Source organism: Gallinula chloropus (genome assembly GCF_964237585.1).
Source record: "Gallinula chloropus genome assembly, chromosome: 12".
NCBI classification, from domain to species: domain Eukaryota; kingdom Metazoa; phylum Chordata; class Aves; order Gruiformes; family Rallidae; genus Gallinula; species Gallinula chloropus.
The window spans coordinates 19,988,278-20,130,677 of record NC_140097.1 but is presented as its reverse complement, the minus strand read 5'-3'; the positions used below and the strand labels follow the sequence as shown (position 1 = coordinate 20,130,677).

General features: G+C 47.6%; 3 protein-coding genes across 3 annotated transcripts in view; 2 read left to right on the top strand and 1 right to left on the bottom strand.

Moving 5' to 3' along the window:
* Positions 1-821, top strand: part of RBM15B (RNA binding motif protein 15B) — a gene marked incomplete at its 5' end in the record, with an annotated part of 3,088 nt that extends 2,267 nt beyond the window's left edge. The window contains one exon of the mRNA XM_084269410.1: positions 1-821. This exon is cut by the window's left edge and continues 2,267 nt beyond it. Within this exon, the coding sequence (XP_084125536.1) occupies positions 1-520 (520 nt within the window). The 3' untranslated portion in view covers positions 521-821.
* Positions 822-5,616: 4,795 nt separating this feature from the next.
* On the bottom strand, positions 5,617-58,265 carry DCAF1 (DDB1 and CUL4 associated factor 1). Its single transcript, XM_084269648.1, has 24 exons — positions 58,160-58,265; positions 52,725-52,842; positions 47,983-48,059; positions 47,091-47,164; positions 46,006-46,119; positions 43,890-44,027; positions 42,433-42,936; positions 41,105-41,206; positions 40,006-40,164; positions 37,322-37,501; positions 35,771-35,980; positions 34,416-34,585; positions 32,500-32,624; positions 30,176-31,436; positions 29,049-29,247; positions 28,273-28,355; positions 27,307-27,391; positions 25,713-25,946; positions 25,122-25,215; positions 24,551-24,655; positions 23,734-23,807; positions 22,468-22,572; positions 10,739-10,994; positions 5,617-6,686 (listed from the first exon to the last, which is right to left on the bottom strand). Exons 2-24 carry the CDS (start codon positions 52,832-52,834, stop codon positions 6,628-6,630), a joined length of 4,518 nt encoding a protein of 1,505 aa, XP_084125774.1. The 5' UTR covers positions 52,835-52,842; positions 58,160-58,265; the 3' UTR covers positions 5,617-6,627.
* An 18,183-nt stretch (positions 58,266-76,448) lies between these two features.
* RAD54L2 (RAD54 like 2) lies at positions 76,449-141,240 on the top strand. The gene is made up of 22 exons (XM_084269397.1): positions 76,449-76,547; positions 96,657-96,863; positions 122,288-122,486; positions 123,864-124,003; positions 125,543-125,674; positions 126,448-126,680; positions 127,205-127,387; positions 127,660-127,793; positions 129,634-129,830; positions 130,353-130,695; positions 132,352-132,529; positions 133,325-133,576; positions 134,187-134,305; positions 134,499-134,614; positions 135,614-135,713; positions 136,051-136,256; positions 137,534-137,709; positions 138,270-138,466; positions 138,569-138,765; positions 139,242-139,331; positions 139,872-139,964; positions 140,165-141,240. Exons 2-22 carry the CDS (start codon positions 96,713-96,715, stop codon positions 141,151-141,153), a joined length of 4,425 nt encoding a protein of 1,474 aa, XP_084125523.1. The 5' UTR covers positions 76,449-76,547; positions 96,657-96,712; the 3' UTR covers positions 141,154-141,240.
* The last annotated feature ends 1,160 nt before the right edge of the window (positions 141,241-142,400 follow it).

Sequence of the window (142,400 nt, the reverse complement as noted above, 5' to 3'; positions counted from 1 at the left end):
GCTGGCTTGGAACGGGCTTCTCGTGCTAAAAAACAGCTGCTTCCCCACCTCTATGCACATCCTGGAGGGAGACCTGGGTGTCATCAACGGACTCCTTAAAGACCATTCATCCGGCGGGAAGCTCACGCAGCTCAAAATCGCTCAGAGACTTCGGCTGGACCAGCCCAAGCTGGATGAAGTAACTCGGCGCATCAAACAAGGCAGCCCCAACGGCTACGCCGTGCTCCTGGCCACCCAATCCAGCCCTGGAGGGGCGGGGGCTGAGGGGACCTTCCCTGTTGTAGAGCCCGGCTTGCAGCGACGGCTTCTCAGGAATCTGGTCTCCTACTTGAAACAGAAGCAGGCTGCTGGGGTTATCAGCCTGCCCGTGGGAGGGGCGAAGGGCAGAGACAGCACAGGCATGCTTTACGCCTTCCCTCCTTGTGAATTCTCTCAGCAGTACCTCCAGTCAGCACTAAGGACATTGGGGAAGTTAGAGGAGGAACATATGGTGATAGTTATAGTCAAAGACACTGCCTAGCCCACACTGTCTTTTCAGATTCCATGTTTTTCTTTGTGTGTCACACAACCCAGCTGTTTTTAAGGCCGATCGTTTTGGTGGAGGCTCGAAACACCTCAGCCAAAGTGGCAAGATTTTTAGTTCCTAATTAATTTTAATACCATTTAAATAGAGCCCATTTTATTCGTTTTTAATATGTGACACTGTCCGCTGTTGTTCTGTATTTTTATTTTTTAACTGTATGAGAAGTTGTCAGTAAAGCCTTGTTCACTGATGGATTTCTAAACTTGTGCAGTATCCTAGTTCTTGTGGCCCAGGAAGGGCTGGGACAGTCCCAACCCATCCCCATGTCTCAGGCCCCAGCATCCTGCACCTCCTTGGTCTCTGTACGTGGCCTGCAAGGCTGGGGGGGGGGGGGGGGGGGGGGGTTGATGGGGAAGGGAAAGGGGCTCTTTGTGCTGTACAAGAGACTGAAGGGTCACTTCTGTATATTTTACTTTATTTTTGGTCCTGTTTGCTTTTTATTTCATAAATTTGAGCTGGGATGCTTTCCTATTGATTCTCTGCTTGAAGATAGAAGCTTCCTAGGAAGCCAGATACCAAGGAAACGAATCCTGATGGAGAATGGAAGTGGGGTTTATCCATTAAAAAAGAAAGAAATGACCGTTAATACTTGGTGAACAGTTTGCTGCAAAGTGCTTGAGGGATCCTGTGAGGTTTGGCAGCACCAGATGATGGGTACATGGTGTGGTCAGAAGTTCCTGGGTGAAACAAGAGTGAGGCTTGGCATGCCTGGCTTCTGTGCAAGGGGAAAGAAATCCAGATCATTGAAAGGGGGAACCCCTGGGCCTGTGTTGGGTGCAGCCAGACATGGTGAGCTGCAGGTGCCTGTTTGTGTAGCAGGTCATGTTGCACTCTCTGAAATCCTTCACTGGAAGAGAAATGGCAGTTTCTCTTTTGCTTTTTTTTCCCCCCTTTTCTGACGTGGAGAGGTGTTTGCAGGGTGACAAACCCCCAAAACTCAACCCACCTGGCTGAGCAGGGGTTGTGTTACTGCAGGTCCCTGTCTGGCTGCAGGGAGCACTGGTGGAGCCCTGCCCTGGGATCTCCAGGTGGGATGATTCCAGCACCTTCTCTGTCTGCAGAATGTGGCCGCTGGTTGGGAGAGAACCGGGGACATGGGCCCTCTGATGGCCCAGTACGTAACGCTGTGGTAACCAGCTCAGACAGGAGTTACACTCCTCACTGGTTACTTTGGGGATATTTTTATTTTTTAAAATGACACCTGTAGGTATCTTAGGAGGCTTAGAGATGATTGGGGGGGATTAAAAGGACTAAATGTCAAAAGGGTTTTGTTTAAAAGCATGGGGGGGGTTTGGTGGGGTTTTGTACTGGTAGCGAGTGACCCAAACCCAGGGAGAACCAGAGTCTCTTGCACCAGTCCCTGTGCCCAAACCAACTCTCTTGCTGCCAGAGGCCCTGCTAACCCTGTGCTCTCAGGTATGGGTGGTATCAGAACCCAGGCAGCAGGGAACTTGGTGTGTCTTCTTTAGCCCTGCAGCCCCAGAGGAGGGGCAGCATCAGCTGATCATGTTTGAGCAGCTGCTTAATTGCTGAAGGTATTGATACCAACATGGGGGGGGGGGGTTGTGCTGTTGGGCTTGGGTTGGGTTTTGGGTGGGTTGGGGGGGGGTGGGGGTGGTTTTTAACCATTTAATGCTGTGATTCTATTAAAGGTCAGTCTGATGAGTCGGTGTGATGAGGAGGGGGTGCTGCGCTGGCTGATGCAGCTGGCGTACCCCAGAAAACCCAATTCTGTCCTAAGGGCTGGAGTGCAGCCACAAGGCCAGGGAGGGTTTGCATGGGTGAGTGGTAGGGGAGCCAGCTCGCCTGCTGGAAGCAGCAGGGCTCTGGGAAAGCCCATTACACTGCTCCCAGCAACCAGTCCATGTGCCCAGGCTCACGGTGCTGGCAGCACAGCTGTACCCCTCCCCACACCATGGCTGCACGGTGTAGGGCAGCTGGACAGCTGGGCTGCCCCTGGTTTTACACACTGACTCCCCCTCCCCTCCCCGTGCCCGAGTCCTGCTGCTGTTGTGAGGCAGCCAGTGCCAAATGTCAACAACTGTAACTGTTACGTGTCATCTGAAAGCAAAATGCCATTAAATGCCCCTGATGGCCAGAGTCACAGAGTGAGCAGAGCTTTTGTCAGAGCCTCCTGCGTGGTGGAGGTGCCCCTGCAGCTGAGGCGCAGTGCCTGGAGGCAACATGCTGGGCTGGCACCTTCCTGGCACTGGCTGGAGTGGCCTCATGTCAGGGGGTCTGGGAACGTGAGGAACTGGGGAAGGTGCAACTGCCTGCTGGCAAAGCCAGCAAACCACAAGGAACACCCCACCCCCCTGCACCCCATCTCCACTTTCCTTTAGGGACAAGTAAATAAGAACAACAGAGGGTTTGGGGTTTTTTTTTTAGAAGCCAAACATTGTCATGCTTTGGGTTGGAGATGATTTTTTAGTGATGGGATTGCTGTTCCCAGTGAAATAGCTGCTGTGTGACCATGTGCCTGTGAATGGAGAACCAGCAATGCACCCTCCTACAAACAAACAGGCGTAAATGGGAAGACAAAGTGTTTGGGGAGGTGGAGGGACCAAAAATTGGGAAAGAAACAGCATCAGCCCTCTCATGTGATGACCTGAACCTTCCCAAGATGCATGTGAGCCACTGCCACCACTCCAAGAGACCAACTGCACTGAGGCCAAAGGACACCCCTGTATCTTAGAGCCTGCAAGACTCAGCCCTTCAGTCAGGACAGGGCACAGCTCTGGGGAGAAGATGGGATGGGTGTGAGAGGAAGACCAGGGCCTGAGGCACTCAGTGGTGGCTGGAAGACAGCGGTGGGGTTGGTTTGGGAGGGAAGTGAGGGAACTGCAATAGAGCATTGAGGATGATCTGAGACTCAGATGCAGGACCAGGGTGGGACCTGGCAGATGGGGGCTCTGGGCACACAAGAGGTCAGAGGCAGTCGCTCTGTTTATTTAAAGCACCCTTCAGTAGCTGCTCTGCCTCCCAACGTCCCTTGTTACCATCAGGCATTAGTGCTCTTTGAAACACCAGCCATCCCTCAGCAGTCCCAGCACGTGCCTGGGACCAGCACTGGTGAGCCCACTGTACCGTGATGGTGACCCTTACTAACACACAGCTTAACTGAGCAGCCCTGAGCTGCCTGCCCTGCTCTCCAAGCCCTCACCTGCCCAGTTTACATTGTTTTGAGCCACTGCACTGCAGGGAGACGCGTGCAGCTTCCCAGGGCGCTGGCAAGGTGCTTACACAGCCTGTACTCCAGGGACCAAACCAGTTACTCACGGTCTAGGTCACAAGGCGAAGAGAATCCTGGTGATGAGGGCAGAGGCTGGGGTAGTCCCTGCTCACATCACAGGAGGAAAGGCAGCATCCTTCCTGCAAAGGCTCCCCTCCCTGGCAGAGGTGCTGCCCACGCTCAGGAAGAGCAGCAGGCTTCTTCCCCAGCGATGCTGTTAAACAGATGAAATGATGATACCAGGGAAGAGGCAATTTCCCAAACACAGATTTCCCCATCCCAACTAGTTGTACTTAGAGCCTGATGAAACCCAACTGACTCCCTGCCCCTTCTCAATGCTGAATGCCCATTCTGCACCCAGCATGTTGGTCACACTGGTCCCTGTGCTCTCCTATGATCCCCCCAGAGCAAAGGCAGCAGCACAGGGTGCAGGCGGCCTCCCCCACTTGGGGTGTTTCCATTAGGTTGGCCTCAGCAGCAGGCTCCCAGTGGCACCTGGGGAGAGGAGGGATGGCTCATCCTCTTACAGCAGCCCCATTTCAGCCCCATCTTGGGGGGTTGGTTCTGCCTCACAAAACCAACCAGGAACTTTCTCTGAGTCTGCCAGGCCTGAACAGGAACAGGCCAAGTAACAGGGGTGGTGTAACGCCCCAAGGAGGCGCAGGCATGTGGCACAGCATCTCCCTCTCTCTGGGCTTTGTATCTTTCTCTCCTCTTGCTTTTGAAGCTAAAGCAGCTGAAGATGGTTTCTGATAAGGCTTCTAGCTGGGCTCCCACAGCTGTTGGGTAGCACATCCGATTCTCAGTCCCCACTTAATCACAAGGCTGCTCCAATTGCTGCTCTTTAACCGCTGCAGTAATCGCAACACATCCGCCCTTATCGGCTCTGGGGGGTACAATTAGCTGGGGGAAGTTGCAGCACAACCTTTCTTTTTAATTATTAACAAGCAGCTCTGGGTTGAGTGCATTAAGTAGATGTGATGCTGGAGAGAAGAAAAAGCTCTTCCTGCTCTTGGTTAAAGAGAAAACCTTTCCTCTTTGGGCAGCGCAGCCTTGAGCCGCAGCTGACAGGAGCAGAGGTCATGGTGGAAAATGTGCTGCAGCCTCAAGGAGGGAGAAGCCTCCAGGCCCCTGTTCTGCCTCAAACCCCATTCCAGAAGCAGCCAAAGGGGTGAAAACCTGAGCAGATGTTACCTGAGCAGCTGGAACACACAGCAGGGTCAGTGGTCTTGTCCCAATCTTCTAGCTCCATGTCACAGAGCAGAGCTGGGCGCCTGTGTGCCATGCAACAAGATCAACCACTCCACTGCCATTTCTGTCACTCCCCTGAGGGCAGCAGCTCATTTCCATTCCTCCAGTAGAGCCAATGGCACACCAAGCCCCATGCCAAACCCCACACCAAGGCAGCAAGAGGTCCCTGCAGCTCAGCTCAGCACCACAGAGGGGACTTTCTGCTGCACCTTTAGACAAAAATCCCAGCCTGGCTGCAGCTTCCAGCTCCCCCACACAGCACAGTGGCACAGGGGCTGTGCTGCCCACAACCCCACTGAGAGGCCGCTGCTGTCAGACAACCCAACAGGTCAGAGGCAAACCCAGGGGTGCTGGGAAGTGGCACCATGCAGCTTTGGGAGGCCCCAGTGGGTAGTGGCAGGTAGGTAGAGGCCAGGATCTCCAGTGTTGGCTCTGCTCTTCCTCCCTGCAGCTGTGCCACCAGTACCCCCAGTGCTCTGGCACACAGGGCAGGGCTCTCAGGCACGTGGCAGAGGAACACAGGGCTACGATCCACAGCCAGAAACAGAGGCAAGGGGTTTTAATTTTTTAATAAATACGCTTTACATTAAAGAAAAAGGCCTTCAATTTGCAGTTTCCACACAGAGGGCAAGAGGGAGGGGAGGGAGGGGAATAAAAATTAAAAAACTTGAACCACAAAGGGCAGCGGGGAGAAAGAGGGCTCAGACTGCTATCCCAGATCCCCACTTCTTCAGGAATACCCGGCTCTGGCTAGGCCAAGCTGGGATTTCAGCCTCCCACCGTAGCTGGTATCAGCATCACAGCAGAGAATCTCTGCTTTCCAGAGCCTGCACCTTCAGCCAGCAACCCCCCTCCCTCCGGGCTCTTCTCCAGAGGACAGAAGCATCTGAAACACACTGGTTGAGCAGGCATGAATTACCTGTTGCTTTTTTTTTTTTCTCTTTTAAAAAATAACATCATATTTAAAATAAAAATATTCTCACTCCTCATTTAATTTAGTAGTTGCATAAAAATGCCTCTTCTTTTAATCTTAAAGAATTTTTTCTCCCCTGAACCTACCCCCTGGTAACAAGGTACTACAGGAATACAAAGTTCATCCCCTCTTGACTAGAACACCTGCTGCTTTGCTTTTTTTTTTTTTTGCTTTTTTTTTTGGTGGTTTTTTTTTGGTTTTTATATAAAACTATTTCTGTACTTTAGGAAAGAACTTTATACAAAGAAAATATATTGTGAAATATCTTCAGAAGTTTCCTTGAAGAGTCATCTCAGCCTAAAATAAAAAATAAAATTAAAAAAAAACCAAAATAAAAAAGGCAGAGAAAAAAAACAAAACAAAAAAGAAAGAGGCCTAACCCCAGGTCTCTTTATTGGAGAGCTTCAGACTCAGCCCCGAGGCTCAAACTGACTCAAACCAACACAGCGGATGGGTGGGTGGGAGTTCCTCAGGTTTCCCCTGGAAGAAAGAGGTTGGGGTGCTCGGAGTCGGGTTCCAATTTGGTCTCCAGTCTTCTGCTGGGAAGGGAGCGTCTCCTCCTGCCAACACCCCGCCCGTGGTCACTCCTCACTCGTTCAGGGACAGGATTATGTCATCCTCCAGGTCAGAGTTATCGGAGCTGTCAGCTGGAAAGGAGACAGGGGGTTATGTTTGGGCAGTGGAGCTCCCAGCTGTGGGGTGCTAAGCGAGGCAGGGCCCTCCCAATGACCAGACACCGACACCGCCTGCTTGAGAGCAGCGACTGCCCGGCAACCGCCAGCGCCTCCCAGCCCCGCTCTGCCCCAGAGCTGCTTTCCCTGGGGTAAACAGGGTCACCAGGGGAGCAGCTTCAGCAAGTGCAGCTCCTGTCAGCTGCTGGGTTCCCCCATGAAAAGATCACAGAATCACAAGGTTGGAAAAGACCTTTAAGATCATCAAGTCCAACCGTCCCTGTCCTGTGCTAAACCAGATCCCCGAGCACCTCATCTCCCCGTCTGTTAAACACACCCAGGGTCAGTGACTCAACCCCCTCCCTGGGCAGCCTGTGCCAGGCCCTGACAACTCTTTCAGAGAAGAACTTTTCCCTCACATCTGCTCTGCCCCTGCCCTGGGGCAGCTTGAGCCCATTTCCCCTTGTCCCATCTCCTGTCCCCTGGCTGAAGAGACCATCACCCACCTCTCTGCACCCTCCTGGCAGGGCAGTGGAGGTGGGGAGAAGGTCTCCCCTCAGCCTCCTCTTCTCCAGGCTGAACACCCCCAGCTCCCTCAGCTGCTCCTCAGAGGATTTGCCCTCCAACCCTTTCCCCAGCCTGGGTGCCCTTCTCTGGACACGCTCAAGGACCTCGATGGGGGAGGAAGGACACCAGCAGCAGGTTTCCTGCCTCTGAGCTCCCCACACAACTTGCTGTGCACACGTAAGTGCAACAGCCCCTCGTGCCGGGGCCTGGCAGACGGGGCAGCCCTTCCTCACAGCGGTCACCTGAAAAGCTTCAGAGCTCCTCCAACCCCTGTAACGTGCAGGGCACTAAGTCACTACACAGTAAGAGCCAGACCCAGACCTTCCCAGTGAAATACTGGTTCCTACTGGCCTGTCAGCCCCCCCCCCACAGAGCACAGCAGCAGGAGAAGCAGTCGATACACTTGCAACCAGAACCTTCCTCTGGCAACCCAAAGGTTTCTGGAACAAGTTTAACTACAGGGTGCTCGTTAAAGGTGACCTGGAAGCTGTGATTTCCTGGTTGTGTCTTCATCATGGTACAGAACAAAGGCATGAAACAACCTGCAGAAGCAGCCACACACACACACTTGCTTGTATCTTAAAAACTACAATCCCTCCTCCCTCAGTTGTGCAGGAGGGAAGCAGCTCTGGCAGCAGGAGGTTTCCTGCCTTACCTGAGAGGTGATGTTGGCTCTTTTTCCTACGTGAATTCACTGGATGCTGCAGTTAACTAGGTGTTAGAACAGTTTAAAAAAGAAAGAAAAAAAAGACACCAGATTTCTCTTAGTCATCTCAGTCACACTGGATCTCTAAGGTGCCTGTCAGGATAAGCAAAGCCTTCTAGAAGGTTCACCCTCTCTCAGATGCTTTCCTTAAGAAAAACAAGAAATCACAGACAGGCAGCAGAGAGCACAAACCCCTTCCCCACTTCTCCTCCCTGAAGATCAGCCCTTCTCCTGAAGTCAGCAAAGGATGCTCCAGTGTCACCATCCATCTTATTAAGGGGTTACCAGTGCTCCCAGAACAGCTACAGCCACCTAAGGAGAGCTGGAAGACACCAGCCTGCACTGCAAGCAGCTATGCTCACGCAGTAAGAAGGAAAGAAGCAAAAGCAAGGTGACAACCCAGAAATTCTGGAGAAGAGAAGCTGAAGGAGCTGTAAGGTTTTGGTTTGGTTTAAAAAAAAAAGCAAAACACCACTTTTTCAAAGCTTTCCTCTGATCTCCTAACTCTTAATTCCAGTCCAACCACACAACCCCCCAATTCTGAGCTCTGTGCCTACACGTAAATCTGACTGCCACTAACTGCTTCACAGCAGCTTACAGGCCTGCCTGGAAATCCCTGTTTGTGATATAGAAGAGGAGGAGGGGAAAGAAGAGTCAGCCACGCTGCTGGACAGAGCTCCATACGCTTCTTCCAACCTGCGTCCCATGGGCATTGCAAAAAGGCCACCCCACCGGCCAGGAACAAGCCCTTGAGAGGTCTGCACAAGGCAGAGACTGCTTTGGGCAAGGCAGACAGCTCCACCCTGCCCAAGGTGGTGACAGAGGGAGAGGAAGACAAATTTATACAGAAACGGTTCTCTGTGGATCACTCCTGAAAAGGAAAACCTCTTCCAAGCCACTCAGTCCCCTGTCTCAACTGCTCCCCGAATTACTTTGGTTTGAACCACACCCACTGCACGTTATGGAGGTTCATCCAAAGCACAGCAGGGGGCTGCAGGAGGAAGTGCTGAGCCCATCACCAGCCTCAGATCCATACTTTGGGGCAGGGTCGGTGCCCTTAGGGCCCAGAATCCCAGCACACAGCGTAAGCCAAGGAGGGGGAAATTCAGATGGCTCTTGCTGGGCGAGAAACAAAAGGAAGCCAGATGAAGGGGTACAGAGAAGCAGCCACAGGACCGCACTCAAACCCTGTGCAGCCACCGCCTGTACCTCTGCTGGGCAGTGCAGCACTCCCCACCCTCAACAGCTGCAGGACGGGCTGGCTGCAGCCCTGTGGCCATGTCACAGCCCCACAGCCACGCCACAGCCCCACCACAGCCCAGTCGTGACCGAGCGGTTCCGCCCCGCGGCAGCGAGCCGCAGGGGACACGGCACAAGGCAGAGCGCTCTGCAGAGCACGCCCAGCGTGGCTCCGTGCTGGGCAGCACCTGGCTTTGTGACAACAATGGCTGGATGGCCTGACCCCCCCACCATTCTGCGCCTCAGGCACCCCAGGTTAGAGCACACTGGGTGCTGTAACCCCCTACAGAGGCAGGAGCAGAGCTGTGCCAGAAGTCCCCCCAGCCACTGTGACATGCAGACACTGCCTGCCTGCAATGTGCCATGGATGCACCTGAGCCATGTAAAGGCCCTGTCTGGCCCTGCACCATGTGCCTGCTGCCTTCAAGAGGTCAGCAGACCCTGGCAACCCAATGTGGCCACGTCCTCAGAAATGCCCAAGCTGCATTCTAGCAGGTGGGGGGACGTGAAGGAGTCCACCAGCCACACCAGAGCAGAGGCCTGGTGTGCTTAACCCCCCCAGCACACTGGCAGAGAAGGCTCATTCCCACCTCATCTCTCACTTCAGTCTCCCATCACTGAGGACTTCAAACACCTTGCAGAATGTCCTTACTTACCCTCACCAATCTTTTAACCCACAGTAACTACATGTCTCCGTTCTACAGCTGGGAAATTGAGAAGAGGTGAGTGGTTTGGCCATACATGCTCAAAAAATTGTGCTAAAAAAAAAATAAGGAACATAATTTGGTGTCACCAACAGCCTGATGCTATCCAGCTCCCCTTCTCTCTCTTACAGAGACTTTTTCCAAACTGAATTGCTACATAAGAAGTTCAGACCTTTCTTTGTTACACACACACACACACACACACACACACACACACACACACACTCCCCTTGGTAGCCTTGCCCATCTCTGTACCTGGGGAATGCCAGGGAAAAAAACCATTTAATTTTACCCCAAAGGTTATGTTAGCATCACATCAGCCTGAAAGAGGAAGTGAGGTCAGAAATGGCATGTTGGTTTTGCACTTCAAGTAATTACGAAAGAGAAAGAAGAGCAACAAGGGACCAAAAATGCTTCTCTGTCATTAGAGGTACAAACAAGGCAGAGATGACAAGTGAGGTAATAGTTCAACCAGTGCGAAGGGCAGGACAGGCAAGCAGTCAGACAAGGTTCTTCCCATGGAGCTCCTTTGCCTGCCAAGTTCTCCACGTGCACCTGGGAGCACCTGATGAAAGGAGACACGTTCCTTTCCAAACTCACAGTTGTTCTCTCAGACAAGAGCTGCTTTCACCATCAGATTACTTCAGAAGGCCACCAGTGAACAGGCACAATGATTTGTGCCTTTCCCACCAGCGAGGAGGGAAGTCAGCAGCTCAGTCATTTCAGAGAACACTTAAGATGTTGCCTATTTGTCAGGACACTAAACAAAGGACAAGGTCACCTGCGGTCAACCAAGCTGGGCACACACTTACTATCTCCAAGAATCAGCTCAACTTCCTCATCAGCATCAGAGTCTTCATCTTCACCTTCATCTCCCTCTTCCAGGAGGTTGGCAAGCTCCTCATCATCGGAGGGAGAAAAGTCATTTTCTCCATCCTCACCAGCGTTCTCATTGTTCTCATCCTCTTCCAGCTCAGCCTCCAGCAGCTGGTCTGTATCGAGTTCATCAAGGTCATCTGTGTCATCATCATCCTCATCATCATCTTCTTCCTCCTGCTCTTCTTCCTCCTATAAAGACAGCAAAAACAGTCCAGTGCAGACATTAAAGAAAATGGAAAATGGAATAAGAATGAAGAAAACGTACCAAGTTTCCACTGCTCCCCATACTGACACATTAGAAACACTTTCCCATTGCCCATATTAACACTTTCTGTCCTTGATCACAGACCATGACATGCTCTAGGATCACTTGCAGGCCTGCAAAATGCTGGCATACTACTGGTATTGTTGGCACAAGCCCCTCTCCAGTGCTGGCCATCAACACATGTCACCACAATGCACCCTGGGGAGGGACATGCAGTAGGGCCCATCAATCCACGGTGCTGTTGCTAGTTTGTAAAACTGATTTAGTTTCCACTGGATCAAACAGCATGGGTGTTGGGTCCCTCCAGCATTTCTGATTAGGATGACATGGAAAATGTAGGGAAAGGTATCTTAGCTTGAAGCCATCCCTGAAACACTCAGCTTCTGATCACAGAAGTGTTTAAAGCAGCTCAGAAGTCTCACCTTTGGCATTTACATTTAGATCAAGATCTTAGTTTGGCCCTCGAGCTCACCCCATTCACACTGCTGCTTAGCCTGCTGCCTTTCCAGACTAAAGCACACCAAGGAAGATGACCTGACTGTCATCCCCCCAACCTGCTGCTTCTTCAGTCGGTGCTGTAAAAATAACCCACCACACCCACACGAATCCAACGTCTGTCACAGGCAAGAGAAAGGAGGAATGCCAGAGAGCCTGGGCACACGGTGCTGCTGCTTCACTTGCAAAAGGCAACCAAGCCTCCTCTGCTGCCCACAAGAGCTGGGTTATTTCAATGGAGCTTTGGCATCAAAGTGTGTGTTTGCCACACATGGTTTTCTCTCTGAAAGAGCTTATACAGAGTATAAAGCAGAGCTGGCCTGTGTGTATTTTAGGCAGTTACAAGCTTTACTACGAGTCCCCAAAGCAGCAGGGATTGCTTTCTGAACTGTCTGCACACTGGGAGAGGCAATACCTTTCTTGCAGTTCAGTTTTAAAGTGCAGTGCCACATTGAGCACCATTTCCCATAAAACACACTGAATGGAGTATAAAGCCCTGGCCTGAACTGTCCCTGCCATCCTGCACAGCACCTGCAGACACACCGATGTCTTTGAGTCCCTCACTCTATTCTGAATTGTAAAACCAACTCGAAACTCAAGAGGCAGGAGAGTTTAGTTTCCTTTTTCCATCTCTAAACAACTCTGAAGGTGGAAAGGAGGAGATCAACTTATTTTGAAGAGCTTGGAAAAATTCAGCCAAGTTTCTCAGTGTCTGGAGACAGACACACAGCCATGACGTGAGGAAAACGTGTAGTTTACGAGCTTCCCTTGGAGTCCATGGAGCTGTAACCTAAAGCATTCTGAAACAAGTTAGTACCCTCTTAGCTTCCACTGCTGTGGAATTTCTGAAAGCATTTATTTCTCCCCTAAATACCTAGCCCACACAGACCTGAAAGAAAATGTCAAAATTGCCAAATTTGATTGTGTTTCACATTTAATGCATTTACTGGAAGCCAAAATGCTTTTCTATCAACATTTTCATTCAAGCTTAAGGCAAGATATATACATACATATATGTACCAATTTAATCCAGTAGTTGAAGGATGATCTGAAGTATTAGTTGTAAAAAGCTGAAGATCACTTCAGGCTGACAGGAATAAGACCAAATTACACGGAGAGGCTGCAAATTAACTTTGAAGGATTATACCAACCAGTGAGGAAAAATCTCCTTTGTGAAACTACAAACACTGACAGAATAGTAGAGAACTGAAATAAACACTTCCACCTTTCCTGTTTAAATTACTTAAACCTGAAGCAGGCAATTAAAATCAGGCCACCCTCAGCCAAAAACCACCTAGGAAGAGTCAGATGAAGTCCAAGTCATACCTGTTCTTGGTAAACCAGAAAACAGTGTGAAAACCACACCACAAGAAGTCACAAGTGCACAGGAGAGCACGACGTGCTCACAATGAGCATCCTTACCAAGCTCAACGAGTGACCCAAGAGGAGTGACCTTAATTAAGAAACCTGTATCTCATCATGTTTTAGAGATGATCAACAGGAACCTGGAAACCACTGTGGATCTGATAAGTAACCAGCCAATTACTCCTGTGTTATCTTCCAGACAGCTGCCAGTCACCACCTCTGCCAGCACACTGCAATGCTCCGGGCCAGGGACAGGTTTAGCATGTGTGTGGTGAGATCTCTCCTAGGAAAGCACATTGGCTGTATCCTCACCAGCCACCACAGCTGTCTCACCTGAGAGATCCCTGGACAGGTAAAACCCAGCAGGCCTTTCCCAGCAGCTCGGACAAGCACATGGAGTATGAGCAGTGAAGAAACCCCCTCGTGCAGAGGCACAAGGGAAGACAGGCAGAACAGACATCACAAATCTGTCTGGACTGGTGAAGGAAATGCCTGCCAAAGCAAGCTCTGACCTACTCATCAGTAATTCCCAAGAGCTTTGGGCAATGACACAGGGGCTGCTATAAAAAAGCATCATGCAGATTGATGTAAAACAAGCATGTGCCTGTGCTTGTCTTCCTCATTGGAGTAAGCTGATCCATAGAGCACACAGAGCAGCACACCCTGGATGGCTCAGGCAATATCCAGGATTGTTTCAGCCATCACTAACTCCTTCAGTTGCCTAAAGATTTTCTTCTATTTGGGTTTTTCTCTGTAAAAGCTGCTTAGAGCAGAACTTGAACTTGTTCACAGAGTCATCAAATTGCTCCTCTGCTCCCTTCTAGAATATGCCCTCTCCAAGAGGGGCCACTTCACACTGCCAGTTATCTTTACAGACCACACAAGGGTGGTCAGTGTGATCTGACACTACTACTTCACAACCTTCCCCCCCGTGAAAGACTTACACAGCTATCAGCACCCTGACTCACTGCCTGCTATGGCCGTGCCTGGTGCACTATTGTTACAACACAGACAGACCAAAAGCCCATCCTCCCACGTAATTCATGTGACATGATAAACAACCCCAAGCTCAGGCTATGCTGAAGGAAATCATCATGAAGGAAACCTTTTAAATAGAGTAGGCAAGACTCAGAGGGATGCAGTGGAGCCCAGCTTTTGAATTAAGGATGTCATGCTGCTGCCTGGTTTTAGTTACACAGTGAGTCAGGTGTATTAACTGCTTGTAGGTGCCTACACTTAGGAGTAGCTTAAGGGAGTTTTACCTTGATAGATGCCAAGGGTAGAATGGTTTAAAGCAGAATGCCCGTTGACCCCTAAATGAGACTCAAGTTTGTAATGATATATAATATAGATACATGTTAATTATAATATATTATAGTGAATGCAAATACTAGGGGGGTTCTCTTATGTTCACAATACTGTACCAGTGCTACTCCTCTTCATCTCCAGCGTACACAGACACTGCTGCATAACAGCTGCAATGAGTACCAACACACTGGGACGGCCAGCTCCTCCTGCTCTTCAAAAGCACATAGAGGAATTTTAATCTAGGAGACACCCACCCTGTTCCATACAGCAAATGGCTTCCTGCCCCCACTTCTCTGCATAAATACTCACAGTGCTGACTTCACCCCCAGTTAAAGCAAGGTGACTGCAAAAATAAAGCAATAAACAAAGACAAAGCTGGCGACTGAAAGCCAAGAGAGCAAGACAAAGCCTCAGGTATAATTAAAGGGGAGAGCAAAGAGGGAGGTTGCAGAGATGCAGCAGCACAAGTAAAGCTAGATACTGTCTTACAGCATCAGAAAAGTTGATTACGTAGCAAAGGATTATCTCAGGATCACCTCAAAGCAAATCACTGGCAGCAACCCCAGTACCAGTTTGTGATCTTATGTAAAGGTTCAAAAAGCCAAGTAGATTTAGTTCAGTTAGTTTATCACTTATAACTACAAAGGAAAAACCCAAGCAACGTGCCCTGAAGGAACAGCTTACATCAGGGAGGCAGCACTGTAACAAGAGTGCTTGACCTAATTCATGCTGCCAGTGTTTACAGCCCGTGTGGAGCCCAGTGACTACCCTGGGCTCCTGCTCAAGCCCTGGTTTTCCTTCCTTGCCATCCTCTGATGCATGCCTGCACACTCTGCATAGGCTTGCAGCAGCAGCAGCAGCTTTCCTACTGTTCCCATGCACTCTGCACATACTAAACTCACAAGATTTATCTCTTTGGGTAGTACAGGTTGTTGATACTTCACTTCCTCTCTCCTCCAAAAAGCCATTCAAAAGCTCAGGAAAGTCCCAGTCTCACTTCTTCAAACTCACATGTAAAATACATGTTACCTAGGCAGAACTTTCATTTTTTAATTTTTTTTTTAAAAACTTTACTATATTTCTGCACTGTATTTTAACATTAAATCACTGTTTGCACAAAATGATTTCAGGAAGCAGAGCTTACAGCACTGCAGATCTGCAGCACACAAAAATACATCAGATTGCTCTCCAAGCACGATGGAGAGAGCTTTTAGTTTTCTTACATTTCTTGAAACCAAAAAAATCTTTTATGAACAGAATTTAAGGCTCCAAGTGCAGATTACACAATCCCTTAAATTAACACCAGGCCAGCTGCTAGCTGCCAAGGGAAGATCCTCCAATACTCATTTGGGAAAACCTTAACTCAGGTTTGAGATTTACAGGTCACTGATTTTTTTGTGTATATGACACTGTTTCAGCTGTTACAAAAAAGCTTCACCTTTTTATCTAATGCCTCATTTATTTTTTCTTCTTCTACTAGGAGTGGATTCACAGTAGACTCTACTAGGAGTGGATTCCTTGTTGTTACTGCTCTGCAAGGTGTTCTGCTGTCACCATCCCGTGGCTGCTCCTTCCCCAGCCCCATGCACCCCTCCAGTCATCACTTCCAAGTCAGTGCCTCTCACTTGCAGCTGCTTTCCAGCACCAGTCCCTTCCTCTGAAAGCACAATCTCCATCGCACCTCTCTATGTGAATCATGCTATGTGATATCACTCTCACTATTCTTTCTCTGTTCTGGCTTTGATCTTTGAGGCTGCCTTTTTTCTACCTGCACAACAGTTGATCAGGTGTCAGTGAAGCTGTTCCCACTTTTCAAAGCCTTCCAGCTCATATTCAATTCACTTCTGGCTATCTGTAGCCAAGTCCAACCATCTGTTGGTAAGCATCAGCTTCTATAAGTGGTTTATTTTCTTTAGTCTCTTTTTTCCTTTAAAGAAATTAATGTTTCCCAGAGTCTCAGTAATTAGGTCAATTTATTTGCTTTTGCAAGAAGCCACCTACTAGTTAAACTCTCCCTCTCTCCCACTCTCCTCCCTCAAGTTTCTCCTTGAGAAAAGCAAACTCATTTTTTAATCTGGTCTCTTCCAAACCATTGGTATTATTTTAGTTACTATTTATTTCCAGTATGGGAAGGTGCTTTGCTTTCATAAAATAAGAACACTTGATCATTGTTTAAATGCAAGGTCACTGCAGAATGTTTCACTCCAGAGGAGTAAGTATCTCCTTGTTTCAGTAATTTGTCTTTCTCTGGAGACGATCACCCTGACGTATCTTCTTATGGTTGTTCTCCTTGCTTCCAAAGCATCTGTGCAGCACAGTGGTACTTTATGATCCTTTGCTAAGCAATTCTGAGGAGTGATTCCATCCAATTCCTCCCCACCCACTTCTCAACACTCTCTGAACAATGGGCAGTGGAAAAAGCTTAAATATAGCTGCCAGCCCTTCTAGGGTAAGGAGCATGTAAGGGATTGTATGTCCCAGATTACCTAGTCTCCATCCTTCCCCTGAGGCAGCAAGCCCAAACTCACTCCCTATCATCATACCATTAAATCATTAAGTACCTGTTTTCCTTCACACTACAGAGCTGCTCCTACTTTCACCTTCTTGGCTACTTCAGTGTTAGGATTTCTACTTCTTCATAGCCATTAATGAGGTCACAGAGGTAAAAACGTGGAAGCCCGGGAATGCGCAGAAGTCACTAGGTGTAACAAGCAAGGAATCTTACCATAGGCTCCTAGGCAGGTGTGGGTATGTGCAGATTTAATACAGGAAACAGCACACAGTATGGCACAGAGGCAAAACATGGAGTGAAGAAATAAAAAAGCAGTTATTTTCTTAGCCTGTGTAAGGTGGTTTAACTTGTCTAACAGTGACTACTTCCTGTGATGAATGAAAAAGCACCCACGACACAGATAAAGAGAAACAGCAAAGAACCTGGGGCTCTGTCAGATCAGCACATTCAGCTGGGACTCTGACCAATACTCTGGTTTTACCTATAAAACCTTTCACTGTGACAGGACTACATGTACCTGATGATAACCAATCTAAACTTGGAGGCATTGTCCTCTGAGGCACGTGCAAGACATCACTTTGTACTGGGTGCATTCCTCAACGCTGGGGATAAATATGCTCTGTTGTGACTTCTGTACTGTCTGTGCTGTAGGACTCAGAAATAACATAAAGAGCCCAGAACAAAACGCAATTTCTGAATCTGCTTCTCTTCTCTTCTCACACTCACACACAAAAATAAGCCTGTTCCTTCAACTGCATAACAAAAAGCAATACCCCATAAAGGAATTCCAGAATTTGGCAGGTAAATGAACTCTTCCTGTATGGGAGACAATTTGTCTTCATTGTGACAAGCTTCTGGCTGGCATTTGTCATGGTAGCTGGGGCAGCTTTTATGCTCTGAGATCCCAGCGACTCTGGGAATTCTGGAAAGATGCATTAGGTGAGAGGATGCCAACTTTGATTTCTGTCATTGAACAGGCAGAACATACTTCTCTCTGCTGCAGCTGTTTTACTCCACAATACCAGGTCCAGCCTTCTGAAAACTCAGATTACTTCACCCTTCCCAAGAATTTCCTCTGTTTGCACTGACAGCTAGTGAAACTACCTGGAACAACAGCAGAACAGACTGAAGGAGTCACAGTTACTCACTAGTATCTACAAGTGTGGCAAGTAGTACAGGTACCAGGAAAACTTTCTCTTTGGTTGGTTTTAAATGTTCATTTTGGAGGATGCTTGTTCAAAAGATGCACCTGTTATGTAAACAAGTCTCTGATGGAAAGCACTCCTTACCTGGCCTCTCCAGTGCAGCTAAGTTCAAAAGACTCTCATTAAGGTGTGCAATAAACACACATATATTAACAGCAATAGAGACTCGGTCTGAAAATACTTGTTCCCCTCTATTATCCTGTAAACCAAGTCATTTCAAGAAAGGATGAGGTTTATTTTGAAACCTAAGACATTACAGGAAGAGCTCCTAGAAAAACTAAGGGTCCCAATGACATAAATCATTGTAGGCAGCTTGTAGGGACAACGCACCACTATGGTCTGATGATTCTCCAGGTCATGTGCCAATGTGGGTTAAGGTTTGTGGGGTTTTTCCCCAGCAAATAAGTACCTGTGTGAAAGCAAACCCATACCAAACCAACAGCAACACAAGTACAGTGTGGAACTGCTGTTGCAGGCTGATGGGGGGCAGCCCCAAAATTTAATTAGAAACTAGGATCACAACGAGCACACAGAAAGCAGTGGAAAATCATTCTCCATCCTGGTGAAGCCAATGTTAGAATAGCCATTGTCTTTTGAGTCTTTCTTGCTTTTTATCCAAATCTTTCATTTTTGTATCACCTAGAATTGTCTAAACCAATGCAAAGAGACAAATTACACACCTACCATCACCATTTCGATAGCCCAGAAGCACTGCAGGATAATTAACAGTTCTTCAGTTCTGGCAAAAGAAGTAGAACACACTTTATAGGACAGGGACAGCTAGGTGTGGCAGTCTGCTGCTGAAGCCATACATCCCTGAACATGACAATAACAGAGAATACTACTTGAGCCTCACAGATACATCATCAGCCACATCACGTACCACAGAGAGAGGAAAAAAGAAACAGGCCTTAAAGAACTACTATAGAAAGAAAAACTAAACCTGACTGGGAGTCCTGTAACCCACTCCAAAGATCGTGGCACCCAGATTTGAGTTTCACAGCTTTGATTCTATTCTGTGGTCAGCCAGCTCCTTGGTTTCAGCTTTGCTGATCACTTGGTATTTCTCAAGTCTCCTTTTCTATATCCTGTTTCAATTGTCATGCCCCATTTCTAGGCCAGATCAGTATGTTCACTTTCATTAGCACCATCACCTCTGAATTCCTGGTCTGCCTCACTACAGAAGACAGTGTGAAATGGGATACTCACCAGACAGAAAAGGGAAGTAAGAATTAAGCAAGCTAATAACCAAAAGATGGTCCAGCATCTGCAACAGTAGTTCAGACACAGTCATTTGGGGTTAGACTTAAAAGTAAGATGTGTGTCAAAATAGTAAATACAGGAGGAAGAGGAGGATCTTGCTGCAAACTGAAGAGGAAACTCTGCCTATTTCCCCATTGGCTGAACACAAGTATTTGAGAGACTGTTGGTCACTGGGGGACCCATTCAGACCTTCACCCAAGCACCCAAATAATACTCAAAGGTTTACAGCAGAGAGAGGAGTACTTTTGGAGTAAAACATCCAATAAAAAAGCTCTTGCTAAGTGAGTTCCACCTTCACTTTCCTTCAGCTACTTTAGTAAGTATGGAACACAGATTATCAATATCTGTGGAGCAGCTGTTCTGTTTAGCAAGGCTTGACAGCTCTGGATTACTGGCTGTAACTCCCAGGAGATACTACACCAAGGGCTAGTAGAACAGCTGAGGAAGAGCCCACCTACACTGGTCCCAGTCTCAAGTATGGCAATCAAAGCTAGAAACATTTACTGCAGCAGGACCACACACCAGCCAGCTAAGTCAGCCTGAGCATTTGATCAGAGGGTATTTATGTAACATATTGGTTGGCTTTACAAGGTTTGGGTTGGGTTGTTTCTTCACTGAAGAAAAGGAATTGAAAGAAATCTGTAGGCCAAACATCCCTGCTAAGTTCACTGTATGGACTCTCAGTCTTCTGCTTTTCAGAAGCCTTTCACAAAGCTCTCAGCTGACACTTGCCTCATGATGTCAGTTTTGACATCAAAACATCAGGCAGATATTTTTCTCCACAGCTCTTAAACCTGTCTTAAGCACTTTTTACAGCAGTTTTATTCTGCATTACTTCCAAGCAAGGGGCCCATCAAACATGCTTCTATTTGAATATTTATTATTTTCTGTACAGGCAAAACCCCTGTACTTGTGGATCCATGTATACCACATAAATATATATATATACAGGCATAAAGTCACAGTGTGAAGATAAAGGGGTTAAACAGATTAATATCTGCTCTAGAAATCTTGACAAGAGATCCCAGATTAAATGTTGATTCCCATGGATTTCACACACACAAACACACACCCACCCACCCACCCCTTTAATGAAAAAGATCAGAAAGCATCTTCTTACATTCTAAAACCCCCTCTGCACAACTGTGAGATGTCCCAGTACGCTTGAAAGTTTATTTCCAGTTATTCAAAGTCTAAATCACAGAATCTAAGCAGGCAAGTAGTAAGCACCTACACACGTGTGAGTGTATGTACACACAGAAAACTCCTCTTCATCAGGAAACAGACTACTCTTGTTGGGCTTAACAGACAAGTGTGCCAGAGATATTCTGCCTTTATTCTGGAAAATGTTTACTCCCTCTAGCTCAATGCTGGATGTCTCTATGGAGACAAAAGCTACACTTTCTAAGCCTAAAGTTAGAACAAACCTGGAGGAGCTGCAGTGAACAGCAAAGGGTTTATTTATGTTTTACTAAATATATATAGATTGAATTAAATTTGGGTTCATAAGTGATGTTTATTCTAAAACTAAATCTCTCTCTCTCAGTAAAGAAACTTGACTGTAATCATCCCTAAAAATTACTGTCTAGGAAACATCTATACCCCCCAAAACGACGACCATAAGAAGGAGGGTTATGCAATACAAACTAGTCACTCTTGGCTTGCACACTGAGCCTGGAGCAGCTCTGTGTGACTGCTCCACAAGCCATACAGAAAAGCTTTTATCCTGTTTAAATTCTGCCTGGGGCCACGTCCATTGGCAAGACAGGAAGTGTCCCCATCCATCAGAGATACCTTATCTCTGCCTGGTGCCCAGCGTTGCAGCCTGGAACCAGCAGCATTCAGACCGCGTCCTCTTAAGCAAACAGAGATCTGCACTTACCCCTGATACCACAGAACAGTGTCCTGGGAGCTGCTAGTTAATCATTGCACCATGCACAAGCAGTTGCTGCTACAAAGTATTTTTTTGAGGTTTTATGAAGAGAATGTGCATAAGCTTACTGAAATATACTGGGTGAAACAAGAACAGCAGAAGCAGAGACAAAAATAGGAACTGCTGCCTGAGGCAGACACTGGATGGCCAGAAATTAGAAAGGCTTTGAAGGAACAGTGATTTCCCCTCCCTGTTCCTTCATTGCTTCCCAAGGAATTCCACTCTTCACCCATCCTAAAGGTGAAGTGAATCCATCCAACCCAGGGATGGAAACAGTGACCAATGACTTCAGAGTCATTTCAGCTGCAACCTTGTACCTTGTAGCACACAGAGACAGGACAGCAGGCTGTGTATGCAAAACAGGGGTACTGCTTTGTCTTCAGAGTTATAGTGGAATTATAATGACAAACAACTAACTGCAAAGACAATTGCTCTTCCCTGGGATCTGCTATCCTGTCTTCTGAACTGTAAAGCAAAGACAGAATGGGTATCAGAAACCCAGCTTTCCACACATGCTGGAGAAAAGAATACCCACCAGAATATTACCTTCTGGCATTCTTTAAAAGAAGTCAGCTTTTCTCACAGCACATACAAATACATCATTTACTAGAATGCAGATGCTAAAGAGCAGAGAATAATGTATTTAAAGCCTTTAGGGAATTGAAATGCAATGCTTTTGCCCGTTAAAAACACAGCCCAGATATCCAAAAAGCTACAAGCCTGTCTTTAATTCTCATTGTACTGTAGTAAGTATTGTGCACTACTGTGTATTCCACCACCTGTACACTGAGGAGCGCTTACTGCAGGTCTTAGCTCTTTTGTTAAGCTGCTAGAGATCAAATGGCTGACCTGAGAAGGAAACCAAACACATCCCAGTGCACACATTCTGTGCTGTGTAGCTGTGCAGTTTCACTCCATTAGTCACAAGTCACATCTCATTCAGAAATTGGTGACACATTAAGCCCAAATACAAGACTTGGAATCATGAAAAGCAACACCTCAAACACTACTGTCTCTACTGGGGGTCAAAATATTAAAAAAACCCACCCCAACACAAAAGCAAACACAACAGCAAAGTTTCTGATCAAGACTGAAATACTTAGGGAAATTAATAAATAAGCATGAAGTTATGATATCAGTTTACAGTGCCCACAGTTACTATTCACAAGGGTTTTGCATAGATAGTCTTAGTTAACACTGACAGTAAAATGATCACATTAGATGAGACCAAATGAGGGACTGGTCAATCAGCACCTCTCACATGTTGATGGCTAACAGCTACTCTTGAACAGCCATGTTAATGCTAGAGTTCTCACCTGATCCTCCTCTTCATCCTCTTCATCTTCTGCCAAACGCTGCCTGCCCACTTCATAGAGTCTGCAAACCGTATCCATGTTCATGGCATCCATGCTACCTTGATTCTGAAGGGGAGATGCCCAGACAGCAGTTAGCCTCAGGAATTAAGCTTGGTGTTCACATTCAATGCTGTATCTGATCTCAGTTACACAATAATTACCAACATCCTGCCCCTCTGTTTACCAGCAGCAGTTTTTTGTGCCAGTAGCACAAAAAACAAGGGTTGGTTGGTTTGTTTCATGGACCAGCCAGTGATGTAGAGATCTACTCTCTGCTGTCTGTCACTCACAAGTTCCACTCTTACTAGAGGACTTAAAACCCTTACTGGGCCCTTAACAAGCTTGGGGTTAGTTCTCACCTAACCACACACCACTTCCTTTCAAATCTGCCTCCCTATCACATCACTGAATCACATCCTCCAGAGAACGCTAAGAGCTGGCTTGTAGCAAGAGCTCCAGAAGACACCAGTCTGACACCCCCAACAACCACTGCTGCCACATGCCCTCAATTTCCAGTGACTCCTATACAAGAACATTTTCCCATCTTGGCCCCACAACCTTGGTGACTCCAATGGCAGTGGTTAAACATGAAGCTTCCCCTTCAATTCTTGGCTCACTTTTTCTTTTGGTCTATAAGGATGGGTGGTTCACTGAGTGTTGCAGAACCACATACATTGTCAGGTTCAAGACCCCTTAGTTTAATTTGGCATCACCCCTAACAAAGCAGCAGCTCTGCTCAGTAATCTTTGTGTCAAATTCTTAGCTTCTGGGATTTTGCTAGAAAACAAGTGAAAAAGGAACAGTAAGAGTGATTCACAGAAAAGCTCCATGAGAAGCCCCAGGAACACTGCATTTCCCACTTGTTCACCACAGTACAAATTTCAATAGGAAGTTACTGCTATAAATAGGGAAAATTGCATTTGTCTCCCTGTTTATGAAAAGGAAAACCTCTTCACATTTTTAAGTGGGAAGTGTTTGAAGAAGAGAAGCAAATGTGTCTGGAAATTTAAGGAATGAGAGGCAGGAAAATAAAAAAAGAGACTGTTGTGGGAGGACAACAGAAAAACTAACAGCATCTTTACCATCATCAAAACACCATCACCACTCAGGGCACGAATTTAACAGTAGGAAATCCAGAATCATCAGTTCTGAAGGTCTTAAATAGAAACAAAAAGCACTATACTCAGACCACAGCTACAGAGAGCAGTTTATTCTTAGCTCCTTTACCTCAATGACAGCCAGATAGCAGTCCTTGCTGTCTGTGCACAAGTCAAAGATATTCCGCTTTACGTCTATGGTAGCTGCAAAACATCACAGAAAGTCAGTGGTTAACTGCCTAATACTGAACGTTGGCCAAAAGAACATACCTATCTAAAAGTAGATAAAAATACTGGGACAAGAAACAACAGCTGAAGTAAAATAAACATTTCTAACTAATTCAACCTGTAAAGAAAAAAGGAAACGTTGGGGAACATAATTAAAAATAGCCAGGGGAGTTCTTAACCTGCTCTGAGCTATGCCTCCTACTCCTCCCCACCCCCCCCACCTCCTTGGTAATACATTTATTGGCTTTTTAAACACAGTAAACAGCAGATAATCTTCTAGGATAGTTGGCAACCAAGGGGCAGAGTTGTGAGCCATGTCTCCAGGAGCTTTACATGCTGAAGGACAAACTGGCATCATTTTGAACTACTAGCATAGGGAAATGCTGTTGGGAAAGGAAAAGGCCCTTACTGAAGTGAAACCAATGCCATCTTGGCCAAATGGCCTCCTATCTCACATTATGCCCTGCTTGGAAGAGGAGGGGACAACAAAGACAGAACTGGTGAATGGCAACAAGTAAGGCAATCACACATTGAATGGGATGTGACACTCAACCCTAGCTGAGTGTTAAACCCAACTCTTGTGTTTCCATCAGAACATGTCATAGCAAGACTTTTGTCACACAACACAAAGGAGACGAGGAAGTAAATGTCACCAAGCAGAACTTCCAATAAGCCTTCAAAGCTCCAGACCAAGCTATTTGCCCCTCTTTCACTCTTACCTATAGGTTTATAATCAGTTGCATTAAATGTCCTGAAAGAAGAGCCAAAGGGACTTCTCATTCTCTCCTCCAGGAGATCATCTTCATCATCTGCCTGCAACATAGCTGATACAAGGAAAGATTACTCCACAAATCCACCTTCCCTTCATCACTAATCAACTTAAGATCAAATTAGACTCTGACATGAATTTTCTTCTTTAGTAGCTTGGCAGGACCCATTTATTATCTACTCTTCCAGAGATGCCTTTATTAATACTGCAGATCAAACTTAAGTGATTTTGCCCTCTGTATTATCTCAAGCATCATCACATCTGCCATTATACACATTTTCTATTTCAATAGGTTGGCTTTTAATCTCACAAATGAGCTGTGATACTGCTGAAGTTAGAGAAAATGGTCTTTGTCAGCAATTCTCCTAGCATAAACATCCTGGGAAAATTCCAGTTCACACAGGTCAGTAAAGGCTGGAGTCAGACAGACTCTCTGAAGCTTCCGATTTCACTGAACAAGCTTCTACTTATCTCAAACCAGAGATGACTACAGAGGGTAACAGAAGACTGAGAACACCTACCTCCATACATAACCGTGCCAGTGTAGTTGAAGACCACACGACACTGGTCCAGTGCAGGTACTGTGTGTAACAGATGGAAAGTTCGGAGGTCCCACTGGAAAAACACAGGCTAAGGAGCAACCAACAACTGAATGTTTCTATTCCCTTGTCAAGACAGTGGCAAACAACTGATTAATTGCATTCAAGAGACCTCTAGCAAATAGAACAGAGCCAGATTCCAGCACACCACAATCGTTTCCACATGTTCAAAATGAAAAGGCTTCTACTCAAAATGTCATTCCCAGTCATGAGAGGTTACTGCAGAAGCTTCAAGGTTTATCTTGGGAAGGGATGGGAAGAGAGCAGAGATACCACAGGGTATATTAGAAAAGAAAATATCTTCCTCTCTCCATGTGAAGTTCTTCTTCTAGGCCATACCAGAGGCAGAATCTAGATTTAAACTACCAAGTTTTCTGACAGATTCACAGACAGAAGCTGTTACCATATGTAACCTGTACAGAGCAGACCATCAACACAACTTCTACAAACCTGTTAATCACTACAGGTTCTTTAGGTCCCAGCACATGAATTCCCACAGCAGCCAAAGGATACAATTTCTGTGTTGACTATGACCTCTAGGCCATTGGGATGGAAAACACCACTGATGGTCATGTTGAATTTGTCAAACTTGTGGATGGCTTGTGCCGATCTGACATCCCAGAGGACACCATCATTTAGGACAAGGTCATCAGTGGGGTTAAAGGTGGCACAGTTCTTCTTGTAGTTGTTGGCAAGATCTGGGTTAAACAGAGTCAATAGCTTGTTGCCAGTCTGAATATCATAGATCTTTTAGATTAAAAAGAAAAAGAAAGATTAGTCACAATTTGTAGTGTACCTGTGCCCAAAATCACCCCATGTTGCCCCTTCTAGATTGCTTCCCCGTCTCCCATTCTGCCTTATTATTTCAAGTCAGACCATGCCAAAGATAACCTCTCCTGCCAGTCTTTCCACAGTTTTCAGAGCTGGAACCATGTCTCAGAACATGTTTTGGCCAGTACTTTGCTCACTTCAGGTTCACTGATACATTTAGGTAAGATCAGGATTACTTTCACAGCCACTAACCCCCATACAGAAAGCGACTGGGAAGCTGCTGTCACAAGGTACCACTTAGCCAAAAACTGTTCCAGAGACAGCAGATGGTATTTACTAACACAAAACCTCCAAAACACACAGTGGGGGGGGGGGGGGGGGGGGGAAAGAGCCAGAAACTACAGAAAACAAATGAAAATTCCTGGCATTTACATGGAAGGGTGAGTTTCTGAGCTTTGCCCCAACAAACTGCTAGAAGATAAGAAAGGCTTTGACAAGGGATGTACGACTCTTCTTGGATAAACTTGATCTGTAACAGCCCTCAGAGCCCAGCTCTTGTTCAAACTTATGAAGAGGAAAAAATCCTCTAGCAAATCTTTTTACCAGATAACCCCAATACCCAAAATGATCTGACTTCCAGATAAATGCAAGGTGAAATCTGGGCAGGAATGGATAATTTGCTTAAACAAATTAAGAGCAGTAAATAAAATCATAAATAATTTGAATAAGTTATGTTTCATGGATTTTTTTTTAATGCAAATACTCTTTCAACAGAGGTAGTGCCTATAATTAATGCAAACTACCACTGAGAAGGGGCAGAAGCTTACATCTGTCAAATTTGCAGGTATTCATACAAAACACTACAACAGTTCTCTGAAAATATATTGGTAAAATCAAATTACCCAAGAGATACCTGCAAATTGGTGGGGGACAGGGAGTGCAGAAGGAGGGCATTTTTGAAGGGCAATCTTAATAGGCCATTTATTGTTGTTATTTTGATTATCACTACTGAAAAATAAGGCAAAGGAGGCAACCTTAGGGGAAAAAAAGGAAGTATATGAGGCCTGCCTCATCTCTCTCAAGTGAGCAAAATGAAGCAGGTTCTCCCACCATGGCAATATGCTGCACACATCACACGCTCCCTGTGCTACAGCTGGTTTGGAATGGTTAAGTACCCATAGACACAGAAGTGATGTGACACTTTCAAAGCTTTCCCCTGCACCCTCCTAGCCTACCAGTTAGGCAGAGCAACACAGAACCCAGAGCTGTTAGTCAACGTCCTGCTAAGAACTACACTCCTGTCACAGCTTCTCAACTGACCTGTACTGGTACTTACATGGGCAATGTCTCCTTTGGTGCCAATGACCCTGTCCTGAGAGTGCTTGCTGAACTCCACATAGTGGTCATCAGGGAAGGAATGCCTAGAGATAGAGGCAGTAAAGAAGTCAAGGGGCTGCAGGGTCAAACCACCTGTGTGAACCAACTGCCACCCCCACACTCCCAGGAGAGGTTTCAACAACATGGAGCACCACAAACACACAACAGCCTTTCCTCCTCCCCTGCCCAGGGCGTGCTGCAGTGCTGCAATGCTCCACTGGCATCTGCAGGAAAACATCATGACAGACAGGGCCTCTACAGCAGGCCAGTGAAAAAGAGACACAAGCAACAATTTCACAGGCCTGTCTTCAAATGACTCCCACAGCAGACCCTGCAGCAGATGTAAGGCTGTTTAGAGGTGCACACAATGAGTGGCATCATTCAAAGGCACATGCAGGACTGAAGCCTTTCATCTGAAGAACACTGCCTGGCTGACATAAACAAGCTCACCCCAAAACTCTTGCTTCCAACTAAGGCAGAAAGCCATCAAACCTTTTAAAAATGAAGAGCCTCCTAGCTCTTTTTTTATAGGAAGTTATTGGAAATACTGAAATAGTTTTTAAATAGCTTGTATCCAGGTCTGAAAATTTCACCATGTGAGTAAAACTCTAACTGGCTACAGAAACACTGCCAAGGTAATTTACAAAATGAGCATAAAGATACAAATACATTTCTTTGCCTTCAGTGATTTTACTGATCTGTCTGTGCATCAAATAGGACTTCAGGTAGGTAGAATTTAGCAAAGCTGCCTGTGCCAAATAAAACAGGGAAGACAGGGAAAAAACATAAGAAAGGGAACATGCTTTATTTCTTCACAAGAGGCATCGTGAGAGCCGTGCTGCACTGCTCCTTCCCAGGGTCTGTTCTTAGGCTTCCTGCCTATACTGAATGGTTCTTTAACTGCAACAGATCAGAAAATACCTACTTCATATCAAAGACTGACTTCATTCCCCACAACGCAGACAGAGGTTGGCTCCACGTAGCAGATGTCAGCAATAAAGACCCATCCTGTATTTCCAGTTGGAGGGAAGGGAAGGAAAAAGAATATCAGTGAAACAGAGGTTATCATTTTACCACTACACTTTAATTTATAAGATTAATTTAGGAGTGACAGCAGATTTTGCACTTACTAAACTACTCCTACAAGAATGAAGCTGAGGAATGTAATGCTATGTGTAACAAAGAGCCCTTGGCAGACAAAGAAAAATGTTACAGATAACAAAGGAAACAATACACGATGTTAAGAGCAGGATCAGGATAACCCATGCCTGAACATCGAGTCCACTCCCTATGAATAGAGTTCATTCTGTTTATAATTCAGCTATCATTTATTCCTTCCTAGAATCACCTCCAAAAGATTTTTCTTCTCCAACAAAGGGAGGTTATATAAACTCTGATATCTCATCTCACATTTACCTCAAATACATGGCCAGTTTAAGCATTTTTCCACTTCCAGCCATGCACATGTCTTACTGATGAAGGCACACGGCCTCTGTGCATCTTCTCCAGTACTTTGGGAAGAAAAGAGTAACTGTAGAACTCAGAGACTGAGTATGTAACTACCACAAGTACTTTAACACCAGGCATCGCAGGCCAGGCAGTAGGCATGTTTTAGATGAACATACCCAGGTGGGGCCAAAACATTCCTGTGTTTCAGCTGTGAGAACTTCCAGAACTCAGAACAGGTCTTTGGTTGCTTACCCTGGATGGCTCAAGGTGCGTGATGGCAGAGTTATGGCAGTTGTAACTGGCCTCCTCCTGTCCACTGAACACATTGTAGAGTTTCAACTGCCCTGTGCAAGTACCCAGCATTAAGAATCGTTCTCTTGCAGAAAATGCACAACAGGTAAAGCCACTCTCGTCCTCATTTGCTTCCCTGAACACAGAAATTGGACGGAACCTAGAGAAGACAGAAGAAATACAAGGGTCACTCCAAAGAGAAAAGAGAAAAGCAAAACTGAACTGCTGTGGGATGATATCAAATCCAGTCCCTAGAAGTCGTGGAGGTACAAGTCACAGCTTTCTTCTAGGACAAGCTAAGTGCCACTTGTAAGACTCAAGTCAGCATGTTACAGTGTTTGTGATGCTTCATGGTTTGTTTTGCCCTATTAAGCACTTCTGTTAAAGCACATCATTAAGCTGAAGCACTTGGAACCCACTTTCAAAGTTGGATTGATGAAAACATGTAATGCCATCACTCAGATAAGTACCAACAGCTAGCAAAAAACCTTCCAACAGTTCTGAAACACTCAACACAAGAAGACAGGGTACATAAGCCAAATAACCAGCTGTCATCATAACTTCCCAAGGTGACAGGGGTTTCATTGTGAAGATGTTTTCATCTATGTGTCATCTCTATTGTTATAAGCTTTACATCACCTCCAATTTAACCTCAGCAAAGAAAGGCCACATAAAAAGGCCAGCAACTTGTGGTGCTGCAGATTCAGCTGCGAGGGCAAAACACAGACTCCTCTGTCCTGTACCTATCAGGCAACCATCCTCAAGGCTGTGCTATGCTGTTGTGTAAAGCTGGTGTTACATACTTACCTTCTAAAGGAGCGCAAAGAGCCCCAAGTTCATTAGCCAAGATTACTAATGAATTCATATGATCCTGATAATAGCATGCTTTGTGTACTAAGGGTCAGTACTATGGGCAAGAGGGACAGAACCACATCTAAAGCTGCCTTTCAAGGCGTTCCCACTTGTCACTGTTGAATGAAACCACCTCCAAGGATACTCTGCTGTGGGACTGCACAGCCCGAATGCAGTAAGGCTTTCCAGCCCTGGGGACATCCTGAGAGGGATCGAGAAACATTTTTCTTCCTTACCTGCTAAATATAAGGTGTCTATCAAAGCAGCCACCATCCACCCCTCCGTACTTCGGAAAGGCTGCCCTGCGGGTCAGCCGTGAGGTAAAGTTAGTTGGCGCTTGGCGCCTCTGTTTTGGCTCAGGACACTGGTGGGGAGTAAAGAGAGAGAAAGGGGGACAGGTGGCAACAGGGTTCTTGCAGCGGGCATGCTGCTCCCTAAGGTACTCTGTGATTATACTGTCCAGCGTGGGTGGGGAAGGAAGGTGTCTGTCCAGCTGCTTTTTGATAGCTGGGCTCTGGCTGTAGGCGCCATGGTCCGATTTTTGTCGCAACACTCTGATTTTTCTGCCGTTACAGGGGGACGGCCTCTCCCTGACAAAGCTAATCCTGCCGATCAGCGGAGAGTTGCTGGCGTAAGAAGGGCCTGGGAGGGCAAGTGGACCTTGGGATGCAGACGGCCTTGCCTGAGCGTGGACAGAGGTGGCAGTGGAACCTACAGAAGTGTGGCTACTCAAACGGGCTGAGATGCCGTTAGCTATGCGCGGAGTGCGAGGCAGGGTCACGGGAGAAGCAGCAGCCGCAACAGGGGTGAAGGCCGATGAATGAGATGCGGCAGTCATGGGTAGGTCAGCCTCTTTGGTAAGGACAGAGGCAGTTTCTCCTAGGCCCTTAGAGATGAGATGGTTCCGGATCAGGAGTAGCAGCTCCTTCTCAGGAAATGTGATCCTTGACTGGGCCACCACATCTGCTTTCTGCAGCCGAGCCAGAGAGACGTCGGTGCCAATCAGCAGGGGCTTCCCCGAGACGCGCTCTATCAGTTCAGCTGCGTATTTGCAGAACTTGACGTGCTCGCTGCGCTTGTCCTGAAGCACAGGCTCTTTCATCAGCTGCTGAATTTGGCAGCTGCTGAAGAGGGGGAGCTTGCTGATAATCTGCCGGACAGTGCTGCTGCGCGAGAGCCCCACCAAGGCTTTGCAGGCCAGCGCTCGGATCTGATCCGCGTCTGTGATTGGCATCTTTATAGACAGCAATGACAGCAGCACTTTGATGCCATTGTTGGACTGTACCACGTTCCACATCTTGGCTAAGGTGTGCTCGCTGCTCTTGGGGGCCTGAGGAAGCTTCCGCCGAGGAGTTCCAGAGATGAATTTGCCGATGCTGGAGATCCGATTGTCCGGGCCACACACACAGTTGATGATGATCTGAAGGGCTGATTTCTGAATCTCAGCATCATGGATGAAAAATTCACCCTCAGCAACACCAAGGATGATACTAATACCTAGTGAGGGAAAGAAACAGTTTCTTAGTACGCTAAAATGTGTCTCTCACAGTTCACCAGACAAGTAGGTGGATTCTGGGGATTTCTAAGGTTCTGCTAACTAGCATATGCCAGTCTTCAAACTCCTAGGCAAAGTGTTTTCCTACACTGGTACTCCTCAACTTCATCAGCAGTAAGTAGGGAGGCAAACGATCTTTCAGAGGTGATCAGGCAAGGCATGGGACTGCAAACTCTGAGCTAGCCAGCACAGAGAATGATGCACAGCCATGCCTCTGATTCTGACTGCAGAAAGAAACTCTCTTATGTAAATACTAACAAAGTGGAAACAGACAGGAAGAAAGGGGGCTGTGTTATGAAGGAAGAAGCAAAAAAAATCCTATCACAGCTTCCAAAAGGAGCCAGGCACAAATGAAACTTTGGGTTTGTTTTTTCTGCCCCTGGGCAGAGTTCCTGTTAGTTTCACGTCTCCTTCAGAAGATCAAAAGTTTCTCTTAAGAAAGGAGTTGGTGCTTTTTCATAGAAGCTTTTGATAGACAAAGAAATTGGGTTTTGCCTATATCTAGCATTCTGTCCCCTTTTTATTTTTCTTTTAAAAGCAGACACACCTCATTTAACACAGAAGCCTCAGATCTGATCCAGGCACATCCCATTCACTCACACACCAAACCTCAGGTAGCCGGTTCAAGCAGAACCCAAACAGCAGTAATAGATCTTCCCATGTTCTCAAATGCCATATCCCCAGGAGACCTAAATTTCTGAGAAGCTGAGGGAACCTAATAGTCCCATTACAGAAGCAGATTTCTCTCCATCTGTATTTAATGAGCTCTTGAAAATAAGCACAAGTCAAAGACCACGCCTTCAAACTTATAACCCAACCACGCTGCTCATCATGGCAGAGTTCTGGCCACAGTCTGTTCTCCCATTCATTTGCATCCCTGACAATAACTCCAGATGCATGAATTATTTTAACCCTCATCTCACTGTGGCTGAGAAACAACCAACTGAAAACCCACGTAGCAGAAGACAATTGATAAGCAAGTCACCAGGCCTATATTCAGCTTACCCACAGTGGAAACAGTAGATCCAGCTTCATCTAACACATCCACAGGTTCTGCCAGCTGCAACTGGATTTTAGGGACCACAGTCAGGATGGCTAGCACATCCAAAGCATATCGTACTGTGTCATTCCTGGAAGACAACAACAGAAGAACTTCTTAGAGCTGTAAGTACAGAGTTGTTTCAATACCATAAAATAGTACTCCATCTACTCTACTCCAACAAATAGGAGTAAATCTGTCACATCTGACGTGCCTTTTGATTTCAGAAAGTTCCACTCTTAAGAGACTGGTCTCCACAGAAGGCAGTGCTCCCATGCACACCATTGCCTACACTGTGTCAACACTGATCCCACCCTGCCCACAGGCTCCTAAAAGCACTATAATTTTGTATTTATAAGATTAAGAATATTAAGACTTAGCCACAGAGCATTCAAAAATTAAGCTTCTCAACCTAATCCAACACTATATCTTAGCTGGGAAAAGCAGCTGTCTAGAACACCTTCTCAGCCATCAACTAGAAAGGAAGTTGTTTTCCTCAAGTGAGGGGAAACTGTTTAGCAATAAACCAGACAACTGTGACAGGAAAGAAGCCATCAACTCAGGCACCAGCTTCAGAGACACAGGTATGTGGATGACAACCAGGTCTGTTAAGCAAGAGGTGGAAGAACAGAACAATGCAGGAAAGGGGGAAGGGTTGGTAAGCCTGCATGGGAGGGTAGGAGTTAACCCAGGTAGCAATTAGGAAACAGCTGCACAGAGTAAGAAACAGGAGAACAGAAACTACCCAGGAGAATGCAACATGAGAGGGAGGGAGGGAGGCAGGCAGGCAGGCAGGGGATCACAGCAGCAAAGCAGATTTTTTACTTTTTTCAAGGCAAGTTAGACAAGGGGCTCCTGCAGGCAGCAGAAATGAGGAAGGAGTCCTGGTGACAAGAATACAGCTGTTGACAACTAGTTATAGCAGACAGCAACTCACCAGTGAACATATCTCTAGGGAAGACTACAGCTTCACTCTGGGGAGCAGATGGTCATTAGGATAAACAGATGCTGGATCTTTTTGCACCCACCCTCCATCTGAACTGGGGCAGGATCCTAATGGCACCCTATCAGAGCCTGGTGGCAATTCCCTTTCTTTTGTAACAGAAAGGAGGCTGCAGGTGGGTTTTTTGGCTGGGAAGGCAGAGGGGAGGTGTGCCACAGAAAGGTAACAGACTATCACAGTACCCCACTGCTTCTGTGTGGCTAGGACAAAGGAAAAACTGAAAAGCCACAGTGCAAGTCCCTGTCCCAACACGGTGAGTTTAACAGTTGGTGGTGTATCATCTAGGGACATGAACCTGAGCAATGCACAGTAACAGGCAGTTACAACAATTGTCTCCTCTTCCTCTCTCAAATGCTAGCTTGTTGCATATTCACAGAGCTCCTTTGCAGTTATATCTGCTCAGTAAGCTTCAAAAAGCAACAAGTCAGGGCAACACACAGTGTCCTCTCTTGAATCAACTAAGCTTTCTACATCCAACAGATGTTCCACCTCTTCCCAGGATTAAGGTGTCTTGATTTCACTATCTATTTGGTTTTCTAGACTTTCTCTAGCCAAAAGGTAAACACATTTTTGAGACAAATAGAAAGTGGCACAGGATTGTGATTAAGCTCTACTATGATGCTGACTTCTCTCAAAGCCTGTGACATCTCAGCCTTTCAGAAGTCTCATGACTTCCCACTCTCTACCTCCTGAATATTAGAGTCCTGCTTTGCACACTGTTAACCTTCACAAGCACAGGCCCTAACTAAGATGTGCCCATGTCAGAGAGAGAGAGAGAGAGAGAGAGAGAGAGAGAGAGACAGAGAGAGAAAATGTCTTGTTCTGCCCAGAAGCCCCAACTTACTGCATTTAAATACAGCACTGCAGCAAACAGCTCACCTTGCATAGTACGTCTTCCAGTTGCAGGCTATTGAAATGAGCTGAAGCATGAGCTGCACGCAAGACAATTTGAGAAAAACCTCTGCTGGCTCCCAGTAGAGCTGTGCTGGACCATACTCAATCAGGAACTCCATCATCTCTACAATCTGCTCATGAGTATATGAACAGGCCTGCAAGGAAAGGGAGTTGGAAGCATTACAAAGAGATCACAACTTGCACATCACATCCTCTACTGCTGGGATTTAACTGAAAACTCTGTCCACAAAGATTAGACACCACTGTTTCTTGCAGATTAAGCATTTACTTTCTGTTTTACTCCCCAACCATATAAGAATAGAGCAACTGTCACTATAATATACATTAATAAGCTGAAGAATTATATCCTTTAAGATATTTTTGATCACAGAAGGCTTAGGCCAATTTAAGAAGAAAAAAGTTTCATTTAAATTACTTTTTGCTTTTAAGCCACTTATCTAGTAGTTACTAGAACATCATTCAAAATACATTTATGCTAAAGTATTAAAAAGGCTGCAAAAAAATCCAATCACAGTTTAAGTTCTGACTGCAAAACATACTAAAGAAAGAAGGAAATTCCAAACAAGCTTGCTTTTCAATAGATTTAATTACACAGAAGTGTAATTAAAAAAAAAAAAGCTGAGAGGCATTTCTGTAGTTACTGAAGAGACATGATTTTCTGCAGAAGCAAACACACCCTTGTGTTTCAGCTCTTCTGGAAAAGCATCACAAATTAAACCAGACACCACAGGTGAATGTCAAAACAAGCAGCCATAAAATTTAGTTTAAAAAAAAAGACCTAAAAATCACTTTGCAGGGAGAAAGTAGGGAAAAAATATCATGGCCAAACACAAGAATCTCCCATCATTCCTAAAAATGATGGTGTCCAAAGGACACACTTCACTTGTCATTATCAAATCAAACCTGTTTCCCAGTTTTTCAACATTATGCATGTTTCTGTATGCACAGGTTTCATCCTTTCAGAGAACAGATACACAGGAAAACCCATGAGTGTCAAAGATAACCTGCCTTTATCTTAAGTTTGAGAGATGGAAGGGGAACCATGGCAATGATCAAGAACCTTAACCAAATGTTGTTCAAATGAACCTCAAAGGCTCTTTTTTTTTTTTTTTTTTTCCTATTTCCACCAGGTAGGAAAAAAGCACAAATAAAAAACACCTATCACTATACATTACACACTGCCTAGTTATTCCCTGGCTTCAAAGTGCATCTTGGATCTACTTCTTGCATCTACTTCCGCAGCTTGGATTCACTTGAGAAGTGCAGCGACCACATTAAAAGCTTGCAACTTAATTAAACTTAATTAAAATGGTGCTCACCTTGTAGGGGGGCTGTGGATGGACCAGAATGCCACCTTCAGTGCGCTGGAGTGACTGCTTCACCTGCTCAAGTTTGATGGCAAGGTGAGCCTCAAAGTACCTACGTAAGGCCATGCAGGTGTGTTTCCCAGTCTGGCGACTGGCAAAGATCTCATCATCACTCAAGAGGGCTCCTTGGTCTTCCAGGTTTAAGATCTCAAGAGTGCTTATCTTCAGAAAGATAAATGAAGAAAGAAATCCAGATATTAAGTCAAGGTAGTTCTGGAGGCAATGTTGTGCCTAATACTATTCAGCATTCTTAGACCCTGCAGTGCTGATGTCCCCAAGTCAGTACCAACCCAAGCTGCTGGGACTGCACAGCAGCACCATGCAGGCATGCAAGGTTTCATACATGAGCAGTATAGTGTGTGCACCTAAGGTGCTGGGAATACCACAGCACAAGCACAGTTGTACCTCTGTCCTGGGTTTGGCTGGGGCAGAGGTAGTTTTCTTCCTGGTACCTAGCAGGGGCTGTGGTTTGGGTTTGTGCTGGAAACAGTACTGGTAGCACAGGGATGTTTTAGTTCCTGCTGAGCAGCGCTCACACAGAGCCAAGGCCTTGGACTCTCCTCACCCCACCAGCAAGTAAAATGGGGGTGCACAAGGAGCTGAAAGAAGCACAGCTGGGACAGCTGACCTCAGTGACCAAAGGGGTATCCCAGACCATTTGGTGTCATACTTGGTATATAAAGCCAGAAGCAGAAAGGGAGGGATGTTCGGAGTGATGGCATTTGCCTCCCCAAGTTCCCATTAGGCACGACAGAGCCCTACTGTCCTAGGAGAGGAATTAATTCCTTGTTTTCTTTTGCTTGTGTGCACAGCTTTTGCTTTCCCTATTAAACTGTCTTCATCTCAACCCACAAGTTCTTGCACTTTGACTCTTCCTTTCCTTACCCCTCTGTTGAGAAGGGAGTGAGCTGCTGTGTGGTCATTTTAGCTGTCTGCAAGGTTAAACCACAACCTTTTTGGCACTGAATGTGGGGCATGAAGGGCTCAAGATAACAACAGGCTTGATTGGAATGTGCTATCTCAAATTTATAGCTGTTGTTGCTGTTTAGCTATTAATTGGCAGGCTCCTGTGCTTGCCATGGGGCTTGCTTGCCTTACTGCAAATTAGTCTCGTGCTCATTAGCCTGGAACAAGGCTGGATGTGTCTGCCTCCAAAAGGGTGCATAGCAATAGCACATGTGTGAAAGGGGGAAGCATTTTAACTACCACTAAGCAACCAGTGTTTGAGTAAAGGCTGCTTAACCCATGAGCTGCACCAAAAAGCTCTCAAAAGGTAGGAAATCTCCACACAACGACCACAATAAGAAAAAGTAAGATGAAGGGGTCCACATGTGTGTTGCTTAGAAAACTCACCCCCCTCTTCATCTACTGGGAATTTAGGAGGAAAAAAATAATAAAAACCCCAACCACACCAGACCCACAAAGACACTCTACTGCAGTACTGTAAAGGGTGCAAGGCCTGACACTAAAACCCTGTTCACCACAGAAAACTGCAAGCCTTACCAGGTTAACCAGACGTCGAAGGCCATCATGCCTGTCAAAGAGCTCCAGGACAGCACGGAAGGAGAAGCAAATGGAGAAGAACATGGTAGCATGGCAGCAGCCTGAGGCATGGGAACACTCCATTAGCCATAAGGTGTAGTTTACCACATCTGAAAGCACGTTATGTGGGTGCATGCACACCTAGAAAGCAAAGGAACATTCTTGAGAAGGACTCAAAACAAATTTGTCCACGGAGAACAAGGGGTCTTTGAGGGGCAAACAGAGAGGACAAATAACAATTACTCCCAGCTTGACCTGGGACACCTGAAACACAAAATAAAAAGTACCATTTCCAGAGCAGTAAACAAAAGCCCCAGTGAGACTAATAAAGGTCATGATACAGCGATGTAGGACCAGCAGCTGGTCCGTTCCCAGACCTTAACACAACAAATAGAGCACTCTGAAATTATACTCATTAAGAGTCCTCCATACCTCTGCAAGCTACCCAAAGAATGCTTCACTAGAGGCAGACAAGGAAGAGAAGGTTCCATTGAAGAAACAAAAATTCTTCTCAGTCTAACAGTATCACACATGACATTGAAGTTTAGCAAAGACTGGCAGCACTGCAGTCTAGAGGAACTGCAAGGATCATCAAATGCAAATCTAAAGCTTATCCATTTCCAGAGAAAGAGTTGGTCTTTTTCTTTCCTCACATCCTGCCTCAGAGGGGTGCAGACCATGTGCTCAGAGCTGCACTCTTGTATGTATTTGTTAGGTTCTAACAATGAGGAACTCTGAACCCTCTGTCAGGTCAGCACCAAGAGCCACAGACAGAGCTGAAGCACTGCCACCAGCTGCCACATGCCAAGTGAGCAGATTTTTGTCTATCTCCTCTCTGCTGGTGTTGGACATGCTCAGAGAATACAGCACTAATAGCTCCAGCCTTGCTTCCAGCCCAAGACCTAAGGCTTGGCATGGACCAAGTGACAAGGGACTGCCCCTCTAAACCGGCTTCCTCTGAAATCCACAGACAAGAGAGGAACGTAGCACAGAAACCTGCTCCACCTGGTATCTGCAGATATTGGGGATAACATCTGGCAGATGTGACAGTGTCACCACAAAACAGCTGCGTGGTTTTATGACACAAGCTGAAGGAATCCTCATGCAGCACCCTGACACAGCTTTTGGTTTTCCTTTTGAACAACCATGCAAACAGCAAGTGGAACTGGGGGGGAAGGGCAGGGGGAAAAGAGAGCATAGAGAGTTTTCTCATGACAAAGTTCAGAGAAGCATCAAAGCAGGTCAGAGTCCATCTTTCTGACATAACAGGCAAGAAGTGAAGGGAACACTATGCCCATCTCACCCTTCTTGCCCTCATTAGGGACACGTAACACAGGGCACAGACAGCCCTGACCAACTGTGATTACCCAAAGGGTTTTGAACTCACTAATACAAATGCCTACTACAGAACACAAACACCAGCAGAATCCATATGGATACAGCCCTGAACAACTGCTGCCAGTCCAGCTTCTACGTAGTCAGGAGTCTTAAGCATGTTACATTACTAAACACACTCTGACAGCAGCAAAAAACAGCTAAGAATAAGCAGAAATGTACAGTTCTTAGTGTAACTGCTTCCACTTTCAACTGAAAAAACAAAGCAAAAGAACTAGACACTGCCTGGGACAGGCCAGGAATCAAAAGCCATCACCAAAGCCAAGCAGAGCTGGAGGGCTTGAGGCTACAATGCTGCGGTTGCTCTGAGTGGATCTCTGAGCAGGACGTTGCCATTGCCAGTGCTGATCCTCACAAGCTGAGAGTTCATCTCCCTTGGCATGGTGGCAACTTTAGAACAAACTGGATCAGTCCACAGGTCTGGCTCAGCACACACGTGCTGCTGACAGGACAAATGAAAAGAGGAATTTGAATCAGTGTGTAAAGGACCTGGGAGACTGAAGCCTCAGCCTGTGGATGCTTGTTGGAGGAACACAGCTGAACTGTGAGGAGGATTTCTTTTAACAATGTTTTTTCTATGTTAAAATACAAGGGGAAGAGCTTTACTTTCCTTACCAGCTGCTTTAACATTTCTAAGCTCAGGCCACATGGAACCAACCCATGGCATCATTACATTTGACCTCTCTGCACAACACAGACCAGCCCTGCATTAGCCTTCTGCTGCACTCTAACACCACCACAGAAGTTGTGCTGCTACCCAGAATCTGAGGTGTGTGTGACACTAAAGCTGCTGCTGCCCAGAATCTGTGTTACTGTGTAACACTAAAGTTACCCATCCTGGTACTGCATCTGGAATAAAAACATCTCCAGGATAAGGCTCCGTTGGAACAGATGGGAGAGGAAAGGCAAGTGACAGACAAGTTGGGGTTTGTTCTTCTGGGTTTTTTCCTCCCCCCCCAAGGGAAAGAGGGAATAATAGGATGAAAAGGGCAATGAAAGTGTTGAGACAGGCCAACAAGACAAAGATCTTCAGTTAATTCCCTAGGAAATTAAATCCATGCCACTGAAACAAAACACTCAAGTGCACCATTACTGATATATTTCCTATTGCCTCTGCACAGACTAAAGCCTTCTACGTAAATGCAGTTTTCAGCTCAGGAGATGTTTATTCAGTGTGTGAACACAGGTGGAAACACCAAGAAACGATGGGAATCACTGCAGATACAGTAAAAAAAAAAAAAGCCTCTTACCCTCTCCATGGCATCTTGATTGTAAGACAAATAATACAAGCACATGGAGACTCCTGTTGCTGCCATGGAAGGACGAGGAATCTCCAGCAGCTTCTGCACTCCTCCATGAGCAACAAACTCCGTTGCAAACTTGTTGTGCAGCAGCAATGATGCCAAATGCTAAGGAAGGATAAAAGCAGGTTAGACTGAAATTCTTCAAACTGCCATTGATTCCCCTCACCCCACAGAGAAACAGATGGCAGAAGAAAGTGCCTGGTGCTTTGTCCACCTGATTTGCTTCCTCCATTACCCTTAACTGCAATGTGCAGTATTACCCAATGACAGAAGCAAAACAAGGCACTGTATCACTCTGTGATGTATCACACCTTAAAAGGAGACATGAAGAACCACTGTAAGCTCCACCTCACCCCCAAGTGAGGTAACCTACACCTTTTGTAGGAACACTGCTCCCTGGAAATAAATTCTCAGGCAAATGACAATAAAACAGAGAGAAAGATGACACTGGGGGACCAGAAGCAGAGAAGTTACTGTAACAGTGGGAAAGAATGCACAAGAAAAACGTGTGTTACTGCACTGCAGGGTTGGCTTGAAGAATGTTGTACCTGCGTTTGTACCTTGGGGAGGGAAGCTAGAGGCTACTCACACCAACTATGGCGTTCTGAGCATTAAGCTCAGAGACGTCATGCTGGGCCTTCTGGGAGCAAGACGCTTATGCTTCTTACTCCTCACAAATGTCCCCTGAGATGACAGGCAGTAGAACAACTCAGAAATGCCATCTAAGGGCAGCAGGAACACAAGTGTTTGATAGAAAAAGGAATTTTCATCATCTTCAGGCAGGCAGATAGAATTAATGGCAGTTCCTGCAAAATTAAGATATTTTTACCCCCTCCTCGCTTTCTTTTCTAAATCCTTGAGTTACAAAAAAAAAATTGCCATGCATTCAAGTGTTGAGTGAAAGCCAACTTCAATCCCAGGGAATCCTGCAAGATATACAGGCCTAAAAAGGTGAGCACTCGACTTGGAAGCACGCAGCAGGCACGTGCACTCAATGCTTTTACAGTGTTTGTGGTCCATTTTGTGCATTCTGAAAGCAATTTACCTTGAGGGCTTCAAAAGTGAGCAGCACGTCATTGGTTCGCTTCAAATCGATGTAGTACATCATCAGCTCTCTCGATCCCAGTTGCATAAAGATGGGTAGGAGCTGAGAGAGAGAGACAAACAGGAGACCAGCTGAACACCTCATGGGAAGTACAAGGTCTGTGTTGGTTTTTACTCTCTCAAGCCCCCAATTTTCCCCTATTGGCAGATACCTGTTGTGAGAGGTCAGTGGTAACCAGCTCCATCCATAGGAAGCAATAAAGGTTAACAGACCTCTTGTAATACATCTGCTGACTGCAGCAAGGTGCATGACAGCTGCCACAGGGAAATCTTAAGACTCTCCTTCAAGTGCGGCTATGGCAAGTCCACACAGATACCACCCTGGAGGTAGGTTCCACTTTCCATCTGTGCAAAGACAACTACCCAACAACTGAACAGAAAAAACAGGAGAGCAGGGCAACAAACCAAAACCCTTTGCATCATTCTTTGTGTAACAGCTGTATAATAATAATTCCTATTTTTATACCCTGTCATAACTGGCATGTGAAGTGATCCAGTCAGCATGCAGGGTGTTAGGGGGGTATGAGGGTTTATTTGGCTCTCACAGAAACAAGGCTCACACGTGCACACACACAGAACACAGCACAAAGCAAAACTGGGTTGCTTTGTTCTAGTCTAAATTAAGTTAAACCACCTAAAGAAAGATTAAACAGAGATAAAGGTGGCCTGCAGACCCATGCTACCCCTTGAGTTTTATAGTTAAAAAAAAGGTAACAGGAAACACACTTTGGTAAATCTGACACTGCCAAGCTACTTGAGCCATGTACATAACAACAGCTCCAGAAAACATCTGTGTAACATGAACACTGCCGTTGCTCAACAGAATACTGCAGAGGTTACACAAACCATTTCACTTCGAATTTCAAGTTCATTGTTTCCTCAAACTTCTAATTGTGCAAGTCTATCACAACCCCTAGAGGCAACAGGAAAAAGGCTTGTATTTCAAAGTGACTTGCCCTGTGTCATGTAAACAATCACCAAATTTAACAGAAAACAGGAATAGAATTCCTAGTGCCGTGCTCCAACTACGAGACCACACACCTACTAGGTTCAGGTTCAAGTATTACCTACCAGGTAAGACTCAAACTAATGACTTCATCAATTTGAAAGTCACCAATAACTCAGGAAAATTTAAAGGTGTTAATTGTGTTAGGAGATATCAGAGACCATTACACCAGTTCTGCAGTTCTTTCCACACACTACCACTCCTAGTGGTTTTGTCAGGAGAACTCAGGCACAGAGTGCTTCCTCCCACCTTCGTATGCTCACCTCTTGGTACTCCCCTAAGGGAGTCAGGTACTGAAGAATTAGCCTCTGCTCTATGGCGGGAGTCAAAGGGTAAAGGGTGTAATTAGTGCCAATCACCCACGGGGACATTTCTGACCAGCTGCTGTTGGACAGTTCCACAAACATCCGCTCCGGTTCCGAAGCGGAGAAGCCCAGCTTCTGCTTGGCCTTCCGGAAGCCGTCTCTCTCATGCTGCTTCCCTGATTTGCTTTTTCTCAGTCCACCGTCCTCTAACTTTGCAGCAGAGTTTACTCTGCTGCTCGTCTTGTGACTTGAATCAAGATGAAAGGAGATGTCCATGTCCCTAGAAACTTCCTCTTGCTCTCCATCCACTGCCATCTCCCCGTAATCCATATCCACAGCCTCTTCATCCAGAGGCAGCAGGGGATCTGATGGCACTTTGCGAGGGCTGGGACGCTTGTTTTCTTGTTTTGTGGTCATTTCAGTAACCTGTAACTCTCGTAGCCGTCGAAGCACCAAAGCCACCTGTTTCAGACCAGAACAACACATGAAAAAACACTTCATGCTTTGATCATGCAACTCAAATTGACTCATTTTTTGTTTTTCCCATATAACCAACTCCAAAGCATAAAGCGTTAAGCATGCTGTGGTGCTCATTTCCACAGAGAATTACTTCAAAGTGAATAAGAAGACTCCAGTCCTTTTTGCTACACCTACTTTCAGTCTAATATACCAGCTCCTGTTCTCCTGAACAGGACAGGAGCAGCTTGAAAGCCAGGAGGAGCAATGAGTTACACCGATGCTAACAGAACCACGTACCAGCTTGTGCCACTCTCCCACCACCTCTGCCTAGAATGAAGGCAGCTTCTCCTCTCAAAGCAGCAGCTTTGATAAGCCACAGTTCCATGAAACCTAAGGCTCTTAAAGGCCTCATCTGTGCAAGAACTAGAATTCACCTATGCCTTAACACAGCATACATCATTCTGGGAGACAAATCTGCCTGTCCTCCCTTCTCCTGAAAGTCATCCCAACTGCTGACATACATCATGCAGAAATCAGGACCAGACTGGTGGAAAGTTCAGAACGAAGTGAACACAGTTTCATCTTAAGTTGACCCCATGTTGCTTTACCTTTCATTTTAAAATCCTGTCTGGTACATAAGTCACCATATGCAGCATTTACAGATGTAAAGCTTCTGAAAGATCTTTAAGGGAACTAGGAACATGAGTACAGTTTACCTTCTTAGTTTTTAAGACAATCGATGCAGCAGAATAATTGGGCCACATGTCCCAGCCTCAGTAAATGCAGGGTCAGAAAAGGATGGAAAGCATGAGCTACTGACTCTTACAGATACTGTCAAAACCCCTGTAAGACTCGATATATTAACTTATGAATGTGAGCCCCCACAAATAAAAAAAAATTGAAGAGGTAGAAGTATCTGCACTCTAAAAAAAGGAAAGTGCTTGAGAGATCATTACCAGTTGTGAGTTCTCATCCCTGTAATTGGCAGCAATGTCTTGGTTCTCCATGGCTCCTCCTAACAGCCCCGTTGCATACGTCCTTAAGGGCTGATCGGCCTCTCGCGCCCACTTAAAGAGATTTTCAACTATGCCTTCCTAGAATGAAAAAATAAAGAAATTCCAACAGTTAGATTTCATTTTTAACTCCTTGGTCCCAGTGAAAGCATCTGTTGATAACAATTCCCCCATCTCCAGTAAAGACCAGGCTAGGTTTCCTACCAATCACATAATGAATCAAAAATATCTGGAACCAAAACCAGAAATAAATGTAACATTTTAAACTGCATAAAACTATTCCCAGGCATTGAGTATCTGGAATCTGGATTTTCATGACTGCAAGAATCTTCTGAAGCAGTCAGTCGACCTGCTGCCTAGGAAGTAGCAAAACACTACAGGTATAAATCCATGAGTTGGAACCATCAAACCCAAAGCTCCTCTCAATTTCATGAATATAAACCTCCAGCAACTGAGCAGATTTCGAAGAGGCTGTCTTGAACTCACACCAAGTAGAACAGAACTTGACTAAATTGCTAACATCTCATCTTACTGGGGCTAAATTGAAAAGTCACTTAGATAAGCAAGCTACCTGGTGGCAGAGGAACTCTTTACAGTAAGGTCTACTCACCAAAAGATCAATTCTCAGAGTCAGAAACCCACGATGTTTGGAGAAGAGAGAAATGCACACAGGTACACCACACATATGAGCATCTTACCTTAAATATGGTTAATATTTTTAATTGTAACATAAATTAGCCATGTAACAAACACAGCCTGCCCGGCAACTTTTCTTAACAAGGCTGAATAAATGTTCCTGAAAATTAAACCTCACTTAAAAGACAATGGTTTAGAATGAAAGGTTAATTTTTTTTTTACTCTAAAGCAGTACTGGATTTTGAAATATCATACAACACATCATTGCTGTGACAGGAATCATGCACATCATTTCAATCACAGGTACAATACAATAAACAATCAGTTTAAAGTAGTGATGAACAGACCTACATTTCAATGAGAACTCTCAGCGTACAGATTTTTAGAGTTGCCTGTTATACACTTACACAAAATTGCATTATTATTCAAATGCTCTTATGACAGTAAAAATAGATAAAACTGATGAGATGTGAAGTACTGTGCCTGCTAAAGGACCTCTTTATGACCACGACAGTACCCTCTTCAAGTGGACTGGTGAGCTATCCCAAAGCCTCCTACACACAGACTGCCATGACAGAACTCAGTATATTCTCAAATCAAAAGAAAAAAAGTGCAAAACTTACCTTAAAAATTTACCTTTGATTTACAGAAAAAAAAACCCAAAACACTAACATAGGGAACTATCGTTTTGCTTTTCATTTTTTTTTCCAAAGTCTTTCAGACTTAGCCTTTGGACAGGTCAAATTCAGTCCTTCACAAAGGGAGAACATTATTCTTTCCTTTTATCATGCTTTAGAGTTCTCATCATATTTCAAATAATAAACTTCATATAAAGCACTTCAGGAAAATACTAATTTTTAATTTTCACAGATGAGGAAACTGGAACTCAGGAACAAAGCCAACTTTCCCCTCACTTTCAACCCTGCAAGCATTTCTTCAGAAAACCAGATCTGACAACATACAGAAGTCCGATTCAGCTGTCCATCACTGTTCCAGATAATCCCCACAAAGCATGTGGATTTTAGACTGCTTATTTAAAGACTTCCTTATCACTTTGCTCTAATAATGCTATCACTGTGCTGTTGCTGAGGATTACTGGGCAAGACCTCTACAGCAAGTCTGCACGTTCTATACAGCCCGTTCCATTCCCAGGCCCATGAAATAACAACCCCAAGTATAACATTTCCCAAAACATTATACTAAGTTCTGGCTCTTTGTTTCAATCAGTCCCATTGTGCCTTACAAGCTGCAGAAGACCCAAGATTTGAGCAGTTGAACAAACGAACATAAAAAGCCCCAAACCATTAGTAAGACTGAATGGATTGTGTCCCAGAGACAGGATTTACTGATTTCTCCTATGGGAAGGACTGCTGGAGTACATAATACACCAAGCTTAAAACCCAAGCCTTGGTATAGACAATACCTTTTCCTGAAAGACCACAGCAGTTTCCAGTCCAGGCATGATATCCAGAAGAAGTCGGCAAGCAGCAGTGTTTAACGGAGGCTCTCTGCTTGTCATCACGTAAGCGTTCACGAGCTAGAGAAGATCAGAAACAGCACTGGTTTGAAATTCAACTCAGATCAAAGCCAGCACAGTGAAAGCCTTACAACTCCCACAGCAGCAAAACCAGAAAGCAAGACATATCCATATGTAAGCCCTGGACCCAAAGATGACAAGAATCTGACTTTCTCCCTCCAGTGCCTCCGAAGTTGAAAGTATTTCCCAGAGTAACCCACTCAGAATTCCCCTCTGAGCTGCTGTTCACTGCCTAAATACCTACCTGGAACTGATTTGTAAAGCCAAATGCCCTCCCCGACAAAAATATCACAGTTGGGTGACAAGAGTAAACATGAAAAGGTAATAGCTGAAAGAAATTAACATTAAAATGCACATTTTAAATGCCATCTATGTTTGTTTATTGCCTGTTTAATACAGAAAGCTGCATGCAAGCCATCCATCAGAATACTTACAGTAACTTGTACTGATACAGGTGCAGGCAACAAAAATTCCAACTATTAACTCATGTTAGAGTATAGCAGTGCAAGAGGAAAGCCAGGCTCTTGCCTCTTAATCTTCTGCTTGAGTCTTCAAGAGTTGACTTACTCCTCTGACTGCTCAACATACAGTCCAGCACTTCCAATTGGAATTAGTAGCAATAATTTACATTACAGAAATGAATCACACTTTTAAACTTGCATTAGAGGAGATGTATTTTCTTTAAGAAGACTGATAAACCTTGGGAAGAACTAATTTAATTGGTAACCACACATATCCCAGCCCTCCTGAACAGCTCAAGAGCTCCTCTTTGCTTGAATCACATCAACAGTATCATAGGAGTTACACTTAAACCCATTTTAAAAACCACTGCAGGGAAAAGAGAGTCCCTGCACCAGTAAGAAAAAAATAAATAGAAGTTAAACAAGTGCTAAAGTCAACTGGCACAGAATAAACAAAACCCACAAGGTGGTGTCAGGAACTGACACACACAGGTCTGGGCGCAAACCTACCGCGTTCATGAAATCGTCGTTCTTGAAGAGAATCCTCAGCAGGTGACCAAGCATACACTCGGGGTCTGCTCGACCTGGCAGGGGAACAGCAAGAGACTCATCTACCCACCACAAGATGCCAAGACCAACCCCGACCTGCTACCTTCAAGCTGACTGCAGGGTATTCTAGTTAGCAGGGCATTCTAGTTAGCAGGGCCTTTCTCCGAAGGAAGATTACAGAAGAAGTCATGTGAATTATTCAGAGACTTAAGGTTTTGTTTTTCTAGCAGGCATTCCCTCCCTAGAATTCCCACCAGTCAAAGCACAACACATTTCAGTGGTCCCACAGTACTGAGCTGCCATTTTTGTAGTCGGTGAAAATGCAGATGCCAAACAAACTATTCCAGTAACTTGGAAATAAGTCATCTCAAAAAAAATAAATAAATCTAAGGATAACAATACAAAAAGCATCAGTGACTGTATATAACCACTCTAAAACACTGCATTTACTCAACAGCAAATTCAAGATGATCTGAGACAGACTGTCTTCTTGGTCCATCTAACATCTACTGGTTCACATCAACTACAACTTATTGACATGATCATACCCATAGGCCATAAAACAGCCTCTGAAACACTCTTCCAGAAATCTACCTAGGGCCTCAGAATCTTGCAGCAAACATCAGAACAGTCAGATACCAGCACTACAGAGCACAACTACCCACTGCAAGAGTGGTATCAGACCTTGATCAGCAGTTCAAGTTAAAAACTGTTCACTCCTAGATCTGAATTACCAGGTATCCACTGTGACAGAGCTGGTGCTGCCAAACCTATTCAGGGTATCTTAGAGAATCACAGAATATACTGAGTTGGAAGGGACCCATAAGGATCATCGAGTCCAACTCCATCTTACCTGGGTGTCGGTCATCAAACGGGTCTGGGTCCCCTTTGCGGTATTCTTCAGTCTCCTTCTCAATCAGCTCGGACATTCTGCAGAAGAAATGGCACCAAAGAGCAGAATTCACACTCTGTCTCCTCCTACTACACAGCTCCTCACAACAGCCTACCAGAGGACCAGAAAACAGTTCACACTTTCATCTGAAAGGTGTTCAGTGCACACCCTCCCCCAAAGGAGGGGGTGAGAAACAAGACTTGCCTCTAGTGTCTCACCCCCACCCCAAAACACAGCAACCTCGTATCAACAGCCCAGTGATGCCCAAGCACAACACTCTGGAGGGGCCAGTACCTTTTGTTTGCTCGTGTTTGAGTCCTGGTGATGTTCTACAATACATGCTGTAGACACTTAGAGGAAATGAAGGGCTTGAGAATCACTTCTCCCACCAGAGTCTTTCTTTTGCACGTCCTGAGCAGGTGACTCAGTCCTCCTTCCTACTCAGTCTGTGCAGGGGCAGCCACTCAAGCTGCCTACACAAGGTTTTTATTATTTTTGAGTATTAAACTTTAATGAGAACTGCATTTAATATTTAATGAAGAATTGTGTAATCTCTACTCAGCTTATCAAAGCTGAACTTTGCAGAACGTGTCAGTTACTGCAATGGACAAGACAAGGAGAAACTCTGTATTCACAGACCTTCACAGTACATTAAATTCTCCTCCGTATAAGACCGAATTTCAAGGTTGTTTTGAAGTTCTGCCTTCCCCTCAACTGAGAAACAGCCTCAGCAGACACAAGGATTCCCATGCTCCGATTCATTTAGAATGAGTAAGAAGGGAATTAATTATTATTTTCCTTTAAACAAGTATCAAGAAGAGGGAGACTATCCTGTGGTCAAGCAGTAGTAATTCCAGTGTCACCCACTGTCTTTCTCCACGCAGTGTTATAGCAGAAATACATACAGCTTAAGGTGAGATAAAGAGCAGTATTCAAAAACCATCAGCAAATTAAATCTTATTTTCTTGGTTTAAAACCTCATTCCCTCCCCTCTCAGAGGTCTAGAGCAGGGTGTAGAATCCATGTACAGAGCAGCATTTTAAAACAAGGTCTTAATACCTCAGGATAGTGATCTAGGCAGAGTTTATTACAGGGGAGGGAAAACTGCTGGAAGGCTGCAGTAATCCCTGGAAAAATATTTGCCTTTCACAGGGGATTTCCCTTACAGAATGCCACTGACTTCTACTCCATTCCTGTTACTTTCCAGAAAACACCCCGTGTTCCCAGGGACAATTAGAGTAAAACCACACTTCATTCTGCCTCTGTGACCACACCGACGTGCCAGCAGGACAAAGGATGATGGTATGAAGCCTGCCCAGACCATAGGAACAGCAGCTGATCAGGAATGAGAAGAGACCTTTCCTGCTGTCTCTGGTGTGACAGGTACCTCTCAGCAAACTGTTTGTCCTGGGGGGCTGTAATATTTACTTTTAGTAAGCCTGAATGCAAAGCCATGCAAATTGTGTCCCTTGCTAACAGGTGGCACAGCTTGAGCTCTCACAAATTTCTGGCAGAAGCAAGTTACTGAAATGCTCCACTGCCAGCTCCTCTTCCCCCCCCCCCTCCCCCACCCCGAGAACTAAGAGCTTTGAGGGGTGCCTGCTGACAGATAACTGGGACAAACGGGGAGTTGAGAGGCTACACCCTAGACCTGTCAGGTCTTTTTAGGTGATAATCAGCACTTCGACCACGTGCCAGAAAGGACTAACAAGCAGGCACGGGAAGTGAGTGTAACATTCTCATGAGTCCATCCTGCTCAGGGGGGCAGCCAAGCAGCATGCCAGCTGAAGCTGCTGAGTGGTTTCAGGGTTATCACAGCCGAGGTGAAACAGGCATGTAAATCACCAGTTACAGGGGGCTTTATGAGACAATTAGTCACAGCTGTTTCACCCAAATATAAAAGCACTGCCGCTCTAAAGCTGACTTTCAACAATGAGAAAAAGAAGTTGAGGTTGCTTGTAATACCCTTCTTTTCATTCCTGCATCCAGAGGTGGTTTGTGAATGGACCTGGCTCAATTCACCTAGATCAACAGCTTTGTCACTTCTCACTTCAAGCATCAGGAGAGTCAAATAACTAACAAAGCTCGCTCCTGCCTCATAACACAAGCACTTGGTACACAGGGCTTTAACAAAACCCAAGTCACAAAAGCACAGAACTTTTATTCAAGATTTCCTTCCTTCACTTGGCATTACATTGGTTGTCTGGCCACCTCAGCGTTTCCCAACAAGACTATGTGTTTCATGGGGGTAAGGGTTCTTTCCCCTCACTTTAACCATTCCCCCCCCCCTTTACAATTGTCTTTGTGATCATCTTTGGAAAGTTACTCAGATCCTCATTTTCACCTGCCACAACCTGAGCTCGCCTTGGGCGTGGGGAAGGAAGGGGCAGCAGCACACATAAAAGTATCTCAACTTCACAAGACTCCCCATGACCTAGACAGCAGAACTGAAAGCCATCCTAATCTTTCTCTCTGCCATCATTTGGCATTGATGGCCAACCTGAACCTTTAAAACAGATTGCAATAGTGCAAGATGCTTGAGGATCCCACACCACAACATGCTTGGTATGACATTGAGCTGCTGATTTATTCCCTGTACGAAAGAGGCCCTTGAGATGCAGTGAAGGATCTGACTCCCAGGATTTGCCAGAATGGCTGAGCACGACTTGCATCCAGACTATGAACCAATTTCTTGCAGGATCATTTCAATTTACAGTTTATTTTTTAAAAATTAAATATACATATAATATATATTATATATATAAATATATAAATTATATGTATATATAATATATATATTATATATATATATATATAAAAAAGTATCTGTTGCTCACTGCCATGCTTTCCAAGCAATTTCTTCAATTCATACCTTTGGACACTCCAGAGTTCATAAATCCAGAGAACCAGCTTATTTAGAAGTGACCTGTAAGCCACACTGTTGCTGTTCCTGTCCTACCACTGCTGAAGCTCTCCCTACTGCACTCTCAATGAGCTGCCCTGGCATCCCATTTAACAGACCCCATCCACACAGGGAAGCTTCCTTCCGTTTAGCTCAAAAGGCAGAAGTAGAAAAGCATCACTCACCAACAAGCACGACCACAGCTTCCTCTGCCCAAAGTCTCAGACAAAAAGCAAGCACACCCCTCTCCTTCAGGACATTGGCTAATGCCAGCTCTGGCTGATGAGGATGCCTAGCATCTCCTGCAGTAAATTCTTTTACCCTTATGGTGTACCTAAGCCCCTCTACTCCAGACAGACATATGGCTTTCACTGATACCTGAAGCACTGTAAATCCAACTTCTGTCAGAGCCAGTAGATCCCCTTGCTATCTACCTTAAATAAATCTGGATTATCTCCACTAAGCCAAAATACCCAAGCTTTGACCATCCATAACCACTCTGCCTGCTGCACAGAAACCTTTAGAGAACAAAAAGAGAGTTATCAGACTTGTCTGGGCATAAATAATGCAGGGAACTCAAGGAGCTAAGGGGGAGCAATAAGTGCCAGAATGCTATAAACACAAGAAAAGACATGTTTAATTCAGATTTCTTTAAATTTATTAGAATATTGTGTATTTATGCTGTTTATGCCTGAAAGAAAAAGCACATATGTTCCTTCAATACACAGCTATACCAAACCGTCTCATGACTTCAAGAGACCTTCTCAATTTCAAGTGCTTAGGATGGGCTTTCTGCTGCCCATCTCCTCCTTCTGTGCTGCTGTTATTAAAGCACAGAAAGAGCTGCAAGAACGCCGTGCCTCCTGGGTGGGCACAGCTCCTAGACCTGCACCAAGGAGCTCCACCAGACTCCTGTTCTTCCCACCCAGCACCAGCTCAGAACCTGCACGCTGCCTTGCCTGACCCAGCAACACTGAGCAGTGTGGCCAGAAGCCTGGATTGCTCTTAATGTGCACGTGCAGGAAGTCCTTCTGCAACACACCAGGCAGGCCAGAGGTCTGCCAGCAGAGGCATGAGAGGAAATGGGGTGGCATTTCTGTGAATCTCCTGCTAAAGCAAGAGTAATACCAGCTTACCCAGGAGAGGCCTGGCTTCAGAAACCACAAATGCAATTGACAGTTCAAATGTTTCTCTTGTGAAAGAAGATGCCATACAATTAATGGTGTTATGAGTACCTACACATCTCCTAAAAACAATTTATTGGTCCAAGGAATATTTTCCTCACACATGTGACACATTGCCAGTCAATCAACACTGTCCAGTTAAAAAAAAAACAATAAAAACTTTGCTTTAAACATGCCCTGTGAGCTTCAATAACCTTTACTCAACCCCTGATTCATCCAAGGAGTTGCTCTCATCCTTTCACTTACTCTGACCAATGTAAATATAATCACAAACCCCACACCACATTGATGGAACAATATCCTCTCAGCTTGTGATCTTGATCAATATTTTACAAGCTCCAGGTGAAGACACCAAAGTTATTTCAATTATCCAGTGACTCCCCTGACTTCCATCATTTCAGAGAATTAAATGCATGTTTTAGAGACAGGCTGTGCAAGATCTTTGCAATATTAACTTCTTACCAAAACTGTGTACATTCAGTAGCACAGTTCAGCTTCCAGACCAAGATTAGTTACCAACAGGTAATCAGGTATGTGAAAACATCAAGCCAAAACCTAGTACAAGCTGTTGCCAAGTACCTTCAGCTGTTCAGATTTAGGAATTTAACAGATCTTACCTGGTGAGAATAGGGACCATGTCTTGCCCGCTGCCATGTTCCTTCTCCCATTGCTCAAGCAAAGCAGTGAGCTCAGCCTTGGAGTCCACATGCCCAGATCCTGAAGTCATGGCTTAGCCTAAGGCAGAGGTAAGAAAGAAAGGAAAAGGGGGATGGGGGAAGGGTAAAAAATGAACAAGGAATCCCACAGTTTTGCTATATTAATTGAAATAATCTAAATCCAAGACTACAAGTCATTAGAAAGAGGCAAGTAAACGCTCAGCAACAAGGAGCAAGAAAGAGATTAAGTGCCAGAATACTGCTGAACTCACTTTAAAAGTAGGAAGTTTCTTTCTGGTCCTCTGCCCGAAGAATAAAGAACATGCACACACTTTGAACACAAGTCTTAACTGGAATAGGCCAACCCTGATCACACACACCTAACCACACGTGTTCAGCGCTGAAGCTTTTTAAATATCTGCCTTAACTTAAGGAGCAGACACGAGTTTGTCCTTTGCTGTTGCTCAGGGAAACAACTCAAGAAACAACAACTACAGCAGCAAGATTATGAGCAGCACCATTCTTCCAGTTTAACACCCTCCTGACAGCAGTGAAAGGGCCAAGGACCTTATGGGACTCACAGTGCAAAGCGGAAGGAGCACCAAGAGGGGTGCTGGGAGAGCAGGTCACCACATCACTACTTGTTCAAGGTTTCCAGGAACAGGGTCTAGGTAAGGGGGAAGGATGATCACAGGAGGGAGCACTGAAGTGACTGCTTCAGGTTTATCAGCCTTTACTTGCAAGACAGCAACTGACAGATTTATCTTCCCATCCTCAAACGTGAGGTGACATCTCCCTCCAGCACCGAGTGACTTGTTAAGGTAGGTACCAGTTAATGAAGGGAATTACCCCTCAGAGTCTGTTTAAGCCTTTAAACATCCAGGAGCCAGTTTTTATCAGCCTGATAACAACCTACTAGAAATACTAACAGACCAAGCTAGAACACAATCTGGCTCCATACACTGCCAAGGCCTTAGCTACCCATCTGACAGGCTGCAACTGCTGGGAAGAGATGGAACTTCTGGAGGAAGGAACACCCGATCCCAATTTATAAACCAACCTTCCATCAGAAATGGGGGTGGGGGAGGAACTCAAAGCAAACAAAAATCCTTCACATCTAAAAATGCACAAAGATTTCTGACATTTCATTAGCCATAACATGGCCATTATCCACCTGCCATGAGATGATGTATCTATTTCTCACAGACAAATTGATACACTGACTCAGAGGAAGAACTTCCAATAACAATGTTAAATACAGATATGGTCCGGACAGTGACATACACAGCCAGCTCCTGAAATACATACCCAGGGATCAGTCAAACAATAAGCTTCAAAGGGAGCCACAGGTCAACACAGATAACAGAAGAATCTATTGCCCAAGTTCATACTGAAAAACATCACATCTAACCCAGTGCTGGGTACCTCTGATCTGTTTCAAACCTCTTTCTCTTCGGTGAATGGATGAGCAGCCCCACAGCTCTACTCCCGCCTCATCAGTGCTTCTGGATTTAATGTATTGTGACCAATTAGTTACACAGGAGACAAGTGAAGATCACCCAGCTGAAGATGAAACTGGCAGAAACTGCCAAAAATCATCACCCAAACACTACAAAAAGAGACTATCTGCCACTACAAGACACCCAGCCCAAAGAACCCATTTTTGGTAAGTACTGTATGAAATGAGTACACACTAACAAAAAAAAAAACTACCTAAGCATATAGTAAGATGATGTTTTCAAAATCATAATTACTTGTCATTTAATTTACTGCATTCATTAGTCATTCATCACAGAACTGGACTGGGAAATGCTATGCAAATGCATAAGTCATTTTGGAAAAAATCATAGAATCATGCTACCTAAATGCAGGCAAGAAGCCATAATGGGATTGTACATACACACCCACCCCCCCAAACACCTTTCAGGAGGAAACTACTCCAAGCCCATAAAGCTCCATTCCCTTTCTCATTAACTGAGCACCACTTGCCAGCAGCACTTTGGAGCTTTTCAGCAGCACAGATAAACATTCAAACAATCTAGTCTGAGCCTCAGAACCCAAGTGCTGTAACTGGATCTGCATTCACCCACTTTGGGCATCTCCACCTTCATTCTATAACCAAGGGACACAGAAAAGAAGTGCCTTGTGACTCCAGAGCTTGTATAAGGCCTGTACAGGCTCTGCTGCAATCCACGAAGTAGTTTACTTCCCCCAACGACCCTTAATTATTCCAGCCAGAAACCAAGGAAGATCCAGCAATACCTGCAACAGGTGAACAAAGCTCCAGTCAAGAAGGCCACCGGAACAGCTCATGCCGCCCTCTGGGATGCCACAGCAAAATGAGAACAGAAAAACCCCACAGCTGTCTCTAACCCCCAGAGTGCTCCCTCAATCAGAGAGCATTACAGAGCTCATGACCTGTGCTGACAGGTAACCCTTTTCCCGAAACAAAGTTAATCACACCGACCTCTGGGTAGGTCCCCAACAAGGAAACTAAGTATCTCTCAAAACCACCTCATCTATTCTGAGCACTTTGCCCTCCCAACCTACTCAAATCAATGTGACTGCTCTGCACAGCGCTGCAAAGAGCAGCTACAACAAAAATCACCTCAAAGCATCCAGTCCCGCAGCTCCCCGCTCCGCGCCCGCCAGCGGTAACACGCAAGGATGGACTAGCACAGCAGGGGAACGACTCCTCAAACCCAGGAGCCAAAGAGCTCCCCACCGTGCTCACTTTTTTCAAGGATTCCACCTTAAAGTGAAAAACTCTGCATAAAGAACAAGACCATAAAGGGTACAAATCAAACTGCAGCTGTCAGAAGTGTACCCAGCCTGACAGAGGGGAAGGTCTGCAAGAGCAACTCTGACTCTCACTATTCCCCTTGGACAAGCTGGAGAACAAATTAAATCTTTGATTGCTCTCCAGGAGCTAGCAGAGCAGGGAGCAGATACCTCATTATGGACTTAAATATAGGGGGGAAAGGGCAGGGAGGAGGGTATTTCTTACTTAAATAAGTTTTGAAAATCACAGCCTAACACATATTTCCATTTTAAGATGCAGTAAACTAAGGAATGGACTATTTTTTCAAAAAACCCCTATTGTCAAAATATAATCAGAACCAATGCAGCTGACAAGCAAAACAGAAAGCACTTCAATGTTTGTTTCTCAAATATTTACAACCTGAACTATCACTCACTGTGAACACTCCCACTGAAAAGCCACACACGTGTGTTGGTATCGCTGTGATATTAACCACTCCACAGTATTCCAGTACCACAGCAAAAGGCTTTGGGAAGCATCTTACTCTTTGGAGCTCATGTGTATAAACCCAGCAGAAAAGGGAAACCCAAGGAGGTATTCAGGTGCAGCTACCTAGCAAAACTCCCATGTTTTGGGGTGACAGACCCCTTACTGCTTGAGTCACTCAGACACCTCTGAAATTAAAGTCCTGATGACTTCTAACTGCGACTGGTACTGTTCAAGCAGTTCACCCTCCCCCTTTTGTTCCCTGACATATTTGGGCATCACACTCACCACAACACTACTGCGGTCTGAATTCTGTGGTGTGCTCATGAAAAGCACCAGGAGGTTCAGAACACACTGACTTCAACACAGCCATGCATGTTAAGGTGTGGGATAGGGGAAAATAACCCTGTTTGTAAGTTCTGAAAACTGATGACTCAGTTCCTTGGGAAGCAAGCACAAAATCCTTAACAACTGAAATGGAAAATGATAGAGCCACAAAACAAAACAAATAAACAAAGAAAATCATACCTTGGGGAAAAAAATAATCCATTTTAATCTACTCTACAGAAAGACTGCATATTTAAATGCACATATGGACAAAAATCAGGAGAGGATTTCCCGAATCTCATGTATGGAGCCAACTCAAATTCTAATAAGCACACTTTGAGCTAGCTTAAATAATGAAGTTTCATATTGCTCCCAGACATGAATCTAAGTATGGCTGAGGACATAAAGTAGACAAGAAGTCTTAACACAATAATACATACCCCATGAGGGAAAATTAAGAGCTCATGAGCTGGAATATAGTTAAAAACATACACGTTCTTCCTTACTTATGTTTTAACACAAAGAATTCTTTACTTTTTAAAAAAAAAATCTCCCTCTCATTGCAGTTATTCTTTAAACAGATGAGATACCAGGCAGCTGTTTGCCTAAACCTGTTGAGTCTGAAACAAGCACACCAGAGTTAATGCTGAAGTGCAGTGAACAGTCAATGCTGAAGCTCACCTGTGGAAGAAAGTATGCCACAGATTAAGAAAACCTTCACAATCTGTGGGGAACTGAATCGTGTTTTGGTACCATAAGTGAGCAAAGCCCTGAGGGAAGGCCTGGTTTGTTCAGCTGCCCACTTTAACCCCCTACAGAACTCCAATATGGCCACTACTAGAGAAAAGCCTCTCAATATTGCTTTAAATATTTTTTTAAACCTTATTTTTCATATAGTTTGAGTATTTTAGGGCCTGGGAAAACCATTAAGCCGTTCACCTTCCTGGAATTTCTGCTTTAGCAAAACAAACCTGGAACTATGCACTGATCTGCCAGGAGAAGCCCAAAAAACAGGAACAAACTTCTGCTGTGTACAAGGGAAAGTAGGAAAAAAAAAAAACCAACCCAAACAAGCCGACGCTTCGTTTCAAGGCCAATTCCTCTTTGCGGGGCTGGGCAGAAAACCAGCGCCCTACCCCTCCCGAGGCGACTCCAGCCCGCAGGCCGAGCGCGCAGCTCATGACAGCTCCTGCAGGGTCTGAGGCGGCAGCACGCCCCCGGCGCGCCTCAGGGCAGCGGGCTGCTCGCCGGCACCCAGCGGAAGCAAACACCGGCGCGGCCCATTCGAACCGCGGGGTTAAAGGCGAGCGAAGGGGGTGGGGGACCCCCCCAAGCCGGAGGCAGGAAAGGCAGGCGGGCGGGCGGCCTCCCTCCCTCCCCGAGCAGGCCCGGCAGAGCCGCCCCGCGGGCCCCAGCGCAGGAGGAAGAAGAGCCCCGCAGGAGGAGGCGGGCTGGCCGGCGGAGCACCGGGGCAGGCGGGGCCGGCGCGGCACAGGCCCGCCTTCCCCCCCCCTCCCCGCCCCCCCCGCCGGGAGGCTGACAGGCCGCGGGGGGACGAAGCGCGGAGCCCCGCCGGGCCCCCGCCGCCCCGAGCCCCAGCGCCGCTCCGGAGGGGGCCCCCCTGCGCGAGCGCGGGGCGCGGGCCAGCTCGCGCCCACTCCCCGGCGGCCCCCTCAGGCCCCGAGGCGACCCCTTCCCGCTGCCCGGCGCGGAGGCCGCGGCCGCCAACCGACCCGCCGGCCGCCCGGCCCGGCCCGGCCCGCCCCCTCGCTTCGGCGGAAGGGCAGCGACGCTGACTCCCCCCCCGCCCGGTGCCCCGTACCTGCCCAATGTCCCGCTGGGTCGCCGCCGCTGCCCCCGGCCCCTGCGCTCGGCCCCGCACACCCCGCGGCGGCCGCGATTGCTATGGCGGGCACACACTTTGCGCGTCACCACGCTGAGGGCTGCGTCACGGCGCGCGAGGCGGTGTTCGAGAGGCGGCGAGGAGGGAGAGGCAGCCAGGACCTCGTGCTCGGCCTCCCGGGAAACGGAGTTCACGCGAGGTGAGCCCTCTGGGCATGCGCCTGCCGGGACGCGGCGCCGCAGAAGACGCTGGGAGTTGTAGTGCTCGGCCCGAGCCGCCACGGCGCGCCCTCGGCCCAGGCCGCTCGTCGGCGCAGGGGGGTTTGCCGGGGAGGGGCCGTTCGCTGCTGGAGGCTGGCGGGGAGGAGCTGCCGAGCAGCGGCTGCCGGCCCCGATACCTGCGTGTCTGCCCCAGCAGCGGCATCGCAAAGGGCACGCTGCCCCCCAGCCCCACGGGGCACGGCCGGGGCTGTCGCCAGCTGCGTCTCTCTCATCCTTCCTCACGCCCTGGCTGAGCCGCAGAACCACGGGCTGAGCAGGGGGGGGAGGGACCTCTGGAGATCACCCAGTCCAGACCCCTGCCCGAGCAGGATCACCCAGGTGCGGTCACACAGGAGCGCGCTCAGGAGGGTTTGAATGTCTCCAGAGGAGACTCCGCAGCCTCAGTGGGCAGCCTGTCCCAGGGCTCCTGCACCCTCACAGGGGAAAAAGGATTTCTTCACATTCACATGGAACCTCTAATGCTCCAGCTTGCACCCGCTGCCCCTTGTCCTGTCTTTGGACATCACTGCGAAGAGCCTGGCTCCATCCTCCTGACTCTCGCCCTTTGCATATCCACACTGATGAGGTCACCCCTCAGTCTCCTCCTCTCTAGGCTAAAGAGACCCAGCTCCCTCAGCCTGTCCTCAAAAGGAAGGTGTTCCACTGCCTTAATCCCCCTGAATCTTCACTTGTGCCTTGTTCACCTGCTTAACAACAGGGTGTTCTAGTGAGAGGGCAGCTTGAAGATGAGCTTAGATGCTGAGCACACCTGCCTCCTCTCCCTCTCCAGGGCAGTGCCTCCTCATCTACAAGACATCATCCTGTTTCTTCCCAGTTACACAGCCACCGTTTTTGGCAGTGGCAGACAAGCCACATAGTGCCAAGCACCCACCTCTGCCCCTGACCATGCCCCCAGCAGGAAGTGCAGACCAGACAGACACATGTCTCAGGCTCTTTCTGAGTGTCTAGGGCAAGGTCCTCTTCCCATGTGCCCACCCTTCCTCCCAGCTGCCAGGCTTCATCCTCCCCCCAGTCCTTCCCTCTCACACACCACAGGAGAAGCTACACCCATACGTGCAATGAGAGCCTGTGCACAGAGAAGTCCTTCTGTAGCCCCATTCCTGTTTGCTTTCTACTATTCTCTTAGCAGAATAAATAAGAGGAAATAAGAGGAAAATGGGTCCTCCCTCTCAGGGCAAGGCTTCATAAGCACTGGCACCTGAGATGCTTCCTGCTCCCCAGTATCACCATTAACCTCCTTCCACTGCACCTGTGGAAACATCTGCCCCAGGCAGTGTTTGGACAGGTACAGATTCTGCTACCACACTTCACAACATTTGTCTGTGAACTCTTGATTAACTACAGGTTAATGGCTGCAGCAGTGAGAATCCTGCAGCAGAAATCCCCCTGAGCGCTGTGTGTAGTAAGTGAGCCCCTACCCTCACACCAACACTTGGCTTTAGCAATGAAATTTGAGAAAATACCCCCAAACATTGCTCTGGAGGGCATGGCAACAACAAGAAGAGGCCAGCAGTTAGCTTGCACTGCTTGTCTCATGGGATCGTGTGTCAGAGAGAGCGGCCGGTGGTGTGTGAGGAGGGAAAGGTTATCTCTGTGTGTTTGTCTCCCCAGACAGGAGGAACATATGATGATCAACTGATAGTAACAATGACTTAAGTAATGATGACTTAAGTCTGAATCAAAGCTTGAACTCCCTTGAACAAAGCAGCAACTTCTGTCCATTGCTGTCATATCCCAGACCCCCTCGCAATACTGCAGTAAGACCAGCCATTTATAAGGGGAGGGTGAAACTGCCTCACCAGGCTCTAATAAGCTCCTAGACTTCAGGACAATTAATCATAGAATTGAAGGAGGAACAGGACTGGCAAGAGAACAGAAGGAGACCCAAGCTGTGTTTCCAGAGGATACCAGGAGTACAGCTAAGAGTGGAAGCGTGTGGCTGGGACGCCTGAGCAGCTCATAGCAGCTGACAAGGCAGAGAGGCTCAGCCCCAGCCTCCAGGCAGCGGCTTCACCTTCCTGCCTGACCAGACAAAAGGTTTGTGATCAGGAAGCTTGCAACATTCAGAGCCTCCTCACTGGTGGCTGCCCTACAAGGGGTGGAAGAACCCTTCGAGCTTTCAGGAGAGTTCTTTGCTTACCTTAAACCCCAACACAGATCTTCACTGACAAAGTTTATTGACTTCCTCTGCCTCACCTTTTATTAATCGCCCCATCTGCTTGTGGGAGTCAGTTTGCTCATCACCATGTTTCTACTTGCAGTTGAGTTTCTGCTGTAGCGTGGCTGAGATGGTAGTTCCTGGGTTAGCAGCTCCCAACCTCTGCAGCATTTTGCTGCATGACTCACAGCAGGCAAGCAGAGAGCTCATAGAGTCCAGTCCCTTCCCAGCACTTGTTGGTGCCCAACTGCTGCAGCTATTCACAGCACCCAGTAGATTCCTTGGTAGCATCTAGGGAAGAGTACAATGCCAGGAGCTGAACTTTTGGGAGGGTCTGAACCCGCCCTGCTAAGATGCTTGTAAACTGAAGGGTGTTTCTCCACAACTCCCATGCCCCAGGGGACTGCAGAAACCGGGTGGGAGGTCAGATGTCTGGGAGCTACACCTGGGAAGGGAGGGCATTTTTCAGGAGTGCGGTGGAGGTCAGTCTGCCCGCGCATGGGTTTGGCTGTGACACACCCCTCTGTGCAGTGCTTCCCTCCCTTCCACCCTGCCAGGCTCCTGCAGTGCCCGTACCCAGGGTACCCAGGGAGTGGGCAGCAGACACACAGCGCTCCCATGAAGGCCTCAGCTCCAGCCTTGGTACCATCTGTGGCTCTTCCAGCTTGATCTGCCCCCGTAGTTCAGCAGCTGAGGTGTGAAGCAGCACCATTGCCCCTAGCATTTGCCACGATATCCCTCATGCCAGTGGGACTTTTAATGCTGTTTGGACTCCCTGACAGCACCTGCCTGCCATGGTTATAATGCTACATTTTCACATGCTGTGCAAAACTATTGCTTGATGGATTAGATTATGGCCATGGGGGACCTGCAAGCTGGCAGCCAGCACATCAGCAAATCATCTGCTCTCTACATCTGAGAGACAGGGTAGTACAGTGGAAAGATGGGAGAAAAGAGGCAGGAAGTGGAAAAGAGAGAAGCAGTGCAGTGGGATCCTCCTTGCCTGGGCAGCCTGAGCAGAGCGGTGGGGCTGCAGGCCTTGCCACGGGTTACCTGCAGTCCAGGTGACCACGGGCAAATGGGGCCAAAATACACAGTTCTCATGGTAAATGACGTGTGACAAGGGAATAGTCCAATCACTAGGTGGCACACCAGGATCGGCACACCAGAACCATCACAGCAGCATCCTCCTGCAACAGAGGAGAGAGAGCAAACGAGCCCAAAGCTCAAATTAACAAGCAATCATCTGGGGGTAGAGTGCTTAGAAAGAGCCATTTCTGTGCACACACATAAAGCAAAAATATCCAACCTCTGGACTGAGAAATAAAATATGAAAGCACCAACACTATTTGTCCATTCAACCAAATTCTGCCTGTCCTGCTTTGCTATTTCTGGGTGAGGGATACTAACTCTTGAACGGAGCAGGAAAAGGCTGCAGAGTGCAGAAGAGGTGTAAGTTGCTCCAGGGAGTGCAGTTGCCACGTCTTCTGAGAGCTAATCCTGCTCCTGTGTGTGCAGAGAGCGTTTGGGCTTTCCTCCAGCAGAAAAGGCCCAGCAAAGTGCAAAGAGAAGTTCTTTGCAGCAGATAAACCTGCTCTGTTTCCCAGCTGGAGATGGAGTGGGAGACAGCGGCAGCAAGCTGATGTTACCCGCTGGAAAAGCAGTTCAAGGCTGCCTATTTGTGGGGAGAGGAAAAGGTGATGGAAGAAGAGCAATAGCATGGTTTCTGGGGTAGGTTTTTCTCCAGGCTGGAGGTAACACAGCAACACAAGCTAAAACCAGCTAAGGTATTTGTGAGGAGGGGCTAGGGAGAGACCTGCCTTTGGCAGAGCCCCAGATACCACTGCATATTGCTCTGTAGAGCAGTAGAAGCAGTTCAGTCTTGAAAGCATCAAGGACCATATCCCGGCCAACCACACTATCTGTTCTGGGCACTCACAGGGTCGCAGGACTCACCATCCAGCAGACAGGGCACCTCAGGCTCCCCAAGCAGTGCCGACATAGGCTGACCAGCCAGCTCCCCCTGAAGCTACAGTTTGGCTGAGAAATTAGCCCAGACTGAAGAGAGAAGCCAGATCTATATCTAGAAACACAGAAACGCAGAAGAATGTAGTTTTTCAGCTCAGACACTAATGAGAACAGGAGCAGGCAAACAGCGTTCTTCCAAACCGGCCAGTGCCAAACCCCTCCGTTCAGACACAGCCCAACGCCAAGAGCACACAGCTCTGCCAGGCCTGAGCCCCTGAATGACAGCACATCTGCATTCACAGGCTAACTGTCAGCAGGAACATTAAATAACCCAAAGGGATCACCCTTGCTTCCCAGTAGTACAGTGTCTGGAACCTGACCATGCTGTAATAATGCTGCACGGGAGCTACCACTGAGCTGAGTTCCTGCTCAGGGCTCTGTGCTCAGCTTCTCCCAGGCATGGGAGATGCTCACACCTCTCCTCTCTCCCAGATTGCTGTAAGGTGGGGTTATCTGTGTGTCCCCAAGGATATGGATGGGGGATATGGCCATTGGGAAGGAGCCTTTGGAGTAATGGAAATGCACATACAAACCACAGAATACACAGGGCTGGACATGAAGAAAAGCGGTGCACAGAAAGTGGCCCGGTGGCAGCAAGATGTGCTTTTCTGACTGAACTGATTTCTCTAACAGGGAATGAAGCAAAAGTTCATTTCAGGCACTACACAACATCCCTTGCTAGTTTTTGTGGTTTAACAAGGGGTTTCCTTTTTTATCTGTTTCGTTACTATAGGAAACAGCCACTCAGCCAGCAAAGAAAACTCTCCATGCCGGAGGAAGCAAGGAGAGATTATACACAGCATGCTGTGAAATGCCTGCAAGACACACACAGAGAATATAAACAGATTCCTCCTAATGTTTTCCAGCAACAAGGATCCCAGGGATTACTTGTAATAACGACAGCTTTAAAAAACAAAGGCTAAACAAAAATGGGGGGAAGTGTGGTTTTTAAGACCACTGTCTTTTTTTAAGCTGAGAGAGGGGTTTGGTTTGGTTTTTCTCATTTTTAAAAGAGATTATCAGACCTTAAGTGCAGGTTATGTATCTATTCTCTTCATGGCTTCTCTCTGCAGGAGTTAATTGGGTCAAGTGTCTGTATGTGACAGTTTTGATCCACGGGGAAACAATAAACAGATTGCTGAAGGTGGGCTGTAATGATGCAGGCACTGTAGATAGGTGCCAACGTGTTAATTTTGTGTTCATGAGTTGTTTTATTGCTGAGGGATTCCATCAAGCATCTTCGTAACAGCTGTGTGATGTCTGTCACACGTAGCTGCCTGAGTATTTGGCCATCCTAGTCCTTAGTTTGGGGGCGGGGGGGGGGGGGTTACAGCGTTCGAAGCTCTGTGCAGAGTAGCTCCAAGGAGCCACATGTGCATGGTGCCCTGCAGTCACCAAGACAGTTGGGCCTGAACCACTGTGAAGTCTGAGCACAGATCGCTTCACTCTCCCTTGGATTCAGACACACCTGGGAAGAAGCCCTGGAGCTGTCCTAGCAGCATGTTCAAGAGCTTTGACATGGGAAAATAAGGTTGTATAAAGCTGTGAAGAGGGACAGGCTGCAGGAGCTTCAGCTGGGATTTACCCAGGACACCTGCCCCAAGTTTTCCTTTCCCCTGAAACAGTTCATGGTCCTTCCTTAGATCACTGGCCCAGGTTGCCCAGAGGCAGTGGAGGCCCCATCCCTGGAGACATTCAAGGTCAGGCTTGATGGGGCTCTGAGCAACCTGATCTAGTGAAGATGTCCCTGCAGGGGTTGGACTAGATGGCCTTTAAAGGTCCCTTCCGACCCAACATGTTCTATGATTCTATGATTCTTTCACACGAAAGGAAAGACTTCTTCTGGCAACACCTCCCCTTGTCCTGCCCTGACCTCAGGCAGCCTCTGTGGCCCCAGCAATGCTCCAGAACATGAACACTTCAGGACAGATTACTGAAACTCTGAGCACCACCAAGCCCATGTACCTTGGAAATTTACTGTTCTGGGCCCCTCACTACAAGAAAGACATTGAGGTCCTGGAGCGAGTCCAGAGAAGGGCAACCAGGCTGGAGAAGGGGCTGGAGGGCAAATCCTCTGAGGAGTGGCTGAGGGAACTGGGGGTGTTCAGCCTGGAGAAGAGGAGGCTGAGGGGAGACCTTATCACCACCTACACTAACCTGACAGGAGGTTTTAGAGGTGAGTGTTGGTCTCTTTGCCCAAGTGACAGGAGATGGGATGAGGGGAATGGTCTCAAGCTGTGCCAGGCCAGGGTCAGATTAGATATTAGGAAAATATTCTTCACCAAAAGGGTTGTCAAGCACTGGAACAGGCTGCCCAGAGAGGGGGTTGAGTCACTAAACCATGTATTTAAAAGACAGGTAGATGAGGTGCTCAGGGATATGGTGTAGTAGAGGACGGGTATGGTTGGACATCATGTAGACAGAATCACAGAATCACAGAATTGTAGGGGTGGAAAGGACCTGGAGAGCCCATGGGGTCCAACCCCCTGCCAAAGCAGCTCCCCAGCTCATATTGCACAGGGCGGCGTCCAGACGGGGCTGGAATCTCTCCAGAGATGGAGACTCCACACCCCCTGGGCAGCCTATTCCTGTGCTCTGTCACCCAACAGTGTGTCTTCCTTCTTCCAGGTACTTTGGAGCCCTAGCCCACAGGGAGGGCATATAGCAAGAACTCCTTTTCCATACATTTCTTTGCATGAACAAAACAGAAGGGCTGGAAGATGGGGGAAGGGGGAGGGAAAAACACTGAACTTGTAGGAATTCTACTGGGTGCCAACCCACAAAGGAGAAAAATCCCACTGGCTCCTGGAACATGGTGCTCTCTGTTAGGATCTGCAGAGACATGCTCATGGGGTTTGCTCTCTGGGGAGCTTTGTGTGTGAATGTTTAGTTGCCTTGATAGGACTGCAGGGTATTTTCTGTAGCAGTCTGTTCCTTGTGGGATGCAGATAAGTCCAGTAACGACTGTGAATGATCATAAATGGGTGATGTGAAGCTCAGTGTTATGATTCAAGCTGAAGCCCCAGTGTATTCTCCATAACATCCCCCCCTTGGCCCATAATGGGAGGGTTTGCTGAAGAAGACATATTTTTACCACTTCTGGACACAAAGGAACAACAAACTATAAAAATATTGGTGTTAGTGTTGAGCATCTACGTGTCGGTGTGTGTCATGCAGAGGCTGTGAGTACATCTGCCTGCAACAACACTGCGAGTTGCATCTGCAAGGCAACCCTCAGACCTGGCAAAGGGTATCATCTGAAGAGTGGTACATCACTCCAGGCCTCATCAGCACCTCTTGGGTGTGCATATCTCATCGCTGCAATATTATCTGTGATAAAATGCAACTAGTTGTGAGATAGGGGCATTCTGGGGGGGGTGGCTTTTGCAGTCCCCACTAAGAAAAATTAATTAATTGGGGGGGTAAAGGGGGGGATTTTTTTCTCTTGATTCTTTCTACTTTGAGTCTTCTCCAGAGGAAAAGACCCTTCTGAGCCGTTGGACATACCAAACCACAGTACGACTGACAAAGACTGGCGAGGTTTTCCCTTGTATTACCTTGCTTGGGAGTCTATGTTTTGTGTTTAATGTAATCACAGAATCACTAGGTTGGAAAAGACCTTTGAGATCATCAAATCCAACCATACCCATCCTCTACTAATCCATATCCCTGAGCACCTCATCTACCAGTCTTTTGAATACATCCAGGGTTGGTGACTCAACCCCATCCCTGGGCAGCCTGTTCCAGTGCCCAAATGTTTGTGTGCTTATCACAATACTACATCACATTTAATGGAGTGTCTGGGCAGTCATCCTCAGCGTAGCCTGGGAGGGAAACAATGCTTTAGCCCAATTAAAAAGATGGGAGGAAGTGATGAGAAATGTTTGTGGCTTTTACAGCCTGTTTGGACAGCAGAACTCACAGGAGATTTTAGCAATACTGATACAAAGCTTTGAGCCAGGGAGGAAGAGGGAGGCGTGTTGAGCCACGGATTGGGGCTAGGATGCTGTTCTCCATGAACCAGAGCTCTGCGGCGTGGCTGTGAGTACCGAGCTTTATTTGTTTTGTCTTTGGATCGTGGGAGTAAAATGCTGGTCTCCTTGAAATATGTGGGATGTTGGTGACTGGGATAATAAAGGCGAGATTTCACCATAGACATTTTGAATCATCTCCATCCCAGCCTCTCCCAGCACGGTGGCTGGGATCGCTCCCAGCCAGCTCTGGAGCAGACAGGTGCGTCAGGCCACGCTACCCGCTTGTGATGCGCAACCTTGTCCCGCTGGTTACTGCTGACTAACGCTTTGTTCTCCTGGCTACTGCCCAGGAGTGGTGGGAGAATCTCCTGGAAGATGAATCCCCAGGGGAGAGCTGCAGGGAACAACATTGCCTGCTGTGGAAAGTTTTGCAAACCAGCTGTGGTTACCCACCAGGCAGGAGATGAATACTGAGTGTTTGCTTTACAGCAGCATCTCCAGATCTAACCACACAACTCCCTGTATCTCCCTTTCACAAGGGGCAACCGGCTGAGTTCTCACAGCCCCAGCTCTCCCCAGCTAGTTCCCCCCTTACCTGGAGCTGATCAGCACACTGCCTGAGAGCCTCACAAAATGGGAGAGGAAGAGAAGGAACTGGCTTTGTCGCAGCCAGGCAAGTGCACAAAACTGTCTGGCTGGCAGGACTGGCTGCAGAGACTCCCCACACTCTTCTCCAAAAGTCTGTGCTCTTACCCCCACTGGTGCTTTTCTCTCTTGGGCCACCCTGGCCAAACCTTTACCAAGACTTTGGTAACACATAGACTTTAGAGTTGGAGTTATACCCCTTACCCTGAGCACACAGGAGAACGTGGCACCCTGCAGACACTACCATCCTCCATGTATCTCCCTTCCTCAGGAAACAGTGTCTGAAGGGGGGAATTTGCTTAGATCTCAGGAGTGATTCACAGCTGTCCAAGGGGGTGTTGGAGGGTTGTGGCTCCCCTCTTCCCCACAGAAGTGTCAGGTGCAGCATCCTCATCCCTGAGCTGTGTTTGACGTCACCCTGTGCTTCTGCCACACTCACAGCATCCAGGTCTGTAAGTTCTGCTCAGGGCCTCTCATCCCATCTCCAATTGCTTGATGGTGGGGAACTGCTGGGAACACTTGTGTCCCAAACCTCTCCTGGGAATTCTGCAGTCTCCCTCTCATGCAGGCACCAGCTGGGAGCAATCCTTTCCTGCTCAGCTCTGCACCCAGACTGTATGCAAGCAATTTTAAACCCAGGGTGTGGACTGGCTGAATATGACTAAGAAAATGAAAGATGACTAAGAAAAACAAGTTTGTGTGCTGTGGAATATACCTCCAGCCTGAAACAGCTGAAGAGCTCTGCAATTCTCCTGCAAAGCCCCAAGCAGTGCACAGATCTCCTGATAACATCGAAGCACCCTGAGAGCCTGAGTCGCTGCCTCCAGCTCACCTCCCAGCAGAGCTGAGAGCATGGCACCCACAGTCAGAAACACCTCCTCTGCTTGATGGTCTTCCAGGAGCTTGGTGACCTTCCAAGAGTCTGTACCAGTGTGAAACCTTCTTTGCCCACTGCTTCCCTCTCCTGTGGAGCGAGCGACAGTGCAAAGGAGCAGCCAGGACTGTCACCTCCTGCAGCAAGCCTCTGCCCCGGGCTCTGTCCCTTTGTGGCTCCTCCTCAAAGCATGCCAGGGGGAGCTGGTGGCAGGGACACGCAGGCTGCCCTGGCTAAACCGCTCCTATTACTTGACTGATTTCTACCCCTCCGCAGCTACAGTTGCAGTCATTCTCTGGCTTCCTCTGTCTCTTCTTTTGTGGTTTTCCTTTAATTTTCTCCCTAATAATTCACATAATTCTGGTTGCTATGCAGTTTCCAGGCTCAGCCATCTGTGACAATCCCCCACCATGGGTGTGTGCAGTTTGGCTGCAGCACGGACGCTGTGCTGATTAATTTGCCCCTCTTCTTTGCATAGCTATTTTGGAAGGCTTGTAAATAAACTGAAAATAAAACTGTTACTAATACCTTCCCCCTCCTAGTGACAATTAACTTCAGCAAATTAATCTTTTTCAACATGGTTCTTTGTGTGGTCTAGACCAGGGTGCAGACAGTGATGTAATCCACATGGCTTTATTTACTCACCACTTTTGTCCCCACTGGTGCTGTGCAGATGAGGAAGGTGGGCAGAGAGGAGCAAAGGGAGTGGTGTGCTACAACTGCAAGTCAGAAAGGGGACATTTGGACATCTACGTGGGTTCTGTGCTGGGTCATCACTCAGGGTGATGAGGGGAAGGAATCCCAGAGGCTGCTTCCTCTACCAGAGCTGGGGAAGGGGAAGGGTCTGAGTTCTGTTCGCCCACATGCTGAACACATGTCCAGGTCCCTAGGCCATTAAAAGGCAGCCCCTTGCTGTGCCATAACCCTTTGGTAGTGCCTGAGGGGGGTGCCATACAGTTCCCAAAGCTCTTCCAACAGGTATCTTATCACCTTGACTTCTTTTCTGATCTGCAAACAGGAAGTTTCCAAAAATAATTGCCCAGCCTTTTGACTGCATTGGTCTCCTCTCCTTCCTGCTCATGGCCTGGCTAGGCATGTTGGGTTGCATTCAAGCTGGGAAGGTCATTCACTAGGGGAAGGCATACCATGTTAATGTTTCTTCCCATTTTACACATCAGGATGTTTTATGTGAACAAGCAGCCCCAAGATTGCCTCCTTCATACATACAGTTCCATAATTTCCCTACCTAAAGACATCCACCATCAAACAGTTGTGTTAACTCATGCCCCAGAGACTGAGAGCCTTGCAGGAATGGAGATGTGCTTCTGAAACAGCTTCACAACCTCAGAAACAACTGTAAAGCCAGAGGAGTCAATGGAAGGGAGGAATGTTGTTCAATGTAGTTTGAATGGTTGTTGTTTAGGGGTTGTTTTTCAGATGAGTGAAATCAGTTGTTCTGGGGGAAAAGCAGACTACAATGGCATTAGATTATTCCAACATTCAGACACCACCCACTGCAGGAGGACAGAGACTGCAGAGAGCACTGAATTACACCAGTGTACTCCCACTGACTGAGGAAGCAGGAATTACTGCTGTGAAGATCCCTTTCCCAAAGACAAGGCGTGCTGGGGTGGTAGAGCATCATGAATCGCAGGCTTCCAGCAGATCAGTTTCTGCCATTAGCAGAATTCTGTTCACCTTCAACTCCACCAGTGTTCTAGAAGGATGTTTTGGCATCACAAGAAACATGACTAATAACTACTGGTAACAAGGCAAGGGAGGACATCAGGGTAGCACCAAAGAAAACGTAGGTACAGACCAGGAGATGCTATGGCTTGCCTTTGGTTGTAGGCAGCCTTACACATTAAAGTGCTAATTGCAGTGTGCAGGGTGTTGGGAAGAGCCCCCCAGCAGGACAGGCTCTGAGGGGTGGGTAGCAGACAATGGGCACAGGGCTCCAGCTGGGATGCAGCTGGGATAGTGGTGGAGTGTGGGGAAAGGAGCAGCTCCCAGTGACACTAACACATCATTGCCTGAACAAGGAGTTGTGTGCATGGCCAAGGACTCTCACCAGTGCACTGCCTCAGGATTATGAGACTGAAAAGGAACATCACTGCCAAGAAATAAAAAGTGAATTCAACACTAATCCCTGCATATGACCTGCTTAAATCAAAAGGATTTGCAGTGATTCCAGATGTTCTAATGAACAAAAGACCACATTCAGCAATGCCAACCAGAACAGGGTGTAGCTGAAGACTAAGTGCCATTTAAATCAAGCTCCTGTGCCAGTGGGTGGGGGAATGGAGAATGGGGGGGAGTAGAAGCCCTGGAGAGGCTGGTCAGGGCCCCAACACCTGCAGCCCAGCATAGGGATGCTGTTGTGCACAGGGGATACCCCCTGCTCTGGGGGGTTATCAAAATTAATTCCCCAGGAGAAAACTTACTGTAGCATTGGGAAGAAGGTTTTGGCAAAGGAGTGGTGGTGAAAACCTGTTCACATTGGTCAGGGATGGTGTCATCTTCTCTGTCCCACAGGTAATGTCAGAAAAGTAGAGCTGGCTATAGGCACCAACAAAGCAAACACCAGCTCTGTGACCCAGCTGCTCTCAGCAGAAGGAGGATGCTTTGTCTTTTTGGAGTGGCATAAAACTTGTTTGTACTTGGAATGAAGACAAGTCAAGAGCTGTCTGCTGGAAAGCCATAACCCCTTGGTGCCTTCTCCTTGCAGCTTCCAAAGCACAGCTGGGAGCAGGGCAGTCCTGACCCTGCCGCTGGGTTTATCTTGCACTAAGGAAGGTGAGGAGGTGATTTTTTTACCCTGCACCCTCCTCTTGTCCTAGGTGACTGAAATGCTTGGAGGTGCAGAAAGCTCATGCTGGCCAAGAAAGGCTCAGTGCATTTTGGGGGTGGATGTTGTTATGCTGATGTTGCTGCAGCTGCTGTAACCGCCTGGCTTGGAAGGAAGCCTTAAAAGAAGTGAGCTGAACCTGGGAGGGAGTGCTAAGACCTCTGGTTACTCAGGCTGGGCGTAGAAGCAAACAAGAATCAGGTAACATTGTATTGTAAGACTGTATTTTGCTTCTGGTTGCATCACAGTGTGTGGTACTGGCTAAGCCTGGGGAGAAGAAAACTATGTAACTTCAAAATGGTTTTGACCTTGCTGTGAGTTTGCTAAGGGGTCTTTACAGGTAGTTCAGTGATGTGGTGACACGTGCTGGCACTGCATGTTGAACTTTGCCTCCCTCCAGGGTAAGTCTGAGCACCGCAGGTCTCTGGGGGCTCTGCAGGGAGGGCTGAGCTGCCGGCCCCATTGGCCTTGTCCTTGTAAGGCTGAGCAGGGTGAGCCCTGCTGTGGGGTTTGCAGGGAGCAACCGAGTGGCCTTTACTAATAAAGCTTTGTCTGATGTTAGTTCTCAAACTTGCCCCTGTTGTTTCTTTAAATTTACCACAGCCTCTGATGAGCCCTCACTCCCACCTGTTGTTCTGTGTATCCTCACAACTTCTTTCTCCCTGACCTGAAATTGAAACCCCTTCCACCTTCCTCTTGGCAAGGTGATGACTTGCTTTACCTCCCTGCTGCCTGCTCTGGATGGCTGCACCTGACTGTATCACCCAGTGTTTGAGAATGGGGTGTTGAAGGCTGAAGAATGTGTCGAATGAGCTGTGTTATAATGAGTTATGCAATGGCATTGCAACACTGCAGTACTGTAATCCTTCCCACAGCAGCTCACCACCGGGTTAAGGAAGCAAAACAAACACCTGCTTTCCAAGCAGAGAAATCTCACTCTGTGATGACACTGAATCTCTTCTGGCTGGGGCCAGCACGGAGCCCAATGTGCGGAGGAAGCACTGGAGTTGCTCCCTGCGATGAGGATTGCCATCAACTTGCCAGTAGCCTGTTCCTGCTCTCCACTGTCTGGTTCTTAGCCCCTTCTAGCGGGGAAAGCCGAGGGCTGCAGACCGCGAAATCCAAGTTGAGTGTCAACGGTGCTGGTTGAATGCCTGTGAAGCTGAACTGCCACGCACCTAGCAGGGCCCTCTGAGGAGAGGGGCCCTGGTAACTCCTCCACCAAGGCTTAATGTTACAGTAAGTGTGACGTTAGCAATAGGTGAAACCCTTTCTGATTTTTCACTTTCCTCCCCTCTGCGTGGCTGCTCCAGTCCTCCTCTCAGGAAGGACGCAGCCTGGCAGCACCCACAGGTTTCCTGTCCTGCGGCTTGGATGTGCCTGCTGTGAGTGCAGGACTGGCCAGAGTTCATCCCCTTCTCCCACGGTGGGCTGGCGTAGCAGCAAGCACAGGGAACTGTGAACAGCATCTGGAGCAAGCACCAGCTGAGGAAATGGGGAAATCAGAGACAAGAAAGGGCACGTGGAGAAGGGGGCAATGCAGGTGTGGTTAGGCAGGTGAACAGTTGTGTGATGCTGAGCTCTGTGTAGCACCACTGGCCAGGGAAGGTCTGCAGGAAGGATCAGTAGTGTCAGCATGACACGCTGCTGACTGTGCCTTCTCCCCATCAGGTGACACAGATTAGACCCAACACTTGCAAGAGAAGGATGGAAGGAAGAGCATGTCCACCAGCAGTAAGAATTACACTGTAGCTGTTGTAACCCTGTCACTAAAGTACTCAAGAAATGATGCTGTGATTTATGGTCCACTCAAACCCAAGGCTTGTGCCAGTGACGGGGTTAGTGATCTGTTAAATGCTTTGAATGGAGTGGCATCTGCTGGCTCCCAGCTGCTTGGGAAATTCAGACTGCACCCTACCAGTGTCTGCTGTTTCCCAGCATCTCACCACTGGCTTTCAGTTTCCTGACCCCTTCTTGAGCAGAGCTTCAGGTGGGAGAATCCAGAGGCAGCTCAGTGTCAGGGCACTGAAGGCAAAGCTGAGTTACCCTCCTGATGGTATATGTATTTTCTCTCCTGCTCTAGAGGCGACCTTCATAGAGCCTTGTCCCCTGTGGCAAGGTGAGCAGGTTTGGGAGATGCTTCTGGAACTTTCATGGAAAGTTTTTGCAAGGGCATTTCAACTCCTTACACATTCTGTGGATTGCATATTGAGACATGAGCATTTATTCAGCGGTGTTGACACCTTCCCAAATCCTGTTTTCCATCTCTTTTAAAGACCCAGATGTGGAAAGGGGACCCAGAGTATCCAGAGCAGTGCTGATCTCCCTGTCAGGACACTGAGCACCAGTACAGCAGAGTAACTTGATGGATGCTTTTGTCTGGAGACAAAACTAAGTTCTGATGTCTCTATGTATGGAGATCCAACCTGGAGATCTGCTCAGAAAAGCTGTGAAAGGTAACACTTTGAAAGTGCCTTTTCCAAGTAGCATAAAGCTTCACAAATTGTGCTCTGCTGGACAAGAATGACATAGCCAAGTGCAGAAGTGCTCGTGGTTATGAGAGAATCAATTAAGGCATGTTGATGAATAATGCATGTGCAGCTTAGGAGGGATGGATGACATCGGTTTTATTTTTGTACTGTTAATTGAGAGTGATTCTAGGACAGAAAAAAGCACAAAGGGAAGATGGGGAGCTTTGGGGGAGATTCTGGTCGGAGCGTCAGGAGCTGGAGGCTCACCAGCAACACTTCCTGTCCATTAAGCTGTAAAAACCTCAGGAAGAGGAGTTGTACTAATGTCCTCTACAGCTCCTAATCCATGTAAGCGATACTGCCCAGGAACCCAGTTCAGACTGTAAATGATATGAGCAGTTAAAGACAAGTCGAAGCTGTTGCTTTGAGATCTGATGGCCTTCCCTGCATTAAGATAATGTCTGGGGCCCAGCTGTAGGACACTGGTCAGCTCTATTCATCCCTAGGGATGAGGTGCTGCTGTACCTTCGATGCGCAGGGACCTCTGGAGGAGGCCTGGTGCCGTGGGGTGCTGGAGGAAGACTGGGACCCTGGTGGGAAATGATCCATTACAGATTTTGTGAGTCCAATTTCCCCACATACTGGTGTGCAACCATGTCATGGGAAGACCAGGTCAAACTGAGATGCTCCACAGATCTTACGGGTCTCCCCTTAGGCTTCCCCTGTGTCAGCCCTGAGACTGGCACAACTGCTGTGGGCTGGAGCACGAGTCTGGCAAGGGAAGAGGAGAGCTCCACCTCCCTCTGCTTTAGTGTTTCCCCAAGACCTGGGTAAGGGAGCTTCCCCATGTGCAGGTGCCTGCCTAGCTCAGAGCAAACCTGCTGCAGGTGCCCAGGGATATTCACAAGAGGGAGGGACAGAGGGTGTGCCACTGTGGGGAGCAATCAGCCACTGGCCTCAGGAACCATATCAACTTGTCTGTGTGGCATTTTTTGGTGGTATGTTAGGATGGCTGCTCTGCACAAGTTGGGTTGGAAATATTGATCCTGCTTAGAAGATTTCAGGCCATTTCTTACTTTGTTTACTGTGGGAGGGGTCACTTCTTCAACCTAATCTTCCACAGGGATAGAAGAGGACAGCTGGTACCTGCTTAAGGAGCTGGAGCTGCCACATGTGGTGGGACTGGAAGGTACTTGTTATTCCTTGAGGAATAATGCCTGAGTGTTCCACCCCAGTCCTGTCTGGATGCTGTAACTCCAACCTCAGTGTTGCAAACCAGCAGTTTGCTGCTTGGAGTTATTGGTGGAGTTATTGGTGGCATCTGCTTCAGTGTGGTGAATGTGGGTGTCCTGAGGCTGGACTGTGAGCTATTTGCTGGGGAAGCAGGAGTGATGTGGAGCCGTGCGAAGGGGGCAAACACTGCAGTGGGGCTGTGCTGGCAGCAGCCCTGAGCCAAACACAGCCCAACACATCCACTGGACAGCATGGACATCGGATCACAAAGATTCATTGACTTTGAAAGGTGATGGTGGTACACCTACAGAAGCCAAGGAGAGTTCTCTAGGCCTGTTTTAGCTGCCATAGTTAACTTCACAGAAACAAGGAGGTTCTGGCTGCTAGACTGCTTAGCTGGGCTGTGCTTGTCAATGCTGCTGTGGAGCTAATGCCTTAAGTGTGACGGGTTTTTAATGTAACGCAGAAGAAAAGCCAATAAGAACTCCTCTCTGCTCTGCTGTGGGCATTTCTGCCTGCCTTAGCTTGCACTTGTTCCACTCTGCCTCTGAGGCCTCTGCTGTCTTGCCTCTCTCTGATGTCTCCTCTGTGTCACAGGGAGGGAAAACCTGGACTTTGATGCCAGAAGGTCCTGTGGAAGATTTATGGGTGATTGCATGGGGAGGTTTCCTGTGATACCCCATGCTGTGCTGAAGCCCCCGTGGCCACACTGCTTGTCAGATGGCTCTGTGCTGTTATAGACCTGGGTTGCATCCACGGGATGCATGGGTAGCCAGTGGGGGCAAGTGATGAGCTTCCCTTTTACCCCACGCTCATTAGAGCACATCTGAAATGCTGGGTGCAGTTTTGGATGCCCACAGTGTGTGAAAGAAGCAAATTGAAGTGAGTCCTGTGGAGGCTGTGAAAGCACTGGGACACAATGGGCTGAGGCAACAGGGTGGGTTGAGCAGGAGAAGGGTCTGGCCAGGCTCAGTGGTGGTCCCCCAGTAAGGATGGGGAGGGTACGGCAGCAACAGAGCCAGGCTCGTGCCAGGAGGATGGGAAGCAGCGGTTGTCAATATAAATGTGTCTTGTATCAGCCTGGGGATGAGGGAAGAGTTCTCTCCTGTGGAGTCCAGCGCTGGAGCTCGGAGCCTGATGGAATTTCATACACGGAGGTTTCTAGGACCTGACAGGCCAAGGCCCGGGAGCTGAGCTGTGTAGTCGGTGCCTTGAGGGGAAAGCTGGAAGAGAGATCCCCCGAGGCCCCACAGCCTTAATTACCATGGGACCCCGCAGCTAATTAACAGCATCTCGTGAGGGGGGGTTGCCCCACGCAGTGACACCCCTCACGGCAGCAGCCGAGGTTCCCGCCGGTGAGCCTGGTGGCCGGGGAGGCCCCGCAGCCTCCGGCCGCGGCTCCCGCCGACACCCGCCCCAGCCCCCAGGTGTGCTGCCGGCCCCGTACACCGGCCCCGTCGGCAGCCGCTCCCGGGCCTGCCCGGGCGGTGGATGGAGTCCGCGGGGGTCGAGCGGGCCTTGGCGGTGCGGAGCAGCCCCGGCCAGCGGCCAGCGGGCCCTGACGGCCGCCGAGGGGAGCGGAGCTCCCTCAGGGCCGGGGCGCCCCGTCCCGGCGCTGCCGCCGCTTTCCCGCCCTCTGGGGCGAGGGGGAACCTTTCTCCGCCCTGCGGAACCTTTGCGGCGGAGGCGCCTGTTGCTGCCCGGGGGATCCTGCGGCTGCTCCGGCGGGGGGTGGGGGGGCCGGACGCTGGGTGATGCGGCCCCCGAGCGGCGGCTGACTGCTGAGGCCGGGACGGAGGCGGGCGGCCGGCCGCCAGCTCCCGGGGCCCGCTGCGGCCCGCAGCCCCCCGCCGAGGTGAGAGCTCGACGGTGCGGTGCAGCGCGGCGGGGGCGCCGCCGCCACAATGGGAGCGGGCCGGGAAGGGGCGCGCCGGCGGAGGCCCGCGGCCGCCTGCCCCGCCCCGCTCCGCTGGGGGTGTGTGGGGAGCGGCGCGGGGCGACGGCCGCCCGGCCCGGGAACGGGGGGGCTGTGGCGGTGGGCGAGCGGACACCCGGGCCGGGTGGCGGGACAACGGCTGCCGGGCCCGGCAGGGGCGGAGTGGGTGCGGCGCGGAAGCCGCCGCCCGGTCTGAGAGGGGCCGGGGGGGATGTGGCGGCCGCCGAGCCCGGGGGCGGCGCCGCCGGGTGTGGGGGTGCGGTGTGAGCCAGCCGGGGCCGCGCGGCTGCCGGGCCGAGACAGGGGGCGAGGGTCGGGCTGAGGCTGTGCCCGCCCCCCCCCACCCCCGGGCACCGCCGGGTATCGTGGGAGCCGGGCGGCCGGCCCGGGGACCGCTGAGCCCGGTGTGCGGGGCCGGCAGGGCAGCGCGGCTCGCCGCCTCCCTCAGCATCCCGCGGAGTTGTTGTGGTCGGTGCGCGGCGCGTTCCGCGGCCTAAGCGAGTTTGTGGGCTGGGGGACCGTGGGCGGGCTGCCTCGGGGGGTGCACCTGCCTCCCGCGGCGTGGAAGGAGGGTGCGGAGCCTGAGGGAGCCCGGCTGAGCTGGGCCGCAGCCGTTGCCACGCTCCTGCTGAGACCGAAGGCGGCGATCTGTGGGGCCGGGAAACAAGCGCACAAAGTAACGATCTGGTGTCAGTGGGACTCCTTGGTGGGCTTTGGAGGGAGAGGGCTCGGCTGTGGGAGCTGTTACCTCTTCTTGCTTGACCCTGGCTCACTGCTCTTTAACTTGCTCCCTCCGTGGAGCAGTTCATGGGCTGCTCTTTGCTGGCAGCGGTGTTGATGACTGGTTCTTTCAGTGCCCACATTTGTAAGATACTCACAAACTCCATTGATTTCCCCTCCTGCCCCTTCGTTCGTTGATGTGTACGAAACTGGTGCTGTAAAAAGTTCTTCAGCCGTCACTTTAGTCTGTATGCAGGTGGGGATTTTTTATTGGAAAAAAAATCTTTACAAGGAAATAATGGAACTCTTTTTTCCTTTCTAATGCTAATAAGGTGCTAATGATCTTTCTTGCCTTTTTAACTTTCTTAACGTGTGGTATTCCTTGTTGGATATTTTTTTGTACAGTTATCCAAGCATTGTGCCTGGTAGATAATAACTTAGCCCAGAGGAAATTGCAGCAGAAACTTCTGTATTGCTTGAAGATGTTCCTGCTGCCTGGTCGAAGGTGGTAACTCCCCTCTCCTCCCTGACTTAGAGTAACGGACACTGTGAGCACTCTCTGCTTGCTTCAATGCAAAATTAATTAGTTTAGAATAAGCCCCCTTTGTTTTGGCAGTTCTGCTCTAGGGGCAGTAGCACCCAGCCAAGGAGTGGAACAAAGCAGCCTGCTTAGACTGCTACAGTACTTCTGATGGGGGCTGTGACCTGGTCTGGGTTTGCTAAGTGAGGCTTCCTCCTTTCCCCGGGTGTGAAGCTATACATCCTGAACACACAGTTCTTATGCTGTGGCCGTATGAGCATTAGAATATAGGGCTTGTTCAGTAATGGTAGCTGCTGAATGTGAAATTCCCAAGAAAAATGCAGTTGCTGCGTTAAGGAAGAGCTGTTGTGGATGTGTGATGTTTTCTGGGTTGTCACTGCCTCAGACTGAATACCACCTTCTGCCCCCCTCCCAAAAGCTGGATCTTTAGCCCCTGTGTTCTACTTGGGTTACCAGTAACTTCTGTATCCCTAAAGTCTCCTGGAACTCTGGTTTTGATATTTGAGAGTATTGCCGATCCTGGACTGGAACACCATGTGCTCTTTTGCAGAGAACAACCAGATGACGTGGGGTTTTTTTTTGTCTCAATGGTGGTTGCATTTTATTAGAGATTTGAAAGGTATAGCCTGGCATAGCAAATTTTAACAGGCCATTGTAGTGTTCCCCAGGGCCCAAGTTAAAGTCAGAATAATTCAAGTTGGAAAGGGCCTCGGGAGGTTCTAATCCAACCTGCTGCTCAAAGTGGGATCAGCACCAAGTTCAGACCAGGGCTTTGTTCATTCATGTCTTCCAAAGACAAAGGTTCATCAGTGTCTGTTCCAGTGCTTCACTGTCCTCACAGGGAAAAACTTTTCTGTGTGTTGGGTCACAGCCTCTGCTCTTCCAGTTTACATCTCGCGTCCTCCTGCCGCACAGCTCCGTGCAGAGCCTTCTGTCTTCTTGGTAACCTCCGTGTAGGTGTGAGATGCGCTCCCAGCCCCCCACAAAGCCTTATCTTCTCCAGCCCAATCTCAGCTCTCACCACCTCTCATCACGCATCAAGTGCTCTATCCTCCTGAGCAGCTTGGTAGCCCTCCACTGAGCTCACTGTGATTTATTGCTGTCTCTCTTGTACTGGGGGTGTCCAAATTCACATGTGGAGTTTCAGATGGGTCTGAAAAGTGCCAAGTGAAAGGGAGCGATCGCTCTCCTTGACCAGGCGGGCTGTGCTCCTGGCTGTTAGCTCGCGTCACTGCCAGGGCGCACTGCTGACTCATGTTTAGCTCGCTGTCCACCATGTGTGTTACGTGTTGTGTGTGTGTGTGCATGTGTGTACGTGTGGACACACGTGTGCAACCGTCGTCTCTCACCCTCCTGACACGCGTCTCTGACAAGAGCCTTGCTAATGCGTGTGTGCCTCCAACTGCACCTTCTACAGCACTGAGCAGTGGTTTTCCATCCTTTCCCACACACTCCAGTTGTCACTAGTGGTGACTGTCGCCTACCTGTCCTTCCCTAATGCTGTGCAGCCACACATACCCTGACCAGTGGTGCCTCCCGCCGGCAGGTCTGCGGGTGCTGCGTTGCCTTGACTTTCCTTCTCAAAATGACATCATTTCAGATACCTCCTCGCGATGTATCAGGTTACTGGGTGAAGAAGGGAGGGGCGGGGGTGGTGGTGAGACTTTTCCCATGAGGATTGAGTTGACTCTCATTTGATCCAATTGAAATCCAGAATGTAATAATGTAGGAAGCTGTTTCCAAACAGTATTGCTCGTGCGGGCGAGTTAAATGGAGCATTTAGATGCCATATTCTGTATGGATGCTGTCAGGTGCAGTGCAGTTGTGTTAGTGCCATTTCTTCCTTCAGGTGCTTAGAAGTTTTGGGGAGATAATACCCTGCAGAAGTACTCTCTGCTAACAGAGAGTTTAACTTCTTTAAACTGAATTCTGGAGAATTTGGTCCCTGCAGAGGTTAAGTCCTGTTTGGTATTCCTAGATACTTGGTACAGATATGATATCTATTTTCTGTTTACATAAAATAGTTTCTACACAATATTTTCCTGATTATCAAACCTGTTGAGTTAATTACAGCTGGGCTTGTTTCAGAGAACGTTCGTTGCAAGACAACAACTTGTGTTTAAGCAACACATTTAGCTGTATAAAAATAAGAATTTATGGAGAGCTGTGGTTTTCCCCTGCCCCCCAAATCGGTGTTTATTGAGTACTCGCACCAACATAGAAGTAGAAACCAGTATTTGAGTTTGAACTTAGCAGATTCTGCACATGCTATTCAACGTGTAGGTGATTTGAACCACTGAATGAAAATTTAATTTCTTTTTAAATTTAAGAGATCTTAAATTTAGTTTCTAGGGTTTTGTGCTTATCAAGAAACAGAATCTTAAAGGTGAAGGGGAATGATAAAGTAACACCATTTGTTGTTTGAGAAAGGGACAGAATTAGTTGATGAATCAGGTGTCATTACGTGCTGTGAGAAGGAAGAAGGTGGAAGTACAGGTAGCCACGAGAGGCGGGGAAATTGTTGAAGAGGCACCTTTAGAAGTTGGTTGGACTTCTGAGAATGTGGTGGTGGTTTGTGGGTTTGGGGATTCTGAAGTCATCCCTCTTTTAAGGAAACTAGCTAGTGACTTCTCATTCTAAGTAGCACTAAGAAAGTTACTGATCAGTATTTCATATGTGGTAACCAGCAGAAACTAATCACACCTATTAACTAGTGGAATTAAAATATCTGAAGTTGAAACAAGTTTTTTGGGGAAAATAAAGGGTGTGTGTGGAAAAAGTACATATTGCTTTCAGTCATGGAGATATAAAACTTATCAAAAATTTTTGCTTTGCAAAATACCTCAAAATATAGAAAATAGGCTTTTAGACATTTCTGAAGGTCAGCCGTGCCATTGACTCAATTGTATGCCTGAAGTGGAACAGCAGAATGTCAGTTTAGTCCTGCCAGTGAGGCTGATTCAGTGCTATTGTAATCTCAGAGCAACTATGACAATTTAAATCTTGTTCTTGCTCAGCAGCAGTGCTGGAGTTGGGGTCAGTCTGACACCTCCAGAAGCCTCGTGGCATTTTGAAGGTAACTAGAAGTCAGTTGAAGTGGGAGGGGGGAGCATTTCATCACTTAGATTTAATAACAGCATTTTCAGCGTGCTCTAAAATGTGTAAGTAGGAGTGGTGGTTTGAAGCACTGTGGTGGCCTGTCAGGTTGTCCTGGAGCTGCTGTTCAGCAAGATTGAATGAAGAAACAAAGAAAGAACGAGTGAGCAGACTTAGATATTACTGAGTGTTGGTTACTCAAACATCAGAAAAGACATAGAGGCTGGTATGTGCCTGTCTGGAGGAAGTATTGATTCTGTGCTCAAGAAAAGTGCTGAATAACTTTGTGACTGAAGGTCTCATTCAAGGATGCAGAAACCTCAAGGGAAGACTTCTAGCCAGTTGCTGCAAAAGGAGGCTGAAGAAATGTGAGATGCTATCAGTGTGGCCTGCAGTATAAACAGAGCAGTGTTCAAACTTACAAACAGTGCCCGCTGCTCTGGTCCTGGATCCTAGGAAGAGTTTTTGAGCTGCAAAGTACAGTTCCCATTAGCTTCTTGAACGCCTGTTTGAAAAGAAGGAGAGTTGATGAGGTGAACCAGCTCCTTTCTGATAGGACTTGATCTCCTCCTTCTCCTCTACACGCTCACATGCAGTGGTACTGCTGTAGAAGCCTTAGTAGATGCAAAACACTGGCACAAAACCATTTTCCTGCTGTAACTGAAATTTCTAGCCAAGGATTAAACATACTAACAGAAGCTCTCTTCTGCCACTGTAATCGGTTCTATGCTGGGGTGGACTTTTGCTGGCAGGTAAGTAGAAAATCAAAGTTGGGAAAGCCCAGTGTGGCCACATGCTTTCTTGCCTTACAAGTAAGACAAGGCACACTGAACATGAGGGGGACTTTGATCGAGATCTGATGTGGAAAACAATGTGCTTTACATAACAACAGAGGTACTTACAAAAGCAGTTAAAGGGGTTTTGTAGTGATTTGGCAGATTACAAGCAGATAACTTTACTCTGGCATTCTCTGTGGAACTAGCTGGATCTAATTAACAAAGAACCGGGGCTGTACAAGGGCAGAACTGATAAACAGAAACTTAGAGTAAGTAACTTCTGTTACTTGGCCACTATGGCTGATCAGGTACCAAGGGTTTGTAGGGCAGGTGCAGTGTGGGAGAGGAGTGAAACATGGTGGAGGTAATACAGAATCATGGAATGGTTTGGGTTGGAAGGGACCTCCGAAGGTACCAAGGGTAGTCCAACCCCCCCTGCAAAGAGCAGGGGCACCTTCAGCTAGATCAGGTTGCTCAGAGCCCTGTCCAACCTGACAATGTTACCAGGGATGGAGCATCTCCCACCTCTCTGAGCAACCTGTGCCATAATCTTGACTTGTTCTTTCTTCCCTTGACAGTGAAAATATTTGCCTAGTAATTTTGCTTGTCAAGAAAGCTTTTCTAGCCCATCAGAACTGTGGAAATAATGTTTTAGAGACATGATAATTCATCAGACGTTTTTCTCCAGTCTCAGAGAAACTCAGGTCTTGTCCAAGGTATCACCATCAATTAAGTATGGGTTAGTTTATTTGGAATTGTTGAATCTGGAATACATAAATTGTTAAAAGTGTATTGAATTCATGTGAATTGCTGTAGCTGTGTGTTGCACCCAAAGGCTGATACAACAACCACCAGCCAAGCAAACCCCACACCAAACAAAACCTATGAACATGAAAAAGCCTGGAAGGGGATTTTGGGGTGGAGGTGCTCACACAGCCTGCTGAGTCAATTTGGAAAACAGGATATTACACAAAAAGGAATCCTTTTCAGAGGGCTGGTGGTAGGATTTACTCAAAATTGGTGAAGTAAGGTTGCTCCTGGTACAGGACTGGTGAGTGTTGATGCTCTGGAAGGTTAAAATAAAATACTTATAACTAAAACTCTTGCATCAAATATACAGCTGCACGTGTGTTTAATGATTCTATCCCTATTCCTCCTCCAATACTAATCAAGAGGGTATTGCTGGAAAGTGAATCTTCTTCAACAGATAGAGTTTTATGTATGGTCAGTGAGTGAAAATCTAGATTAAAAACTGTAGATGTGGGAGAGGGCATATGAATGGAAGGGTTTCCAGGGATCTGTAGTAGTCTGGTGCTTTGCAGTGTTTTGATCAGTGGCCTGGAAGAAAACATGAAATTAGAGCTGATCAAATTTGTGGATTATGTAAAGGTTGTGCTGAGTGGTGAAGCATGAAGAAGGAATGGCAGCTGTACAGTGTCCTATGAGTTGGTTGGGTAACTGGGTCCGGTAGGGCCACATGTGTTTTTATAGAGCTGGAGCACAAAGTTGAGCACCTTGTGGAAGAGGCCCAAGGCTGTAGGTCAAGAATAAAGAATCAGGCTTCCAGAAACCATTGACCTTGGAAAGGATGGCAGGAGCTTAGCACATGTATTGCAGTATGTGAGACCTTAGAGCAACACTGTAGATAGGAGAGCTACCAAAATAAGCTAATTACCTTTTTAATACTAATGTGCATCCAGCACAACAGGAAGTACTGAATAAGGACAAAGGTTTAGGAATATTTGGACTAGGTGTAATGTTACTGTTTTTAAAGGACTGTTCAAAAGCAACAAAAGCCTTGTAGTACTTAATGATGCTTGGGTGATGAAGTCACTTGTTATGAAACCTTTTCTTAAAGTGCTCGGTTAGCTGAGCTTATCATGAGGTATCTAAAAGTTTCTCAGTCTTCATTGGGCAAAATAGGCAGCATACCAATGGGCTCTTTAATTTAGTGGGAAAAGATATGGTACCAGAGAGTGCCTGGAACTTTACATGATTATTTCAAATTAGGAAAGAGGCAGAGCTTGTGAGCAATGAATGTGATTAACCACTGAGGGCACTAGGAAGATGCTTGTACCTATTAAGGGAAATTAGGGTGTCTCTGTCTCTTGAAGCCTTCGAGTCAGTATGAAGTCTCATGTGAAAGGTATGTATGAGGGCTGTTTGCACATATACTGAGTGCATGTGCAGCCACACAAGCACAGGAGTGTCTGCACACACCAAACCCTCATGTTCAGACTGGGCCTCTGTCCATGCCTAAACTGGGGTGGGTGGGTGGGTGGGTGGCCAGAACTGCACAGCGGCCCTTGGTTGCACGGGATGGCTTGGGGGCCCTGCTCCTGGGGGAAGGCAAGTCTGCATGCCAGGAGCTGTGCTTTTCCGTCAGGCAGCAAAGTGTAGTGTAGAAGCAAAAGATTCTGAGGTCAAAAAAAAATATATTATTGATTCCCTGAAGATCTCAGGGAAAGGTCTGTGCTCTGGGACAGCCCAGGAATATCTACTTAGCCCAGACATAATAGAGCACAACATGAAAACAAAGAAGTTAAGAGGACTGAAGCAAGTGACATTTCTTTTGACTGCTCAAAATTAGCCCTTGACTGCAGGTAAGGGCATCATGGCCAAAACAAACTCCTCTCCATGAGGTTAAAGAAATCACCCATTTGTTCTCATGGTGTAGACCACATTGCTTAGCTTTGTCACTGCACAGAGGTGTTCTTTTCATGAGTCCTGCTTGAGTGCATTAGAGGAGGACCTGTCCTGACCTGGAGAAATGTCTTTCAGCACTGGTTACCAGTTCCTGTAGGTCAGGGAAGCTTATCTTCTGCTCCTCAGCGCAGAGCCTTATCCTTTCTTTGCCCCTTTAATGCTAGTACCCACATGTAATCTCAAGGAGCTGTTCATGATCCTTATGGGTCCCTTCCAACTCAGGATATTCTATGATTCTGTACAGGCCATGGTTAACAATGTTTCATGTGAAGGACTTGTGTGATGAGGTCTGTTGGTACTTTGCTTTGAGTGCTGGGCAGATTAAAAGTATTTGCTCTGGGGAGAGAGATGTTAGCAGTGCCCAGCGAGGGTCTGTAACTGCATGATATAAGTTATGGTACTTCTGGCCTTTGAGTGGCAATTGCATCGATTTTTCAATTTAGAAAAAAAAAAAAACCAACAAAACAATCTTCAGGAATAGCTCATTCTCCACACAAACCACATAATGATGCCATGACTATTTAAAGAAGGGGACAAATGTCAGGCTTAAATATGAGAATGTTCGTGTCTCACCCTGGACACATCCTTCTGATCAGTGTTTGTAACAAAGGTGAGGAAGTTTTGTCACAAGGACCATCTTGCTTTCTCAGCTCAAAGCACCACCCATCCTCTCATGTGGAGCAGCATTCTGGCTGCCAGGACCATGACCAGGAAGTGATGCCAGTTTCATCAGGCTGTACCCAGGGCTGCTCGTTCCCCACTCTCTTGACTGGGTTTTTTCTTTGTGCCTGCACTACAGCTTTGTAGTGAATTACATTTGGGAACTGGATTTCGGGCAGAATCCGCTACTGTCCAGCCATGCAGGTAGTGGTGCTGGCACAATATGGGACTGGTGTGCTGGTGGGTGAGAGCAGCTGAGGTGCAGAGTGTGTCCGAGGCTGGGGAGGCTGCAGTCAGCAAGAGGGAAACTGGGTAACTCAATCAAGGCCAAATGTTTATTGCCCTTTTGGTGCTTGTGAGATCTAAAACTGTCTGTCACTGTCACTGGCTCTCTAATCGATGGGATTAGCATCAGGTTTTGGTTGCCATCTTCTGTTTGTCGCTCTCATTTATTTCTGTTTATCACTTTTTATTTAGTCTTTGCATTTGTTATCTGCATTGCTCGCTGATCAAAGATACAGCACCCATGGTGTAGTGAAACTTTCCAGAGGTTTAGATTACCCTTTCCACATCGTTACTTAACACTCGTGTGGGAAGGTGCCTGGCTGTGGCACCTTCTTTCCAGGAGTCATGGGAGAGTTGTGTATTCCTTCCTCAGAAAAAAGTGCCAGGGTTATGGAGTGCCCCTCAGCAACCAAACACGAGCTTCCAGGCATAGGAAATAAGAAAAGTGAGTTTTTGCACAGGCTGTTGGGGTGTGGGGGGTAGAAGGAGCAAAGAATATTTTCGTAAATCAAGAATTCGCTGCTGGAAGTGGTGTCATCAGTTGGGGTTTAAGTTTCTTGTCCATAGGTGTCCACAAAGTGAAGGAGCAGGACCAGAAAATAAACCTCACAAAGTCAGTGCCTTTCAGCACTTAGTGCCTGAAGTGTGTTCCAAGGGCTAAAGAGGGTAGAGCGACTGCCTCGCAGACGGGGGGCAGGAGGACTGTGGCGTAGACTAGAGAGGATTTGAGGTTGAAAAGTGAGATACTTTTGAGATATTTGGGGAAAAGCTGTTATCTCAGAAGATAAATGTATATATATATTTGTTTCTGATTTTCCTCCAGTCTTGGGATGTGGTCCCGTTATCTCTGGAGGAGAATTTCCTGGGGAAGCTTTTTGTGGGGTGGGGTGGGGGGAGCTCTTAACTCTGGACAATGCATAGGAATATTTAGCCTACCCAGGATTTTTAAGTTTCTCTCCACTGTAACTTTACATCCTGTTCTCCACGGATAAGTAACTAAGGCCTTTATTATGTGGCCTGAAATTGTTTATTCTGTAATGACAATGGTTAACTACTTGAGAGAAATAAGACCCGGATAACGAGCAGAGAACGCTGAGAAAATGGGTGATCTGCTTAGTCATGTAGACTCTGTAGGAAACTGTTTCTTTGACTCCCCTTCAAAAAAGAAAAAAATCATATATTTAGAGGTGCCTTTTTCTTCCTCCCATGCTTACCATAGCCCTTTAAAAACAGGGGAGAGAGGAGATCTTCTGTTTCAACTAAATCAATATATCTGGTCAGTGAAACGCTTATTTTAACAGAATAAGATACAGAGCTGCTGGCTTCTGCTGCTAGCATGGAACCTTTCTGTGAATGTATATATCTCCATGCACTCATAGTGATGAGTGCATCCAGAGGTGCATCCTCCAGGAAGTCTTTAACTTTTGCCATTTGCCTCCTTTGTCCCTAACAGAGAGAAGACGATGAATGAAATTGAGTGAGGTTTTACAGTATTGCCAGTAAATCTGCTCTGGAAGTGCAGTGTAATTAGCTTTCACTGTTAAAGCATGACAGTAAGTGTACCTGGGAACCCCCATCAAGAGTTATACTTACTCTTCAGGTTTCTGAGTTCAGCCCAAATCAGTAATAATCAGGCATTCCTACAATTAGATGAGTGGGTAGCTTGAGTAAGATGACTTGACGACCTTGATTGAAGACTAACAATTCAGCTAATAATTCGAGAGGAGGGGAGGAAGAACAGAGACAGGACAAGAAATTCCATTCCTGTTATATTTTGGGAGATAGCAGCAGCTGAGTGTAGGGATGTTGACTTCTTACAACATATGGTCCCCTTCGCTGGGGATGGTAACATGTCAACAGGAGGACCGGTTTGCCTGCGGTTCCTTCTGTACTTGCTCGCCGGGTACGGCTGCCAGTCAGGCAGCATTTGCAAACGCTGAATGAGCCTTGATAGAAAAAGTGGTCACTCAGTTTCCCTCAGCTGCTGGCTGAGACTTGCATTTAACTTCCAGAGAGAGACAGCACCCAAAAGGGTACAGTTGGGGTGGGGGTTTTTCTGAAGATCACAGTTGAATGCTCTTTATCGTTTTGCTTCTGAGTTGTGGAAACATAACGTTGGGATTCTGCGTGGGTAGGGATGTCTCTGCAGTGTTGTCTGTTTGGTAAAAGCAAGTGCTCCAAAAGATATTCCTAGTATTTAGGAAAGTTAAATGAATTTATGAGTTTGGGCAATGGTGACATTTTTATTCTAGGAGCTGTGTCTAGTAGCCAGCAGCTAACTCTGTTGATGATTGTCATGGTGTTTATTCACTTTAGGGGAATCAACTTTTTAAAAGGGCAGACAATGGCAGGACAAGGGGGATGGATTCAAGCTAAAGGAAGGAAGTTTTAAATTGGATATTAGGGGGAAGTTTTTTATGGAGAGAGTGGTGAGGGGCTGGAACAGGCTGCCCAGAGAGGGGGTGGGTACCCCATCCCTGGAGGTGTTCAAGGTCAGGTTGGATGGGGCCCTGGGCAACCTTGTGTAGCTCCAGGCCTGGAGGTTGGTGGCCCTGCCTGTGGCAGGGGGTTGGAGCTCTGTGATCCTTGGGGTCCCTTCCAACCCTGACCATTCTATGGTTCTATGATTCTTACTGTGTTTCCTAATAATTTGCTGATATTCAATTTTTTCAATTGCCCCTTCCTCTCTTAGCACCAGGGATGTGCCTGTGCCCGTCCCTAAGGGTAACAAATGTCCTGTTCAGCATGCGTTGGGACTGGACAGTTGGGTGTGTTTACCAGAAGGGTATGGTGACCCCCAGGGTATATTAACTTTCTGTTAATATTTGCCTGTCTTCTCAGCCAAACTTGCATTGTGCTGCTTTAAAGCTCTCTTGAAAGCAAGCTCAAGTATAGAGAGTCATGTACTCTCACAACTTCATAAGCTAAACATGTAATATGTATGTCATGAGACTCATAGCTTGGTTTCTTTTGGGAAAGAATACCTATTATCTCTGATTGGGGTGGGGTTTGTGTGTGTATGCAAATGATGCCCTAAGCAGAGCGTTGGGACTGTTTGCACTGTGCAGTGAGAGGCAGTAAGCTGCGTTCTTTTCCCTTGCAGGCCTGTCCAAACCATTGGGAGGTTCTGAGCCAGCGAAATGCAACCAAAGTGGCGATTCCATTGCTAAGGACAAACCCACAGGAGGCTATTTCATCCAGTTGCTTTCCATGTGAGCTCCTATAGTGTCAATCCTAAGTGTTGTGACAACTACTGTGTTTGTGCTGGATAGACAAGGATCTGTGTGACTGCTGTGTTGTGACCTGTTTGGTGGGGAAGGCAAAGATCAGTAGGTTTTGGTGACTTTGTTCTCAAAACCATCACAACACTGACCTTTAGAAGTGGCATTTACTGTAAATTTTTCCAGCACTGTGCAAGTAGAGTGTGATGTTGGAGGGAATGACTCTGAAAGAAACCCAAGTTTCTGACAGTTTTTAATCCTTTAATGGATTTTTAATCTACAGTGAAATCCAATAAAAATTAGCTTAATGTCTGATTGCTTGACAGACTGGAGCAACTCGGGTCTAACATATGCTAATTGTCATCTTCATATCATGCAAGTTCAAAACTGTTTATTTCCATTTCCTCCTACTTGAGGATTTTTTGGTTTTCTTCTTTCTTTTTTTACTTGTCTTTGAGTTTCTTTGGTAAACTGTAGGTGGCATAAGTAATGCTTTCTCATCGCCAGTGCAATTATCATTGCTGGAGGTGGGGTGGGGAAGAAAGATGAACAAAACCATGTTGAATTCTTCCTTTTTCTAAAAACTGCATAAACCAAAACCTTAGGTTTTAAGTCCAGTTCCTAAAGAGGAAGAAAGATGAGGCATCAAAACCAAACTCCCAATCCTCTGCAGTTCTTTGTAGTGAAATGCAGACATGTAACCGAAGGAAGAGTGAAGCTGTGTTTACTCTGTGGATGGTGTGCAGTGTGACTGGTGTCTGTGTCATGGATGATGGTGGATTGCCCTGGATTGCTGCTGGTGGGAAAGCTTGTTTCCTGAGCAGAGACACAGTCAAAGGCACCAAATTGTTCCCTCGGAAATGAAATGTGATTCTCTGGGAGGCAAAGCAAGGAGAGTGTGTGGATGATGCGATACTGGAAAAATGGGATAGATCTACTAGGCCTTTCAGCATTGGGAAAACATGCTGTTTTCTCATTCTGAAAGACAAAGTGGTGCTTATGAGCTACCTCAGGCTGTTTCTGTGGGATACTCTTCAAGCCATAAAGTTAGCATATCTCAATGACTGAAGCCATAGCTTGTCTGCAGGGAGTGACAGTGACTGATCTTTCCTTGGGAGAGAGTTAGCTCTTTGCCTTGTCACTGCTCTCTGTCCCACTGCTTCTGTTTATGTAATTTGTTCTTGATTTATTACATAACTTCTCCAGCACCTATGTATAACAGGAGCTTAAACTCTTGGGGAGATCTTTCAGTTATCTGGATCTTCATTGCTTGTGGGAATTGCCTTGCCTCTTGCCATAGTTTGGGTGCTCACAAAGAGAAGGCTTGGCATTCCTCTCCCATGAGCTGACTTCTAAAATCAGTCTTTTGGATTTTGATTATGGTTATCATTAATGCAGGGTAGGCAAATTAGGCCCAAATGAATCTGCTATATAGAATGTATTGCATACAATTTGGAATCCTGACATGCCATGCCCTACTGCTGAGTCTTCCCCATAATTTGAAATCTTTTCTTGGGATTTTGTTCCTCTCACAGATACTGGATGTTTTTCTATAGCTACAGCACCACAGGCAAACCTGTGAAAGCACACTTGGAAGTGGCTTTTATGTTGAAATGCTGTTTGCATTGAAAGCAGAAACCGTGATCGTAGAAGGAAAGTTTCCTTTTCTCAACACTTTCTTTAGCAGGGAATGCAAGTGCTGTTTATTTGCCACAGCTAAAAACATAAGTGGGGATTCTGTGAAGTAAGAGACAACATTTCTGTTCATTTGTGATGGTGTCAGCCCAGATGAGTATCAGTAATTATGGGGAACAAAATCAATCACATGCTCCTTACCTCAGCCTGAAATTTTATCAGTGCAAAACAAGCTGCTCTTCTGGAGTTGATTTATAGGAAGGCAGCTTCTACTCCAGTGTGATTAAATAAAACTGCCTTTAAAAGCACTTTGGTGTTGTTTAGGCAAACAACTATGTAGGTACCTGTATAGGAACAGGAGGAGAGTTTGCCCCTTTCTGCCGGCTCTGCCCAGAGGTGAGGAACTTGCCGTGTCTTGTGAAGCCTCTGGGGACGTGAGCGCCGAGATCTTGAGAGCACGAAGTTTCTTTCTTCAGAGCTTGCAGAGCGTGGGTGCTGCCGGCAGGAGGGTGTGCCTGCACCCCTCTGAAACAGGAGTGAACAGACCCCCGCTGTGGCAGGAGGTTCCCGCAGCTGGCGGGTGACACTGCGGGTGTGCAGCGCTGCCACCGGCCGGGCTGGTGTGGGGATCTGCAGGCGCTGCCATCGACTCGCACTGGCTCTGTCGGGAGCGCAGTGGGAGCCGGGCCTGATGTAATGGTCACTGTCACACTCGCCGTTCCAGTGCTGTCCGTGGCAGCCGAAGGGATGGATTACCACTCTCCTTTCTTCCTTTAGGGGTTGGTTTTAGGGGGTGTTTTTCTTTCTCCCACCTCTTCTTGCAGCAGGTTTGTTGCCTTTGTTGTCAGGGAACAATGGGTTCCAGGCTGGTTTTAGTGTTACAGGGCCTTTTAGGGAAGAGATTGTTAACCTAGAGAGAATAGAGGAGCAGGTCTTGCATCACTCCCTGAACTGATACGTGTGTTTTAAATCACTCTGTTACTTTTTTCCTCTGATTCTTTCTCCCCACAAATGACAGTGGGCTCCTTAACACTTGCATCAAATGTGGGTGAAGAGTAGATGTGTTGTGCCTGTGTTTACATGGGGTGGGGAGAAGCACATTCTCCCTCCTCAGAAGGGTGGTCCAGGTCAAGCAGATGCTCTCCAGTTTAGGAATTGACAGGCTCTGCCTTTCACTTTCTTCACTTTAATATTCCTGTGGCAAACACATCACTTGCAGAGGGGCTCAATGCCACTTAGTTTCATTGTGATTTGAGCAAGATGAGACGAAGGAGGAGACTTGTTTTCTTCCTTCCCCGCCAGCAGCCAGTGGCCACCAGTTAGTTATCCCCGAGTCACAGCTGAAAAACTGTTGCTCAAGTCTGCTGCAAAGGAAGAGGGGATTTAAATCACAAAGTTACCAATTAAGGATGGCTTTAAATGCAATTTGTGGGGGGTGTCACTGGGGGAAAGTGAGATTTCTGTTGATTTTTTCAGTAAATGCTTCTTTGCTTAAATAAGGGGGGGTAGCTCAACTAACATCAGTAATGCTGTTGGCTCTTTTTTGAGGAAATACTTAATCCTTTTAAGTAATTACCCTTCCTTCACATTTTTACATTACAGTGTAAAATAGCAATGTTAATGTTACAATAATAGAAATTAGAGAAGTTCTCATATTTGTTAGAGTCAAACTGTCCAGACCCACCAATCTCAGGTTTATTTCTTATTAGATGTCAAAATGGAACAGATAAGTACTCACTTCTAACTTGCAATAATTTTGTAAGTTATTACTTGCAAACTGTTGCAAGATGATTATTTCTTAGAGAAGCTTAAGCTCGTGGCTTCTTTAGCAAGCCATCCGTAGGCTTTATGATAATTTTCCCTTAGTTCCAAAGGCTACCTATGTGGTACCAAAGCTACTCTAGCACGTGATCTAGCAAAAAAAAAAGATGAGCCAGCAGCTTCCTTCATACACCTCCAGTTTGAAGTGTGTGTGAGCTGAGTGTGTAAGAGACATCTTACGGCCCCAACCAACTGTTTTGCTGCCAAACAAACAGGAAAGATAAAGGGAATTATTGCTGTTGTACAGCATGGCAGCATAGCAGGAACTGAAGAGCATTATGCAGTGCTGACTTGGAAATACCTGGTTTTGCTAAACTGTCTGTGCAAATCCTCTTGTGATTTGCCAGTGTGCTTGATCCTGTTTCTGTGGCCAAGCACCATAGCGACCAATGTGAAGTCTTGGTTACAAAACAGGCTTTAAGGGACAAATCTTGATGAGTCCCAGATATTGGGCTTGGCTGGAGGCTGGGGAGGTGATGGAATCCTCTTTACTATCTAGCACCGTAGTGGCATTAGTGTTAAACCTGCCCTTTCTGAAGGGATTTGTATGGGGTGGGTGTGTACTCAGGAACGAGCACATCCTGCACCTAAACCACTTGTGTCGTAGCAGGCAGAGAGCTTCTGTAAAGCCACCTTGTCTTCTGTGGCTTCCTGGAGGTAGAGAGGAATCCTGCTCCTCCTTGCTCAGGTGGGGAAGGACTTTGGTCCTGCGTCCTTCCTTTTTACTTGTTTGTAATAGTTGTTTAAGTAATAGTTTAGTCTTTGTACTGCTGACAGGTCCTCTGGTGAAAGCAGAGGGGCTTCCACCGGGTGGTCACCAGATCCCACCATGTTTGCTGTTTGACTTAATGGTTTGGCTCATGGCATGTGTGGCCCTGTGGTAAAAAGCTGTCATTTAGAAGGGAAAAACTGGACTTCCACATTGCTCTCTCGACTTCATGCATAAGAAGCAGCGGTGATTTAAGTCAGCCCTTGCAAAGTGAAAGAAAAACACAAGGACGACAGAAATGTGTCCAAATCTGCAAGCCCTTGAAGTTTCCTAATTCAGAGCTGGGCCTCCTTTCTGTGCAGGCTGAGGAGGCGGCAGCCATCACCACATGGCATTTACTATCTGAAATGTTCTACCTTAAAAAAAGCAAAGCCCAAGAAACTTCAGAACTATTTTTATCGTAGTTGAAAGACAGGACATAATACATGAGAGAGGCTGTCTTGGATGTTAATTTGATGTGCAGTTGATTGCAGGGTTTAACTTCCCGGGTAGGATAAACATGACAGCTCTTTTCTCCTCCCTGAGTAAGCAAGAGGAATTTTTCAGAATGTTTTCACCTAATACCCCACCCTGTGTCCTCAGCAGCCTCACCAGGGGTTGAACTGGGCACCATATGGTACAGACCTGGCTTTTGGTTGTGGTGCAGCTGCTCTTGGTGCTGGGAACCCTCCTTGCGGCGTGCCGCTCGGGGCGCAGCTTCCCCTTCCACGGCAGGGCAGGAGGATTGGGGCTGAGCTGGTGTGGGACAGCTGGGAAGTGCAGGCACATGGTAACTTTGGTTGGCTGGAGGTGATGTATCTGCAAAGTGCCCTTCCTCCAGCCATGAAGCGTCGAGCTTGGTGCGCCTGTGTGTGGAGATGGGGCAGGTTGGAGTAACTCAGCCATGAAACAGGAGCGGCAGCCACAATCTGGCCCTGTTGTGTAATTCCCCTTGGTGGGAGGCTCTGAACTGGGTCAGATCGGTGTGAGAAACCAGGGCAGCCTCAGGGCCGTGTAGTGCCTACCTGCCCTGTCCCCGCTGCGCGCTCCCGCTGCCACCAAGCAGGGTGGGAGCCCTCCAGAGACCCGGGGCTTACGCAACGGAGAGCGGCTGCGGCGCGGCCAGAGCCCAGTAGGAGGATGGGAAGGAGGGAGGCAGGCGGCAGCGTGACGATAGGCACCGAGCACTTAAACCATCTTTGTTTCACCCACCTTCAGCACGATTTAATGAAGTCTTTTGGAAAGCTGCTGTTTAACTGTCCTGTGTGTGGCCGAGGCTGCAGAGCGGGTGTCAGGAGTTATAAGGAACAAGTACTTCCCACTAAACAAAAATAAAGCTTAGATTAGAGCCCTTTTGTACGCCAGTCTGGGAGAGAGCTGCTCTCCCTCCCCTAGGTTTGGTTTTATTTATAGATTTGATTTGATTTATGCCCACACCCTTGCCTTTAAACAATTCTCAGAAAGTGTTTTCTGGGGTTTGTTGGTTTGGTTTGTTTAAGGTTCTGCAACAGTGAAACGTGAGAGATGATACACAGGAGGATGCTGATGGAGGAAACTGTATCGAGTGTCATTCCTTGACCTGGAGCGTTTAGTGGCTTTACAGCACTTCTGCTTTTCCCAGCTGTAGATGGGAATTCATTCCTGACATTGTAGCAGTGTTTGTGTTTCTTCTTTGTGTTGGTCCATAGTTTGCTGGGATAGTAAAGCATGGGCATTTTTAATATGGTTCTCTCACTGTGATTTCCAGCAGATAGCATGGGAGGTGCTTTATTCACACAGTGTGGATGACATGGGGATAAATAAATCCCCTTCAACTCCCAGGTGACCAGCAGAGACCCATGAAGGTAATGTTACTGACCATCTGCTCCGAAAACATAAGGGAACACATGCAGCTTGACAGTTACAGCCCTGAGTGCAGCTTGTAAAGAGTAAAGCAATGTTTGTTTTCCTCAGGGCTGGAAAGGAACACTGCTGCTGTTTAAGCTCTGGTTTGAAATGCACACAGGCTTTAGCACAGCATTTGTCAGGAAAAACTTCTGATAATAGATTGCTTTGTGTCTGTGGTCCTTGACTGAAGTCACCCGGTGTCACATAAGCAGTGCTGGCCCTTGCAGCACCCAGGGGTCACTGTCTTGCAGCAGGGCTGGGTACCTGCTTACCAGCAGACCACGGGACCCAAATCAATCTATTTGGCTTGTGTAATCTGGCACAGTTGCACTTGTGCTAATTTAGATTTTTGGCCTTTTCTACCATCTGCTTGACTAAGCCAACTTATTTTGTGTGACACGTGTAATAGTGTAGGGGCTTCAGTTGTCTCTGCCTGGTGGTAAAGCGCTCCTGGGACCTAGTGCTGAAATGCTTCCTATTCCAATACCAATCTCTGCAAAGCCTCTTCTCCCCTTCTGTTTATTTTCTTCCAGACACTCTTTAATGTTATTGAGGAGCTGAGACAGGCAAAGCAGGAACTGATGACTTCAGCAGGAATAATTCAGCATGCCTGACAGTTAGATTTTCAGCCCTGCTACAGGAGAGTTGAGTTGTGTCTTTAACCTTCAAGTTTCTGAGCTCATCTAGTTGTTGCTGAAACACAGCTGAAAATGAGATTTTTCTGTTTCTTGAGGTGTTTGTAGGTATTTAAGCTGCCTCATCTGCTTAGAGATGATTTTTAAGTGGCTGATTAGTTATTAAACATTTTATGGTTAACCACTGGAAATGTGATGCAAGCAGTAGAAAGTGACTGGTGAGGAATTGGTTCCCTTGTCTTTCCACAGAGAAATGTGGGGAGAGTAATTCTTCTGAGGCTTGGTTTTTTGAACACATCCTTTGCTTTTTGATCCTTGAGATCAAGATGCTTTCTTCATTTGCCTTTCTTGATTGTGTTTCTTTATTTTCATCCATCTTACACAGCTCGTTTATTACAATTCTTTGTGTATGGAAGAGGAGTACCCATCACTGTCTGAAAGGGACAGTGCGTGATCTGAACAGAAGAACTCATGGCTTTGTGATTGCCCTGGTCTTGTTTTTGTTTTGTACCATAATTTCTGCTGGGGTGCACTGGAGTAGTGTAACAGACAGATCCAGCTCTTGTCCTCTAGAGGATGAAATGCAAATTCCATTAGATCCATCCTTCTTTGGAGTTGACTTTTCTTCTCAACCCTGCTTTACAAAGGGAGGTACAACGTTGTAAAAACTGGATCTTTTTTGTCTTCTGTTGTCTTCTGTACTCCTAAGGTGATGCTGTCTCTGTGCTGTTGGTTGAAACAGAGACTTAATGCAGATTGTGGTGAGTGGCTGGGTGACCTTTGCAGGGGGTATGGTGAAGTCAGGGTGGTTTGTGTCTGTGACCCATGGTCTGTGTACTGCAATGATGTTTGCAGTGTTTGGGGGTGAGGGTGACAGGTATCCATATGGAATTTGGAGACTGATCCTTCTTTCTGTGCTTCATGTTTGGACTGCAGTGTTCTGAAATTCTTTACATTCTTTATTTTTGCATCTTTGTATAATCAGCTGTCAGTACTAGGAGTCTTTCTTGGTATCTTTGACATGTACACAGCAGAAAGAGGAGGGGTTTTGAGTCATTAGTCAGTGTATTGGTTCTGGTGCTGGTTCTGCAACGCTGGCCCTATGTCATCATGATATGTGGCTTATTGCATCCGTTTTCTATGTGGGATTTTGGGCACAGCCTGGTATAACTGTCATTTGAAGGACTGATGGCAGACTTGTGTTTTTATATGCAACAATCCTGCTGCGATATTAAGCCCTGAGGCTCGAAGGTTGGGATTTCCCAGGCTCATTAGGTGCCTCTCTTCCTTCCCACAGGGCTGCCTCACGGTAGAACATGAGCAGGTAATGCACAAGGAGCACCACTGGGAATCATGTCAGACGAGTCAATCTCAGGGAGTGATCCGGACCTGGACCCGGACGTGGAGCAGGAGGATATGGAAGAGGAGGAGGAGGAAGATGAGGAGGAGGCGATGGAGGAGGACAACGATGGGGATGACGAGGAGGACTTACTTGATGAGAGTGGTAAGTGACTGGGCTTGTGAGTCTCTGCATACCTTTGTTAAGACACGACTGGCACGGCTGATTTTGGGGAGTGACACCTCAATAGGTACCGTAAGGGATAGGATGTGTCCAGCACTGGGTAGGGATAAGTGCTTAGGTGGGTGTTTAGTTTAAATAGGGATTTCATGTAGGTTAAATTTGGACTCCTGGCCAAAAAAAATATTCATTGTGAAAACAAGCCACAGGCATAAATTGTAAGGAGGATAGAATTTTAAAAATAGCTATGGCTTCTGTGGAAACAATTATACAGAGAAGTCAATAAATCAATTAACAATTACTTCTATTATTAGTAAAAGGATCTGGTGGAATTAAACATATTTATTTACATCAATGACTTGCCCACAGGTAAACAATTCAATGCACACTATAGGCAATTGTTACTCCCTTACCATAACCATCTTTAGCAACTGGAAGATGGTCTTTTCTGGCAGCAGACAACTTGGGCTTTGGGTTTTTTTCTTTGTTTTACAGTATGCAAGGTGGCAGTGCTACATAAGTTTTCACCTTCTGTCCTCACCTAGTTGTAACTGCCCTGCCCTCCTTTTCAGCTGGGACCAGTATAGCTGTTTGTGGGCCTGTGCTGTGCAGGTTCCATTTAAGCACGACTAGGTAACTGTTGCGGTGTGTGGCATGATCCTAGAAATGTATTTACTGGTCTAACAGAAGGGCTGATGTTCTAGGGCTCTGGTGGGAATTCCCCATGCTGTATTTGCCATCAAAGTCCTCGTATGGTAAAACTACAGCCAAAGCCTAAGGGGAAGTTGTGCTTGCTTTTTTAAAATGGTATTTTTTAATAATTTCAAAGTGTGTGCAGATTTTTGAATGCACTTATTTCAGCCTACTAAAAATATTCTTCCTTTTCTTTGCATAGAATATGCTAAAGACAGGTATTTCTCTTTTTTTTTTCTATTTACAGCAGTATTTTTGGTTTCAAAGTACATTACTGTCCTCAAGTGTTGTTTGGTTTTTTATATTTTTTCAACCACCTGCTCCTTGTAGATGCTGCTTTGAGTTAAAATGCTTAGAAAATGTTTACACAAATGGATTTTAATCCTCTGGCTTTATTCATCTGATGGCTTTTTCTCATGAGAAGGCAGCAGAAGTGGAAGTGTTAGTGAAGGACAGAATCAAGGGGTCTCCCAGCAGATAGGGTTATATAGCCACAGGTTACTTTGTTCATAGGAACCTGCATCCAGCTGAGCAATAGGAAGCATGACATTGTAGACAAACCTTTATTATCAGAGAGGAGGGGCTGTATGTCATGTCCATGGGGGTTGTTCCCCATGGGTATTTTATTACAGACTCAAGATTGTGGCTAAATACTCACAAACAAAATTAGTGCAGATAGATCAGAACACTGCTAACTGTTAATGACAGTTGTTAATTTTCATCTTAAACCACTAGAAAGGTGTTTAAGCTTTCTGTTTCTTCAGGGACTAGTGAAAAATAAATTTAAACAAATGTAGGAAACTATGAGGAAGAGGAAGAAGTCAGTGTATGTATAACTAAGCTAAAATGGGTTTAAGGCTGTTCATTAGGGACAGGGAAATCGCTCCTACACAGCCTGAGCAAAGCTAGGTTGCCTCTGAGGTTTCAGGTAGTGTCAGTTTTAATTCAGTTTGCCAGAATATCAGGATGCTTTGTGAGCACTTCACTTTGCTTTGTGCAGAGGTGTCCTCTGCTCCTCCTGATGTCTCTTGACATCTGTATTACCTTAGATCTCCTGCTGTTTGGCCTGTGAAGTGCAGCTAACTTCAGGACTGAGAGGATCACTTTATTTTGCCCATCTGATGTTTGTAATCCTGTCTCTTTGTAGGCGACTTCATAAAAATCCTCTTAGGAACAGTTACTTTTATTCACAAGAAGGAAGAGTGTGCTCTAATGTTTATACTATGAAGCTTTTTAAAAGCTTAATTTTAATAATTTCTGTTAAAATTTTGTTCTCCCTCTTCCCAGTGGTGCTGTTCTCCCCTCCTGGTATTGTAGTGGTTCTGTAGATGTTCCACTGGGGATCCTGGGGAGATCCTTCCCTTGTGCATATTTCTAGCACTATGAAATCAAGAAAATCATAAACTTTTTGTAGTTATTTCCTTGGAAGGGCAACAGGCAACATACATTTTCTCCAAACTGAAACCAATGACTTGTTTTAAATAGTCATTATTATAACAGTTACAAACCTAACATGTTACTGCTTGCTGGCAAGATAGTGGAACTGGCTGGAGAGCTGTCAGGCAGAGAAGGACCTGGGGGTGTTGGTTGACTGCAGGCTGAATATGAGCCAGCAGTGTGCCCAGGTGGCCAGGAAGGCCAATTGCATCCTGGCTTGTGTCAGACAAAGGGTGGCCAGCAAGTCCAGGGAAGGGATTGTGCCCCTGTACTTGGCATTGGTGAGGCCACACCTCGAGTTCTGGGTCCAGTTCTGGGCTCCTCACCATAAGAAGGACATTGAGGTCCTTGAGCAAGTCCAGAGAAGGGCAACCAGGCTGGGGAAGGGGCTGGAGGGCAAATCCTGTGAGGAGCAGCTGAGGGAGCTGGGGGTGTTCAGCCTGGAAGAGAGGAGGCTGAGGGGAGACCTTCTCCCCACCTACACTGCCCTGCCAGGAGGGTGCAGAGAGGTGGGCGATGGTCTCTTCATCCAGGGGATGGGAGATGGGACAAGGGGCAATGGGCTCAAGCTGTACCAGGGCAGGGTCAGATTAGATTTTTCACTGAAAAGAGTTGTCTGGGCCTGGCACAGGCTGCCCAGGGAAGGGCTGAGTCAACATCCCTGGGTGTGTTTAACAGATGGGTAGATGAGGTGCTCAGGGATATGGTTTAGCACAGGACAGGAACAGTTGGACTTGATGATCTTAAAGGTCTTTTCTAACCTTGTGATTCTGTGATTTCTCCAGTAGTGGTCAGTTACTGAACCTTTGCATCATATGTAGGAGCTCATATAGCTTTACATCTTTTTTTTCTAGAGCATTCCTCCAGGATATATCTACCCTGAGTCTTATAATCCCCTTCCCAGTGGCTGCCAGACTGCACGCCCATCCCGGCAGCACGCTCCGATCCTAGCTGGAGGCTTCCACTGCTTTCCCAGCCTTGTCATCCCTACCCACTGCATCTGTTTTCTCATCACTTGTGGGTAGCAGTGCTTGTTTTATCATGTTTGATACTGTGATATCAGTGTGTGGCTGCTGAGAGCTTCTTTCAGTAACTCCCTCAATCCTTTTCCCTAGAAACGTTCCACCCTGATGACTGCAGACACACGGGGCTGTTTCAAGCCCTGTGCCTTTTCTCTGATCCTGGTAGTTGCTCAGGGCTGTGTAAAAGTCCATAGGAATAAAAGTTAATTGGAGCAAAGAGGAAACAAGCCTCCAATATAGATTTTAGGGATCATTTGAAATGCAGGGACTGTTTGTAACTCGGAGCTTTCCCAGTGTTTGAACAAATCCCACCGTAGTGCTTTAGTTTTTCGCTTTCTGAGTGTCTTTGGATGATTCTGATTGAATTCACTGTCTTTTACTCACACATATTGCTGTGCTTCTGCTATGAACAATGATGGCCAGGTGCACAATTGCCTTCTTCCCCTGAGTATGGGGGTTAAACACTTCTTAAAGATGTAACTCGGGTGAAAGTGTGGCGAGCTGGTTGTTTAAGTTCTCTGAAAGAGGCTTTAATGAGCCCAGCATTCAGACACTGTTCTCAGAAGCTCCTAGTTGTGTTTGCATTACAGGGTGTGTGGTACAGCAGATGGATTGGAATCAGTGCTTCTGGAGTATGGCAGTGGAGGATTTTCCAGTGCCATGGTAGTACCACAACCCTTAATGCACAGATGTACCAGGCTACAGCAGATAATAGTGTATTAGATGCTACTGTCACGATGTGACCATCTCCACACAACCAACCTTGTATTCAGCACCATTGTCCACTTCTCCTGCTTTCTCCTGTGCTGTCCCCTCTCTCTCTGCCCAGGGCTGGGGGCATGCCAGCTCTGTGGCATCTGTTTGACTGGTGGAGAACAGGAGAAGACGGAGGCGGTCTGTATTCCCTCTTCTCAGACTGTTCCTACTCCTCCCTGACAAAGTGCTGGAGCCAAACAAAACCACTCTGCGTGGGTTTCTGTGGACATATGGACCCTAAGAGAGGGTTGAACGAGAGCACAGTTGTGTTTGTGGTACAGAGTCCCAAGTCCCAGGAGAGTGGAAGGCTCACAGGTGCCTGTGCTCTTTTGCTCTGCAGCTTCAACTGGCCCAGGTTGCCCAGAGAGGCGGTGGAGACATTCAGGGACATCCTTGGACACATTCAGGGTCAGGCTTGATGGGGCTCTGAACAGTCTGCTCTAGTTAAAGGTGTCCCTGCTCACTGCAGGGGGTGGGACTAGATGGCCTTTAGAGGTCCCTTCCCACCTAATGCAGTCTGTGATCCTATGATCCTTAGCAGGATGAAGGCATCAGGGCCAAGCCTCAGAACCTCTGAAAGACTGGCACAGGGAGCTAGCAAGGGGAGAGAGACCCTTTTCCTTACCCTGTCTTCTTAGAATGGTGCTCATGCCTGTCTTTGCCATTTGATAGCATCATGATGGATTCCAGCAGTTACCTCTCATTTCCAGAGCATGATCCAGAATGTATCTCAGTGGCTGCTGCTTGTTTGAACTTGAGTGTGCTGCTTGGCACTCACAGCTCTGAGCTTCCCAAGGTACCACGACGGGAGTATTTGACTTCAAATGACAGCCACTGTTGATTCAGGTTTGCAAAGCTCTCTGCTTTCCTTGAACTTTTCCTAGAGGAATGCCTGGTTAGTTGCTGGGGTGCTGCTAAATCAGCTGCTTTGCCTACAGTTCTTATTTGGTGGTTGGGGAAAAAAAATGTTGGCATGGAATTACAGCAAGGATGGGTTTTGTTTCATGGGCTGTTCCTGTGTGGCTCATCCTCACGGTGCAAATACCAAGGGGTGTAATTCCACCCAAAGTGAAATCCATTTGTAGCTGCCTGGATAATTTCCTTGTCTAACCTGGGGGGAAAACTCAGTAGCTAACATCAAACATACTAGAAAGTTCATCAGCACCTGGAGGTATTAAAGCTGAAATTATTTTGGAAATCTGTTCTTTCAAGTCACATGGAAGTGTGGGTTAATATTTTTGAATGATGCATGAATGCATCCTTGAGGTGCAGGGAGCTGCTGCTCATCTCAGGAGATCGTGTTATTCATGTGCTTCCCACCCCTCAGTCATTCCATCTTTTCTTCTCCCCAGCAAAGTGCTGGAACAAAACAAAACTGGTGTGTGTGGGAGTCCCCAGCTGGATGTGTGGGGTTGGGAACAGCAGATTTCTGTCCTTACAGGGGAAGAGAGGAAAGTCTTTGGTATAAATCTGTTCCTTTAGCAGGCTCCTCCTGCTCATGTACACCAGTGTTTTGCTTTTCATCTGAAGTGATTCTTATAAATTAGGTCATGTTATGCTCACCTGTATGGAACCAAGAGGCAGAGCGTGGAGTCAGTCTCCTGAATGATACCCTGCTAAATGACACCCCATTCTTTGTCATTTTATAGCTATATTTAGAAAGGGGGAGGGGAATTATTGTTGGTTTTATTTTTTTTAATTGGGGGGGGGAGCACTGTTAAGAACTCATTTACCTGCACTTTTTACCTGAATGGGCTGGTTCTGCTTGTGTTAGTAACTGGAGATGAGTCCCACCAACCTGAAATCTTTTTGCCTTCCACTTTTGACCAGTCTGCACACCAATTTTCACTTAGGAAACATTGTCTCTAAGCTGTCCTCCCTATCTCCAGAAATGCACTCCAGAAGAAGAGGAGGAGCAAATAGATACTTATTTCTTTAATCTCTCAACTCTGTTCAGCAAGCAGCTTTTGACAGGTGTGTCTTTGGGTGGTATGGAGGGTAGATGGGTATCCCAAGGTCAAGGCAGCTGCAGAGACTGTAGCTACTCTTTGAGGAACCCTGTAATGAGAAGCTTCCATCTGCTGCAGTCCTTGAGCACAGTGGACCACATTGCTTCTTGCTTTCTGCCTCAGACTGGTGATCCATGTGCTTTGATCCCTTGTCCTTGTTGTTTGGCTGGAGGCTGGTGGCAGGGGCTAAGGAAAGGCACAAGCCTCTGGGAGGAAGCTTGGTGTGGAGAGGAAGCTCCTTTTGTTGATAGAAAGTGGGTGGGTCAAGGAGAAAGGTATGGAAAGAAAGAAACATGAGGAATTCCTGAAGTCTAGAAAAGCACTGAGGTGATTAGAAGGGTTCCTTTAGTTCTAAGCTCTGCTGTATGTATACCAGAGCAGTGGGTGCCAGTAAGTAATAATCCTGTAGTTTAAAGTGCATGGGCTGGATTGGAGAAGAGAGAAAGCTCCAGGGGGCCCTTATAGTGGCCTTCCAGTCCCTGAAAGGTGCCTGTAAGAAAGCTGGGGAAGAATGTTCCCAAGGGCATGAGGCAGTAGGACAAGGGGTGATGGTTTTAAACTTGAAAAGGGGAGATTTAGGTTGGATATTAGGATAAAGCTTTTCAGTATGAGGGTGGTGGATCACTGGCACAGGTTGCCCAGAGAGGCAGTGCATGACCCATCCCTGGAGCTATTCAAGGTCAGGCTTGATGGGCCTCTGGGCTACCTGATTTAGTGAAGATGTCCCTGCTACTGATTGGACTACATGACCTCTAAAGGTCCCTTCCAACCTCACACATTCTGTGAGTCTGATTTCTTGGGGGGAAGAGTGGTGACCGATATCTTTCCACTTTTTCCCTCTTGATGGACTTTCCTATCTTGATTCTTTTATTTTGATTGCTTGTGGCTGGGTGCAGCTCCCTCTAGAGCCAGCCAGTACAGTTTCTAAAGAAGCTAGAAGGGCATATCCTCGGGGAAGCAAACCTCTTCTCAGCAGTAGGTTTGCAGCCTCTACAATGAGTCTGATCTTTGTAAGCCTGGGAAACCAAACCTGAACTTCTGTGTACCACCCATGCACTTTGCTGTGCTTAAACAACCAGGTAGATTTTGATGCTTAGAGGGACATTTTGTAGACAGTAATTGTGTGCAAAGAAGGTGGCACGTGTGGGATCCTAGAGATGAGAGAGTAATTGGTACATGGGAAAGAATTTCCTTGTGAATTGGCATCCTGTGTAGTGTCATGCATTTAAACTCTGTCAGATTGTTGTGGGAAGCTGCATTACCTTTGACAATGATCCTTACAGGTCAGTGTTTAAAGATGCTTTATCGTGTGGGTGCAGACTGTGGGGTTCACCCTCAAGCCAGCTGATTGTGGGTCACTCGGCAAACCTGCATCAAACTGCAGTTATTATGGATGTATTTCTCAGCTGGCTTGCTATAAATAAAAAGTTGAGGGGGTTTTAATGTTTTCTCCATTCCTGAAAGGGATAAGAGCATCTCTGAAGTTGCTTTGTGTCTGTTACACATACACTCCCCACCTCCACATCTCTTCCATTCCAGACTTGGGTTGGTTTCCTAACACCCAGAGAGCTTGGAGCTGATGTCTTCTATGTTTCCACAGCCCAGCTGAATAAAAGGCAAAAGTTAGTATCCAAGGCAAAAAGAGGCTGGATACTAGCATTTGCAAATGTAGCAAGCCTGGTTACTGAGTCCTGTATAAAAGTTACATTGAAATTGCAGGGAAGAAGGTTTGTCCCTCATACTGGGGCAACAGCACCATGGATGTCTCTAGGAGCTCTGCTTCCTTACAGAAGGCTTCCTATTTTACCTGATATTTTTACTCTGGTGGTTTCCCAGTGGTACAGTCAGTCTTTCAGGGCAAATGGTGTTTCTGTATGTAGTTCAAGGGGTTTGGACCTCTTTGACTAGTAAGTATCTGTGTGCCCAGTGTGTTGTATGGGAGCTGCTAACGCCCATGCAGACCCTGTGACAGGCACCCAGCCCCCTGATGCAGCTTTACTGGACTCACTGAGTGGTGACATTAAAGAAATAAAAATCCTCTTGGGTGCTTGGCTGGGAAGAGCCACTACCTTCTGCTTCGTTAGTTCCCTTCCTGGTAGCTCTCATTGCAGGGGGGTTGGACTAGGTGACCTTTAAGGATCCCTTCCAACCCAAACTGCTCCATGGTCCTGTGACCCCCAAGTTGCCGATTGCCTTGTGGGGCATTCTGTTTGTCAGGGCAGTTTTAGTCAGACCATGCTAGAGGCAGGTGGGTGTCCTGTCACTACAGGCTCTTTGCCTGCAAATCTGGGAGTGATGGGGAAGGTAACAGGCGCAGAGTGTGGGAGGAGTGGCACCTGGGCTTTGAGGGGGGTACGGACTGATTCCAGCGCTTTAACTAGCCCTGTGAATTAGGTTATGCTCAGTGGGGTGAGGCGTGGCTTGAGGGCTGCTGTGAGAAGGAAGGATGAGATCCTGACAGTGCTGTGCCCCAGCCCCCTTCGCAGGGAGTTACGGACTGACGATGCTGCAGGTCAGGGGCTGAGCCTTTCGCCATCAGCCTGCTCGCTCTGCGAGTGTGAACTCTCTCCCGGCCCTTTCTGTTCACCCCTTACAGGGGGAAGCTCCCAATGAAAGCGGTCGTGACTCCTCTGCCCCCCTCCCAGGCTCTCTGACAGCAGCTTCCTTTTTGAGAGAGTGGCAGGGAGTCTGGCACAGTCTGGGTGTTATATAACCTGGAGTAATGACTTGCTTTACTTCTTTAAAAGGAGGTGATGACGCCAGAGCTCCGCTTCCTTCAGACCTGCCGATTGGGTGCAGGGACGGGCTGCTCTGGTGAAATGATGCAGTACTATAACTAGCTATCTCTTCCCCCCTCTTTTCTTCCTTCTTCCCTTGGTCTGTTGTGTATGACAGAATACAGACTAGACACCCTGTTCAAGAACAGCCCGTGTCCATGTCTCTGCATTTCCATCTATATGTATTTTTTCCAGTGTTTGTTTCTTTTACCCTGTAGCTACATGCTCTCTTTGCTTAAAGCTGCCACAAACATGGGAGCAGCATAAATGCACGGGGAGCAGGGTCAGAGAGCGACCTGTTATCACCTGAACAAAGAATTGCTCCAAGTCCTCCATGGGGAGGGGAAGTATATTGTTTCTTCCAGCTTTCCTGGTAGGTTCTGTAGGATATGGGGGTGGTTGTGCTCTATCACCCCACAGCTTGTTTTCCTTATTTTCACAAGGCAGCCAACGAATCCCTAAGGAAGGACAGGCACACTTCCTTCTCTGTCACATCTGGTACCTTTTTCCCCAGCAGGTTTTCAATAGCTCTGTACCACACCCAGTCACTGCTAATAGATACCGTGCTCCATCGCCTGCAACTTCTGAAACCATGATGAAATCACAAGGAAACTAATTAGCAAATTTGTAACATGGTGTTTTCCCTCTTGAACAGGTAAGGAGTGGCAAAGTGACTTTGCCAAGGTCACCTGATGAGTGGGGTGAAGCCAAAGTCAAAATCCTCCGATTTAGGTTTTAGGCAGCACCCCTTTTGTTTTCAGATTACTGGATGAAACGCTTCTCTGTTTTGCACTTGATTTTAAACTATGGAAGGGGCCCTTATTTTCACTTCCCTTGATTTATCTGATATTGTGCTCTTCTAAATGACTGGTCAAACAAAATGTGCCTATAGCTATGTGTTGTGTAATACTTTTAGCCAAGAAACAGCAGCAAGTTTCAAAGGAGGGGGAACTATTTAAATTAGAAGTATTTTTCAGATTTTAAAACACAATATCACATCACAGTTATTTGCTTTATTTGTCATTTTAATTTCCTGCTTTAAGCTCTGTAGAAGTGCCTGGCTCATCGTTTGGATCAAAGCGGGGGTTGTGCAATACCTGGGTTTTATTTTAATAACAATAGTTTGTGCTACAAATGTTGAAGATGTCTTGTTCGTGTTTTCTTCAACATGCACTTCCCTGACTCAGTGTCAAAAAATTCTAAGTAGGAGTCAGAAGACATTATTTTCACTTGCAAATATGCAAATAGGAATGAGACAGGAGAAAGCTACAAGGTAAAATCTTTTTGGGTTAGGTGAACAGCAACTTTGAGCTTAAATCTCTGTCAAAACCAATTTTGCAATTAAAACATCTGTAGGTAATCTTCATCTATGTAAAATATTTAAATACTTGAACTATTAGGGGCAATTTTAAAATGGCACTTTTGTGTACTCTTAGCTTGTGATTTGTGTCAAATTTACACCCAGATGAAAACTGGAATGAAAGGCAAGTTGTAGAAAATCACTTGTGTGTGGTGCACAAACACACTGTGTCAGCTGAATGGAGCAAGCCATGGGAAGAGATCGGAATCAATTCATTGTAACTCAATAGATTTAGCTCTGAATTAATGATATTGATAAATATCTATGATTCTAACTCCTTCAACTTAAAATCATTGTGCCTTCAAGCAGTCTTTGGCAGTCTGGGCCTGAAGTCTGAAGCAGCATTTGTTTTGCCACAGTGACAGGCTGAAAAGCATTTGCAGAAGGAGCAGTGTTTCATCCCTCTCCACATTATATGTGATTAGATTTTTGTTACAGTATCTACAGTTTCCCCCTGCCCCAGGTGTGATTAGGTGGGTATAGGAGAGAACACAAACCACGACTTGTATGAATACAAGTAAAATGAGAAAAAAGCAAATTGATCAAATTTCCTGCCTTATGGTTCAGCCCAAAACTTGCTAAAGTCAATGGAAAGGCTCCTCTGGTTTTCCATGGATGGTTTAGATCTTGCTCAAGAAGAGGTTTTATTACACTGCTGTGTTTGTTTAACAAGCAAATGCTTCTCAAAGCCCAGCCAATACTCAGTTGCCAGCAAATAGTGTTGTGGAGTTCAAGTTTGATTCTGTCTGAACTGTTGCAGGTTGATAAGCCTTATACAATAACCCACTCCAACCTGATAGTCTCATGTGTTTTCCATGCTGCTGAAGCCCAGAAAACAGGACAGGGAAAGTGACCTTAATGATGTTTGTATGTGCTACTGGCAGCTGATAATCAAGAGTGAAATTTGGCTGTCAAGCTTTGTTTGTGTTTAATAAATTACAAATGGCTTGGATTTGTAGGCAGCTTCTCTGTTTGCTGGTGATCAGGGGGGTGTGTAGAAGCAGCCAGTGGGTGCACAGCATGCCTGTGAGATAGCTGTGGGATGGGGAAGGGACTGCACAGCCAGCGTGGAGCAGTTGAGGGCAAGGAAGATCTCTTTCCTTCTGCAGGATGGCGATGGGAGTGAACAGCACCCAGGGCAGTGATTGGAGAGACAGCAACCATCCTAGCTTGTGGGGTCCAAGAGCATGGTGCCACGTTATGGATCCAGATTCTCACTTGTGCTGTGCTTGGAGGGCTTGGGTCAGGTCAATGTTGGTCAGTTCTGGAGTGGCTCAGCCTCCTGAGCTCAGCAAGGGGAGCAGTGGGCTGAGAGAACCAGGCTCGAGGTGAAGAGGCATGGGGATGGGGAAGGACTTAGTCCAGCTTGAATGGACAGGGAAGGAAGTCACTTGTCTTGTGTTTTGGGATATTTTGCTGAAACATTTTAGTTGAACTGAGTTTAGTTTGATCCCCACCCCAAACTCCCATGTTCTCTGCTCTGCAGGGGAGCTCGTGTCCTGGAAACCTTAGAGTCGAGCTTCTTGTCTCAGCAGGTTTAGGTGTGAGTTTTAACCTGTATGAATTTGCAGTGCTCAGGGATGCTGATGTTGCTGCTGAAAAGACTTGTCAAACAAATAAAAACCATGTTCTGAAAATTTTATAGGTTTTTTGGGGTTTTTTTACCAGGGAAATCTATGCTGCTTGCAAGGGAACCTCTTGAGTGACAGCACTTCCCTGAGAAGCAGCTTCTGATGTGTAGTGCAGTCAGACAATTGCAAAGAGCTTGTGGTCTGAGCACGAGGTGGTAAGGTGGGATTGCTAGGTAAGATTTCAGACCCTGTAGAGGAAGGAGGGAGAACATTCTTCCTTACTGGCAAGGCTGGCCTCACAGAAGAGCTATTCAGTAAATGGGCTTATCGATAACAAGATTACCTCCCATGAGGAGATCATTTTATAAACTGACTGTTTCTGGCAGATCTAGTTCTTGGCTGTGTGAATACTTACGTATCATGGCCAGCAGTGATGACCTCACCATAGGTTCTTTTGAGTAGAAAAGGTAGAGAAGTTCCTTTCCATTTTGCATGCTCAGGTGAAGAAGGAAACTCCCTCTTCCTTGCTGAGTGCAGGAGGACAGCTATGGGTCCCCTGTTCCTCCCTGGTGTATTGAACTGCCACTTCCCTTCTACTTGATTGCTGTTATCAGCAACCATTTGGAAAGTACCCAGTTGCATTTACACAAATACTTGTCTTTTAAAGCTTACTTCCCAGTTTCATAAATCTGTTAGGTCAGATGCTGAGGTCATGTTTGGTTTATTTATTCCAACCCCACTAAGTCCTTATAAGGCTTGCTGCAAGGTCCTCAGCTATGTACTTTTCTTAATATATTTGTCCCTCTTTTCCCCTTTGATAGACACTCTGTGTTCTTGTGTACCAGCCAGGCTGTTTGAATGTGTGACATAGGTGAAAGGCTGTCTTGTTCCCGGGCCTCTCAATTTGAATACAGTTAATTTTTTCTTTGGTAAAAAAGCATCTGGCTTTAGTTATGTAAATAGCACCTTGGGTTTGTTTCAACTTCGGGATGTACCCTGAAGCACAGAGGATATCTTGATGGTAGCAAGTATTTCCTGTGCCCTGCCACCCTCTCCAAGGCACCAAAGGCATGTGGGCTGTGTGCTGGCTGGGTTTGCAGACCTGCACATCAGCCTTTGCTGTGAGGAATGCAGTGCATCGTGCTGGTCTGTCCTGGAGCCCTGCAGATCTGTGCCAGGGCTGGTCAGACACAGCCTGCTGTGGGCTTCTTGTGCCCACCTTGGTTTTCCTCACTTTCATTTGCCTGTTGTTTGAAGGAAAGAGCTGACTTCATTACGTGGAGAAATGCTCACTGGGAGCGAGCTGGTTTCATTACGTCTCTGTCAGACCAGGTTTGCTGTCAGTTACTGGCACTGGGAATGCTTTTGAAGGGAATCGGGCTCAGAGAACATCTCTGTAGCACAGAGGAGGGCCAGGCATGATTGTGAGCTTCTGGGGGTCCACCCACAGCTTTAAAGTACTACTTCTCCCCTGTGTTAACTTATTCTGTCCTGTACCTGTCCTTCTGGAGCAGGTGGAGGAGGAAGCCTCGCTTAGAACAAACTTGGCTTTGCAGATTCTGCAAAGTTGTTTCCTAAAAGCTGGGAAGTCTCATTCATGGTCTGTTTGCTGCCCAGGGAGCCTCCCACAGTCCCGTGGTGCTGTACAAGTTTGGTTGACGCTGGTTTGACGAAGCGAGCCGGGTGCCTGTTACTGTGTGAACAGGTTACCGGCTCCCAGCGAATATCGAGGTTCAGCCTCAGCTGTCCAGGTTCCTTGGAAGTTACCAGGCGTTGTGCAGATAAAATCACAGATACCAAGATTGTTTTCCACACCAAAACAGCTGTCCTTCTGTTTGCAACCCATTCCCTGCCCCGCTCCATGTTCCTGTAGTGCTGTGAAACTTGGAAGAGGGGCTGGGGTCCTGCACGTCCCCTGCTCCGATCGTGCTGTTGTCTGTTGGGATTCCCCTTGCCCGGGGCCCCGCCGGAGCCTGAATGGTTATGTAAGGATTTTTATTTTATTCTCAGTCTTGGTCTCTGCCACTAGTTGAACAGGATCACGGGCTGAGTGAATGGGATCCGAGGAGAGAGACCTCCCCTGTACACACCCACTCAGCCTCTTCTCTCTTTTAAAACTCTTCCCAGGCGTAACCGAGGTTGCTCGTGCCGATTGGGAACGCGTACGGAAGCCAAGCTGGCCGGGCAGCGCAGCTCCGGGTGTCAGTCCCCTGTGGAGCAGCCACTACCTCGGGCAGGGCTGTGCTGTTTGACTCCCCAAGCAGGGGAGGAGATAGTGACAATTTTTATTTAGGCTGAACACGAGGCATATTTAACTAGTTATATAACAGTGACCCTGGTCCGCCTCAGCTGGGTGCAGGGAGGATATATGCGTCCTGATTCCCGCCGCACCGGCTGGGTGGATTCAAGCACGAGGAGCTATTTACCAAAGTTATTTTCAGAACCCTTAAGTGCAGGTTCCCCTGCCTGTACCCTGGGCTGGTTTATCAGGAGGCATTTCCCGCCTGCGAGCTGAGCAGCCAGTGAGAGTGGATTTAGTGTGCGCTGGGCTGCGGGCAGAGATAACGAGTTGTCGGAGTCACTGGAAACTTTTGTCCTGAAGACCCTGAGACAAGAATAGCAGAAGGGCTGAGAGCTTGCGGCCACACCGAGCCAGTGCTGGGGCAGAGGTCTTGCCTCAGTGCCCTGAGCAGCATGTTACTCTTGGATGAGTCTCAGCAGTTTCCAGGTAGGACACGGGTTGTTGTTTTAATGTTTGTTTGTTTGTTTGTTTGTTTGTCACTCCCCTCTGTCCCCCCACCTCGTTTTCTGTTCCCTCCTGCTTTCCTGTTCCAGACCATTCAATCTCCCACCCCTTGGCAGGAGTCCCCTACTCGGTGGCTACCAAAGCGCATCAGGAATCAAAACTCAGGGGCTCAGGTTTTAACCTGCTGCCTGCCTACCTGGCCAGGATGGAAATGGTTGAATTTTCAGAGCCTTGCAGTGCTTGCTGGTTCACTGGAGGGGTTGTGTGATGGAAACTGGCTTTGTCTTCGTGCTTCTAATTCCAAAGACTCTGGTGACATTCTTGGTCCAACTGTTATTGTTTCTGCTGCTGTCACATTGTAATGCTGCAAAAGTAATTTTTAGCAAGAGAGGAAACAGCTGTTCCTATCAGTGTGATTTCACATCCAGTGTCCTCTCCCCCACCCCCTTCAACTCTTTGTGTATACTTTCCCCCAACATCCTACTCAGTAAGAGTTTTGAGAGCTGCTTTTGTCCCTGAAATATTTGGTGACTTGCTGACCAGGCAGCAGCGTGGGCACCACGCAGAGCTGTTGGTGCTTGCTCCAGATGCCCCAGTTAGTGCCTAATAGACTAAGAGCTACTTGGTGCTTCCCACCTCCCCCCCATCAGATGGGTTTTGATTCCTAACACAAGTTTACAGTTTTGGCATGGCTGCCACTCACTTTGCTGACTGAGTGGGAGGACGTCTGTTGGAGGAAAAAACAACTTTATTCCCATTTGAAGAACTTTCTAAATTTATAATGTAACTTGTTACTTTGAGGTCAGGTACTCAGGGACACCAAGCTTTGTCCACCTTGTTCATGTGGCATATACCTCCAAAGTTCATGCTACGAACTTAATAGGTGGGTCAGAAATGGTCCCAGGAGTTCCAGCCCTGGGCTCCTGGTTTGTTACAGGAATCCAGCACAGTGGGGTCTTTGTAAGGAGTTGTTACAGGAATGAGCCACGCAGTATTTGTTGTCCATTAGTGGGAGGGGTGGATTCTAGCAAAAAAAACCAAAGCCAACCAACCCAAAACCCAGAAAACTTCCATCCTTTTTGCTTTCTTAGTTCTCTGGTGGTGGTGGCAGGACAAAGCAGCTCGTTCTGGGAAAGTGCGAACCGAGAAGAGAAAGGAGTTACAGTGGAAAACGAGCTTGGATAAAGGAGGAATCTGGGTGGCTTATGTAACTCAGTTTAGGTAGTATAAAAGGAGAAGACAGGGGAGGGGAAGATGCTTTTGGGAATGAGACTGTAGGTCATAGGTGGAGGGAGAATGCAAGGTCAGAGGCTTTCCAAATTTTTGGGATGGAAAAGTATTTTGAGGTCACTTGTCCAAACGTAAGAGAGCAAGACTGCATGCGAACTCCTCTTTGTACAGCATTGGTCCTCAAGTTGTAAAGTCTGGGGCAAGGTTTATCCCAGTCTGCTCTGCCAGTGGGAAAGTTCTCTCTGTTTGAGGAAGCATTTGTAACTGGTCTAACGTGGTTGTGTTCTGGCTGCGGGACCCAGGAGGATCTCCTTCCCACTTCTCCATAGCTGCCCTGTCCCCAGGTAGGATTGTAGAGCTGCCCAAGGTCAGAGTGTGTCAGGGGCAGAACCAAGGCGCCGTGTTCTTCCCTGCCTTTGTGCCTCGACCGCTGCTCAGTGTTTCTTTTCCTCTCTGGGATACGTGGCTGCTTCTCACTCGAGGTGCCTGGACGCTTCTTTGGGGTGTTCAGAGTAACAAGTGCCCGTGTGTGCAGTGCTGTCTTTTATTTTATAAATGTTTTTGGAAAGTTAGAGAGGATTTCAATTATTTTTCTGGTAGCACCCACCAGCTAGTAAACCCAGGTTTGTGGCAGTCGGCTACCTAACTTCTGTTTGAAAAGTGGCTGTTGCCCTGCAGGAAAGCAATCTCTTCTCTAAAAAGCCCTGTCTCTTCCCCATATACACATATGCTGCTTTTTTTTTTTGCCACAGAGGTAGTTGTAATTTTAACAACCTTCTGAAGGAACCAGTGCTCATCTTCTTTCCAGGTTGTAGTCAATGGGCTTTGCTTTTGGGGTGTTAGGTGTATTGGATGGGGGAGTCTTTGTGACATTGTGCCTTTAATTTACAGGAGTCTGACTGCCACAAACAACTTTGCAGCCCTTTGTCAAACTGCTTTAGCAGCACACAGAGCAACACCAGCAATATTTTGAAAAGGAAAACTAGAAACAGATTGTTCTTTGAGTGGTGGTGTTTCATCTGGTCTTATTAGCTTTCTCCAGTGCTCTCGGTCACTTTTTTGGCTGCACTCGATGGGAGGAGTGCCAGTGGAATGCGGTGGCATACAGGCTCAAACTCAGCAATTGGCATTTTTCTCCCAAGTGATGCCTCCCTCATTAAACAAAGTCCTTAAAAATTCCTCTGAAATGACTTTAGAGACTGGAGGGGAGAAAGGGAATGGGCTGAAGTTCTGCGCTTTGTTACAGCGCTGAAAAGAATCCACAACTCTGTTTTGTTTTTCCAAAGAGGAATTTACATTTAGGGAAGGGACAGAGACCCTCTTTGTCCAGGCACAGGACAGGGAGCCAACAACTTGGGAGTTACTTTGCACTGATGCCTCATTTCTTTGCCTTAGTTTCCTCCTCTGCAGGACGGACGTAAGGGGGTGTTTCAGAGGTTATTGTGAGGACCATGTCACGCTTGTGAACTCCTCTGACACGGAACTGGAGGGCAAATGCCAGGTCATCTTATTTTGAAATCTCTCCTCTCTTACGCTGCTGCCGACGTGAGCGGCAGCAAAGGAGCTCAGCACTGAGGGATGCTGTATGCTGGGGTTATTTACCACACTGCTTTTGAAAATGATGAGTGCCTATCAGATGTCTTCCTCCCTCCCTCCCTGTTAGCAGGTCCTGAGCAAAGCTATGGTGAGGGCTTGAGGCAGAGATTAAGGTCTGGCTTGTGCTCCTTGTTTGTTTGCCATTTTGGTGGCCTTGGAAGCGTGTGGCAGCAATAATCCCTTCTTTATTATTTCTCATTGCTCTGAGGGTATCCTGGTATAAAGCTAATACCACAACTCCCAGCTACCTAGTGTAAACTAATGCTTATGTAATCATTGCATAATGCAAAATGCTTGTTCCCCTACTCGTCCTCTTTTCTTAGTCCCTGAAATTTATCCCTAGAAGAGTCATGGTAGCAGCCAGCTGGATTCACTGTGCTGGGAATATGTCAAGCCCCCATATGCATCTATTTTCTGAAGTTGGGAGGGGAAATTTCTCTTTGATACTTAAATCTATATTTATCCAGCTTAATAAAGTAATTTATTTTTTTATAGCTTTAAAAATAAGCAAGGTCTGATGGTTAAACCCAGTTACTCGTGGTTTAGATCCCTATGGTAATTTTTGTAATCTGGCTGGCCAAACAATATTCTGGGTTACTGGTTAACTGGGATAACCAGAAAGGGGAGGTTTCGGTTCCCTCCTGCACGCAGCTTGTTGAAAACTTCCCAGCCTGAAACACTTCCTGCCTCCAGTGCAGCAGCTTTATGTAACTCGGTTGCTCTCTCACAGCCTGGGCTAAAGGACAAATGAGACCCATCCCTGCTTCCCTGCCACCCTAATGGTGCCTTTCCTGGCTTTGTCCTGTCCTGACTAATTGTGAGAGAGGGGAGCTCGTGAGGAGGGGAGGCCCTTTTCATTTTGGCTTTGAGGACTTGTATTGGGAAGAGTAATTTTGATTATATATCTGGAAGAGGGATGCCAGGTAGCAGCATTCTGTATGTCTCCAGTTCTTGCCATCTCCCAGCTCTAGGAAAACATTTGATTGGAAATTTCACTGCCCTCCTTTGGGTGTATCAGAGCTGGAAACGGACACAAATTGCCCAGCACTCTGGAGTAACCATCAACTTCTCTGTGGTGCCTGGGAGAGGGAGACCCAGACAGGCACCCCACCTGGGCTGCATTTCAGGGGCTCGTGCAGGGATGGAGCGACATCCTGGAGTGGCTGGACACGGCTGCCCTGGTGCAGGGCTGGCTGGAGCAGCTACCTGCCATGCTCCGGTGGCACTGGGTGCCGGTGGCTGCCAGCCCGTGCCATACAGCCGTTATATAAGTGCTCTTTGGTGTTTATGTAACCCGGGTCTCAGCATCCACAGCATTGAGGCCTGGCTGGAACAAGAGCTCTGGGGTATTTGGGGCCTGGTTCTGCTTGCATAATCCCAGGGTTTAGAAGATATATTGTCTGTCACCAAAGTTGGCTGTTTGATGTTCCAGTTTGCCTCTCGGCCCTTCTTGGCTGCTTCCTTTCCCTTTGGTTTTTGGGTGGTATCTTCTCTGCTCCTGCCTTTCAATTCTGCAGCCTTTTGTTCCAGAAGGACTCCTTCAGGCTGGGAAAGGAGTTTTGTACTGCAGCAGCTCATCGGAAACGGATACGTTAAGACCTCTGAAGGAAAAAAGGGATAACACTGCCTTATAACTGATCTTTTAAAGCTTCCATCAACTGGGGCTTCCTTTTGCCCAAGGAGGAGTCCGGAGATGAGTTTGGCAGTTGTGTGTTCCTGGTCCGGCTCCCTCCCCGTGCCCCAGCCTGCAGAGCCTGCACTGTTTTCTTCAGAGCTTGTTTCACATCTGTCCCTTCCATCCTCTGGCCCAGGATGGAGGCAGCCTGCCCTCTCTCACCAGCAATCTGCAGATTTCACCTGTGTGTCTTGAACCCCCAGTGACCCATGGCTTTGCAGGTACCTGGAGAAATAGAAAATGTGTTACTCAGACTTCAGGCAGCGCTGTTTGTTATACCAGCATGACAGTCTCTGTCTGGTTACGCTGACAAGGATGAACAACAGACCTGAGGTGGTTAACTCCTACATCAATCAGCAAGGGGGATGAAGAGGTTAGGGTTGATGTATGTACTGTTTGACAGGCAAGGGAAGCTTCCCCTGGGAGTAGGGAAGCTGTGGGGTGGGCAGGCTCAGCCAGAAAGATGCCTTTGTGTCTCGCAGTACGTGGCTGTGACTCAGCAGGACACCGACCATCGCAGCAGAGCTGGGGGGAGAGCTGTGGTGAAACCGGCTGTGGGCTGGTCGGTGGGCTGCGTTTCTCTGGAGTCGGAGAAGAGGGGCTGGGAGCTGCAGGTCCTGCTGCTGGGGGCACACAGCATGGCTCTGCTCGTAGCCAGGGCACAGCACGGCTGGCCTGGAGGGAGCTCCCCAGGGCCGTGTCCCTGCGAGGACATCCACGAGGGGCACCCAGACCAGCACAGCAGTTTGCCATGGACGCAGAATCACCGGTGCAGACAAAAGGCTGATCCTGGCTCCACGCTGGCTCTTGTGCTGTCAGCAAGTGGGCGGCTGCTGGTGGCTGGAGAGGGCTGAGAGGCGCCCGGGGTGCTGGCAGGGAGCGTGGCCAGTGGTGCTGCGGCCAAGCGGGTGCTGTGTCGTGGCTGGCGTGGGGGGGGCGGGTAGGTGTGCCGGGTTATATAATGCTTACATAATTAGGGCTTTGTTAAGCAGTTGTGGCTGGGAGGGGCGTCCTGCTGCCGAAGACTGAGCCCGATTATTTTCTGAGGAGAACAAAGTCTTGTTGCTAATTAGCTGGTAGCAGCTGCAGGGGGTGGCCACAGCCTTGAGTCCCCAGAGGAGCTGTGTCCCCTGCAACCCTGCTGTGGGATGCTTTCCTGATGCTTCAGGAGGCAGGAACCGGGTGTCAATGTGTGTCAAGCTGCAGCAGGGAGCTTTGTGACTCTCCTGGATGCTGCAGCAGGTGGGGCCTGGAGGAAGGGAAACAGGTCTTCCTTCTTGCTGTTCTCTACACTATCCTTGAGAGGTTTCACAAGGAATTTGCTGCCTGTGGCCTTGGGGTCCTCAAGTGTGTTTGTAATGCTGCCTCTGAGAGGGTGCTCAGTGCTGGCACCCCTTCCCTTGGGTGGCCATGCAACAGCTGCAGCAGTTACACACAGAGAAAGAATATTCCAAAAGTAATTTATATTCCACAGCTGAATTCAGGATGAGCCACAGCACTCTGGCCATTGCCAGCCCCTGCGATGATTGCTGTGCTGCAGTTGGAGAAGGGCTGTTCTTAGGTGCCACATACCATTAAAACTCTGGCATCACCTTCCCACCTCTCCAGTGCCCAGTGCAGTGGGGAAACATTGCAGAACCCCAGAGAACATCTCCCAGCCTGTCAGTGCCTTTGCAGTCAGGCTTGCTCTGCAGTTGCTTCTCCAGCCTTCGGGACAGTTGTAGTTCAGTGTGTCAGCGACTGCGAGTGTTGCAGCTGGAGCTGTGCAATTAGTCTTCCTTGTGCCATCCCTCAGTGCTCCTCCCATTCTTGCTTTGACAGCTCAGCACTGGCTGTAGCAGTACTAGCTAGTGCTAGTCTCTGAGAAGCTACTGCCCACAAACTGCGTGGAAGTTCCCAGTGTGCCTGCAATAGCATCTCCCTGCTCCTTGCTGTTTGTGCAGGACAAGAGAGAGCTCCCAAAGCAAGAATTAACTCCTCACCGCTCTGCACACAGCCACCTTCCTCCCCACACACACCATCCCTGTCCTTAGGGCAGGAAGTAATGCCCAAAGACTCAGTGAAGTAGTGCCATTCAGCGTCCTGAGTTTCTGTAGTGAAATTATGTTAGAAATAAACATGTTTTGAAGGATCTGCCTTCCATGGAATCACTGGAATTCTCCTGGCAGGGAAGCTGTGCTCCCAGGAGGAGGATGTTCCTCTAGGTAGCCACGTGAACTGGCTAGCAACTGAGGGGGCAAGGAAGTAATCATCTTACACAGTGTTTTGTCTGCAGAGGGGTCTTTTGCTTCTTGTACAGCAGCCTCGTGTAGGGGGACCCTCTAGTCTTGAATAACAATTTCTATACTCATGTGTCTTGGTAGAGACGAGGATGCTGATTTGTGTGTGCATGGGCACTTGGGCTTATCAAGGTTTGCCTTGAAGCATGGAGATTGGATGCAGCTCTAACACTGTTCCTCACATACCTTGGTGTCAGCAGGTTACTTACTTAAGTTACAGAAATCTCACACCTCAAAAAATTGTACCTGCTGCTTCATGACACTTCACAGCAGCCCCAGCCCGACTGCAGAGCAGGCTGCGTGTGTCGAGAGCAATTCACTGGTGAATCAAAGCTGCTAGAGAATATTCTCCAGGCTGCATCCCCTGCTGTTGTCTGGGAAGCTTGAGAGCCTTCTGCAAGAAGGAGGTGGTGAGGTGAGTTTTGTAAGCGTGGGTGCGATAGGAAGTACCCCGCTGTGGGACAAATCCTTGGCTGTGTTATGCACGGTGAGTCACACCTGTTCCCGCTGTTTAGGGGCAGCTCTGGGAGTCCTACTGCAGGGAGCGTCTGAGGGATGCAGAACAGTCACGACACTTTTCCTTACAGAGACTCCTAAACTGTAACTCTCAAGTGTTGGTCGAGAATCCGAACACCTCCCCCTGCTCGTGCATACAGCTGGGGGAGGTGGTTGCTGCTGCTTGGTGAGCAAAGAAAACTGGCAACCCCTGGTCTGCAGCATGAACCAGAGCCATGCTGTAATCGGGTCTGTTGGGCTTTGGTAGTGCAGGCACATTTGAAACCTCTAAAAGGCACGAGAAAGGGCAGTTGTGGACCTCTTGGCACTCAGGCTACCTTGCAGGATGGAGTGCCTGGGGGTGTGGGGGTGTCCATAACTGGGGAACTGCTTGGGCCCCAGAAGGAGCAGCAGCTGGGCAACTCACTGTTGGCATTGATGCCCTTGCTCCTGCCCTCAGGAGACCTTTCTTCTTGATCTGGTGTCGATTCTGATGACCACACTGCAAAATGCAGCTGAGCTGGTGTGAGCCCAGCAGTTGGTGCTCCAGCTGATTCTCAGTGTGTCATCCTCATCAGCGACCATGAGTGACCCACAGCTGTCTTCTGAGTGGATTTGGGCCTGCTCTTTCCCCCAGCTGTGCTTGGGCATGTGTGGCTGATCCCCCTGTGCGAGGCTGATACCCCTGGGTGGTGGCAATGCTTTCCTCAGTGGCATGGTGTGGATAACTGTCCAAGGCTTCCTAGAGTGCGCTGACAGCTTAAACATGATCAGGCAATTGTCAGCGTGCAAACATGGCTGAGGATGTCTTGTGTTGTGCAAAAAGCTGCTTGTACAGCCATGCCAGGGTAGCGTGTTGAGCTCCTGTTACAAAACCGTAATTGCATTTCTGCTGTAGATGTAGGCTTGGCAAAGCTGGGGTGGGAATTATTCCATTGATTACCTGATGGGACCTGTCCAACGAGGCTGTTCCCACACTCCCTCCAGCCCAAAGACCAAACCTGTTCTCATACAAAATAGTTTGTGTGTGTGGTTATTGTTCCTTAATGCGTTTCTGTCCTGGTGTGGGTCCTGGTTAAGCACTTGGAGCTCACCGTGCTGGAGCGCAGCCACAAGGCTGCGGCAGGGAGCCCCACTTCTCATATGTGGTGAGGTCTGGGCTGTGTACATGATCAGGAGTTGAATACAAAGGAGTAACAAAACAACTCCTGCTAGTAACTGCCAGTTCGTGTCACAGGTGTGGTGGGAGCCATTGCTTGGGATTTTATCGTTGTGTTAGTTAAGCTTTGTGAAAAGCAGCTTCACCCCTTGTAGTGGCGAGGCTGGGACCAGCCTCAGGAGCGACTGGTCTCTGAATCCCACCACAGCTCGGTCAGTGTGCTGTTCAGTACTGCTGCTATGGGGAAGAGACCTCAGTGTCTAGATGTGAATGTGTCAGAAATGTGGGCTGAGGCACAGATTGTGTTCCTCACCTCAACCTCCTGTTGGCAGGACAAACACCAGCCTGAGCAGCCATGGCTGTGGTAGATGAGGACCTGCACTCAATCAGATTTTAGGCTTCAGGCTCCTGCTCAGATGAGAATTATCTTTTAAATGTAACTGTCCACTCCAGCTGTGTGTGTGTTTCACCAGAGCCTGTGTTACATGTGATTAAGAGGAAAGAAAATTAAAACACAGAACTGGAATGAGTATTTGGGGACTGCACAGCAAATGTGAAACCGTACAGGGAGACACATCCCGGCCGCACCTTTGGGCTGCTGAGCCTTTGGATTTTGGCAGCATCACCCTCGTCCTGAAGGTACCCTTTCCCGGCACAGAGCGAGTGGCAAAGTCACTGCCAAAGGAGGTGACGTGGGTAATTGCTGGATGTGGGGACAGAAGTGCTTCCTCTGCCAAACAAGCATGACTTTGTGCTCTCTGATGCCTTGTCAAGGTCCCCTGGGCCCAGGGTGCGATGGCAGCAGTGTAACCATGGCAGTGTTTGTCTCCGGATAGTCACTGGTTTAATGACTCATCCCGGAGAATGTGATCACGTGTGCAGCCTCCCTGCTTCCCTTTGCCCTATTTCATCCAATCTTTTGCTCTAGTTATATAACCAGGAGCTGAGAGGGGCTGGGGGGAGGAAACGCTGCTGAAGAACTGTAGGTAATATGACCAAAATGTGTCTGTAGCTCAAACAGCAGAGCCCCTGTCTGGGAAGTCTGGGAAACTGGGTTTATTCCCAGCACAGTTCTTTGTCTGCAAGTGAAATGTGATGTCTGAGCTTCTAAGTTTAAGGAGGTGTGGTAGGAGAGCTGCCACCATGGGAGCAGCGTACTCCTTTGACATTATCTTTGCATGCAACGTAGCTCTTTCCTGCATTCATCGTGAGCTCTGTTTCATCACACAAGCTGTGGATACCTGTTTTTCTAGTATGCTTAAGACTTGCTGGGACTGATGTTCCCAGAAATGTTTGAACTGCTCTGATGGCATTGGCCTATGGTGGGCTGAGCCCCAAAGTCCTTCATGGATTCTGATGTAGGCAATGAGCAAATGCTGGGGCAGGTCTCCTGGAGAGGAAGCTTACAGAGTTGATGCTTTGACCGAGGTGTGAATCTGGTTCTCATCATCTCAATTTTAAGAGGTGATATTGGTGGGAAGGTTAATGGGTATATTAACGTGGCAGCTGTAGAGATGCCTGTACATGCAACGTGCTGTACAGAAGCATCCTTCATTTCAGCTCCCAGCTTTTTGAGAAGGGATGTTCTTTGTCTCCAGATCCCACAGAGTCACAATGTGGTGCTTGTTGGTTCTGTATTACTTCATCTGCCACATTCTTCTGCGCTGATGTCTTCTTTCCTTCTTTCCTTCAAAGTTCTAAGTGTCATTTCAGTTCAGTCATTAGCTCAGATACACAGTATAAGCAAGAAAGCTGATTACAAGATGATGTTCAGGGTATCTCTTTGCCTGACACAAGGGGACAAGATGCTTCAAAGATGCTATTACAAGGCTTGTCAGAAACAGTTTACTTCAAGGGAAGCTTTTGAAGAGAAACATTTCCTTTCTGTGCTCTGTGAGCGTTAGCTTGGTCACTGCCAGCCTGTTGAAGAGCAAAATGTCACACAGAACAGGGTGTCATTTCACATGGTGCTTTAAGTCTGAAAATAGGATAGTGCAGAGAAAAAGGAGTGCGTGTGGTTTATAATGTGGAAATAGTATTGCCACTTACTTTTTGTTTTTAAAAAAGCTTCCCAGAAGTTACCATTTAAATGATGAGAGTGGAGCCTGGTGATAAAACCACTGAGCTGCCTGCTAAGCCATGACGCAGTGTTTGAACCAGATAACCCCTTGCATGGTATGTTCTATTAACTGGGAGGATGGTTACGCAGGTGTCATATAAATGAACATTTCTGCCTCACTTCAGTGTGATGAAACAAAGAAAAGGAGATTTGAGTTCCTTATTTTAATTGGAACTCATTTGGCCTCTGATGGAAAACAGGCCCTTTGGGGCAGCGAGCGTTCTACAGGGACTGAAATCATTTCACACTGTTTTCTTGTCAGGACACTTTTGGGCTGTGTTGAGTGGTGTTAGTCTTGGCTTTCAGAGGGAACAGACCCTTTTAACACTCCTTGAGTGGCACTGTCGGAAAGGCCCCCAGTTCTGACCCTTGGAGAAACATGCTAGCACTCGAGTGAGAGCAGGGATTGTTGTCTGATGAATGTTCATGTAAAAGCCAGCTGCCAGCCCGGTGGTGCTCATGTCATGACCTCCTTGTCTTCTCAGACCAACCCCAGGAAGCCGTGTTCAGCGGTGACCATGTTGAACAGGCGGAGGATGGAGAATGGCAGCGCTCTACTTCAACTACCTCATCTCAGAGTGAGCGGGCAGAGCGACTCTTGCAGAACCAGCACAAGAGCCTGGCCTCTGAGGACACCAAAAAGAAGAGGGCTCAGAAACCGTCTCACATGCGGAGGAACATAAGGTAAGCAGCAGCAGGAAAGAAAGAGGTCCTAGGTAGCCTTTTGGGTAAAAACACAAGCGCTGGACTTCACTTCTGAGCTGTGTTTTGCCACTGTTGGCAAGCCAGATGGCTTTTCTTTCCCAAAACCTTAGGATTTCACCAGTGGGAGTAGTATGATCTCAGACTGGAGTGCTGCATGTGGGTGCAGACTTATTTGGTATTTCAGAAGACCAAGTATTTGGTTATGGAATATATTGCAAAAGTTGTGTACTTCCTGCTGTAATTCTTGTCACTGAAGAACAGCACCACCATGAAATGAATACCCAGTTCTGGGTATCTGCTCATGGAGCCTGTTGCAAACAGCCTAAAATACAGTCCTGCCCTGTGCTGTCTGGGGTACTTGCTGACATGAGCACTGATGCTATGGCTGGTGATTGAAATGCTGGAAATCGATTTCACCTGACTTTTATAAAGCAGTGATTGTTAGATTGTGTAAGTCACCACATATCTTCTGGGACAGGTCCTAAGGTGGGAATTCACTCCACAGTTTTGTTGAGGAGGATCTAAAATGCTCAGAGGAGTCATAATGGAGCAGGAACGTGTGGCAGCAAGTGGCTTTTTTCCTGTGTGTGTGTAACGTGCTGGTGGTCTTTGGTTCATATTTAAGCTTGTGCAGGTGGATTTTCCTAAAGCCAAAGGAATGAGTGTTGAGTGGGTCTTGGAAATTTAGACTCCTTTTGAACAGAGATGTCTCTGCAGTGTGGGGCTGGGTGGATTTAAAGGCTGGTTTGAGAGAGCTGGGTTTTACTACTGCTTGTACTGCACCTCTCCTCTCATAAAAGAACCTTTGTTTCTAGAGTGCACACGTGAAACTGAAGCCAGGGGAAAAAACAACTTCTGGAGACATGAAAGTTATCTGTAAAAGTGAAGTGCCTTGAGGGCATCCTTTGAGACAGCTGCTAAAGCTCTTAGATGGCCCAGTACCTGAAAAGACTGTCAGGGGAGGATCGGGGGGATGAATTTTGTGGGGGAATCGATGCCTTTTCTTCCCACTTACCTTCTTTGCATGACTTTGTGCATTTTCTGTTTATGAACTGCATAGCAGTAATTTCAGACAGAAGAGCTAGTCAGTGATAACATAGCTTAAGTATATACTTACCCACTAGCGTTTTTCCTCCTTTCATTATCCCTTGGGTCGTAGCAGTGTTACCTGAAGTTGGGAAGCACAGCCTTGACCCAGCTGCAGAATTTGTCTGTAGCTTTTGGCGGTTGTATTTCTAGTCTGTGTAGCTGATGGGCTACCTGGAGCTTGTCAGCCATCATTCGAGCCATCTGTACAGCCACTCAGGTGTTTGAGTTGTAACCAAATCCTATTTCTCTCTTTGCTCCTGTGTTCAGGAAGCTGTTGCGTGAGGACCAACTGGAAGCCGTGACAAAAGCAGCCCAGCAGGAAGAGCTGGAGAGAAGGAAACGCTTGGAGCAGCAGCGGAAGAACTACTCAGCCACTATCCCAGCCGTACCCCTAGAGCTCCTTCCTGGTAAGCCGTGGGAGGTGCTACCTGGAGCAAGATTTCTCAGGATAGAAGCTAAATGAAGAAGGTAGTGTCATGCTTGTCCAAGACAGGACAAGGGGTAACAGTTTTAAACTAAAAGAGGGTACATTCAGACTAGATACAAGGAGGAATTTTTCTTAGGATGAGGGAGGTCAAACACTGGCCCAGGTTCTCCAGAGAGGTTGGAGATGCCCCATCCCTGGTAACATTCAAGGTCAGGTTGGATGGGGCTCTGAGCAACTTGATCTAACTGAAGATGTCCCTGCTCATTGCCGGAGGGTTGGACTATATAACCTTAAAAGGTCCCTGTCAACCCAAACTGTCTTATGATTCTATGTTGCACTTGAAAGTCCAAGTGTAAACTCTTCAAAGGACAGTTCCACACCACTTGTTGGTTCAGCGTAGTCGGTTCGACTTCTGAGCTAGCTCTGAATCAAGATGCTGTGGCTGCATGGTGAAAAGTGCCAGGTAACTTCTGTGGAAGATACTTTGACATGGTAATTGTGTCTCTCTTGTCTTTCCAGCTGGTGTGGAAGCTTAAACAAATGGACTTGACAGAAATGCCATGTCCTTGGTCCAGATCATGTTTGTTCTGTGATTGGTCTGGTCATGCATGGATCTGGTACTAGGGATAGTGGAATGTTAGTCTGGATGCACATATATTTATGATGTAACCTTGTCCTTTCTTGCATGTTTCAGCAAGCAGTGAAACAAGGGGCAGTATAAATGGTGACTATGTCATTTTGCATTGTCTACTGACCTGGATCATTTCAGTGATCTAGTTTATAGCACAGCCTCTCAGACTGGTGTAAAGGGCAGTTGCAAGTTGTGTCGGGGGCCTTGAGTTCTTGAGTTGACTTTACCTCTTGAGAAAATGTATATTCTCCCTTAAGTGCAAGTGTTCAAAACATTTTTACATGTGGTAGGGGGAGGAATAAGATCTATTTAAAACACTTCAACTGTTGCAGAGTAGGTTGCAGCCGCAGCAGAACGTCGTTGCATGCTGAGTCACTGCAGCAGTGCTTGTTTGGCCCTGTTAGCTAGCCTCTCTCCACACATGGCAGCACTTAAACATGCAAACCAACGGTCTTGAACAGAAAAAGTTGTTTATGATGTGTGGGATATAATTATTACAGTGTCCTTACTAACGAAGGCCAGTTATCCTCCCTTCAGCAGTTGGTACTTTCTCTGTGGGATCAAACCAGCTTTTACTTCTGAGACCCAAGGGGGAAAAAAAAAGGAAAGGGACTTTAGCACGTTGCTTGGTTAGCGTGCCCCAACCAGAGCATGCAGTAGAGAGGGTGCCATCAGCAGTGGGCTATTGTTTGAGTGTATTGAGAAAGGAGATGGTGACCCAGGAAGCTGAGTCATAACAGTATTGTAGACAGTGAGAGTCTGTTATGGAAAATTCCAGGGCTAAGTTATTGGAGCAAAAGTGGAAGGAAATACTGTCTGGTTTCTGAACAGTTTTGTCTCCTTCCCCATTATTATGAATTACTTATTGTTTGTAATTTATGTTTGTAGAGGAGATCGTTTTCAGAACAGCAGAGGCTACCCAGCTCCCCCCTCAGGTCCTGGCTGAGGAAGTGATCTGCCTAGACAGTACCAGCAGTGGCAGCGAAGATGATGCTAAGGGAAAGAATAGCATTAAAGATGGTAAGTGACCAATTGCCTCAGCTGAGGCTTCTCATAATATGCTGTTTATTTAGCCACAAGCTTCTGTTTGCATTGAGTCACATGCTCCAGTAGTGAGTAACTTCAGATTTTTGTAGGGCTGTGGGTTTCTAAGTATATATGTGCTGGTTCTGGCCTTTATAACCAACCCTATCAGGCACTTTTACAACTTTGTGTTTATTTCTGCTTTATAAATGCCCTTAACTTTTCTCAGTGCTCTGTGGAAAAATGCTGCATGGGATGTGGTGTCATCTGCTGGGTATGAAAGGAGCATCTAAGTGTTCAGATCTGCAACTGGGAGTGGGGTTTGTGTCCCTTGTCCCCAGTGCATCTAACATGACTCCTTTATACCACTCCAGTAGAGTACTGCTTGATTTTCTTAGCAGCCTTTAGGCCTTGTATCAACAGGCAGAGTGTGTGTCTGGGTTTGGGAATTAAGAGGACATATGGAGGAGAACATAGAACTTACAGAAACTGTCTCATGTTCTGTTTGGACCAGCCCAAATTAATGTTCTCTGAAATATGAGGAAACTGGAGGTACTTATGCTTTTATTAACTGAGGTCTGAGGGGCCTGATGTGTGCCTGTACCGTGCTGCTTGTTCAGAACAGGTCACCAGGCCACCGTGGAATGGCAAAACGGGGTGGCCTTCTTTTCCTGCTGTGATTTTTCCCCCTGCTGCCCCTCCATCCACAGTAAACCCTGGTGTCAACTTAACTGTTGCCATTATTCTCTCCTGTTTTGGTTACTTTACAGAAGTGATTGAGCTGAGTTCAGGAGAGGATGATGCCCTCCAAATTGTGGACAGCAGTGACTCTGGTAATGAAGGGGAGGATGACAGCAGTGAAGAGAGCAGTGGCTCTCATGTGAATGATGCCTTAAATCAGTCAGATGCTCTGGGGCAAGTCATTGTCAACATCAATCATCCACCAAATGAGGAGGACATTTTCCTGGCTCCCCAGCTTGCACATGCAGTAAAACCTCATCAGGTAGGTGTTATTAGCCTGGAAAATGCTGTGAATTGAGGCAAGCCTGCCTTGTAACCACAGCAGAACGTCTCTGGTGAGCTCTGTGGCTAGTCTGGTTGTAGTAGTGGCTGTTGTGGATGGTCAAATGATAAGGACAAGTTAAAGGAAGGCCAGGACTCTGCATATCTTTGCCTTTTGTCATCATTTGACCATCATATATTTAGATGAACATTTTAAAACTAAAGTTGCAGTTATAAACAAACTAATCAACCTCAGTTCAGATTCTCTGGCTACAAGTGGGTTTTGATTTATTATTCTATTCTCAGGAAGTTTTATGAGTATCTAAAAATACTGACTTTCTGAGCCTTCCCTAGAGTACTGTAGTGAACTTGAACCATCCCATTTATATCTTCATGGATTATGCAGTTCTAATGTGCTTGCCACTCTGTAAATACAGACCCATTTGGGGGTTGGGTTTTTTTTTTTGTTGTTTGGTTTGGGTTTTCCTCCCACCATTCTAATACCTTCTCTACTTTTCTGTCTAGATTGGTGGGATCCGGTTCCTGTATGACAACCTGGTTGAGTCTTTGGAGAGATTTAAAACCAGCAGTGGGTTTGGGTGTATTTTAGCACATAGCATGGGCCTGGGAAAGACCATTCAGGTCATCTCTTTCTTGGATGTACTTTTCCGGCACACGGAGGCAAAGACTGTTCTTGCCATCGTACCTGTAAGTAGCCCACGTGAAGGGCTGGCTGAGGGGCTTCCTTGCACTACTACTTTGTTTGTGTAGAGATTGATTGGTGTCCCATCTCATGTCAAGCTCTATTATACCCTTGCTGGTCTTCTCCCTCTTTCATTCCCTGTGTCCTTGAGTTTGCATGCTGTGATCTGCTTCTGTCTGGGCACAGCTGGGTGTCATTCCCTGTGTCTCACTTCTGCTGTTAAAATCTGGAGTGACTCAACTGGGTTTGTAATCCTTCCATGGCTAACTTTTTTCAGGTGAATACGCTCCAGAATTGGCTAGCAGAATTCAACATGTGGCTCCCAGCACCTGAAAACCTTCCTGCTGATTATAACTCCAAAGAGATCCAGCCCCGCACCTTCAAAGTCCACATCCTGAATGATGAACACAAGTAGGTACCAGTAAAAACCCTTTTGAGCTCTTGGACTGAGTCTTATGGAACTGTTATCAGAATTGCCGGTGCAGACATTTTAGTTTGGGCTAAATCTGTACCCTTGTCTCCCACATCTTCCCCACTCTGCATTTGTGTGGATGGTGACTTGAGTGGAGGACTTTGGTACCTAGGAGAGATTTACTGTCTCTTTCATTTATATCTTGTACTTCCTTCTCACTTTGTGGATGCACCTTTCTGTTCTGCCATGTATGCTGAAATCAGGAACTCAGCTCCAGAGACAGCTACTTCTGCAGGGAGGAGAAGTGCTATGGTTTGTTCCTGGTCCTGTCAGAGTCCTGGGATTCCTGAGCCACATGCTCCCTATACCACATGTCTCTTGTATTTTAAATGTGGGTTGTTTGGTGTTTTTTCTTTCCTGAATTTTTCACACACTTTGGGATTCCTCTACCCAACACTGACTCTCTCTGAGTTGTGTTGTCATTGAGATATTCTGGCAAGTTACACAAAGCCTCCTTGTCCAGGAAGGGGAGATCAGAGATTGCGGTTACAGCCTGGTGCAGAGTGTGTTCTTGGCTTGTGGATCTCTGCTGCTTTGTATCCTTTTTTCTTGCATGGGTGTTGTGGCTTAGCCACAGCCAGGAAGGAAGTGCCACACAGCCCATTGCTCACTCCCCCCTCGGCAGGATGGGGCAGAGAATTGGAAAAGTAAAAGTGGAAAAACTCCTGGGTTGAGATGAAGACAGTTTAATAGGTAAAGCAAAAGCTGTGCACACAAGCAAACAGAACAAGGAGTTCATTCCCTGCTTCCCATGGCAGGCAGGTGTTCAGCCATTGCCAGGAAAGCATCACACATAATGGTGACTTGGGAAGACAAATACCATCACTCCAAACATCCTCACTTTCCTCCTCTCTCCCCCAGCTTTATATGCTGAGCACAATGTCATATGGTCTGGGATATCCCTTTGGTCACTGAGATCAGCTGTCCTGTCTGTGTCCCTCCCAGCTCCTTGTGCACCCCCATTCTACTCACTGGTGGGGCAGGGTGAGGTGCAGGAAAGGCCTCGGCTCTGTGTGAGCACTGCTCAGCAGGAACTAAAACATCCCTGTGCTACCAGCACTGTTTCCAGCACAAACCCAAACCACAGCCCCTGCTAGGTACCAGGAAGAAAACTACCTCTGCCCCAGCCAAACCCAGGACAGTGGATTGGGACAGTGTAGTGATCCTGGGGACCTTTCAGTTCATTCTCTGTGTTCATAGACTTACCTGTGGAGGTCTTCACCTCCTTGGTGTAATGTACCTTGAATCTGCTATTGCTGCTCCAGCCATGTGTTTACTATTGGATGGGAACTGGTGTGCTCTGGGAGAATTGAGTGAAGACAGTGTCTTGATGTGAACCAATTCTGAGCAGGTTAGCAGGAAAGGAATAATTGAGGGATACTAACATTGGCAGAGACAACAACAAGGGATAAATGACTGGACACTAGATGATTGCAGCTTTGCACATTAGCAGCTTGTTCTGACGATGGGTTTTGCAGAGGCAGTGTCCTTAAGAGCTCTGTACAAAGGATGCTCTCAGGCCTGATATGCTTTTGTACATGACAAACCTCTACAGCTCGGTTCCTGTAAGGACCTGTCCTTCTCCATCCTGCTACCTGTGGCACATAAAAGGTTTTTTCTTTTCCTCTGTACCGGATTGTCTCCTAAAGAAACTGTCTGTTTTGCTGTGAGAAAATGCTTGCATGAATTGAATGGGTTTTTTTCCTCAGCAGGCTCCCATCCAGTGGCTCAGACCGAAAGAGGAGAGAAAGCTCATGCTTTGCTTTGTCTGTTTTGCAGGACGACAGCTGCGCGTGCGAAGGTGGTGAATGACTGGGTGATAGAGGGTGGTGTGCTGCTGATGGGATATGAGATGTACCGTCTCCTCTCACTGAAGAAGTCCTTTGCCACTGGCAGGAAGAAGAAAACAAAGAAACAAGCTGGCCCTGTCATTATTGACTTGGATGAGGAAGACCGGCAGCAGGAGCTTCTGAAAGGTGGGAGGCCAGTCCTCAAGAGTGAGAAAGAGTGTGTGATCCTGTTGTCCACTTGGTTACCGACTCTGGCAGCATAAGGAAACAACCTATAAAGTGCTTTTAGCATCCCTGATGTGACCAAACTTTCCTGGACAGGATTGTGCCTTTGGAGACAGAAGGTTGTTGAGCTTTGGTTGAATCTTTCCTATCTTGCCAAGGCAGCAAGTGGATATGGAAGTCAGCCCACATAACCTGGGGGGTTGTCTGTGTGAGATTTGCCAGGCTGACCTGATGCAGGGCAGGTCATTGAGCAGAAGTCGAGGGACAGCCACGTCTGCCATTACCACATTGTGCTAACTCAGGGCTAGCCTCTAGTCATGGGTTATTTCCCAAATCAGCCTTACTCTCTGCCCCCCAGAAACACTGCTTTCTTTGCCTTTCAGAACTACCCCTCTGTTTCCTTTTGTCAAGTTGGTGACCCTATCAACCTAGAACTTTGCCATATTCATCTCTAACTAACACTTAACCGTTCCTTGTCCTCAGGGATTGAGAAAGCCTTGTCTCGCCCTGGCCCAGACGTGGTGATTTGTGACGAGGGACATCGGATAAAGAACTGCCACGCCAGCACTTCACAGGCCCTGAAGAACATCCGTTCCCGCCGGCGGGTGGTGCTGACCGGTTACCCGCTCCAGAACAACCTCATCGAGTACTGGTGCATGGTGGACTTTGTCCGACCTGACTTTCTAGGCTCGCGGCAGGAATTCAGCAACATGTTTGAGCGCCCCATCCTGAACGGGCAGTGTATTGACAGCACCCCCCAGGACGTCCGGCTCATGAGGTACCGCAGTCATGTCCTGCATAGCCTGCTGGAAGGCTTTGTGCAGCGGTGAGTCCACGGGGGGTTCCTACCGGTGTAGTCCCTGCAAACAGCTTCTTCATCCCAAATTGCCCTGCTTGTTTGCTGTGTTTATGAAGTACGGCTGATGATGCTGCCTTATAAAGTCATTTAGGTTGGAAAAGAACTTTAAGATCGTGGATTCTCACCATTAACCCTGCATTACCAAGTCCACCACAAAGCCATGTCCCTAAGCACCATGTCTGTGCTTCTTTTAAATAGTTCCAGGGATGGTGATTCCACCGCTTCCCTTGGCAGCCTTTGCCAGTGCTTGAAAATCCTTTCAGTGAAAATTTCCCCAATTTCCAATCTAAACCTCCCCTGGCACAACTTGAGGCTGTTTCCTCTTGTCCTATTGCTTGTTACTTGGGAGAGGAGACCAATGCTCACCTTGCTACAGCCTCCTGCCAGTTGTAAAGAGCAACAAGGTCTCCCCTGAGCCTCCTTTTCTGCAGGCTAAACAACCCCAGGTCCCTCAGCCGCTCCTCACAGGACTTGTGCTCCAGCCCCTTCACCAGCTGTGTTGCCCTTCTCTGGACATGCTACATCACTTCAGTGTCCTTCTTGTAGCAAGGAGCCCAAACCTGAACACTGTCCTTGAGGTGCAGCCTCACCAGTTCCAAGTATAGGGGGACAATCACTGTCTGGGTCCTGCTGGCCACACTCGTTCTGACATGAGCCAGGATGCTGTTGGCCTTCTTGGCCACCCAGACACACTGCTGGTTCATGTTCAGCTGGCTGTTGACCATCACCCCCAGATTCTTCTCTGCCAGGCAGTTCTCCAGTCCCCCTGCCCCAAGCCTGTAGCGTTCCCTGGGGTGGTTGTGACCTGAGTACAAGACCTGCCATCGAGCCTTGTTGAACCTCATAAAATTGGCCTTGGCCCATCCATCCAGCTTAGTGGGCTTCAGTTTGTGGGAGGATCTTAAGCATGCAGAGAAAACCACAGAGGAAATTTTTAGGTTAGCAGCTCCCTCTTTCTCTCAGAATCTCTATCTTCTTCAATCTGTCAACTGCAGAGTGTTGCTTCTGGCTCTGTTTTGCCTTGGGAGTAGAAATAAAGTTGGTTTGCATTGGTATCACAGACCCTGATAATGAAGAACAACACCTATAACTGCAGCACAATGACCTCTGGTTTATTTTGATGTCTTAATTTGGATGCACACGTTCTGACATCCTCAACCCAAGGGTCTGAAAGTGTTTCGTGAACCCTTGGTTATAAAAATTGGCAGGGTCTCCACCACTCTGGAAATGAGTCAGCTTTGTTTCTCAGATGAGGGTTCTAAGGTGCTGGACCAGTGATTTGGACAGAGTGTCTTTGTCATTGGCAGAGCTAAAAAGAGACCTTAGGTCTTATTTCTGTCTTTCAGCTGCCATGGAAAACAAGACTTTCATCAGCCTCCTAACACTGTGACCTGTGCTAGAGATTGTAACGTTTGCCATCTCTATCATTGTGCTTACAGCTGGTATTTGGCTGCAGGGAGAGTGCTTTGGGAATGTCATGCATTAGAGAAGCATGAAACTAGAGGTCCTTCTCCCTGCAGCTAGGTGGGCAAGAAGTCAAAATCTCACCCTGCAGGCAGCCACAGAGAGATCCGGTTGGGAAATCCATTTCCTCTGTTTATCTCTCTCTTCTTCCATCCCCAGGCGAGGCCACAACGTGCTGAAGGTCCAGCTCCCCTCGAAAGAAGAACACGTCATTTTGGTACGTCTCTCCAAGATCCAGAGGGCCCTGTACACCGAGTTCATGAACCGGTTCCGAGACGCAGGCAACAGCGGCTGGCTGGGGCTGAACCCGCTCAAGGCTTTCTGTGTCTGCTGTAAGGTAGGTGTTGGCAGGAGCTGGGAAGAAATACTCTACTCAGGGAAGGGCAGGGATGTGAATGAAAACAGGAGATAAAAGTGTGGTTGGCCAGGCACATCATCTCTCCCCAGAGTGCCCTGCAGTACCCCAGCAGAATTGTTACTCCCACTTCCAGAGCCGGGGTGCAAATGCCTTCTTCAGATTTGTACAAGGAATGTGCAGCCATAGAACCATAGAATGGTCTGGGTTGGAAGGGACCCCAAGGATCACAGAGCTCCAACCCCCTGCCACAGGCAAGGACACCAACCTACAGGCCTGGAGCTACACAAGGTTGCCCAGAGCCCCATCCAATCTGGCCTTGGACACCTCCAGGGATGGGGCACCCACCACCTCTCTGGGCAGCCTGTTCCAGCCCCTCACCACTCTCTCTGTGAGCCATGAGCTGAACCAGGCTGATAGATTAACCGATTACCTGCTGCAGTGCAAACAAACAGCATCATCTGTGTTTGTGCTGTGTGGGGTGCATAGTGACCTTCTGTTTTGTTCCTAGGGAAAGAACTTGGCAGTTCTAAGGTCAGGAGAACCTTGGTTAAGGTGGCTTTATACCTCATGTCATGGCAGAGTCATGTTTTCTGTTTCTTAATGCAGTCAGACTGGTTTTCTCTGCAGTGCCTCACAGTTCCATGTGGGGATGGCAATGAGTTGATGAAAGTGGTAGATCTTTCCTTTGAACAGCTGTGGAGCCTTTCAGTCCACAGCCCGTGGCAAGCAGCAGGCCAGGGCAGGCTTAACTGCTTTCTTTTCTTACCCCTTCAGATCTGGAACCATCCAGATGTGTTGTATGAAGCTCTGCAAAAGGAGAATCTGGCAAATGAGCAGGATTTGGATGTGGATGACCTCGGCACAGCAAGCAGTAATTCCCGCTGCCAGCCTCAGGGAGTGAAAGTCAAAACGGAGAGTAACGCGTTGGCATCGCCGGTTGGAGAAGCTACCAATAGCAAGTTCCTCCAGAGCGTTGGCTTCAACCCTTTTCAGGAGAGAGCAAATCAGGTCGTTACCTATGAGTGGGTGAGTATCACTGCTGGAAACCTCTTCATTTGGAGAGTTACAATAAACATGGGCTAGATGCTTCCTCTGAAGGACTGTACCTCTGTTTGCTAGGGTGGTTTTCTGAAGTAGAGCAAAGAAGAGACTCTGCTGTGTGAGAGTTGAGGATTTCTCTTACATTTCCTCTACCACAAAGCACCTTGATAAGCGTGTCTGCATGGTGCTGGGTGGGGGTCTTGGGGCTCTCGTGAGGCAGGAGTGCCAGCAGTGTTCTTTTATACTGCTGTTTTCATCTGAGCAAAAGAGCTGTGGCCTTTCTTAGTCTAAAAAAGGTGTTAGGGTGAAGTTTAATCTAGATAAAATGGTAAATCTAGGGGGTTGGAGGAGAGGTCTTGAGATAGAGAGTCATGAGAGGTTTGGAGCTCATTCTTCTGTACACCGAGACGACTGTCATTTGGAGCTTCTGGAATGGGAGGTAGCAGCAATGGTTAGGAGTAACATCGTCACCTCAACCTGCCTGGATGTATATAACCTCTCTGCAATGACTTATTTCTCTCACCTTGAGACAGGAGTGTTGAACTAAACAGGGAATGAACAACTCCACCTGTAATAGTCTCCCGTTTCTCGGTAGGCCAAAGACATCTTGTGTGATTACCAGACGGGAGTCTTGGAGAACTCACCCAAGATGGTGTTACTGTTCCACCTAATTGAGGAAAGCGTGAAGCTTGGAGACAAGATCTTGGTCTTCAGGTAAGTGCAGTATCCACAGCTGATCCTACAGTCACAAAATGCTGGAGTAGACCCCTCCTGGTATCAGTGAAAGGTGTGCTGCCATAAATATGGTTTGATAGCTGTCAGTGCTGTTGTGGTGGGGGAAGAGTTCTGATGCTCCGCTTTTGCAGCTGTAGGGGCTTTCTCCTGAACAGAGATCTTGGTTTTGCAGCCAGAGCTTGTCCACCTTATCTGTCATTGAAGAGTTTTTGGCAAAGAGACCAATGCCGAGTCCTCCAGGCTCAGATGGAGGGGTTCACAACTGGGTCCGAAACATCAACTATCACAGTGAGTGCAGCCAATCCTCCTGTCTCTTGGTGTGTGCTGTTTGATCCTCTGTGATGGACTAATTCCTCAAAGTCACCCACCATCTTCTTGTAGCTGTCCTTGGGTGTGAAAATGCTCTTCCGAAGCTTCTTTCTGCTGAAGGCTTTTTTCAGTTGTTCTTGCTTGTGTTGCTTAGGAAGACAGTGTCAGTTTGATACCAACTAACTGATAATTTCCAAATTGTCTTTTTCACATCTTAGAAGTTAAACATCTTTAACATCCTGCTTATGCACTAGTGTTTTCTTAAGATGTGAAAGATACATTTAGCTTCTTGTTTGGCTGTTTTCTCGATCTTGCTTCCCAAACCAGAATTACTGTGGAATGCTTTCACTAGCTCAGGTCTGTGAAATCCCCCTCCCCTCTTCCCCAGCTTGTTCTGGCATGGGTTGTTGCTTTGTGTGGCTACTTTACAGACCAAGACTGAGAGGAGTGGTGGATATGGTGTTCCTGATTTTTGCAGAGCTGCCAGAAGCAAGGTGCTGCCCAGGAACAGACACATGACACACCCACCGCACTCCGTTAGACCAGTACTCTCTGTGCTCAGATCCAGTCTGTGGGGTTTTGCCAATGGCTTTCACAATTTTGGTTCCTCGAGCTTCCAGCATACCTGAGGCCTTTGTGCCTGCTGCTCTTGCTTGCTTCTGCCTTGCTAATACAGAGCTTTAATGAGCTAGGTGTGTTGTAGAACTCCCAGTCTTGGCCTCGCCAAGCTTGAGTGATGTTCTGCTCGGTCTCTCAGTTGAACAAATCCCAATCTGGATGGCTGCATTGCACCTGCCTGGCTGGGCAAATTGGAGGTACAGAGTGGTCCAATGGAGATACTGGGGTGCATGACTTGAGAAAGATCTAGAATTGGTTGGGAATCAGTGCCAAAGCTCAGTGTTTGGGAAGTGGGTTTGTTCTTGTGGGATTCCTCCAAACATACAGAGCATTTAAATGTGTCCTTAATTTCCTCCTCAGGACTGGATGGCAGCACCTCTGCCTCAGAGAGGGAACGGCTGATTAACCAGTTCAATGACCCCAGCAACACCTCTGTCTGGCTCTTCCTTCTGTCCACACGGTAAGCTGCCTGGAGTAGCACAGCACAGTGGAGGACTCGTGCTGATGCTCTGAATGGGTTTTCAGTTCTTTGATTGCTTCATGTGTGCTCTCAGGTCTCTGTGGGACGATAGTGCCACCTGCTTCTAAATTCCCCTGGGGTGCAGGATTTTAGCCTTAGGCCTCTGCAACAACTTAACAACAGTCCTGGAAACCAAACATAGGTTTGAAGTTGCCTTTGTGACTGGAAGGAACTTTTTGTAGACACCTCATGGGCTCTTGACTGTGATGGCTGTCCCTGCCTAGAAACTCTGAAACTTGGCCAAGGCAGAGATTTGAAATTTGCCTTTAATTTCCAGTGCTGGGTGTTTGGGTGTCAACCTCATTGGAGCAAACAGAGTGGTGGTGTTTGATGCTTCTTGGAACCCGTGCCATGATGCCCAGGCCGTGTGCCGAGTGTACCGCTACGGGCAGAAGAAGCCGTGCCACATTTACAGGCTGGTCTCTGATTACACCCTTGAGAAGAAGATCTATGACCGTCAGATCTCCAAGCAGGGCATGTCAGGTAAGTGGGGATATTGGTTCTCTGCCCTTGGCTTTCGTTCCTTTCAGGTCCTTCAAGTCCTCTTTCCGTGGGTTTCATGAGTGGGTTGGGTTTTTGTAAGGTTGAAAATCTAGCAGCCAGAGAAGTGACAAGTATGTTATCTTAGGGCTATGTTTGATACTCATGAGTTGATGCTGACATGAGACCCTGTAAGAAACACAGGGCAGAGTGGTGGGGCTGTAGAGCTAGCACCCTGCAGCAGGGTTGTGCCACCAGTCCAAGGAATTGCTGTTTATGTTTCTTGCTACTCTCCTGGTTATTATAAGAGACAGGGGGCATGGGAAGCGCTCATCCCATTTTCTCCTGGGTGTTAACTTGTCTCAAGCTGGGCATTATTTATTAACTAGTCCTGTACCTTCATTTCTCCAGCAGTGAGAGAGGGAAAACAGGCACATTTTTAAAAAAAATTATATCTATGTATTATAGAGAGAGGTGATACCTTTGACCAATAGTGCTTACATAGGAGCCAAGAATAATGAATTCATTCCAGTTCTGACCTGCCCTTGTATCAGAAGTATCTTTTGTGCTGGCTTGTGCCAGCTGTCAAGCTGCTCTTGTAGAACATGCAGCTGAGGGTTGTGGTGACCCAAAAAAGATTTCTGCTGCCTGTGTCCTTCTTTGTCTCAAAACCCAGCTCCAGAGGCAGCAGCCCAGTGTGAGCCACTCAGTGTGCTGTTGTCCATTCGGGGTGGAGCCCCTGGCAGCTGGCCTGGCTCCCAGGAGAGCCCTAGATAGAGATGTTTCCTCTGTGTGCTCCCATTTGCCCTGTGTGCAGGCAGGACTGTCCAAGGAAAACTTCCAGGTTCTCATGAGAGGGACTGTGGCTGCGTTCTGAGCTTTGCACTCTGAGTTCTGTAAACTTCAGCACCTGGTTATTAACTTGAGCCTTTTGTTGGTGGAATCTGTGGGAGGGCATGGACTGGTGGGGTGCAGCTCTGTCCTAGGGTTTGTATGTTCTCAGCCTCATGACGTGGGATGGGATACCCTCCTTAATTAGCTCCTGCATGCCAGGAGCTCAGTGACCCGCACTGCATCGCTGCGCGGTCTGGAGCACAAGGCACTTGTCAGCCCGACTTGGACAAACAGGCTCATCTCTGCACGTGGCTGGTGATTTTCCTTCAGGCCTTGACTTATACAGAAGGCTCCTGAGGATTGTGCAGATTTTGAGGGGGGAGCTCTATTAGGACAGGAGTGTCCCAATCTCTTCCCTTCTCTGCTCATTCCATTCCCTCTTCCAGATCGGGTGGTGGATAATCTGAATCCAGTGCTGAACTTCACCCGAAGGGAAGTGGAGAACCTGCTGCATTTCGTGGAAGAGGAATCCGACCCTGCTCAGCTTTCCCTCAATCCAAGCAAGATGAAGGAGTCTGTTCTACAATTAGCCTGTCTCAAGTATCCTCACCTCATCACCAAGGTAAGACCAACCTGCTTCCTCACTAGTACAGCACCGCACAAGTAGGAGGAAGTCTGGAGGGGTCTGGCTCTGTGATGGGGGCACGGTGGCAAGAAGGACACATCTGTGTGCTGGTGGGAATAAGTAAAAAATCCCTCAGAGAGGGTTGGAAGAGCCCTGCCCTTCCCTGCAGTATCTTCTGTGCACTTAGAGCCACATCTGTCCTGGACAGATTTGGGGGCAGGTCATCCCTTCCTTCAACTCGGTGCTTGCTGGGTGGGAAGGTGGCAGTGGCATATCCAGCTTGCTGCCAGCTGCCTTCCCAGGGTGGCTTTAACGTGCAGCTGGGACAGCCAGCGCTTGTCTCTGTTGCAGAGTTTCACTGATGGGGGGTCGCTGCAGACCGGGGCCTGTGGCCGGGTACTACACACGCTTCCCTTTGCCTCCCAACTCCCCTCTTCCCCGCTCCATCCCGGGATGGAGACAGTGCCGAAGCAGGGACCGGGTTGCTGCAGTTTGGGGCATGTTGGTTCCCTCTTGTGGTGTGTTGGTGTCAAAACCTCGGTGCTGTGGGGTTGCAGGAGCCTTTTCAGCATGAGTCGCTGCTGATCGACCGGAAGGAGCACAAGCTGACCAAGGCGGAGAAGAAAGCAGCCAAGAAGAGCTATGAGGAGGAGAAGCGAGCGTCCGTCCCCTACACCCGGCCGTCCTACGCACAGTATTACCCAGCCAGTGACCAGAGTCTGACAAGCATCCCTGCCTTTAGCCAGAGGAACTGGTGAGTACCTGTGTCTTCCCCTTCTTCCCATGCTGTAGACATGAAATGAGGGTGCAGGGGACACTCAGCCCTGTTGCACTTACCTGCTTCCTCTCTAACTAGGCGACCAGCCCTCAAGGGTGAGGACAAGCCAGTGGCAAGCGTCCGCCCAGTTCAGTCCACTCCCATTCCTATGATGCCCCGGCATGTCCCCATGGGCAGTGCAGGAGCAACCTCCAGTTCTAACCCTGCTGTCAACTTCCCCATCAACTATCTACAGCGAGCTGGTGTCTTTGTGCAGAAGATTGTCACCACCACAGGTGAGTTGGGTTGTGGTGCCCGTGGTGAATGGAGGAGCAGGGCGAGTTGTCAATGCCCACATAGGCTGTAGGCAGGCAGGCATTGGAGACACTGGTACCGCCTCTCTGCGGTGGTTCCCTTGGGTAGTTTGAGTGGTTCCCTTGTACCTGGAGGACTTGTCCACACGTGTGCAAGGAACATGGGCCTGGCAGGTTGTTTGGAGCAAGCTCCCTGAGAGAGGACCTGCAATACTGTTGCCAGTTGTCTTTTTTGGGATAGGAGAGGTGCTGCACCAGAGCTGTGCGGCTTTCACTTCCTCAGAGCCTCTGGTGCCTTCCCGTGCTGCTCAGAAGTAAACCCAGGGCTTACTCCTAGCACAGCGCTTAGGAGAGACAACCGCACTGCGAGCAAAGGGCTTGGTGTTGCACCTCTCCACTCCTGACTGCAGCCAGCATATAATTTCACAGGCACTGTTCTGTTTCTTCCTCCACCCCAGATATTGTGATTCCAGGTACAAACACCTCCACTGACGTACAGGCAAGAATCAGTGCTGGGGAGAGCATCCACATCATCCGAGGAACGAAAGGTAAGTTGTTCTGTCATGGTGAGACTTCTGGATAGGGTCCTGGCCAATACTCATTACCAGGGAAGAGGATGTGAAAGCATGAATCAGTCCCTTGAGAGGAAAAGGAACAAGAAGGGGAGGAGTTTGGACTCCTCAGTGTTTCAGTTGCTGCCCAGGCTTTGGGCATGCTGTTATTGTAGATGATGCTTCAGGGCTGTTGCGGCTATGGCTGCTGCTGCCTCTGAGAGGAGCTGTTGAACTTTGTGGCTGGGCCTCTCATTCTCACAGCACCTGCTGCACGTTCTGGGGCAGCCAAACCTTCCCGGTGCTGCCAGAGCACCTCGTCCCAAGTATGAAGTACCATGATTCCTACCACTAGCATGTTGGGAGGTGGGGAGCTTCAGCCCAGGAAAGCTGAAAGGGTGGGAATGAGGAGCAAGGATGGGGGCAGAAGCCCCCTCACTCATGTCCCTGCATGATCTGTGGGCTGGCCTTATGCAGCACTGCTGTCCTGTTCTGTGGGATCCCCGAAACCGAATGAAGTTGTTCTGCCTGCTTCAGGGACGTACATCCGGACCAGCGACGGGCGGATTTTTGCTATCCGGACCACTGGGAAGCCAAAGGGCAATGAAGACCGTCGGACAGCTGCCTCAGGTAGGGGCTTGTGAGTGCTGCATGAGGCTGGCTCATGTGCTTTCCCACCCAAGTGCCTGGGGGGATGTGCCCTGGCTGCCTTCCATCACACCTGTGTTCCGAACTGACCCCACAGTCTTCCTGTGAGATCCCCACCTGCCTTTCCACCAGGCTATTCTCCAAAGGTGTCTTTCTCACCTGCTCCATCTCCTTGTTTCCAGGCTCCCAGAGCTCTTCGCTGGAGTCCACAAGCAATGGCAGACACAGTGCCTCATCACCGCAGCTCCCCAGCGCGGAGGAACTCACTCGGCCCATATCCCCCGACAGCCCCGAGATTATCAGCGAGCTGCAGCAGTACGCGGACGCAGCGGCTGCCCGCGAGTCCCGGCACAGCTCTCCCAGCACCAACGCAGCGCAAGGCCACGCGGCTCGCACAGACAACGCGCCCGGCCTGGCAGCCCGAGGCGCCGAGCAGCGCGTGGGGATTCACTGCATGGCTCCCTCCGTGTCTTCAGCCCTGCCGGCCACCAGCCAGCACGTCGATGCCCACTCCGTGTTGGACTTACGGGGCAACAAGCGCAAGTCCACCTCACCATCGGACCCGGAGGAGCAAGCCCGCCGGCAGCAGAAGAAGCGCCAGTTGCCATCGTCCGTGCAGCCGTACGAACACGGGTACCCTGTCTCTGGTGGGTTCACCATGCCTCCTGTCTCTTTAAACCACAACCTAACCCATCCATTTGCCTCCCAACCAGGAAACTCCTTGTACATGGGCACTGGCTCCTCTTACTACCAGCTGCCCAATTTACTCCCAGACCCTCATCTGGTGTTCCCTGTGACTACTGACCCTCTGCTGACAGCCGGCACCGCCAGCTCTTCTGCTGCTACCTCAGCCACCGCCAGCGTCCCCTCATTCATGCTAAACCCTTCTCTGACGGGGGTGCTGCCCAATTACTCGCTTCCCTTCACGCAGTCACTCCTGCCCGAGCCCAGGATGTTTGCTCCTTTCCCAGCCCCCGTCTTGCCTAGCAGCCTTCCCAGGAGCATGGCATCTGCCTACCCTGGCTACATGTCCCCTCACTCGGGCTACCCGGCCGGGGGCCTCCTTCGGTCCCAGGTGCCTCAGTTTGAACCCCAGGAGGTCCCAGAGGTGGGATGCAGCTCTAATGACGAGGACAAAGACGACGATGTTATAGAGATCACAGGGAAATAAATGGGCCCAGCTCCTGCTTGGTCTCAGCTCGGCCATGAGGCAAAAGTTGCAGGACCTTTTTGGGAGTCAGGATTTCCCTCTGGGCCACGGCAGCGGGTGGAGAAGGATGCGAAGGGTGTGGCGTGGGGGTGGTTTTATTCTTTTTGTTTTGTTTTGTTGTTTTTAGCTGTCGAGGATCTGAATTGTATTAGGGGTTGGGAGGGGGATAGAGTGGAACTGTGAGGGCCGGGGAGGGGGGTTGGCAAGAGCCAGGGGAGGAGGGGAGCAGCGATGCAAACCATAGGAGTGCCTCCCTCCCACGCTCTGTCTGTCTGTCTGTCTCTGTTCTCTGTCTTGTCTGGAAGGGGGAGATTTGGCGTTGCAAGTCCCTGCCCCTCTCAGGCCTGGAGGCACGGGCTTGACCGCTGGCAGGGCCTGGCTCCCTCTCACACGAACTGCCTTATCTGTGAACTTCTCTCGCTCTGGGAGGTGTGGGCCGGGGGGCAACTCCAGCAGAGGTTGGGGACAAAGCATTTTTAACTGGGGAGGGAGTGGGGGGAAGCGGGGAGGGGGGCTTCTACGTTGTGTATGTTGGGACAGGGGGGGATTGATGTAAAAAAAAAAAGAAGAAAAAGGACAAAAAAAAAAGGAAAACAAAAGAAAAAAAACTCCCATCCCACAAACAGTTTGTCATCCTCTTCAAATTCACTGGTGTGAGGGCTCCAGGCAGGCTCCTGCCACAGGAGGAGGGCAGGGCTCTGGGAGAGCTCCCTGGACCCTTCAGGAGGGTCCTGTCCGAGGTAGGTTGGGCCTGTGGTTCTGATGCCAGGTCTGTGTGCCAGGGGAGTGGAGCAATGCCAGGCATCTTGGTGGCTGTCGGAGTGGAATCCTGGTGATTCCCCCAGCTCCAGGGCCCTGCCAGGCTGGGTGAGGGCCATGTCTTGCCCTGCTGTGGCCTATCAGATCCGGGGGTAGCTGGGCTCACCGCTGCTGCTCCAGGCAGAAGGTTGGGAGAGAACACTAGACCTAGTGCCTCCTGCTGGCGAATCTGTGATTGGAGCGACTTCCCCCTGCCCAGAATCTCTACATTAATTTATTTCATGAAGGCGTAATATTTATTGCTTGGGGCACTCTTTTCTTTCTACTTTTAAATTAATTTCCCTATTAAAAAAGAAAAAAACAACCAAAATAAAATGCTGGCCTCCATCACACAGTGGTTGCTTGTTGGGTTGTCTGTGTAGCTAGGAGCGGGGCCTGTATCTGACCCC

Bases quoted from the DNA above. Each gene is read 5' to 3' on its own strand.
- DCAF1 (XM_084269648.1), bottom strand. From the start codon at position 52,834: ATGACTTCAGGATCTGGGCATGTGGACTCCAAGGCTGAGCTCACTGCT. The intron at 44,028-46,005 runs GTATTGTCTATA...TTTTCATTCTAG, and splicing joins CTGTGGTCTTTCAGGAAAAG to GAAGGCATAGTTGAAAATCT. The intron at 41,207-42,432 runs GTGAGCATACGA...TCTCTCTCTCAG, and splicing joins CCTTAGGGGAGTACCAAGAG to CTCCTACCCATCTTTATGCA.
- RAD54L2 (XM_084269397.1), top strand. From the start codon at position 96,713: ATGTCAGACGAGTCAATCTCAGGGAGTGATCCGGACCTGGACCCGGAC. The intron at 124,004-125,542 runs GTAAGCCGTGGG...TTATGTTTGTAG, and splicing joins ACCCCTAGAGCTCCTTCCTG to AGGAGATCGTTTTCAGAACA. The intron at 126,681-127,204 runs GTAGGTGTTATT...TTTTCTGTCTAG, and splicing joins ATGCAGTAAAACCTCATCAG to ATTGGTGGGATCCGGTTCCT.